Genomic DNA, 115,563 nt, shown 5'->3' on the forward strand with positions numbered 1-115,563 from the left:
TAGCTCCATCCTCTTTGGAACCCCACTTCAGGTAGTTGAAGGCTGCTATCAAATCCCCCCTCACTCTTCTCTTCTGCAGACTAAATAAGACCAGTTCCCTCAGACTCATTTCTGCCCCAGCCCCCTAATCATTTTCATTGCCCTTGGCTGAAGGGCATCATCACATATTATTATTATTTATCTAGATGTATATACACATCCATTACAACACAGCATCTTACCCTTAACTAGTCACTCTCTTACATAACCTCATTAATGCATTAATAAACATACACACAGCAACTAGCAATAACCCACCATCAAAAAGACATACTTAAGATGGCACCATTTTTCAGTATGAGGTAACATTAATCAATTTCATTTTCTCCCTTCATGGATGCTGAGGAGGAAGCATGCTAACTGACCTTACTTTGTTCCTTGAGTCTCTCCCCTATAGCTATTGGGATTGAGAATCCCTGCTTGGTGGCTGAACAGAGGGAGACTCAACAGTAGAAGTGTAGGGCAATTTTTAAGCAAAAAAAAAAAATGTATTGGAAAATGCCAATTTGTTGAAACCAAACCTGTTTGTGGGAAAGGGTCAGTTTTGATTAATTTCTCTTTTTGAACATTTTTTTTGAGGTAAAAGGGTTTAGAAAAATGTGGAAATGTGCCATTTAACATTTTCTAAGCCAAAATTTCCATGTTTTCAGTTACAAATGATGTTTTATTTCAAAATTTAAGTGAATTATAGGGAAAAAAGTCAAAATTGAAACAAAATGTTTTGATTGACCTGAACTGAATATTTTTTCAAATGGTCAGTTTGTGAAAAATTTCACAATTCCAACTCTGTGTTCCAACTTGGGAGGGGAAAATTTTCCCCAGGATAAGCAAAATGTTTCCTGTGCACCTTTGCTCAGCATTTCCCAAATTTGTATGTCCCCCACACTTCCAGGGCTCAGCATTCCACTTCCCACACTTGGAATCAGGATAGAGAAAGTGGAGTGCTATTGAGACACCTTCCTCATGATAGCCACTCACATGGACATGGAGAGACATAGCTTGGAGTAGCAGTAGAGGAGACATGTCTGAGGCTTTTTGGCTAGTATAAGAAGACTATGCTTTATAATATTGGGGTATGATAGAAAAATAGCAGTAGGTTGTCATTTACGCTCCGAGTTAAAATGATATAACCATGTTTCTTGCGTATACCTTGAAGATAGAAAGTATATACTGTAAAATAAGTATAACTTAAAAGAATACATCTGTATGTAAGGAAAGATAGAGATGTATAATACACATACCCAATAGATTCATATATTCGTATATGGCCAAGATATTAAAATGTGGCTAATGTTTCTGTCTGCTTCAGTTTCTAGGTCTCCTATCTGATACATCCTAAGCAAGCCTGATTTTCAGAAAGTGCTGAGCATTCATAGTCTGAAAAACCAGGCTCCTTTAAGGTGTTTTAAATTGGGTCCCACAAAATTGAGGTACCCAAAATGACTAGTCACTTTTGAAAATCTTGGCCATAGAATATAAATGATCCATATCAGGATGGTTATTTTGAAATAGCAGAACCAGCTTTATGTTTAACAATAATGTACCTTGAAAGAGCCCTATTATTTCAGACAAGTTCTGTAAAAATAACATTATTCACACATTTGTAAGATCACATACATCATTACAACTTGTAAAAATCTCTAAAAATCTAAGTCCCCAATGGCACAAACAGCTCTCTCCTCAGAGTGGCTTTACTCTTTTCATAGATTAGGTTGAAATCATGCCAAGAGAAACATTTAAAAACTGGTCTATGAGGAAGTCAAATAGAAACTTTGAAATGAAACTGCTTACTGAGGCATTTGCAGTGTTGCTGTAGTTGTGTTGGTCCCAGGATAGATAGGTGAGGTATCTCTTCTAGTAGACCAACTTCTGTTGGTGGAAGGTACAAGCTTTTGAATTTCACAGAGCTCTTCTTCAGGTCTGGGGAAGGAAATGAGAGAGTCTGTGCTGAATACAAGTTGAGAGGGACACATTGTTAAGCATAAGAGGCTAACATGTTGCAAAAGACCACTTAAAATGAAGTGGGTAATTAAGGGTTAGTGGACAGTGGGGCATGTTACAAATTGTTGTATTGAGCCATAAAGCCAGTGTCTTTGTTGAATCCATGGATTTTACTGCCTTGCAGAGTTATTTATTTAAGTTCCCAGGCTCACTTTTTGAAGTTGTTGTGCTGGTTTTCTTTGGGGATGAGGACTGAGAGGTCAGATATGGAGTGATCACTCTGTGAAAAGTGTTCGTCCATAGGTGATATGGTGTTTTTGTCTTTCATCATTTTTTCTGTTGAGCTCATTCAAGAGCATAGCGATTGTCTGGTTTCACCCACAAAGTTGTTGGGGCATTTGATGCACTGGATGGGTACATCACATGTTGTGATAGACATGTATGGGCTCCATGAATTTTGAAAGGTGTGTTGTGGGGGGTACTGATCATCAGAGCAATGAAAATATATCTGAAGGTTTTACATCTGTTGTTCTGGCAGGGCCTGGTGCCACTTTGAGTTGGTATGACCTGGTCCGTGGTGCACTTGCTTCTAATGATGAATTTGGCAAGGATGGGGGGTGATCTGATGGGCAGAAGAGGGGATTTCAGAAAGATTTCTTTAAGGATGTGGGTTCCCATCAAATATGGGTTGCAATTGTTTGATGATACCCCAGTGGATTCCAGTGTTGGGTGTCAGTTGACAACTAGGGTTGTGCAATCAGTTGGTGGGGTTTATTTTTTTGGTATTGAAGCAGCTTCGCCCATGGTATTTGGGTGGCCCTGTCCATGATGTGATTCTACTTCTTGATGAAGTGTCTTGTTTAGTGAAGGTGGTTTTAAGTATGTTAGGTGTATATCTTGGATGTTCTCTTCAGAGCAAATTCTGTAGTATCTGAATGCCTGGCTGCAGACAACAATTTTTTTGGTGGTTGGTGGCTCTCTGGAGGTAAGTGTTGCTGATCCATTGGTTTCTTACGTATAGTCATTTATAGCGTTACATTGTTGCAGCTGATTGTAGTATTCAGAAAGTTGATGCTGCTTATGATGGGTTTCCTCCGGGGTGCCAACTGGAACTGGGGTACCACTGAGCCTCTGACCCACCTGCCTGGGCTCCCTCTCACATTGTGCTGCTGTGACAAGCTGCAAAGCCCTTCAAGCTTGCACTTTCACCAGCATTCACACAAGTAGGGACACACCCAGCTGCAGTTACACGCAGGCTCTCTCACCACCAGCCTCCCAGCCTAGGACCACAGAGAGTACCTTCCTGCCCAGGTCAAATCTGGCCAGTATATGGGTTTAATACCGTGTCTGCCTCTCCCTCAGTGTGAAGAGGACCATGTACACTAGTGGTACCCACGCTGAGATTTTCCCCAGACACCTTAGTCAAATGCACACTGGTTTGGATTAAAACATAAAATAAGATTATTAACTACAAAAAGATAGATTTTAACTAAGTGATTATAAGTGATAACAAACAGATCAAAGCAAATTACCTAGTAAATAAACAAAAACACAAACTGAGTTTCAACATACTAGATAGGTAGGATATGAATTAGCAAATTCTCACCCTGAGTGATAAACAGGATGGCAGATTCATAAGGCACAAGCTGCCTTTGCTTTGCAGCTTGGGTTTCCCAGGTTTTCATACACAGGCTATAAATTCCTTTAGTCTGGGACCATCACTTTCCCCAGTTCAGTCTTTGTTCTTCAGGTGTTTCCAGGTGTGTAGCTGTAGGGAAAGTGAGGTCCCATCATGATGTCATTTCCCCCTTTTATATCTTCTTCCCACTTGCTGGAAAGCTCTTTTGCTATGACCTGGGTCAAACAGTTCCCACTGTGTAGTGCTGTCTCTGAGAGGTTTCTACTGTACACAGGTCCTGGGGTAATCTTTGTGCTTCTGTGCATTTCCTCAATAAGTCATTAACATTGTTTGGTGTTTTTACTGTTGTATATGAAAGCCTGCTTGTGGGTGTTTTCAATCTCACAACATGTTTCAGTAACACATACATAGCCAAACTTCATAACTTCACATAGGATGATAGCACATGCAGTCCAACAAGATATTAAAGTCTAGCATATCAAGACTTTTAGACTGATACTTCACAAGGCATATTTTGTGCAAAACATATCCTAATTATATGACAGTGATGAATGAGCGAGTGCCAGGGTCTCACACTAGTATCTGACCGTTCTGGAGAGTGTTTGATGGATGGACAGTGGTTATTGTGGTGAAAATAATGAGGGAGATTAGGTGGTCTGATGAGCGCATGAAAATATCATCAGAATAACTCAGTTATATCATTGGTTTCATGGTGAATTTTTCCAGAAATTCTTCTGCAAAGTGGCCCAGGAAACTGGAGAAAAGGTCTGAAATAAATAGAATGAAATTCAGTAAGGACAAATGCAAAGTACTGCATTTAGAGAGGAATAATCTGTTGCACAATACAAAATGGGAAATGACTGCTTAGGAAGGAGTCTGGAAGAAAAGGATCTGGGGATTATTGGGGATCACAAATTACATATAAAACAACAATGTAATACCATTGCAAAAAGAGAAAAGATCATTCTGGGATGTTATAACAGGATACACTTACTGCTGGGGGGTCTCTTTGCAGCAGGGTCTAGGGATTAGCTCTCACCTGGTCTGGCACCCCATTCTACCAGTTGCTCACACTTGGCCTTTCTTTCTTTGGGACTCGGGGTGTTCCCACTTCGTGATTTGGCTCTCCGGCCAGGTCACTATTAGTCTTCCCCTTGTGAGGTGTTAAAATCCCACTGGACAAGCTGTGCTATGCCATGCCAGGCAGGTCTTCTGGTCCAAATCCAGGTCAGGAGCCACTTTCCCATGGGTGGTAGAGGACCCCAGGCACATGCAATATTCCAAGTTCCAGCCAACGGACTCTATGCCCAGCAACCACAGTATACTCGATCTCAGACCCTGTTGCTGTTTCCCTGGGCTCCTTTCTACCTCACTTCTCTATCTCCTGGCCCATCTCTGGGTTTACCAGCCTTATCGTCTCCTCTGCTAATGGCTACTCCCCCTCTCAGCTTCTAGTGAGACTCTGTAGTCCAGAGCAGCATATCAGGGCTTAGTCTTCCCCTAGACTTCCTCCTTGACTCTAGCAAACTCCCTCTCTCTCTAGGAAGTGACTGCAGAGCTACTCCGTGCAGTTCCCTCTTGTCTCAACTTCCTGGCCCTACACAAGCTCAGCCTGCTCCTGGGCTTCATCTTCAGTAAGGCTTTACCCATCCCTGGCTCGCCTCCAGGTGCAGCCTATAGGGTTAATTGGCTCTTTTATTCTCCACTCCCTCCCAGCCAAGGCCATGTGTGGGGTGGATACCCTATCCCAGATGTATTAGTAGAAGCATTGTAAGCAAGGCATGAGAAGTAATTCTCCCACTCTCCTCAACACTGGTAAGGCCTCAGCTGCAGTACTGACTCCAGTTCTGGGCACCACACTTCAGGAAAGATGTGCACAAATTGGAGAAAGTCCAGAGGAGAGCAATAAAAATGATTAAAGGTCTAGAAAACATGACTGATGAGGAAAGATTGAAAAAATTGGGTTTGTTTAGTCTGAAGAAGAGAATACTGAGTGATGGTGGTGAGGGGCGGACACAATAATAGTCTTCAAGTACATAAAAGGTTGTTATAAAGAGGATGGTGATACATTGTTCTCTTTATTCACAGAGAACATGACAAGAAATAATGGGCTTAAATTACAACAAGGGAGATTTGGGTAAACTTCCTAACTGTAAGAGTAAATAAGCACTGGAACAACTTACATAGGGAGGTTGTGGAATCTCCATCACTAGAGATTTTTAAGAACAGGTTAGACAAACAATTGTCAGGGATGGTGTAGATAATACTTAGTCCTGCCTCAGTGCAGGCGAGTGGACGAGATGACCTACTGAGGTCCCTTCTAGTTCTACATTTCTCCGATTCTATTCAGAGGCTGGCTAATTAGGGAGGCATCCTAATGTTCATGGTTGTTCCCATGGTTTGGACAAAGTGTTGTTAAATGTGAATTTGTTGTGGGTGATGATGAAATGGATGATCTTAGCAATGGTTTTCAAAGTGTTATACTTTATCTCGTAGGTATTTGAGGCAGACAGTGATGTTGTCATGGTGAGGGATGTTGGTGTATAAGAAGGTGACTGCCATGGTGGCAAGGAAGGTGCATTTGAAACACTTAGGCTGCTGCAGGGCCATATAAATGCACATACCATACAAAAATGAAATTTATTACACAATAAATGCAATTCAGATCAACAATGAGAACTGGCAGTTTCAAAAAGAAAACAGGCAGAAAATACACAAATGTGTGTCAGAGGAAAAACAACAATTCAAAACATGTACTAAAAACCCTACATGGCTAAAATGACATTTCAGACTTTAAAACAATAAACAAAAGACTTTCAAATACATTTCAAAGAGATGAGAGCTCTACAGAGCTTACTGCCAGAACAACTTAAATTATGATGCCACTTTTTCATTCATGTTCAAAAGCCAAATGGAGATGGACATGAAGCACTAAAGTCTAAGATCTATTTTCAGTGTGTTGAGCTAATATAGGAAAGTGAAATGTTGCTTAGTTTCCCTAACTACCGATCCCATCTTCATTAACGCAAGACAAGAACTAAAAGCTAAACAAAAGCATTTAAAAGCCACAGGAAAGGAAGGTTAAAAACACACACCGAGGTTGTCTCTCAGATGAAATCATACATGAACTATGTAGGAAACTATGTGTTTTTATTACAAAACGTAATTTGGCTCTAAATTGCAATTCAGACACAAGAGAACACCTAAATATGCCATTTTAAAAAGTGAAATATTCAGTTCCTTCCTAGTTTTTTTGAAAATTTCTTGTTGTTGTTGAAAGTGGAAGAAGAGACATGTATGTCCAGTTCACTTGAAAACCCAAATGAGATCAGGAAAGACAGAAATGCCAACAAATGAGATGGATCTTTACCAAAAGATTACTGTACTGTCCCATCTTTAAAAAAGGAATGACACATTGAAAATCCATTAATTGCTTCAAATGAATTACATCCAGGAATAATGAGGCACCTTCCTTGGCAAATATAGTTCATGGAAAATGCTACAGAAATAAAAATAAATAAATAAAAAACAGAAGCTCAACATTCAGGGACACATTTTCAATGAGCAAGTAATTGCGTTCCGTGCAAAAATGCACAGAAGATGAAAACGAGTGTTTAGAACTCAATAGCCCTCTGTGTATGGAAAAAGCACTTCACTCTTTACTCCCTGTAAAGTTGGAGAATCCACGGGAAATGTGACCTCAATGTGCCATCTGGTTTTAGTGACAGATCTTCTGAATTCTTTCCACCCCGCCCCCTGGCAGCATAGATAGCTAGTTGTCATGCTGCCATTTACTCCCCTACTACAATTAAGCACGTCTTCCCCCACCAAGAGACAGCGATAACATTGAAATAATCATCAGTAACATGCATAGTAAGCTGGCATATAAATTAGTGCCCTTTCATTTGGAGCATATCACACAGGGCACTTGCCTGCCACAAGAATGAATATCTTAAAATGTACATTGTCACAGAGGGAGTATACCCCCGCTAGAGAGAAAGGCAGTATGGTCTAGTGGACAGGGAACTGGAGTGTGAGCCAGGAGATCTGTATTCTATTCCCCACTGACTTGCTATATGACCTTGGGTAAGTCACTTAATGTTTCTGTGCCTCTGTTTCCTCTCCCACCCTGTGTTCTTCTTGTCTCTTTAGACTGCAAATTCTTTGGGACAGGAATTGTCCTATGCCAAGTATTGAATACAGTGCCAAGTACAATGGGGCCCTAATCTTGGCTGGGCCCTCAAGGTGCTACTGTAACATAAATAATTCTTATCAATAAGAGCTGTGTTCCACATTTCACTTGATCCAAATGGTCCCTTTTACATGCACTTAGTGCACATTTGTTCTTCTGTTCACTGCAGAATAGAGGCCCAGAGCTTCTGAAACTGGACTCAAAAGAGATTCATAACACTACATTTCACCTAACAGCTACCCAGAAAAATGTTATTGGCACAAAACAAACAACACTCCACTGTCTGGCTAGACAGAGATAGTGAGACGTTATTTTTACTTACAGATTCTCCTGGCATGTTAGCCAGATGCATTGTGTTTGGCTAGGAGAGAATGTGTCTCACAAATTGGATTAGTTAGAATCACACACAGAGACCTTTCCTCCTATGCTTAAACTATGCAATAACTTCAGACATTGTAGCAACTATGGGTGAATGACCATTTGATGGTTACCAATACAGAATCATAGAAATGTAGCTCTGGAAGGGCCCTCAAGAGGTCAAGTCTAGCCGTCTGAGTATAGCATCAAACCTGATTCTCCTTTCACTGATAGAAGTGTAGATCAGAAGTAATTCCATTAAAGTTAATGGAGCCATGTCAGTGTAAACCTGGTGTAAGTGAGAGGTTCAGAGCTCCGCTCAATAAGTCATCATCACACTGTTTACTCTTTATTCTCCTCTTGTGATGAGGTATTCTTCTCCCTTGGAAATTTCCTTTTCTGCTTCTTCTTCTTTTTATTTTTTAAGGTCTGCCTTTTGAATGACTATTTCTTGAAGGAGAAACTTGTACAGAATTTGGGGGTTTGTGTGTAATAAAGTATTTGTAGACTATAATGAGAAGTGTGTTAAATTAGCTGTTAGTTTCAGTGATTGATGTGAAAAATTGATTGGGTCCTGAGAGGTGTAGAGTTTCCCCAGGTGAGCCTGAAAAAAAAACTGAGTTAGAAGCAGAAGCTAGGACAAAACACATGGAACCATCAAGGGGTCCTGGAAGACAGCTGAAAAGGGGGATAAAAGGCTCAGCTGGGGATTAAAAGAATACAGTGCTTGGCACTGTATAAAACACATCACTGAGTTCAAATGCTTCTGTTTTTAACTGTAGTCCAGGATATAATCGCAGCCATTACTTTTACTATGAAGGAGTGATGGATGAACCTCTAATGGTTAGAAGATCACTTTGGTTCTTGCTTTGGATAATGTCTCTTGCGCCTACAGATTTGGGCTTGAAATCTTGTGAAAACATGCCCACTTGTGCAGCTCCAGGTATTTCTATTTCCAGTTCCCAAAGCAGCACAGAAGTGTTTGAAAATGACAAATAATGACAGAGTGGGTGAGGTAATATCTTTTATTAGACCAACTTATGTTGGTGCGAGAGGCAAGGTTTCAAGCCACAGAGAGTTCTTCTTCTGGGGAAGATACTTTCCTGGACCTAAAGAAGAGCTCTGTGTAGCTTGAAAGCTCCTCTCTCTCTCTCTCTCTCACTAACAGAAGTTGGTCCAATAAAAGATAATACCTCACCCAATTTGTCTCTCTAAGATCCTAAGACTGACATGGCTACAACTACATGACATACAAATAATGACAAATACAAGTAACTAAACTTTTTCAAACCCTTAAAGGAGTTTGATTCATTTCCAGTGTTGGATAAACATTTGGAAGGTTTCTTATTTTATCAGAGCAAGAGACGAGCCACTCTTTCATTAACATATATACAAAGAGACCCTGTCATAAACAGATAAGTAAGAGTTAATAGAACAAAACTACTTCATATCTCTTTTGCCTGGAAAGGGTTAACAAGAACAGTGAGCCTGGTTGTCACCTGACCCGAGGACCAATCAGAGGACAGGATACTTTCAAATCTTGAGGGAGGGAAGTTTTTGTGCTGTGCTGTTAGTTTTGGTTGTTGTTCACTCAGGGGGCTCAGAGGGATCAGACGTGCAACCAGGTTTCTCTCCAATCTCTCCAGTACAGGCTCTTATAAGTTCAGACTAGTGAGTAGTAGGTAGATAAAGCGAGTTAGGCTTATGGTTGTTTTCTTTATTTGCAAATGTGTATTTGGTTGGAAGAAGTTCAAATGTGTATTTGGCTGAAAGGAGTTCAAATTGGTATTTTGCTGAAAAGATTTTAATTTGTACTTGTATACTTAGGCTGGGAGGGTATTCCCAGTGTCTATAGCTGAAAGACCCTGTACCTATTCCATTTTAAATTTACAAAGATAATTTTTACTGTTTTTTCTTTCTTTAATTAAAAGTTTTTCTTGTTTAAGAACCTGATTGTTTTTTTTATTCTGGTGAGACCCCAGGGGACTGGGTCTGGATTCACCAGGGAATTAGTGAGGAGAAAGGAGGGAAGAGGGAGAGAAAGGCTGATTTCTCTCTGTGCCAGGATTACTTTCTCTCAGGAAGAGTCTGGGAGGGGGAAAGAGAAGGAGGGAGGAAGGTGAATTGTCCTCTCTGTCTTGTGATTCAAGGAGTTTGAATCACACAGTGATCTTCCAGGGTAACCCAGGGAGGGGAAGCCTGGGAGAGACAATGGTGGGGGAAAGGGTTTACTTTCCTTGTGTTAAGATCCAGAGGGTCTGGGTCTTGGGGGTCTCTGGGCAAGGTTTTGTGGGGACCAGAGTGTACCAGGCACTGGAATTCCTGGTTGGTGGCAGCACTACAGGTTCTAAGCTGGTAATTGAGCTTAGAGGAATTCATGCTGGTACCCCATCTTTTGGACACTAAGGTTCAGAGTGGGGAATTGTACCATGACAGACCCAATGACAAATGTGATGTGATATAAGATTTTATAGGCACTCCTTTGGGCTGGCAGCATTATTGCATTTGTCATGCATGTTTGTGTGTTTAAGAAAATTGATTTGCAGCATTTCTCTCTGTTCAACTCATCAAGCATATTTAAATTTATCATCAGTACAGCACCACTTCACTGCTTCATAATCTCAATCATCCAAAGTCACTTAAGTTAAAAAATGATTATGAGAAGAATTGTATATTTGATCCATAAGGTGACTCACCACCTAAACTACAGGAAACAATTATATTTAATAGCACCAAAGGCTAACATTTAATTCTGCCTGCCTTAGACCACACCAGTACCCATACCTACAGACAACACTGCCATAGCAAAATATGTGCGCAATGGATCTCTGATTTGGTTCACTTACCTAAAGCAGGTATCATTCACATAAGATACAGATGGCACTGAGTGTCTGTGAAAGCGCCCAGCTTCCTTACTCCACTGTCTGTTAAAGACCAAGTGAGGGAGTTTAACCATGAATATAACAGACTAACATGATGATACCCGCATTTCTGGCTGAACTGTGTTTGTACATGAACAGGCACCTCCATTTTGGGTTAAGCCTTCCAAATACACACTACACCACCAACATGCAACTGTCGGAGGCTTTAGTAGAACTGGGAATGGTCTCTATTTATGGACACAGTGTTGCTTATGTACTCAGGTATGGTGTAGAAAGGGATAATTTTAAATTGTTGGACAACAAGTAATTGTATCCCCCAAATTACTAAAAATATTTAGTCTAGAGAAACAAGAAATGGTAGTTCAGCTCATACTACTTGTCTCACTTACTCCCACTATTTCATCACTGTGGTCCTTTTACATACCTTAGAAGACTTCACATCACAACTAACACTCATGGCTATTTTATTTATTACAGAAATGAAAAACAGAACAAATGACAGAACATAAATGATTAACTGGTTAATTCCATTGCAAGCTCTTCTGTCTGCCTCTCAGTGTAGAGCAGGGGCGGGCAAACTTTTTGGCCTGAGGCCGCATCAGGTTTCCAAAATTGTATGGAGGGCCGGTTAGGAGAGGCTGAACCTCCCCAAACAGCCAGGAGTGGCGTGGCCCACCCAGCCCCCACCCCTTATCTGACTCCCCCTGCTTCTCACCCTCTAACAGCTCCCCCAAGACTCCTGCCACATGCAACAACCCCTGTTACCTGACAGCCCACCTGGGATCCTTGCCTCATCCAAACACCCCTTCTCCCTGTCCCCTGATCGCCCTTGACTGCCCCCCCTGATCGCCCTTGACTGCCCCCCATGACCCCATCCTTCTTGACTGCCCCTTCAGGATCTCTGCCCCCATTCAACCTGGAGCACCAGTGGTTGGTGGCGCTACAGCCGCACCGCCTAGAGCAGCAGGATAGACAGCTGTGCTGCCCGGCAGGAGCCAGCCACACCATCGCCCACACAGCACCGGGTCAGGCCGGGCTGTGCAGCTGCACTGCCCCAGGAGCTCGGAGCCCTGCTGCCCAGAGCATTGCACCAGCGAGGCAGGGAGCTGAGGCTGCAGGGGAGGGGCAACAGCGAGGGGAGGGGGAACAGCTTCACGGGCCAGGAGCTCAGGGTCTGGGCAGGAGGAGCCCATGGGCCATAGTTTGCCCATCTCTGGTGTAGAGCCTTTAGAAGAGATTACCTGGGCTTTGGTGGGAGTACTTTTTTCATGGTAAATTGAGACCAAGGTCTTATTTCCCTCAATGATTGTGAGTGCAGTCTTGGTGCATCAAAAGAAAATGAAGACTGTTTATAAACAGGCAAAAAAAATTGTTTAAAGGCAAGTGAGCTCTGTCTAGTTATTATTAATAACCAGACAATTTATAGATGGGCAAGGTAAGCAATCAGAGCTAAAACCTATGAAATCAGAGAAAATATTTAAATCAGTTAATTAGAAGATGCTATTTAAGAAATTGTCTTAAAACTGACCAGTTAATTAATATTAAGAAACTGAAGTCTAATTAAATTATCTGCTTATTAGCAGGGGCGCCTCCAGGCACCAGGACGCCAAGTGCATGCTTGGGGTGGCAAGCCTCGGGGGGCACTCTGCCGGTCGCCACGAGGGCGGCAGGCAGGTTGCTTTCAGCAGCATGCCTGCGGAGGGTCCGCTGGTCCCATGGCTTCGGCAGACCTCCTGCAGGCTGCCGCCAAATTCACAGGACCGGCGACCTCCTGCAGGCAAGCCGCCGAAGGCAGCCTGCCTGCCATGCTTGGGGTGACAAAATGCCTAGAGCTGCACCTGCTTATTAGTGGAATAAATGGCTTAGCCATTTGGTGATTAACAAAAGAAACTGTTAATATCTTAAATTACATCAGCGTTTCAATATCCCAATAAAATCAATATGAGTTTTAAAATCTAATTCCTTGTCAGTGTTTTAGTTAACTTCCTCTCATCAATGCTGTGGCAAAGTACCTGTCTCTCCTCTCCTAGCTCAGTCATTCTCAGCCTTGGAGACACAGGCTTAGGCAAAGCAAAGCCCTTCACAGTCGTGCAGGGTCTGGCTGATCCCTTCTCAGTCAGGCCCTTGTTCTGTTGTCCTCTTCTTCTGGGGAGAGTGCAACCTGCCTTGCAAGAAAAGTTTTAGAGTTCAAGTACCTCTGCTCGCTGTCAGCTACTCTACTTCTCTCCTCCACACTGCTTCCCTGCCAGGGAGGGTTTAAAAAGGTCTCCAGCCATTGGGGCCAGCTGAAACTAATTATCTCCCTGGTAACCCCTGTTCCAGCTGAACCTTATTCCTCCATGGTTAAGCCTTCTGGGACTAATTACTACCCCTCTCTTGGTAGCTAAGTGTCCTGAGTTTGCCACAATGCATGCTGAGATCTTGAGGACATAGGTGCTGAGACTAGGGGTACGTCTACACTACAGGATTATTCAGATTTTACATAAACTGGTTTTGTAAAACAGATTGTATAAAGTCGAATGCATGCGGCCACACAAAGTACAATAATTCGGTGGTGTGCGTCCATGTACCGAGGCTAGTGTCGATTTTTGGAGCTTTGCACTGTGGTTAGCTATCCCGTAGCTATCCCATAGTTCCCGCAGTCGCCTCCGCCCATTGGAATTCTGGGTTGAGATCCCAATGCATGATGGTGCAAAAACAGTGTCACAGGTGATTCTGGGTAAATGTCATCACTCATTCCTTCCTCTGTGAAAGCAACGGCAGACAATCATTTTGCACCATTTTTCCCTGGATTGCCCTGGCAGATGCCATAGCATGGCAATCATGGAACCCATTTTGCCATTTGTCACTGTCACAGTATGTGTACTGGATGCCACTGACAGAGGCAGTACTGCAGCGCTACACAGCAGCATTCATTTTCCTTTGCAAGGTAGCAGAGACGGTTACCAGTCCTTCTGAACCGTCTGCTGTGCTATTGTAAATTGGCAATGAGATGACGGTTATCAGTCCTTCTGTACCGTCTGCTGCTGTCATGGGTGCTCCTGGCTGACCTTCACTGAGGTTGGCCGGGGGCGCAAAGACAAAAATGGGAATGACCCCTCGGGTCATTTCCTCCTTTATGTTGTATCTATAAATAGAGTCAGTCCTGCCTAGAATATGGGGCAAGTGTACTAGAGAACCAGTGTATCAGAGAACCAGAGAGCACAGCCGCTCCGTGTCAGATCCCAGAGAAATGATGAGCTGCATGCCATTTTAGGGGGTGCCCCTGCAACAACTCCACCCGTTGCTTCCCTCCTCCCCCAACCCTTCTGGGCTACCATTGCAGGGTCCCCCCATTTGTGTGATGAAGTAATAAAGAATGCAGGAATAAGAAACACTGAGTTTTTAGTGAGATAAAATGAGGGGGAGGCAGCCTCCAGCTGCTATCATAGTCCAGGCAGGACATTAAATGGTGGAGGGGAGAGGAGCGCAACATCCCACTGCTATAATAGTTCAGGCAGTACAGAATCTTTTCTTTAGACATGAAGGGGGGGGCTGATGGAGTGATGAGGATGGTTACCAGCCGTTCTGTACCATGTGCCGGGAATAACCGGGAGTCATTCCTATTTTTACCCAGGCGCCGCCAGCCGACCTCACCTGAGGCCAGCCAGGAGCACTCACGGGCTGGTGACGAGGATGGTTGCCAGTCCTACTGCACTGTTCCGTCTGCCACTGGGGAAGGGAGGGGAGAGGATGCTGCTGTTCATTGCCCCAGCACCGTGTCTACCAGCAGCATGCAGTAGACATACGGTGACATTGAAAAAAGTCAACAAATGATTTTTTTCCCCTTTCTTTCACGGGGGGTGGGGAGGGGGACTAAAATGACGAGATATACCCTGAACCACCCTGGACAATTTGTTTGCCCCTACAGGCATTGGGAGCTCAGCCAAGAATGCAAATACTTTTTGGAAACTGCAGGGACTGTGGGATAGCTGGAGTCCTCAGTCCCCCCTCCCTTCCTCCATGAGCGTCCATTTGATTCTTTGGCATTCCATTACGCTTGTCACACAGCACTGTGCTGTGGACTCTGCATCATAGCCTGGATATTTTTTTCAAATGCTTTGGCATTTCATCTTCTGTAACGGAGCTCTGATAGAACAGGTTTGTCTCCCCATACAGCGATCAGATCCAGTATCTCCCACACAGTCCATGCTGGAGCTCTTTTCGGATTTGGGACGCATCGCCACCCGTGCTGATCAGAGCTCCACGCTGGACAAACAGGAAACGCAATTCAAAAGTTCACGGGACTTTTCCTGTCTACTTGGCCACTGCATCCAATCTCAGATTGCTTTCCAGAGTGGTCAGAGTGGTGTACTGTGGGATACCGCCTGGTGGCCACACTAACCCTAATCCGATATGGTAATACCGATTTGAGCGCTTCTTCTCTTGTTGGGTAGGAGTACAGAAACCAATTTAAAGAGCCCTTTATCGATATAAAGGGCCTCGTTGTGTGGATGGGTGCAGCATTAAATCGGTTTAATGCTGCTAAAAATTAGTATAAACGCGCAGTGTAGACCACGCCTAGGAGTGCTGAAGGTGCTGCTGAATCCCTGGGCTTGAAGTGGTTTCCATCACATACAGTTTGGTTCAATGGCTCCCAGCATTGCCACTGTAGAAATTGCTCCAGCACCCCTGCTTGGGGAAGTTGTCCTTACTTTGGTTTCTTCTTGAATCATTTCTGTTCTTCTTAGCTGTCTGTGACAGTTTGCTTGCAGAGATGGACAGGATGAGTTGTGTTGATTGCTGTGTGATTGAGCAGGATAGCCAAGGGTGTGTGGCTTGATGCTCTCTTGAGAATTTTTATACTCTTCTTCCTATTTTCATGAAGTTATAGAAAAACTTATTTCAGACTTGTTTAGAATCAAAATTGGTTGCTGTCATCCTTTAATTGGTTCCTGCCTTCGGGGATTGGTGTTGATGCAGGAGCGGCGCCAGGGTTTTTGGCGCCCTAGGCCGTAGGGCTGGCTCTAGCCTTTTTGCCACCCCAAGCCGGTCCCGCGGCTCCAGTGGAGCATCCGCAGGCACACCTGTGGCAGGTCCACCGGAGCTGCGGGACCAGCGGACCCTCCAAAGGAATACCTGCTGGAGGTCCACCGGAGCATGCTGCTGCCCTCCCGAATCCTGGCGACCTAGGAGACTGCCTAGGTCGCCTAAATGGAAGCGCCGGCCCTGTATTAGTGACATCTGTAGCTGCTGAATATGCAATATGCTTAATCACTATGCAGCACTTTGCTGTTCTGTGGCAGGAAAATCCCAAATTACTTTTTGAAGTTAGAGTTTAACTGTTTTCTTTTTGTTTAGTCCATTTTCTGAGATATTCCTTCAGTTTCCTTAGGGTTTAACAGAAAACAAAACTGTGTTTTTATTTCTCAAAACAGTCTTTTACAATTAAAGAATTCTTAGGGAGTCTTCAGCTTAAATAGCTATTAAAGAAATTGTTGATTTATCATCATAATAATAATGGTTCTTCTTGTCTTCCTGAGTTGGGTAAGAGAGTTGCTTGATCACAGCAATTAAATAATTATTTCCTCATTAATATAAATATTGTATACCTAAGTGGCTTCTATCATAACCCTAGTCCCAGATTTGGACCTTAGCGTCCAAAATATAGGGGTTAGCATGAAAACCTCCAAGCTTAGTTACCAGCTTGGACCTGGTAAAGCTGCCACCACCCAAAAAATTAGAGTGTTTTGGGGCACTCTGGTCCCCCCAAAAAACCTTCCCTGGGGACCCCAAGACCCAAATCACTTGAGTCTCACAACAAAGGGAAATAAACCTTTTCCCTTCCCCCCTCCAGATGTTCCTGGAGAGATACATGGACACAAGCTCTGTGAATCTAAACAGAGGGAGTCCACCCTCTCTATTTCCAGTCCTGGAAACACAAGCACTTCCCTCTTCACCCAGAGGGAATGCAAAGTCAGGCTAGTAAATCTAACACACACAGATTTCCCCCTGACTTCTTCCTCCCACCAATTCCCTGGTGAGCACAGACTCAATTCCCTAGAGTTCCCCACTAAAGAAAACTCCAACAGGTCTTAAAAAGAAAGCTTTATATAAAAAGAAAGAAAAATACATAAAAATGGTCTCTCTGTATCAAGGTGACAAATACAGGGTCAATTGCTTAAAAGAATATTGAATAAACAGCCTTATTCAAAAAGAATACAATTCAAAGCACTCCAGCAACTATAGACATGTAAATACAAAAAGAAAAACAATAGAAACTTTACTGCATTACTATATTGTACTTACAACTTGGAAACAGAAGATTAGAAACCAGGAAACAGAAATCCCCTCATAGCTGAGAGAGCATACAGGCAGAAGAACCAAGAACAAAGGACTCACACACAGAAAACCCTCCACCCAGATTTGAAAAAGTCTTGTTTCCTGATTGGTCCTCTGGTCAGGTGTTCAGATTACTTCTTTCCAGGTGAAAGAGACGTTAACCCTTAGCTATCTGTTTATGACAGCTTCTTATATTAATAATCAGTTTAACAAGGTCTTTAGATACAGGTTATTACATAAAGCATTTTGCCATATGCATAGCACAGCTATTAGGAACTGACATAGGAAGTTTTGCATTTAGCAAATATATTTGCGTGTCTGAATTTCACAAAGGAATTTGTCATATCAACTTTTAAGACATAAAAAAGCTTTAAAATTTTCCAACTACACCTGTTTCTCTAAAGACTTAAGGACACAAGCTGAGGTTTTTCTTCCAAAGTGGGGGACTGGTAGAGGCCCATTTTTTTTACTTCGATTTATTGTCCTGATAACACAGCCCTACGTCCCTCTGGAGGCATCCTGCTTAAAGTACATAGTCACATTCATTTAGAGGACCAGGTCTTTCCAAACATTTTGAGTTACAAAGTTTTTTTTCCCAACATAAAGGACTATATCTATATCCAACTGGGATCTTATACAAGAGGGACGTACTTGAGTCAAGATAAGACACTCTTCAGCTCTATTTGTCTCTTGACCCAAGCTCCTTAGAATTACATTCTCTTTGTTATCACAATTAAACTTTTGTTAAATATTTTGCACAAAGTATAATTTTAATAATATATCTTTTAAACGTAGCCCAAAAGAATGTAGTACAAAAGCTAAAGCAAAGTAAAGTTAGCCCACTGGCAGTGGCATGTAGGGTATGTGTAGCTACACGCCCCAGTGAAAAGCATGTAGCTACACAGAGAAGTTAAAGGCTCTGGCAGTGAGGAGGCAGCAGGGAGCTTCTGGAGCCTTTCCCCACTGCCAGCCTTTCACTGCATCAGAGAAAAGCTCCAGCAGTTCCATGTGACAGGGAAAGCTCCAGCTGCTGGAGTCTTTCCCTGCAGTGGGGAAAAGCTCTGACAGAGTGACGTTGCCCTGCTAAAAATAGCAGCATAAATGTGGGAGGCAGTGCTGGGGTGTGTAGAAAGCTGTGTCGAGTATATATCCTAAGGTTCTGGCATGTCTTTACTCATCTAAGCAGTGCCTCACAATACACAAGCTGGGCGGGGGGGTGGGGGTTGTTTGTGCCATGTATGTAATCTACATGCCACCATAAATGTAAATATAGCCTTAGGAAAGCTGCCATTTAAAGTTTGTATAACCACTTTTGGGGGGGTGGGAAACAGTTTTTATGACCAGGCAGGTGTCCTCTTCTTGACACTTAGCTAGTTTCTGGATGCCAGAAACCAGAAGCCTTCTGCAATTTCTTTGATTAGCTTGAACATTTTATAACATAACTAACCAAAAACATACACAGGTGTTGTTACATTTTCAAGCATCCTGGCTATAACCTACTTGTAGGTATATTTTTATATTCAGAAAGAATGCAAACAGGTTTGTAATGAGCTAACATAATAAAAATACTTTATAATACTTTTATTAATATAATTTTTGCATCAATATTGTGGTCTCTGTACCACACTGGGAATAGCTTTAAGACCCTGAAGAGCAGTGGATATGCAGAGTCACCAAAAGTTTCTTAGTAGATAGAGAACTCATCACTTTTTATTTGTGGGATGGGAAGAATATAGCCCTCAGCCCAGCCTCAGCTGAAAAGGACCCCATAACATTTAAATTAATGCTGCACTTTGCCTAGCCACTAGGCTCGTCTCACGGGAGTGTAATAGCTGCTTCTGTTAATTAATATACTCCATGGCTTATTGGGGCGGATGCAGAATAGGCATGTGGGTTCTATTTGTAGCTCCGGCACAGTTCAGGAAGTCAAATCAGTTCAGATCATTCAATGGTATTTGCTTATCCTGTTCACATGACCTGCAAGTGTCAGTGTATTGCCACAGTGGCACCCACCATGAACTTCTCAACTCTACAGCAAATTAGTTCCCAAATGACCATTAACTGTGTGGGTTAGCCAGCCATGTCAGAACAGTCACAAGTTTCTTTTCCAGGGTGAGTTGTGATCTCATCGTAGCACTGCAATGATTGGGCCAGATCCCCACAGAGACAAAGAAAAGTCTACTCCTTCATTCAGAAGCCCTGCAGGCACATCCTAGATCTCAAATATGTGGTTGAAATCCTGTTTTGAAAGCAGTGCTCCTCCAGTGAACTTCATCTTGAAGTAACACCAAAAGCCAATTACTCTGTCAGAGCGGAAATGCATTGTGAATTTCATTAACTGCTGATCCTGGCTGTCTGCAGGTGCAGTCAGTGCACCTTCCACTAGCTCTCCTGGGATGCCTGAGACATCCGCAAATTAATTTACAGGATCTTAAGCAGAAAAGTATCTTTCTATAGAATGAGCGAGAGATCTATGACTGTTCATCCTGGCCTTTATTTTGAGAAATAGCTATGGAAATGACTGCCCTTCCCAGAGAGTTGTGGGAGTTTGACCCCATCTCCCACAAACCCCTTAGTCTCCCAGAAGGCCTTTTGAAATGTGTGTAGGTGCCCAGAGGACAGTGCAACTGCAACAGTGTACTGGAGTGATAAATATGGACCATAGGGCAGAACTGCACCAAAAACAGGACAGCTAGTATGGAAGCTCTAGGCCATTGCTATTTACATCAGTGCAAGATCACTGCTTCAGTCAGTTCCTCAGCGTAGGCTCAGACAACTGGGAAAACAGTAGAAGGTGATTTTCTTTGTTAACAATTGTCACCAGGGAAAGCAGCTCCTTTTACAAATCTTCTAGAATAAGGGATTGTATATTGCTGTAGAGAAACAGACATTAAATTTGCTACAGGCAGAGCAAGCCTAAAAGTAAATATGGTTTTGTTGATTATTTTGGTTGATGGACTTGGACAAATACAATCTATTCCAAATCACATTTCTGTCAGTTAAAACTTTATAAACATGCTAATTAAATATATGTCATTTTACTTTTCATCTGTTTGTGTCAATTTTATTTCCAGAATTACCAAGGACTAAAACTGAATGCAGTAACTCCTTAATCACTGTCATCCTGGTTAACGTTTCATTGTTACGTCGCTGATCTATTAGAGAACATATACATTTAAAGTTGCACAATGTTTGCTTATAATATTTTGTGGCCGTGGGGGCTTGGAACCAGGGTGGGTTGGCAGCCCCCCATCAGCTCCCCTCCACAACCACCCCATCGCCTCCCACCCACCGGCAGCCTTGTGGATCAGCAACTCCCCACTCCCTCCCCACACCTCCCAACTGCAGCAATCTGCTGTTTTGCAGTGTTCAGGAGGCCGGGAGGGGGAGAGAGGAGGAGTGAGGATGCAGCGTGCTCGGGGGGAGGGAGTGGAGCAGGGGAGGGAAGAGGCGGGGTGGGGGTGGAGTGGGGATGGGAAGAGATGGGGCGGGGTGGGGCCTTAGGGGGAGGGATGGAGGGCTAGTGGACCTGGGGCAGAACTGGGGGTCAAGCCCCCCTAGCACTTTGGAAAGTACAGGAAGAGGAGCAGCCTGACGATCCACCTTCTTTCATCCTGTGACTCTACCACCTCAACCAAGCTTCACAATCATCATTGCTGAGTACACTATTGTTTGTTTAGAATTGTTTAAAACTTGTACTGTATATGTATATAATGTTTTTTGTTTGGAGAAAAAAAATTCCCTGGAACCTAACCCCCACATTTGCATTAATTCTTATGGGGAAATTGGATTCACTTAACATCGTTTTGCTTAAAGTCACATTTTCCAAGAACATAACTACAACTTTAAGTGAGGAGTTACTGCAGATATTTACCTTCCTATGGATTCAAATACATCTTTGAGGTTCTTCATACCAAGATGTGGAATTATTTTTGGTTGAGGGACTTTCTAAATTGGTAGATCACTATATGTGTATTATATAGAGAATCTCAGCTAAATTAATTAAAATTTAGTGATACCAGTCAATTTTTAATCTCTGCAAGTTCAAAACAGTGACTGCACAGCCCAAACCAAGTTCAAACTCACATTCTTAAAGAAATTAGAGACATTTGGCTGTCTTTTTTTTTTTTTTTTGCCACCGTGAAGCTGATTAATTCATAATGAGGGCTTAGGTGGCAAATTTCTTTCCTTTCACTTAACATTTAAGTAACATTAATTATTTACATTAATATTAATTAATGTAATATTAATTACTTTCTTTTAACAAAGGGAACCGTGTTCTCCCAAATTCCCACTCAATTAAAGCCCTGCTTCTAACTTTGCACAAGTAAGCATTTAAAGAAATCAGCATTACTGGAAGATCCTTCTCACATGAGAATAATTTAAGGAGATCTATCTATATATCTATCCAGCTATGCAACTTAGGCACTTATTACAGTAGTATCTGAACACCTCACTCTCCTTAACGAATTTATCCTTACAACACCCCTGTGAGATAGGAAAGTGCTATTATCTTATTGTCCAGATGTGGAGTTGAGGCAAAGAGAAGCTAAATGACTTGCCCAAGGTCACACAGAAAGTGCAGAGCATTGAAATTGCACTCCCAAATCCAAGGCTACCACCCTAAACATTGGACTGTTTTGCCTCGTCACCAGCTCAGGAAGAAAGCAAGAATTATCATTGTCATCTAGTTAAGTATACCCTCTGTATCCCCTCTGAGAATACAGAGGCTATCCTCTGATTATAGAGCCCGGATACTGAGTTTTGATGTTTGTATATGAGAGGAGGAAATACACTCTGATAGCCTCATATGGAGAAGCACTACAGAATGTAATAAAAAATACTAACTTGCCACATTACATTTAATAGAAAATTATATTTCTGCTGTAGAATTATTAACGAAACACAGAAAGGATTTTGTTCCCTTTTAAATTCTATAGATTTTTACAATAATTTCTATAGAATCCTGTTGGTTTAATCTCTTTTAAATGTATTGACTTGATAGTAGAGTTCCATTTATAAATAGTTTATAAAGGGCTGATAAATGAGTAATAGATATTACAAGCATACTACAGACATGAGTAGTATGCATTATAGACTATTACAAACACATCAGTAGAAAGTGTTATCAAAGATTATAAGTAACTTGTTAGACTCTATAACAATGATTAAATATTTATTAAAACTTCTATTCATCCTTTGTTAACTCTTTATAAACTATTTTTCAGTGGAACCTTAATATAAAATGTGACCTTAAATTCTATGCAACTTTCCCATGAGGGATTAGAGAAGTATAAGGGGCTGACTATAAATTAAGTAATTCATTTCCGATGATATTCAAGACTCACCCATCCCCTTGTAACACTTTGTAACGCTGAAACAAGTGAAACATGCAAAATTCAGGAACCACTTTAATATGTTATATAATTTATGGACAGCCCCTAAGAATCAACATATCCCTCTAGGTATGTTTTTTGAGGATATATTTTATGATGCTCTGATCCCAAAAGGTTTTGAAAAATATCTTTTCACAGAATTACAGTGCTGCTTTTTTTAGAATTTGTTGCTATGGCTTTTGCTGTAGTAATTGGAAGAGCAGCTTTTTCTTATTAGACACCAATGAACCTCACTCACATGCTTCAGCATGAGCCCCAGCTGCTGTGGCCCAGATCTTGGGATTGCTACGGTTAGCCTTGGTTATAAATTAGAGCAGCCTTCGGGACCCCCTGATTGGGAGAAGAGAAAGGTGTCTCTAACCCTAAAGGTTGCTCAGATTTACACTGCCTGGAGTGGTTCCATAGGCACTGCTCCACTGGCTAGGGATTGGCTGGAGCACTGTAAGCTCTGGCGTCAATCACTATAACCAAAGGTTGTGCGGAGGATCACGTGACTTAAAGCTGGCTACCCTGGATTTATGCCAGCTAAGGATTCTCTGTGCCTGGAGAATCCTGAGTTGACTGAGGAAACTAAGTTACTTGCACACCACTGAAGTGACACAAAGAAGAATTAGGCAGGACTGAGGATCTCAGGGTCCTCAGCTTTCAGCCTTTCCACTGAATTTTCCAACAAGGTTTCCACTTATGAAGGTGATTTTTTTTACATGGACACCTGCCCACTAAAAAATGAATGGAGATTACAACCTGGCCCAGTCCCCCTCTGTACGGCCACCAGTTGGTTGGAAGTGGACCCAGTTGCTGGATCCACATGCTTCTAAACTGACTATCTTGTACCCAGCTTTTCTCCTGCCTTATTCTGGTCCTGTGCCATTTCACCCCAGCCTTGCTCCCTTGCGTGCCTTCTGACACCAGCTCTGGTTACTGGCTTCTGGCTCCAGCTCTGACCCTTGGCTCTGGTTCTTAACTCTTTACTCCAGCTCTGAGTCTGGGCTTAACTTCTGGTTTCTGACTCCAGCTTTGGCCTGTGGTGGCTCCTGTCTCTTGTCCCCAGCTTTAGCCAGTAGGCCAAGTTCTGGCTCTAGCTACTAGGTCAGCTCACCCATGTCCTGTTCCTGACACACTTTGCAATACAATAAATGAGCTGCCTTGGGCAAGCCTAGACATGTGTTCAGCTCATAATATAAAATGGAGACCCCAAAAGAAAATGGAATCCACAATTTGGTATATCCCACCCTGTCACAGAGAAGATCAACTTATTGCTCAGAGGCCACTGAACAGCCATTCAATGGTCAGGGGCGGCTCTAAGAATTTTGCTGCCCAAGCACGACAGGCAGGCTGCCTTCCGCGGCTTGCCTGCAGGCCGTCCGCTGGTCCGCCGAAGCCCCGGGACCAGCAGAACCTCCGCTTGCAAGCCACCGAGGGCTGCCTGCCTGCAGCCCTCGCGGCGCCGGCAGAGTGCCCCCCCCCCCGTGGCTTGCCGCCCCAAGCACACGCTTGGTGTGCTGGGGCCTGGGAGCCGCCTCTGCCGATAGTAATAAATATTGACCCCTACTGACATGTACTGGAAATGAAGACTGAGAGGTGAAGGGCCCTAGAATCCCTTTTTATGAACCCCATGACTCTTCCTGCTCCCTGAAGGCTAAATTTCTGAATGATAAAAAAGGGTCCTGTGGTTTTATCAAGAGGCAGCAACCATTGTAAAGAATATTGATCTCTCCTTATCCACGTTTTTTCAGTTATCTCCACTTTCATTTTAATTTTAATAACCATGGTACACACATATCACACAGTCACAACTATAAGACCTAAACCTTTCCCATTTAAAGCTTCACCTTCAAAAAGTGAAAATCTATGTGCTAAAATCTTATTGCACAGAGCCTGCAAATTTTTAAAAATTGTAATATGATAATGAAATTGTTCCTGGGTCAACATTCATAGCCCAAAAAAGGGCTCTAAACTCATCTTTCATGTTGGAAAGATGCTCAGATGATCTGAGACTAGGGCCTTGAATATTTTATACAACTTTTATATCCCAACTGAAGTTGAAAATTGACTTCTATAGTACAACTGCTTCTTTTTTAAAAAAATAAACATTTTTACTGACAACCATTCATTTATATCCTTATGACTCTCCAGGTATGTCATTACCTATCAGAGAAAATATGAATAGGACAAAAATAATGCTTTCTTCAGGTTTTCCTTGTTACAGAGTTAAGGAAAGAGAAGATGCAATGGGCCAGGTTCAATGGGCCTGATGTAATCATAATGAAGTAAAGGGATTTACACCAAGGATAAATTTGATCCAATAGTTCTCTTTTGATCAGTTAAATTGTTAATTATAAGTGAAATTCAATTCTGTATCTTTTTGGATATCCATTTTTTTGTGAATTTCAAGTTTGAAAAATTTATTGAACTGCATATTTTCAGGTATTATAAGAAGAAAAATGGTATAGTACTTTACCTGCTATTTAAATGTAAACAAACTTTTTTTTTAAAAATGCTGCATTTTAGTATTATTTTTAAACTTGATATATTTCCTGGAATAATATCCTGCAGCAAAAATTTTTGCAAGTTAATGACTTGCTACACAAAAATATTTTAAAAGTGTATTTAAAATGTATTACCTTTTAATTCCATATATCACATAATCTTTTAATATAATCTTAACTGAAAGAGGTCAGTGTCAGCTATAACTAAAATATGTCATATTGGTTGGATCTGATAAACATCTGAGACCAAACTATGGTCTGTGCTGCATATAGCAGTAGTCGCTACTTAAATCTACGAAAACTGCATATCCTCATCCCAGGTCAGAATTTGGCCTATACAATAGCTACTACTCTTCTGCTGAGCTAGGCAATATTATTCTCTTCATGGAACTTCTCTGTATAATTCATATTTCCAGAGCACGGAAACTGACAAGCTCCAATATATTTGTATACAAATAGTTTAAAAGGTTATTTTTTTTGTTTAAAAAAGACCAATAAAAAACACCAGTAAAGCAACAGAAAGATGAATGCACAATAAACACTGAATAAATTAGTGTATTTTCAGAAACAAAGTATTGCAAGTACTGTATAATAACCAACTTCTGCAAAATGGAAGTCAGTATACAATCCCTTATAACTAGGAAACACATGTTAAACCACTTAATTTATTCTCTGACCAGTGATAATTCTTATCTATGGAAGATTTTCTATTACTTTGTCTGTCCTTAAGTCATCCTGATTTAATATGCCCTTTTCATTTTACTATATATGATCTTTGATGTCTAATAATAGTATCACTGTACACTGTAAAGGCCAATTCAAATATATTCTGTTCTATTGTTTATAGGCTCTTTTAGTCATATGTGAATGCTTTCAGTTGTGTATTAAGCAATGCATTTAATAGCTATCAGATGTAGTTGGTTCTCTCCCTCACCCTTTCCCAAGGGGGAAAATTGTATGTGAAGTGGAGTGTTTATGTTAGAGAATGCGAGGTCAAAGAAGTAGATCTTGCACTTGCAGTGGCAGGTAGAGAGGTTTGTGATGTTTCTTAGTTCCTGTGGGAATTCATACCATAGTTTCCGACAGGCCTCTGAGAAAGCTGTATCTGCTGCCCAGGAAAGCTTTATAAAATATGTTGTACAATGAGTTTGTATGTAAAAATCATGCTGGCTCATGCTGTGGAAATGTATCCATTGTCAAGAAAGCTTTGCCATGTCAAGATATATTTAATATATAACGACTGAACATATATAACGTTATTGAAATTACAGCATACAGAGTATGGTGTATTAACACTGATGATGTGAAAAGACTTTTCGGTGACTGGATAGCACAAAGTCGTCTCTACTTCACCACAGGGTATTCTCTGCCAGCATAATGAGGAAATTACCTTTGGCAGACTGATGTTACTGGTTAATTAACATGCGAGCGCTCCTTCCTTTACATCTGGACATGTAGATTCAGATTTCCAACTGCAGTGATGTTGCTCTCATGCTTTAATCATAGTTCTCTTGTGAGGACATCTGAAATTGCAGAATTCATTTCAACAACATATCAGATGTAGAGGCTAGCCTTTCAAATATGTCCAATATACAGCCCTCAATCAGAAAGCTCAAGATTCTCTTTAAAGTAGGGCAAACTTTATCTCCTTATAAACACCACAGAGCTTAAATGTCTTTAATTCATACCTACAAGATACATACACAGTATTACTCATGCCTTCATATTAGTGATATGAAGAGGAAACTGATCTTAAAAACACAAATGTGAATTAAACTGACTTTTTTTAAAAATCAAGAACTATGCATTCTTTGCTGCTCACTTTGTGTTAAACTGCCTAGAAACTAGTTAGCAGAAGTTAATAATGTTTACAGTCTCCCTAAGCCACTTTGACATGAAGCTGTGTCTGTGAGGCATCTTTATTTGGATGGAAAAACGAAGTTTCACTAGAAGCAGTGTTATTTTGCTTGGAGTTCATAAGATGAAACCTGAAAACAGAAAAGGCTTGAAAAATCTGTACCAAATCTAATAGTGAACCTCAGGCAAGTTACTTTTTTTAAAAAAAATTATTTACCTGGAGAAAATTCAACTTAGATGAAGTATTTTGTTTTTCATTGAAGTTCTGCTTTTAGCCAATTTAACAGTTGGGTTGACTGAAGCATCAAGACAGCTGGTGACTTGCCCCAGGTCACACAATGAATCAGTAGCTTAGCTCTTGATAGAACCTAGAACTCTACAGGCTCCCAGTCCTTTAACTTTCACCATTAGACTGCTTCGTGCTAGCCTTTTTGCAACCTAGAGAGTGCTTCTGGCATATAAGTAGCTGCAGTGACAGAACATGCTTTCTGTTCCTGGCTGCTGGTCACAGCGTTGAAATGAGCCAATATAAGTCAAACATGAGTCAGATAAAGTGGTTAGGGAAACAGTTCCCAGGTAGGGGGAAATGATTTCAAAACCAGGGCATTTACTGTAACTACAGACTTTGGAGTAATATGAGAGTTTTAAAACATTCCCTAAAACCAAAAACATCTTACATTCTGGCTATTTTTTTTCAAATATATTCCTATTTTTAAAAAGTCAGATTAGTGAATTTTCTGTTGTGAATCTGTTTCTCAAACACATTTCATCAAAGTCACAAGGTTATGTACTGTAAATCAGATATTAGATACACAGGGCTATCTTTTAGGTTGCAGGCAAAAAGTCTTAGAGAACATTTTGCTAAGTGCACTCAGTAAAAACAATAAAGAAACTGAATGATTATTTTTGTAGGTTTGTTGATGGGGACGAAATTTCATAAGGAGCTGAAAAAATGTCATCCCTACAGGTGTTTGTCTCCAAGTCTTCTCTATAGTAATTCAAATTTATTTGTATTTTTCCTCCTATTCTGAGAACTGAAGCAGGGTCAAGCTGCAAATACTAGACAATGTGTTTTGATAAGGCAACAGAATAAATAGAATAGAATTAATTAACACAAAATATTTTACACCTAGAGCAGATAGACTCAAATAACCAAAGTAATAAATAAATGGGAAAAATAATAAATACCCATATTAGTGTGACTTTTAATCACTTTCCCCATGATGTAGTGCAAATAAAATAGACCAATAGCTTTTTTTAATACTAACATACAAAATTCAAAGTTTCCTTGAAACTACTTGTTGTAAAAATAATTGGTTTATTGAAATTGGAGTGTTAAATAGGAACAAAGGAGTGGAAGAAACTTCCTGGGTCTTCAAGCCCATTCCCCTGCTAACCAGGGGAATTTTAATAAATGTATCAAGCTCCATCTTGAAACTAGTTAGGATGTTTCCCTTCTCTCTCTCCCACTACTTCTTTTGGAAGTCTGTCTCAAAGCCTCAATCCTCTGATGGTTAGAAACCTCCCTCCCTGATGTTTACTGCCCTGATATATTTATAGAGAGCAATCATATCCCCACTGAGCTTTCATTTTGCTAGGCTAAACAATCAAAGTTCTTCCAGTCTCATCTCAGAAGATAGGCCCTCCATTCCTCTGATCTTACTAGTAGCCCATTCCAGTGGCATTTTCTGATTGACCAAAGGCACCTGGCAAAGGATGAGAAGGGTACAGACATGGAAAAATCAAACAGACTGATGCTTCTTTTCCTATGTAGACTGGTGCATCTGGAGCAGGGCCACAAGGACAGACTGGTGGGACGACAGTGTCACACAGACCTGGGATGACCAGCAGTGGGTCTGGAACTTTTCCATGAAGAAAAATAAATTTCTGGAGCTTTGTGAGCAGCTTGTCCCAATCCTCCAGCATCAGGAGACACAAATGAGGGCAGCCATCCTGGTCCAAAAGTGGGTTGCGGTAACCATTTGGAAGCTGTCTACCCTAGACTGCTACAGGTCCATTGCTAACCAGTTTGGCGCTGGAAAGTCAACTGTTGGTAAAGTGGTTGCAGAGGATTCAGAAGCAATCAGGCATATGTTTATCCCAAGGCAGTGGATATAAACAATACCCCTAAATAACAGCTGGTTTTGAGAGAACTGTGCAAGGGTCATTGATGGGACTTATGTGCCCACAGTTTGCCCTCTTCAAGAAGCACATGAGTACATAAACAACTAAGGATACTATTCAGTTATTGTGCAGGTTCTTGTGGATCACCAAGGCCAATTTATGGATGCCAACATGGGCTACAGTGGAAAAATTTATGATGCCAGGATTTTCTGCCAATTGGGAATCTACATTCATGGACAGGCTGGGACACTATTCCCACCAAATGACATTGTCATAAATGAAGTAACTATCCCCACAGTCATTCTAGGGACTCTGAATACCACCTGGTATCTTGGCTTATAAAACCATAAGCTGATTTCAGACAGCCTGACAAAAGAAGGTTTAATTACACTGTCAGCAGTGCAGAATGGTGGTTGACCGTGCGTTTGGCTGATAGAAAGCCCACTGGTATGGGCTGCAGACATGTTTGGATTCCTGTGTCATCAATGCATTGTTGTGGCTTACTGTGCTCCTCACAATCTTTGTGTAGCCAAAGGTGAGCTATTTGCCCCAAAGTGGAGGTATGACAGTAATGGATTGATGAACCAGTACACTCAGCCAGACAGTGCACCTAGTGCAACTGGGACGGGATGGACCTAGGCAACAAAAGTCAGGGATGCTCTGTGCTCCCACGTTATGGACTTGCATCGACCAATGGAGAGAGAGAATAGTACATCTATGGATGTGCTTATACACTGTTTATGGTAAATGAGGTACTGTCATATCGCACACTGGAATTGGAGTGGGGAGATTGATTACCATGCATTGTAATTATGAATAACATGACCACTTATTAAATGAGGGCGGGGTGGAGAGGAAGCAGCAAGAACTGTGGATTTACAGTATGGCTTGATGTAGAGAAATGTATTGAGAAACAGTGTTTGTATACAACTCCGCAGTTGTCCCTGATCATGTGTTTACCTTTACTTGAAATATACATTAGTGATGGCAATAAAATTCCTTAATAAAACAAAAACCCCTTATTTTTGCCCATGTATTAGAATAGTACCTTACTAGCCCATTGCCAGGCAGACCAGGTGCCATTAGCACACCAAAACACCAATAACAAACATACCCCAAAATCTTTAACAAAAACAAAATGCATGAACAGTGAAAACAGTGAAATCATTTCAAAAAAATTAATCCCCTGTCCTGTTTTTCTTTCCTTTCCTTCCACATTTAGCATGCTCTTGGCACTGCTGCAGGTGGGTGGAGGCATTCATAGATGTGGAGTCTGCATGGGAATGGGCACATGCAGCGAGGAAGGGGCCTGCACAAGAGTGGAGGACTACCCAGGGTTGAGTTGCCCTACCCAGTTGCTATGAGGTGTCAATTGCTTGGGTGTGAAGATGGAAAGCAGGGTTATACTCAAGCCTGAGTCTGAACTCAGGCTTGCACTGCGGTGTAGACATACTCTAAGTTACACGGGAGCCATTCGTGCTCCCTAAGCAGCCCAGAATTGGGAGGTTACAAATGTGGCTTAAAGAGTGTCACCTGCAAAATCTAGCACTCAGGGATATCTTACAGATTTCTGACATTTGGCGAGGACTCTTGAGTTTGAATTGATTGTTCTCTTCCATAATAGTAGTTCCCTCCTTGTCCCCCCACAATCAATGACAGATATGATATAGATAACATTCATTTTAAAAGTCATTCAAGTGTAACATTCCTTTAGCTCAAGTGATAGAGACCAATTCTTTGGCGCTAACAATCCCAGATTCTGTTCCTGTTGATGTGTGGTGGCCTCGAGAGGAAGATTAACTCCTGTAGCTCTCATGCACTTGATACATGCATTATCTGGTATGCAACACACAGGCTAAATGGGTAACATCCTCCTCTGGTGCTTGGTCAACTGAAGAAAAGCATCTATCATTATATGTATCCTCTATATATGGAACTGCTCTAATCATTTTTGTTTTCTGCTAGCGTATGTGTTTATTTTGTTTGATGAACTCTATTGGATAAAATGAAATAAACTAATTTATGAACAAATAAGCCAAACAAACTTTACAACCATTCAGCAGCACTTCTGAGCACTAAGTTAAAAAGGCAGCTTAATGATGCAGTTTGTGGAGACATAGCTTATTGTGATAAGTAACACTAAAGGAGCTAAACGTAAGGAATTCCCTTCACATTATTTCACTTTTATGACACTCTGGGGCAGCCCTGCAGCCTTTTTTCTCCTGACCAATCCTACTGATTTCAGCTGGACCACTCAGGTCACTAAAGATTGGGGCCTCTGTTTCAGTTGGTAGGTTTTTTGTCTGATTACTAACTTAGGTTCAAATTCTGTTATGATTTACACTGTGGGGAAACTAGAACAACATTCTGAAAGTATGATTACTGTCTGGCTTATCTTTCACTGACAAGAAATTGAAGCATCTCATCACTAACTAAAGCAAATCATTCTATATTTTTTAATCCACTATCCCCCAAATACCTTAGTTCTTCACAGAGTTGTCCATAGAGGACATCATGGTGATATCTGATCTTCACTTCTTAGCTTGTTTTTCCGTACGGAGGGGAAGTATATTGGGTGTGGTGTTTGTGATGCTGTGATGATGTGAGGTGTAGAAAAACATAGCAGAAGTGTAGAATTCCGGGCCTTTTAAACACTACTTTTAGCAGAAAGCAATGTTAACTTTATTTAAAAATGCATTGTTTTGACTGCCATTTAGAGCAGTGTTTTGCCAAACCATTCCTCATATTTCTTCCATCAATTCCATTTCAAAAAACGAAAAACTATAGCTTTTCCTCTCAAAAGAAAACTAGTCAGACAAATTTTCTCCATTCCTCCCCCCTTCAAAAATGTCAGCCTGGCCTTGGATGCATGTTCAGAGGCTCTGAGTACAGTCAATGAGACCTGCACATGTACATTCCAAGGCAGAATTCGGCCCTAGTGTAAACGAAGCAATACAAATTCCAACCGAAATAATTCACTTTTCCTGAAGAAATCCCTTCAAGAATTTTGGTAAAATTGAAATTATGTTTTTCATTCATTTTACAAGACTACACTTTTAATAGATTATTATAATCTGCCTGCTTTTTAAGATAATTTAAGCAAAAGTTGCTTGTTTTTGGAAAAGGAGGGATTCCTGAACATTAGTGGCACGGAAAAATAAAATATGGGAAACCCTTTCAATAGAAACAAATGACAGATAGCCTCATATCACTATCCAGTTGATTTATTAAAGTACGGTTACCATCTTCAGAATTGAACACACTAAATATACAGATAAGAGGCTGCCCAAACACTAATGAGTCTTTTAAAGCTAACTAATATATGTTATGCATAAGGTTTGTTAATACTTGTATGGCAAGTCCATGTATGTTAATAATGATAAAATAAAAAGTTAAAATGTAGTTATGGGCAGAAAAGTGTTTATTCAAAAATGTCATTTTACCACTCAATCTATCAGCTCTTTGTATGTCAACAGAAATGCATGCAGTACTTAAACTGTGAAAAGTAAGGTTTTTAAGTACTTTATTACATTATACATTTGAAAATGGGCTCATTGGCAAGAAAAAATTTATCGGGGCATATGAATTTTTCAGTTAAAAAATGGACCTATTTTTCTAACAAAGATGGATTCTCACTGGAAGAAGAGGGATTTTTTGTTTGGTTGGTTAGTTGTGGTTTTTATATTTTAATATGAAATTCCGATTAGTTAAAAATGTAACTTCAAAGTACAGAATTCAGTGCAACAGAAGCTTTGACATTTTCACAGATCTAGGTCCTGAGCCACCAAATCACTTAAGCATGTGACTAGTCCCATAGGCACTTTAATTCTTTTCTGGATTAGATATAGAGTATGAAGTCCTGGCCCCATTAAGGTCAATCATAAAACCCCTAAAGACTTTAATGGGGCCAGGATTTCACTTGCTTTACCACACACTTTCTAAACACATTTAACTATAATTAGCACCCCAGAAATAAAATGCAGTTTTGGAAGAGTGATTCAATTCTGCCTCATGCACCGTCACCAAACTTCTAAGCTAAGGTTTAACTGTAGAATCTTTATGCCTAGTGAAATTGTAAGAGGCAGAAAGAATTCAGCTTCACTTTAAGACCCTAGGTGGAGATTTCAGGCCTGGAAGTTAGAAATATTATCTTTTGACTTGTAAACTGAACATATTTGAAAAAGTACAAAGAAATAATAAATATGTATGCTATATTTAGAGAATCACGTTTCAGTGTAACCACTTACTCTACCTGATCTGAGCAGAGTCTATGTGTGGGTTACTATTTTAGCAGCAAAGCTGTGAGAATCAACAAAGTCCAGAAAGTAAAGTGATATTTCAGCAATTAAAGTATATTCTGGAACCATCATTGCAACTTTCTGAAAAAGAACCTAAATAGTTTTAGGGAAGGAAAATGAAAAATGGCCTAAAACCTGTCAGTTTATTCCCACTACTGAATAGCACAGTATTACTAGTAAAATCTTGTTGATTAAAAGCCAGAGGCATTTATGAAGGGACATTTGAAAAATGGAATGGAAAAGTCACTGTTACAAGGAGGGACTGATAATTGAGTGCTGTTTCTGAAGAATGCTATGTTAAAATCTGCACACGGAAAATAGTAAAAAATTGAAAGTATAATATTAAAGAAGGACCATGCACTGATGAAAAAATGTGAAGTAACAGCATCAATAATGGAACAAATAGCTATGCAAGATACCCAACAATACCAAGAAAAGAATCGACACAGAAGATAGTCATTGCTAATTCACAGTCATATAGATTCACAGATTCCAAGACCAGAAGGAACCATTGTGAACATCTTGTCTAATCTTCTGTATAACCTTCATTACTCAGTGAGGGTGGGAAAACAATAACAGAAAATGTGGAAATGGTGGAAGTGCTAAATGATCTTTATGTTTCAGTTTTAACCTAACTTAAAAAGTTAAGTAGTAATTGGACATCTAACAATGAATGCCAGTGAAAATGAGATAGGATCAGAGATTAAAATCTTGAAAGAAAAATATTTAGACAAGTTAGATGTTTTGAAGTCACCAGGGCCTGCTGACATACATCCAAGAATAGTCAAAAAGTTGACTGAGGTGATATCTGAGCCATTAGCAATTATCTTCTAAAAGTCATGGAAGACAGGTGAGATTTTCAGAGGACTGGAAAAGGGCAAATATAGTGTCAGTCTATAAAAAGGGAAGAAGGACAACCCAGGGAATTACATACCAGTCTGCTTAACTTCAGTACCCAGAAAGATAATGGAGCAAATAATTAAGCAATCAATTTGCAGACACCTAGAAGATAATGGATTTGTCAAGAACAAATTGTATCAAACCAACCTGCTAGCTTTCTTTGACAGAGTAACAGGCCTTGTGGCTAGGGGGAAGCAATACATGTGGTTTATCTTGATGTTAGTAAGGCTTTTGATATTGTCTCACATGACCTCATAAACAAACTAGGGAGATACAACCTGAATGGAGCTACTGTAAGGTGGAAGCATAACTGGTTGAAAAACCATTTCCAGAGAGTAGTTATCAGTGGTTCAAAGTCAAGCTGGAAGAGCATAATGAGTGGGGTCCTGCAGGGATCTGTTCTGGATCTGGTTCTTTTTAATATCTTCATCAAAGATTTAGATAATGAGACATACTAGCAGGGGTATTGTAAGCAAGACACAAGAACAAATTCTTCTGCTCTACTCTGCACTGATTAGGCCTCAGCTGGAATATTGCGTCCAGTTCTGGGTGCCACATTTTAGGAAAGATGTGAACAAATTGGAGAAAGTCCAGAGCAGAGCACCAAAAAGGATCGTGACCTATGAGAAAAGGTTGAAAAAACTGGGTTTGTATAGTCTAGAGAAGAGAAGACTGAGGAGGGACATGATAACAGTTTTCAAGTACATAAAAGGTAGTTACAAGAAGGAGGGAGAAAAATTGTTCTCCTTAACTTCTGAGTCTAGGACAAAAAGCAATGGGCTTAAATTGCAGCAAGGGAGGTTTAGGCTGGACATTAGGAAGAACTTCCTAACTGTCAGGGGGTTAAGCACTGGAATAAATTGCCTATGGAAGTTGTGAAATCTTCATCTTTGTCTAACCTGCTCTTAAAAATCTCCAAACACCTGTCAGAGGTGGCCTAGATAACACCTAGTCATGCCTAGAGTCTTGTTGACTGGCCTATAAGACCTTTTGATTTCCCTCTCAGTGCTATGATTCTATGATTCTATAACAGAAGCCATAGAATTTCTCCAAAATAATTCCTAAAGCATATTTTTTTAGAAAACATCCAATCTTAATTGGAAAATTGCCAGTTATGGAGAATCCACCACTACTCATGGCTAATTACTTTCTCTGTTCAAAATGTACACATTATTTCCAATCTAAATTTGTCTAGCTTCAGCTTCCAGTCATGGGACCATGTTACGCCTTTCTCTGCTAGATTGAAAAACCCATTATCAAATATTTTTTCTCCATGTACATACTTACAGCATATAATCAAGTTAACTCTTAATCTTTGCTTTTTTAAGATAAATAGTTTAACTTCCTTGAGTCTATCACTATAAAGTATGTTTTTCAACTCTTTAATCATTCTCAAAGCTCTTTTCTGAATGCTCTCCAATTTATCAAGATCTTTCTTGATTTGTGGGTACCAGAACTGGACACTATTCCAGAAGCAGTCATGCTAGTTCCACATACACAGGTAAAATAACCTTTCCACTCCTTCTTGAGATTCCCCTGTTTATGCAACAAAGGATCGCATTAGCTTTTTTGTAACACTGGGAGCTCATATTCAGTTAATTTATCCATCACAACTCCCAGATGTTTTTCAGAGGCACTGCTTCCCAGGATAGAGTCCCCCATCCTGTATATGTTTGTTCCTAAGTATATACATTTACATTTGGATGTATTCAAACACACATTGTTTGCTTGCCAAACTTACCAAGTGATCCAGATTACTCTGTATCAGGTACCTGTCTTCATTATTTATCACTTCCCCTAATCTTTGTGTTATCTGCAAACTTTATGAGTGACGATTTTATATTTTCTTCTAGGTCATTAATAAAAATGCTAAATAGTGCAGGGCCAAGAACTGATCCTGCAGAACCCACTAGCAACACACTTGATCTATGACGCTTCCCCGTTTGTAATTATATTTTGTGACCTATTAGTTAGCCAGCTTTTACTCCATTCAATGAGTGCCATGTTAATTTTATATCATTGTAGTTTTTTAATCAAAATGTTATGCAGTATCAAATCAAGAGCCTTACAAAAGTCTAAGTATATTACATCAACACCATTACCTTTATCAACCAAACCTCTAATCTCATTAAAAAAAAAGATATCAAGTTCGTTTAACAGGATCTATTTTTTCATAAACCCTTGCTGATTGTCATTAATTATATTACCCTCCTTTAATTCTTTATTAATCTCATTCCATATGAGCTGTTCCATTTTCTTGCCCAGCATTGGTGTCGGACTGACAGGCCTATAATTACATGGGTTATCCTGATCCCCTTTTTACCTGGTGGTACAACATTAGCTTTCTTCCAACCTTCTGGAACTTCTCCAGTGTTCCAAGACTTATTGAAAATCAGCATTAGCGATCCCATGAGTGCCTCAGCCAGCTCTTTTAAAAACTCTAGGATGTCAAAAATTATCTGAACCTGCTGATTTAAAAATGTCTAACTTTAGAGTTGCTGCTTAACAACCTCCTTAGATACTAGTAGAATGGAATGAGTGTTACTACCAACATCTGATATGACTAGATCATCTGTTTTTCCCCAAATACAGAACAAATATTTATTGAACACTTCTGCCCTTTCTGATTATTACGGAATAATTCTAACATTTCTACCTAGTAATGGACCAAAACCACTGTCAGGATTTGTTTTGTTGCTAATATACTTTGAAAACTTCTTATTGTCCTTAGCTCTGCTGGTCATAGATTTCCCTTGTGTCCCTTTAATTCCCTTATCAATTTTCTACAGGTCCTAACTTCTGATTTATATTCATCACTATCAACTTCCCCTTTCTTCTGTTTGTTATATATATAAAAATTTATAGCAGTCTTCACTTTCTAAACCAGATCAATTTTTAACCAATATGACCTTCTTTCTCAATTGTAGATTTTTGAGCATTTAATCAAGTGTTCTTAAACAATTCCCAATTACATTCATATTTTGCTAATTACATTCTTCCTTCCAGCTGATTTGATTCATAATTATTTTCAGCTTCAAGCCATCAAATATATATATATTATTGCTCTGGACTCTATTCTGTTTGCACAGTAAGAGTTTGATCAAGTTATGATCACCTATACCTAAACTACCACAAATTTTTAGTTTTGTGATCATTTCCTCCTTATCTGTTAAGACAAGACCAAATAAAGAATTTCCCAGTGTTGGCTGCAATACAATCATATGGAATGTTTATATGGTGGGATTGAAGGCGCTGTGAAAAGGATTTGAGGACACATTTGCAGGAACAGTTTATGATGATCTGGAGCTGTAAGCATATCATAACTTGGATAATTTGCTGTGTCACAATGTCTATGTCTCCTTACTGTGGCCCTCTCCCACACTTGGTTAATGCCATATAGAGAAGGTTACAACCCATTAAGGAAGGACAGAGTCAGTCAAGAGGAGGGTGGTGTCACTCTACTTCAAAGACACTGTTACTTGATTTGAAAGTATTGATAATTCAGAACCTGACTGCACATAGATCAATGTACTAACCCAACAAGGCCCAGGAACCTATTACAGACCACCAAATCAAACCAGAGAACAGGATGAGTTACTCCTTAAATACGTGTCTAACATGTGGTAAGAAAAATTGTGTTATTATGGGGGGCTTCAGTTTGGGAGTCATATGCTGGCAGTCTCATGCAGCCAGTGGTAAAACATTGTTAGAGTTTCTAAAAATTACAGATAATTTTCTGACACAAAAGGTATTGCATCCAACACAAGGAAATCTCACAGATGGAAAGATTGGGGAAAAATGCCTTATAGTGAGAGCTTCAAGGAGCTCTAACTGTTTAGCTTATCAAAATAGAAGATTGACAGGTGATTTTGTTGCTGCGTATAATATCTTAACTGGCAGAAAATACCATGTACTAAAGGGCTCTTTAATCTAGCAGAGAAAGGCATAACAAGAACCAATGGCTGGAAGCTGAACCTGAGAAATTCAATTTAGAAATCAGGTATGGATTTTTAACAGTGGAAATGATTAAGCTTCCGCACAGATACCGAGGGAAAAGGCAGATTTTCCATCTCTTGATGTCTTCAAATCAAGACTAGTTCCTTTTCCAGAAGATATGCAGTAGCCAAATACAAGTTATTGGGCTCAATACGAGGTGAAATTTAATGGCTTCTGTTTTACAGGATCTAGTGGTTCCTTCTGGCCTTAAAAAGCTATGAATCTATGAAGCAGAGGGGAGAGGAAAGTGATACCCCAATTGCTGGGTGTTTCTGCTTCGATAGGTACACTGGGCCAGCTGCACTCTTCCTCTTCTGCTACACATAGTCATCTATTGGGGTGGTGTTGACAAGCTCTTCCATAAGTAGTATGTCTTGGGGTTAACACCTTATTGAGATGCATGGGTCAGTTTACATCTCCTATAGCTCTTGTTCCATCTGCCTGAAGACTCAGGTAGACCTCACTGCATCAATTACACATGGGTAACATTTCCAAGCTTTTCTTTGCACTCACAAAGTTTAGAAACTTTCCTTTAAAAAAAAAGTAGATTTAGATTCTGATTGAATCACATGATCCCAGGAACTGGTACCCTAGGCACAGGCTATAATACCAATTTTCACTACTTTTCAGTATCTGCTTTCTCTCATTCCTATTTTTCTCTTCTTCGTTTCATTCTTTCTCTCTGAGTCTATCTCACTTTTCTCTTCCACCTAGCCCTTCTCATCAATCTCTCTCTTTGCTTGCCCAAGATTATGGGAAAGAAGAGAAAGGACCATAGTTGGGGTATCACTTTTGTGAGTTGGGATATGGACAGTGCTATTCAAGGGGACTCTCTTGGAGATTGGATAGGACAAAGAGGGGGATATATTGGGGAGGTTATGGATATTGTTAGGCAGAAGCTGGGCTGCTGCCAGTGTATGGAAGAAAGCTGTAATGAGATGCACCTTTAAAGCCATCGAATTTCAACCAAAGATTCCCAGCATTGCTAGAGGTAAGCCTAGGTCCATTGGAATGAAGACAGAACTGAGCATCAGTAACATATTGGTGATATTGTATCCCATAACAACTTCTCACAATCCCCCTTACTGTCTTCACATATATACAATATATTAAACAACATGGATGACAGGTTGAACCCTGTGGTATTCCTAAAGAGAGAGAGAGTCATCAAGAAAGAAGATCTATTCCCCACCACACTGTACTTGGTTGGATTGTGCCCAGCTCTGTAAGGCAATAATTATTGCCTAATGATGTTTCACAGTTTTCCCAAAATATTATGATAAATGCCTTAATACACTAATGCTAAAACATAACAGCCTTTTGATTGCAAAAATACTATAAAATTACATTATATTTATCTTACTACCTTACTGATTTTACATAGCACCCTTACAGCTACTGTCACCACAGAGTATTGCGCTGGTATTACCTATTCATGGACCTCTACAATACCTGGAAGGTGCTATGATTAGAGAAAGAGGAACAAATTTAATGAAGTTAGCAGTCAGGCACATCAAAAAGACTCCTTTAAGTATTCCAAGGTTCAGAAAGGAAACAGCTTGTTTTCTCTATTAGAATATTTATGATAGAAATCATATAGCTGTTTTTATTACTGGCTGTGCATGCACTTGTAGAAAATCTGAGTTTAGTTCTTTTGTTATCCACTAGCATGATGATCCTATATCATTTTCTTGTTTTGAGGGTCACTTTTCTTCTTATGATTGCAAGCTGTATCAGAGTGCACTTTCTTTGAGCATGCATAAAAAGCACGTCTTTCTATTATATGACAGCAATTTTGAAGGTACTTTGGTTGTATGGCTTCCTATAATACAACCACTGACCAGGTGCATTGGTTAGGTTTAGTGGATAGATTCCTCTCCAGCTCAAAAATCTTGTAAATCTTTATTCCTTGGTCTTTCTTCTGCTCCAGTAAAACCTCAGTGCATGACTTAAATGTGATTTTTGCCTGAATAAGGACTGCAGGAGTGGGCTTTCTAAAGGATTCTATTTTTCAAAAAAAAATCTTTTATTTACTATTTTCTACTATTAGAGTTACTAAAAACCCTCAAGCTGCCTGATGTCTGACTTTAAAAATGTACAAAATATGAAGAAAAATCACTACAATTAAAAAAAAGTATTGTATAAATAACAAATGATGCTTTAAATATAAAAGTGATGTTATGAATCCATTGTTATGGGTTTTAACTAATAATTTTAAAAATAAGTGAAATCTTGGTCCTAATTGAAATCAATGGCAAAATTCCCAACGGGACCAGGATTTCACCCAAGGATATTTGCAAGCTCTATTTTTCCATTAGACATGGCTGTTGCAGTGGAGTAAGTGTCTTTCTGAAGTTCAAGAGTGGATGAGAGCCAGTTGGCTGAGGCATAATCTAGAGAAATTTGAAGTGATGAGGGTGAGAAACTGGAAGAGTTTGCAAGGGTGATATCTGCACTTCTGGTAGAAGCATATCCATCATTTGTGATTCAGGTCTGCAGTCTTGGAGTTTAATTAGATCCTAGGCTGCTGTAACCAAATGTGTTCTTTTTTATTGGTGTCTGGCCAAAACATTGTGATCTTTTCCCTCTGATGCAGACCTACCTACCATCATCCATCCCTTTATCACCTCATGACTATGTTGATGCAATGAACACTACATGGGACTGAACATCAGGACTACTCAGAAACTTGAATGCCTATTGGCTTCGTCTACTTTTCTGAGGGACTTTGAGGTTGTGGTTTTAATCTACTGCATTAAGCCGTACATGGTTTGGGATACAGTTACCTCAGGGATCGTGTCTCTCCTCAGGCCAGCTTTTCATAGTTGAGCTTAGCAGAGGTATTCAAGCTGGAGCTCCCTTGATACAAACAAGAAGGAGATGCCGCAGAATGTCCTCCATGGGGGATTCTTGACTCTTGAATTAGCTTTCTCTTTTGTTCACCACAGCCCATTGTAGGTACAGTGCAAAACCCATCTTTTCTCCTGGGCATCAAAAATGATTGAAGTCACTGGAGGTTAAGAGATTATTTACTTGGGGTCTTATGGTTAGATGCAGTTCTTTTGTGTTTGTGGGAGAGACTTTTAATTGGTTATTAGTCCTTTGGAAGTTTGAGGAACTAAAATACAGAATAGAGACCTTTTAGATTTTCTAATGGTTTGTTCTTGAATTTTGGGAGGTGCCTACAGCTCTAGATGGCCACCATAAAATAAAATAAAATAAAATGATGGAATGGCAGTATAAATCTCAAGGTCTCTCAAGTCCTGAGTGTTGTATAACATACCAGTATTGATAAGTGCTAGAAAGCACAGTTAGTGCAGTATATATATTAACGTAAGAATCCTCCTTTCTAGGCATTCTTACATTAAAAGAATTGGGGAAAAATCATCCTTTTCAAAATGAGTCTCATTTGCAAATTGAAAGGTATGGAAAGACCTAAAATAATTTTAACAGCCAGCCATAAATCTCTTACTGAATAGGAACCTAATCTTTTTATCAAAACATGGGGGATCCCTTCCAGACATTGATTAGCTGCATGTACAAATTACAGAGACTTGTAAGTATTCTAGTCATCTATTCTAATTAAAATTTAAATTGAAAACTGGGTTCTAATGAAGAGAAGCTTAGTACTGGTCTTGTGGGAACTCCTTCATAGGGCAAGGGGGAAAAATGAACAAAGGCAAAAGAGATTTCACTCAGGCATTTCCTTAGCATATGCCGTATTGTAACATGAAAAACCATACAGCACATTCCCTTGTTGTTTAAAGGAGCCAAAGCAGGCCTTGTTGTTCTTTACACCATTGCAAATGAGTGGGAAAGCATTTCTATTTCCAAATGGATGAGAAAACTGTGATAAAGCAGAAATAATTTCATAATTTTGTCTACTTTAGGAAAGGTGCTATAATATTTGTTACCTTCAGATTGTCTGGCAGCTCATTCCTGCCCACATAGTCATGATTTATGGCAATAAACACACTGCGTGAATCCAGACAGATCTCAGAACCTTGAGGTACAAAGATCTTGCACCTGCTCAGATATTACACATTGAATACAGGAGTTTAAATTTGCTGAACTAATAGAAAGCACCTGAGAGAAGTGCAGAAGCCAATCTCTCTACACTGATTTGCTTTGGCTATGCTGATAAATTAGTTTTTAAACTTTGAAATGATGTTTTAATGCACTTTTAAATGCAATAAAACAAAGTTTTCACACGCTTAAGCTAATAAATCACTCAATGCATTGGAAAATTCCATATGAATCAAATGATAAACTGCTAAATAATTGAAAACATGAAAGCAATAACATTTCTCAGAAGATGGCTGTGTTACTCCATATAGTGGATATATAGAGAGATACTCTGTATAAGATAATGAAAAATACTGCAAATACTTTGTATTTTTAAAGCCTGTTTCTGTGCTACTTCAGGAGCTGAAGTTTAAATGAGCAGTTACCTAATTCACCATCAAAACTTTCTACCAAGGTCTGCCTGTGTTTTGTGATCAAAATAAACTGCAGACAATGCATGAGACTATAAAGGATCAACCAGACCACCTCTGTCTATATAACAAGATAGGCCATGATATATTTCCCTATATGGACATTTAATTATGCTCTATGTAATCAGAAAGTGTAATAAATTACCGTAGCGGAAAAAAAACCAGAGAGTTCTCATTTGCTGGAAAATCTGTCTACAATTTTTGGTAGGTAATAAACGTGGCATTAAGGCAGTCTCTCTCCCTGGCTGTGAGCTTTCTGTAGATGAAAGTTAACTCTTGTCTTTCAAACTCTGTGAGTGGCAGGTTGCATACCAGAGAGAGAGATCTCACAGTTAATCTATCATGAACAAATATAATGTCTTCTCACAAACCTCATTCTGTCAGCTGTGCTTAGAGGGTTGCAACAGCAATATTCTTCCTGCAACATTTACAGTAGAGAACGCTGAAACACTATAAAAAAAATCACAGGGACAGATTTGACATAGACTACCAGCTGAGTTTGATTAAAATGTACTAAAATTGTATTTTTTTCCTTTCTCTGTAAGCTTCAGTCAATGTTGTTTAATGTCAGTGCTGTTAATGAAGATGTCAGGCTTGTCACTTTCACTGAATACCAACTTTACTAAAAAACTGGTACTACAATTACCTCCAGCTCTATATGATTAAGTTCATCAAAGCACACCCAGGCTCCAGATTGTGCCAGACGTTTGAAGAATTTTCCCATAGTTTGTAGTCTAGTCCATCAGAACTGTTCAACACAATGCACTTGCCAAAGAAAAGAGCTTAAAGAGATCTTTTTTAGTCTTTGAAAATGTACAGAATTTGGCCACACTTGCTGCCACAATCCAGCTACAAAAAACACAGCAATTTTCTTATGTATTCAATCCTATGACATAGAAGCTGATCAACATTTAATCAATTAGAATTTTCATAGAATGTTAAATATATTTACATATTTTTAATTTTTTTTTCAAGAATAGCAAAATAAAAAATGAGCAGCAGCACTTACATGCCATACACATCCTATCTAGATGGTACCTATAGGTAAAGTATGAACATGCTATTCATTATCACTCACCATTAAAAAAAAATCACAGTAACTTATGATAAACATATGAAATAATAATAATAATAATAAAAAAACCAACATAGTGCTCCAAAGCAGTGGAGCAGGGTAAGGAGGAAGGAAGCATACTTGAGATTCTACTCAAGGCTCTACTACAAATTTCCTCAGTGTCACATGGCAAGACATTCAGCCTTTCTGTGCCTCCATTTGTTCATTTGCAAATCCCTTCCTCATGGAGTTATTGTTTTGAGGTTAAATTAATTAATATTTCGGAACATTTTGAGAACATAAGGTTTCTGAGGCAGACTATGAACAGAGGTAACCTACTTGGTATGCTGAAAGATATCAATCCCTAAAATCTTGAGGAGCCCAGTATCTCCTCAAGGTTCCTGACACAATTAGTCTCTCCACCCACGTAGGTGATGTAACTCTCTGTGAAAAGGAACATTGCCAAGGCTCCTGGCTGACTTTTGGCACCAAGGCTCAAAACTTACCATCTTAGAAATGAACTGTGGTTAATTCCAGGGACATATCCAGCAGTTAAATAAATATTGTGTACTAAATGACCTCAGAAGACATTCTTCCCATACTGGGAATTTTCCAGATTGGCTGGCGGTGATACGGAGTGATTATCATACCAGAAGAGGACCTGCTGGTCCTTCCATCTTTCTCATCTCCTAGCCAATGCCACAAAAATGGGGCAAACCCCAGTAAAGTAATATTCAGAGTTATCCCTGCACTTTCTCAAGTCAGTGGCTTGGTACCAATCCTCTCTACTGTGCTGAATCTGAAAATCCATCTCAAACTAATCTGCACCTGGATATCAACCGTAAGTGTCAGTTAGAACTACCACAAAGAAAACAGCACTACATTTCTCAGGAATGAGTCTCGCTTCACAAGGTCATCCATCTTTTACCTGTGACCTGAATGAAGTGCAGTGACTTTCAGCCCCCAGTGGTGATTGAAGACAGTCAATAACAAAAGGTCTAGTTAGAAGACAATGCATTTAGATGCATCAATGGTGCCTGTAGCTGAGGCAATAGTGTGTTTCCCCTTCCCCCCCCCCCCACACCATGTAAACTGTACCAAGGCCTTGAAGTTCTGCCATTGTCTCTGTAGGTAATCTGGACAGGCCACGTACGATGTCCAGGAAAGTGAATTCAGGTGAAGGGGCCTATGAAAAATGACCAAAGGACATCATTATCTGTTTATAAAGGGTGACTGATTCCATTCCTGCTTCCCTAGTAACTGTGTGCTGATAGAATCAATAGAAAGTTTTGAAGGCCAAGCAGGACAGAGCATCGTCCCCACAAATGTAGTTTTGTTAAAATATAAATGACGGTCAAAACAAAAATCCCAGTAAATGAAACTCTACCAGATTAGCAAGATGTGGATTTTATATTGCGTTTGGTCAGTCCTTGTTCCATGGCTTTCGCCAGATTAAAGGATGCACATCTAATGGGAGTGAGCAAGGAGTCTATATCATTATTCTCTCAATGTCTTCCGCAAGGTATGAATTGATCTCAGTCTAGAGTAAAACAAGACTTTCCTCATTACTCTTTTCAGCATATTATACACAGATTACACCCTCACGTTAGGTATTAGTAGTGACTCAAAGGGGCCAACTGCCTACTTCAATAAGTGATGACTGATTTTAGGTTGTATGCCATTGACTGAGCCCCGGACCCTAGTATGGGATGCAGAAGTCTGCTCTTAAGCCTTCTTACTAGTAAGCCACCTCTTTCCATTGGCATAATGGAAAACCAAAAGTTGGTGTATGTTTAATGTAAGTGGAGATAAGATCTTTACCCCCTAAGTCTTACATGCCAGTGGCTTCATCCCTGGCCCAATCCCTTTCTCTTTTATACACAGTACATGTTTGTTTTGTGATTGTTAACACATTTAAGCACATTGTGCTTGTTAACACATATTAATGTAGCTAAATATAGTATGAAAACACTGTTCATTGCAATAGATGGATTACTTATCTGTTGTGCTCCCCTCTTGAGGTTGCTGTGGAATCAGCAGTTTGCTATCTGTATGTTGGCAAAGAGCACAGAAATGGGCCTCCCTTACGATCGATAGGAAGCCTCTCCCAAACAGAACCTAAACTCTTTCTGTAAGTCCTTTCACTCACTTGTGTCTAAATATTCAGGAACATAGGAATTGCTGCACAGGATCAGACCAGTGGTGCACCTAGTCCAACAGTGATCAGTACTAAAGAAAGATACAAGAGAGACTATACTGGGAAAATATGTGCCCAAGAGAACTTTCTATCTAACCTTGCCAGTTAGTGATTGAAGTCTGCCCTGCAACATTAGGCTTTATATCATTACCTGTACTACTACAATAAAAGTTATCCTGTCTAATGTGACTGGATGTTCTCATTATCCATATACATGTCTAGTCATATTTTCAATCTTAGTAAGTCCTTGGCCTTACTGATAGCTTCTGGCAGTGAGTTCCACTGCTTAGTTGTGTATTAGGTAAACAACTATTTCCTTGTATCAGTTTTAAATTTGTTGCCTTTCAATTTCACTGACCATCCTTTTGCTCTGGCATTAAGAGAAAGAGTATAAAGAAGTACCCAGTTTACCTCTTCCATACTGTCTTTGCTATAAATTGAACAGATCCAGGATATTTTTCAATCACTCCTCATATAGTAACTTTTCTCTGTCACTGTTCATTTTTGTTGTCTGCCTCTGCACAATCTCTATTTCTATTAGATCACTTCTTAGATAGAGTGAAAAGGACTGAACACAGTATTCCCAATGAAGGTTTACCATCCATTAAAGAGTGGCACTGTATCATTTTCATTTGTATTTTCCACCCCATTCTTTATACAGCCTAACATTTTGTCTGCCACTGCACATTTGCATATTGAGCAGAGGCTTTCATTGAGCTACCTGCAGTGATACTGATGTCTTTTTTTCCTGAGTGGTTACTGTTACTATAGAACTCAGAAATGTGCTCAAGTAATTCAAATTATGCCTTTGAATGTCCATTACCATGCATTTGTCAACAATGATTTTATTTGCCATCATGCTACCCATTCACTTAGCTTTGGTCCTGCTGAAGTTTGTGCTTAGCTCCCAGCAGGTCACAACAAAGAAGCACTTTACTGACGGTGGCTTGAGGCAATATACCCTCTCCGACCTACTGCTGGGGAGGTGCAAAGATAACTCATTCTCAACGGAGTGCTGTGGCTTAATGTCACATTTTAGCCCTAGGGAGGGCAAAAGGGTCATCACAAATCTATCACAAATGTAACTGGTTTTGCCCCCATGTATATGTCTAATAGAAGTCTCTAGTCTGACAGGCCCACTTTTAAATATCTGTGAATTCAGGGGAGCTACACTAGGGAGGGATTTGAATCACTAGGCTTAACATGCCACAATAGCTCTGATTTTATATGCTGCTATCATCACTCTTTCAATCTTCACATGCCCACTTATTCCTGTCCCTTCTATGTTCTTGCAAGAATGAGGCAACGGGTATTTCATTTTTTCCATACTTTCTTCTTCTTTACAATTACCTTTTTCCCCCCTACCTCTCTTTCCTTCCCTGTCAGCTTTTACTTTTCCCCTTGCTTTCTGTCTCCAAAGCTGGGTCAAACAAACCCATGACCCTCTCTAAAGTCATCTGATAGAGACTCATGTCTGCAAGGACCAAGAGTCAGACATTCTCCTTCCACCTGTCCCAAACAAGCTGTGGGAGGCTGAGGCCCAGAGATAAGATAAGTGACATAGCCAGAAATGGTGCATGTATTGTGGAAACAGGGGAATAATGAATAGAGGTTTCCTGTTAAACAGCAGTTGTAGCCCGCCTTTACCGTGACAAATGGGGAGATTCCTGATCTCTGAAATAGTACAAAGTAGTTCAGATGTCACATTTTTTCCTGGAGCATGAACAGTAAACACCACATTAATCTATATGGGCCTCCCACGAGCCCAGGCTTGCTGCAGCTGTTGATATGGCAGCAAGTGAGTTCCACTGCTTAGTCTCCTTCAAACACCTTTCAGTTCCCTACCTCCTCTCTCTCTCTCATGCTTTGACTGTACTCCCCCATACTGTGATCATCTCTTAACCTCTCAGCTTTTCTCTCCCTAGTTAGATCCTTCCAGAACCTGCCAGCTCTGAGGGACAGAGGAAATGCTCCACTCCACACTGCTAGCCAATTCAGGCCTTTTGATGTATCAGCACAGTTACTGAGCAAGGAATGCTGAACAATTGAACGCTGTCAGGGGAGGGAGCTGCTGAGCATCGAGATTATTGCTTTTCATACTAGTGCTTCCAGCTATCACCCTCTGGCCACAGTGCTGTGGATTTCACAGAGGAACACTGCACTCTGCTGTGGAACACAGTTTGAGAAGCTCCGAGTTGGAGCATCATACAGCATGCCAGAAAGTGCCTTCTTTCCTCAAATAACCGGCATCACCCAGAAGTGTGGGCAAATGTCTATGACACAGGTATACGCTGTTTTGTTGTAACCATGTTGGTCCCAGGACATTAGAGACACCAGGTGGGTAGGGTAACATCTTTTATTGGACCAACCTCTGTTGGTGAGGCAAACTTTCAAGCTTAGAGAGAGCCCTTCTTCAGGTCTGGGAAATGTACTCAGTGTCAAAGACATAAATAATTAGCTTTGGCTTCTTCTATCCCTGCATTGGCCCTGATTCAGGAAACCAGTGAAGCATTCACTGAAAGTGCTTTGCTTAAAGTTTAGCGTGTGCGTCTGTGCTTTGCTGAACTGAAGCCCTTCTTAGCCAGAAATTAATAACCACTCACGCATTACTTCAACATTGGGGTTTGCTGTTATTGCATGATGATGACAAGAATCTCTCACAGGGAGAGTACACATTTTGGGGTCTATTCCCCTTTATTTGCATACACCAACCTGGTTAGGAGTTTCAAACATGTATCTAGAGGAGGAAAGTCCCCCTGCCACATTTCTTGATTTAAATTAATATGAAAAAACATTGAAATATTCTTCCCTTTAGGGCCACTAGATTCTTTCTCTTCCAAATATAATAATTTCTCCCCCATAAGGCTATTAAGAGAACTATATTCAAAAAAATCAAGAGAATATGCCTATGTGCAATTTTACTACATTATAGTTAATGGAAGCAAATCTGCACCTGTCGTACCAGTGCGCTTATCCTACCAAACTACTGGTCACACAAGTCTACCTGTCCTACAAGTTAGTCTTTTACATATAACATACAGACACACATACAGAAAAAAATTTCTTAGGATTGATCTTATTACAATTTAGATGAAATTCACATCTTTTCTTTTCAAATACAGGCTTATTTTATCCAATACACAAAGTGGGACTCTTTCCAATACCATACTGTGCTTCAGAGTTATGCATGTACATACAAACTGTGTTTCTCTAATCAGTGCAAATTCATCCTGCAATTTTCTCTCCTGACCATTACCCACTTTAGCTACTGCTTTTTAAAATAATCTGCTTAGCTACTCTCAGCTTTGAGTGCAGCCAGTTCTCCTAGGTCGGGCTTTGGGTAGATGAGCAACTGTGCTGACTCCAATGACTCACATACTTGTAATTATGTGCACACAGGGAATCCACATCCTTAATTTGTTTTTTGCCCCATGTGGTGTTTAAATCATGAGGTTTTATTTTGTTTTTTACCTGCTTTGCTGCAGCTTCAGCGAGATCTTTGCAAATTTCAGTTTTCCCTGTTCCTGTTGGCTCTTGAGGTGCTGTGCCAAGGTTTAACTGTAAGGCTCCCATTAGAGTCTTTAAAGAAGAAAGATTTCCAGGGTGAATATACTATATTAATAAATGAAACCCAACCTTTTAAAAATTACACTGTCAGAAAAACCCATTAGGCTGTAAAAGAGTTGAAGTAAACATTAGATTTTAATATCTACTGCTCCTTAGATTTTTCTGAACTGCAAATCCCTAGTGAGCACTTAAAACTTCATTACTACGCTGAAAGGTTGTGAAAGGCTATTTAAAGGTTTTCAATTTTGCTGAAGTCTAGAGGTTATTACAGCTAGAAAGAATACCAAACCTAATATTACATGGAATGAAAGGAATCAAATTTATGTTCTCATCTCCCCTGCAGTTTAATCTAGTTCTATTAGATTCATTGGAAAAATTAGGATATGTTGAAACTTTTTAGAGGTCTGATGAAAAATAATATTTGGTTACTGTAGAAAAGCATTTCCATCTATCACCCACAGTTAGAAAGATATTCCTGTCTCTCAATCCCACAGTCATATGTTACATGATTATCAGCCTCATGCCCAGAAGTCCCTGGGCTATGACCTGTGTCAGATATGTATCAAAAGCATCCAAAACTGTATAAGAAAAACAACTGTATCCAACTTCCATCTCAAACTCAAGATTATCTATAACTTGATATTTAGTTTTTCATTATAAATGTTCCTTTACTCTATTTGCTTCTTTTCACTTAATTCTGTGGTGGGTCAGTGGTTCTCTTGAATGTTATGAATCAAGCCACTGTTTATCAAATAGTAACTAACTGTAATGGAATATGATCTAATAGTGCAGTAGCAATTATGATACGGAAGAACCAGTAACTGCTCATATGCTGAAAAGTAAACCAGTCTATCAGTTGTTTTTTTTCAGTCCTGAGCCGATAATGAACAGATGCAGTGTATTCCACATGGTTGTAGTAAGGATGTGTGTTCATTTGAGTTAAATCTTCAGTTTTCTTGGAAACTCTAGAGAAACAAGTAATACCATTCTATTCTGTTCTATGCACCACACATTGCACATAATCTCACATAGCTGAAAGAAACCGCGACCCAGTTATAATGAGCATTTCCTTTTTAATTGGCATCACTATACCTTACAGTAGTCAATAGTAATCTCGATTCTTTTTACTCCCTTCATACACTGGTTATACCTACACCTGAGATTTTACCTTGAGTTAATTGATTGCCCATTAACACCTTTGTAAAGGCTAATCTGGATACTCACTCCCCAACCATTCAGTCTAGGCTATAACAGCTTGTTGTTTGCCCTAGGGATCAGCCTTGAGATTAAAAAACTGGAAGTAAAATATTCTAGTGAACACAAGCCCTGTAGGAGAAAAAAAATAATAAACCAGTCATTTGATGGCTGGCTTTGGTAGAGAGGGGATGACAGAGGCTTGCCACTTCAGGAAGCAAATAAGGGTCTAAGACACTTTTCTGTCTCCCTGTATCCTTTAGCTTCAGGTATAAGGTAGGTAGACCAGCCCATATGACTGCTCTGCCTTACACTGGCTGGAACAGTGTTCTCGGAACCAGTCTGCTGGCCTATGATCACTGGAGAACAAGAACAGCAGTCTCTGGTCCCACTTGTGTCCTGTTGGCGGCATCTGTGGTATAGCTAGATCCACAACGAGGATGTTTTTACAGTGACGATATATCTTTATTGTCCTCTTCCCAGTGATAATCTTCTCCTGCAGAGAGCTAATACCTGAAAACGTTTTACATGTTCCACAGTCCTACCTCATTCTACCTGTGGATGTGCTATTCAGGAATCTGGGCCTCCTGAATACACACACACAATTTATTGTTTAATTATAGGTTTATTAGGCAACAAATTGCAAATTTTTTAACTATATGACGAAATAATCCTAAACCAAAATTTTCCTCTTTGAACCCCCTTTTCAGACCATGTACCACCTCTTTAGGTCCTTCCATAATCAGAGATCAATTCTTAATAAAGCACCTACATTAGCTGCTGGAAAACTATTTAGAAGTGTTTCTATTGAAGCCCAAACTGGAAGATGCCAAGAGCAGAACTGTAGTTCCAGTTGGGTCTACCCTGAATATAAATGCAGTTATAAAGAGAACAAGTATCCATTATTATCAGCAATGGTAGGAATGGAGGAACTTTATCAAGGAATGATTATGAAAAATCATAGGTGCTGACTCCAGGGCTGGAACACCCATGGGGAAAAATGGTGGGTGCTGAGCAAACCCTGGTAGCCCCCCATCTGCTCCCCATTCAGCATCCCCTGTCCACCAGCAGCCCCATTGATCAGTGCCTCCCACTCCCTCCCCGGGCCTCACACCCACTGCTATTTCAAAGCATGCAGGAGGCTGGGGAGGGAGCGGGGAGTAGCGAGGATGTGATGCGCTCGGTGGGAAGGGGGGTCAGACTGGGCAGGAAGAGGATGGGCAGGGATGGAGCAGGGCCAGGAAGAGGAGGGGTGGGGGATGAAGAGGCCCAGGGGGGAAGGGGTGGAATGGGGGTAGGGCCTGGGGAAGAGCTCGGGTTGAGCCCCCCCGGCACTTTGGAAAGTTGGTGCCTATGATGAAAATCATATAATTCTTTAGCAACATCCTCTGGTTATCCAACACAATTTAGACTATTATTCAAAGTTAATCAGGAACACACTCTCATAAACATGTGAGCTTTTTGCTCTGTGGGACCAGCAGGGCCAGATTTAGGGATTGGTGACCCAGGCTCAGGGTGCTATTTTATTTGTTAGCAGCAAAAAGGAAAATAGAATGTTTGAAGTAAAATGTTTAAAGTAGTCTGTATGTGTATTTATTTTTCATTAACCTCCTAGAATGTTCTGGATCTCTGTAGAATCTCGTGGAGCCTTCCTGCCTTTCTGAGAACTAAATTTTCCTTAAACCTCCTAAAATGTTGTCAGTCATGTCCTTGCTGGTGTATAACAACTGGCGCATCGCAAGTCAGTGAGTGAGATATAAGAATGAACTGAAGTGAAGTGAAAGCCCAGCTGTGCTACTGTGAACCTTATTCTATTGTGTAATTGTGAAAGTGCACTTGTGTTTTAAGACTTGAAAAGTGTAAGTATCAACTAATAAAGGACATATTTAATGAAACACCAAAGATATGTATCGATCCCCTATCTATGCAACAATATAAAAGAAATACTGTACTTCTTTTGCCATGCTTAACACATAATGGTTGATGACTTTCTAAGAATGCAGAACATTGACTTTTGCTCTCCCTAATACTGTCTGTTTTCCTCCTAGAAAATAAAAGATGCCCCTGAAGAAACCTTTAGGAGCTCAGTATAGGAAGCGGAAAGCTTAATTGCAATCTAGTTTGCAGCAAGAGGCAAATTTGATGGAAAAATATCTGAAATAGAACAACATATACCGGGCTTTAGGCAGTAGAGATTGTGCCAGTGCAGAAGAAATTGAGGTACGAAGCATAAATTATGAAGTTCTCTGACTAAGGAATTAGCAGATTTACCTGAAGATAAGGAATGGAAATGTGAAGGAAGTGATGGAGAATCATCCAGTTTTCCTGGTTTAAAGGAGACTGATGATAAAGAAGAATGTGACTCACATGAAAAGGAGAGAAACAATAAAAAAGAATCAGCTTCTCATGATGACAGAAACAGCAATGAGAAAATTTGCACACCACAAATCAATATATAAGATCCTGCTTTATGGCGGTGATCCTAAACTGCCAATATTGATCATACAGTTTTAGACAGCTGGGAAAAGTTAAGGATATGACATTTTCAGTAAATGAGTAGAAGGAAAACTTTTCAAAGTCATGTTGCGAAAGAATGCTCAAGAATGGTGAGAAACAATTGGTTTTGGCTAGTTTACTCAAAATCTACTGACAAAGTATTCTATTTTTGCTGCAAAATATTGACAAGACTGCAGAATTGTTGCTTATGCTTTCTGGCTACAATTACTGGCATAACTTAGCCAATGCTCTGAAGCAATTTGAAAAGTCACATGGATATTTTATGGCTTACTCCAAATGGATGGAGGTTGAGTCCAGGCTCAAGCTCAATAAATGCATAGATGCAGAAGACTGCATTATTAATGCAGAAACCCAGCATTGGAGGAATGTATTTGAGTATCTGGTCTCAGTTACCCTCTTCCTTGCAAGGAATAATTTTCAGCTTTCCGGGCTCGTTGGATAAATTGTTCATTGAACATAATGATAATTTCCTCAGTCTGATAGAGCTCCTTGGGAAATACGATGATGTTATTCATGAGCACCTACGTCGAGTAGTTCATAAAGAAGCTATAGACCATTGCTGCAGCTACACAATTCAAAACAAGTTGATTGACCTTATGGCAAGGAAGATGCTTGACAATACAATGATGCAGCACAGCAAAATGAGGTACTATGCCATATTAATGGACTGCACTCCAGATATTAGACACAGAGAAAAGATATCATTGACAAAGATTTGTTGACAATGTATCCAAGTAAAGTACCACTTTACTTGTTTCTGGACTGTGGATGAATCTACTGGAAAAGGCCTAATGGAACAGTTTATAAGCATTTGGAATGAGAATAAAATGCAGCTTCAGGGCTGCCGCAGACAAGGCTCCAACAACAGTGTGAAGATGAAGGGAAGAAACAATGGCATCCAAGCAAGGATCCTTGTGCTGAATCCAAGAGCTTTACTGATGCCTTGTGGCTGTCATTCCCTCAACCTGGTTGTGTCAGATGCAGCGTCATTGTCTTAAGATTCAGTATTTCTCTTTAAAGTACAGCAAATGATATACATCCTGTTTTCAGCATCAGCTATCAAGTGGAAGATTCTCATGAATAAAGTTACAAATCTGACTGTGAAGCCACTAAGTGACACTGGCCGGGAGATCCTCACGGACAGTGTAAGGCCAGTAAGGCACCAAGTGACTGAGGTTTATGAAGCCTTGGTGGAACTGGTGCAGTTGAGTAAAGCTAAGGCCAGATTCTGACATGAGGAGCAAAGCCTGGCAAACTGAATCACTGACTTTAAATATCTTGTCTCAGTTGTGGTTTGGTATGATATCCTGTTCCAAGTAAACATTCTAAGCAAGGCAATACAAACTCAGTCGATGGACATTGTGACCACTCTTACTTTGATGAGAAGCTGCCTGGATTTCATTGTGGCCTACAGAGACAACAGATTTGAATATGCCATCACTGCTGCCAAAGAAAAGGCAGAAAACATAGGAGTTGAGCCTGTCTTTAAGGAAACTCATATTCATTGAAAGAAGTGACAGTTTGGTTATAAGGGCAGAGATGAGGTGATGGGAAGCTTGGAAGAAAAATTCAGGTGGAGTGTTTTTGCTTGCTTGTTGACACTGCTTAAATGTCCATTGAAGAAAGGTTTGGACAAATGAAGCACCACAAAAAGACATGAGGAGGGCATTTTCTGACCCTAGTAAGCTTCTGGTGGACAGGAAAACACTCTTGAACAATTGTATGGACCTTCACTGGATGCTGACACATGGGGAATGTTGGGATGACAGTGATAAAGACCTCTATGTTCAGTTGTACAACATATGTCACATTTTGCAACACGGGAAGCACTCTCCATTCCAAGTTCTCCAATTCATTCATGATGCAGAGCTGAATGACACTTTTCCTAACTTGTAGATAGCTTTGAGGATTCTGCTCATGCTGCTGCTCACAGTTGCATGTGGTGAGTGCAGCTTTTCGAAGCTCAGGCTCATTAAAACATGTCTTTGATAGACGATGGACAATAAGAGACTGACATTGCTTGCTATTTTATGGCTTGAAAATACCATTGGCTAGTCTTTGGATCTCTCAGACACTGTGCTTCAATTTGCTAGGACAAAGGCGAGAAAAGCGACCTTTTGAACTAAAGGCCTAGGGTTAACGTTCTAAGGCCTCTTACCTACTGTAACTATTTAATACTGGTCCACACAATGTAGGTGCACAATTCAATTTCTTGATGTTAGTACATTTCAGTTTTTCTTAAAATTAAAATGTTTCTATAACCTTAGAGGAAACGATTTTTTATTTTCTTGTGTACGACATGAATAAATACAGCTTTACAGATCCTAGCACGCAAATTTATCTTATATGACAGGGATAAATCATTCATGAAAATCGTGCATCAAAGTCTTAAAATGGGGTATAAATGCAATAAAAAATAAGGTATTCAAAAGTTTAACAAATGGAGGGGGAAGGCGCCAAAGACACTCCTTGCCTGGGGTGCTGTTTGATCTAGGGCTGGCTCTAGGGACCAGTATAAGCTGTGCACCACATTTTCAGTGTTTTGCATAGCAATTTATGCCTGTGCACAATCTGATGCAACTCAGAGGGCCTGCACACAGGCAGAATGCATGGAACTATCTATTGAATTCAGCTAGGTATCATGGTTTTAAGACTCAAATTGCTATTTACCAGAAACCTACATCAAACCTTCTGTTTCTTTTATTTGGGAGAGCATCAGGTTGCATTTAAAGTGTGGACAAGAAATGCCAGACCAATACTTTTATTTATTTATTTTTGTGGGATGGGGGTTGGAGGAATGACACTGAGCACATTTATAGCTGTGTTAAACAAAGCAACTGCAACATGTCATTTAAAAACATGTACCTTTAACACATTCATAAGTTGTTAATAAGAAACAGATAAGCTTTTATAGATATTTACCTTTTTCTGTGTTAGTATTAATCTGCAAATTTATTGCACAGGGAATGTCTGTTCAACCAGCGCCAATGCACAGATCCTGCTTTTCCTTTTATGTTTGTTTAGAGACAACCTGGATTTAATTTCTTAAATGTTGGCATGTGTGCAGTTTCCACCAAGCCCATAAAGGTCAGTGGGTGCATTATGAAAGAGAAAGAAGTAAATAAATACTCGTTTGCACAGGAAGACAGGTGATATTTGAATCACTCTTACTAGGCAATTTTCTAAATGTATTAGTTGTGTCAGCATCAGGAACAAATGGATTCTATTGTTTTATTGCAATGGGGGGAGGCTAAATTCTTGTAACAAAAGATGAAGAAGTAAAGTAACAGCACAAAATTGAACAGTTTTACCCAACTCACCTATCAGTGAGGGGCTGGTCCATGGATGGTCTATTATATAAATGAAAAACTGATGGATATGGTGAATTTTTCTTTGTGTATTAAAAAATTGCTTTGATTCAACTTTGGAGATTTTAATTTCTCAGGTGTAAATGTGAAACTGTGAAATACCTTCTGTCTCTTAGGAATCTCCAGAAAACAAGATGGTATGGACTCTCCAGCCTTTCTTGGTATATGGACTTGTATTACTATATTAGAAAATCCAGCTGAAATGTTTTAGAGGGGGTCTACTTTTTGAAGAGAAGCGTGTGAACCCAGCCTGTTCCCTGGATGTAACCCTGACATCTTTTGTATCTAAACTAAAAATAAACAAAACTGTAAAACTGGCCACAGTAATCCATGCTCTCATCACCTCCAGGATGGACTCTTTTGTACCTTGAAGACCATCCGGAAAGTTCAGCAGTTCAAAGAAACAGCATTTCTGTTAAGTGGAGCAATTTAGCTGGCTCAAATCCTACACCAATACTCAAAAGTCTGCTCTGGCCACCTAAGCAGTAGCAGGTACGGTTCCAAGTCTTTGTCCTTATCTTTAAAGCCCTAAATGAGCATTGGCCTAGCTCCCTGAAGGATTCTCTCTTACTATTAAGCCGTTGTATTTTATGGGGCTGTAGAAGCTGGCAGAATCCAGGTATGAATGCACTAGAGCTGGAGGTTTTCTGGGGCAGGCAGATGACTGTGGAACTCACTAGACTCAGAGATCAGGATAAGTCAAAATCTTGCAACCTTTAAAGTGAAATGTGAAACTCCACTCTTTCAGCCGCCCTTCTCCTAAGAAGGCACAATGGCTCCAGCTCTATGTTCAATGAAATATACCACTTAGCTCTGCTTACACCAAGTTTAATGCCTAAATATATGTAGTATGTGCAATGTGGGTGTATTGCTATGAAAAAAATTTTTTTTGTGCTTAAAAGTGATTAGAGCACAAATGTCAGCCACATTATTTAGCTATTGAGTGGAGCTAGGTGACCAGTAGGTATCATCGATTGTTTGGGAATACTACAAATAATACTTTCTAGGCAGAACATAGTAAAATGTCTTGCTTCTACAGTCACTATACACTAATTTTATATAGCGGGCCATAAAAATATCTGAAGCTACTAAAAAAACATTATAAATGGTAACATGGTTTTAAAAAGTTGTAATCATTTTCAGTTGATTGAATAAGGCCTAATATGGAAATATCTAAAAAGATGTACTCATCTAGGCCCTAATTCAGCAAAGCACTTACATCTATGCTTAAGTCCATACCTACTCAGCAAATCAATTAACTCTGTACTTAAATCCATCCTTGTTTACCAAACACTTCAGAGTACATTCAAATGCTTTGTGGAATAGGGATGGATTTAAATGCATGCTCAGATGCTCTGATGAATCAGGGCCTTATTTAATTCCCAGACAAAAACTGTATTAAGATGAAGTGAAGGCTGAGAGTAATTTAGGGTAAAATATACTGAAGGGAAATTATAATTGTCCTAAAGTCAAGCATTATAAATCCAGACAATTCAGGGTTAAATTTGAATTTTAAAAAAATCCAAACAGATTAACAAGTGGAAGTGCATAATTAGAGCATCCAAACAATCTTAGTTCTGCCCTGGAATGACACCATTCAACAATCATGTCAGTACAATTAAGACATTTTAATATTTACTGTTTGTGCTCCCAGATAAGATAAAACTGATTTTAAAGACACAGATTGGTTTTCTATTTTTTTCCCTTTTGTGTCACTATAGGGTGGTTACAGTGCTGTTTTCATGCATAACAGAGGTTGAATCTCTGTTATAATGGCAAAATTAATCTTAGCCTGAACACTGAAGCTTCAACTGGCCCTACCATAATATATTTAGAGGAAATTGTATAAATGATGCATAAATGGGATGATATACAAAAAAAGACGTAGGTAAAAGCAGTAGGCATTACCAGGACTATCTTTCTAACATGTGATCTAAGCCACATAGGTATTAAAGTTTACTTTATTATGGATTCAATTAACAGCACATTAACTCCTTTGAGTGCTTTAAAACCTGGGACCATTTCGATCTTTATGTGCACCAAGCTTTATCTAGACCAGAGGGAGCAGAGAGCACTCTTCCAAGGGAAGAATTCTTTAATTTATATACTGAATACACACTTGCATAAGTCTCCATGTGTATTTTGTACACCATGTTGCTTCACACCTTATAAGTAGCCACTTTCAAAGGAGCAGCACTTAAGGAATTAAACATATAATGATTATATGCTAAGGTTTCTAATGCTAATGTTTAAATGGAATCTGGTTGATAAATGAGGTCTTTCATTTGCACAGTCACTATAAAAATGAAAAAAAAAGTCTTTTTTATCTTACACAGTCTTCAGTACTTTCAAAGGCACTGACTGCTCATTATGAATAATCATTGTACTCATGAAAGACATGTACACTGAAAATAACAAAACCTCTAAGTCATTAAGGCATAAATATTCCAGTGGAAAGCAAAAGTTTTGTATAAAAAGCACCACAGTGCTGAGGTGCCACTTGTATAAATTCACCATGTGAAAAAAATGATGCAATTTGACTTTTTTAATCTTCTGGTTAATATTCAAAACACCCAGAATGGATTTCCATCTAAAATCAATCTCTCTCATTTTACGACATAGCATATACATTTTCTAGGTTCAGATTTTAAGCCAAAGATTCTCCTTTAAAATATTTCTAAAGAGGAGAAATAGAAGCATCAAGCAATTTGCCTGTTAATTCAGAAATATGGAGTTTTATGGAATTTTTATGTATACAGCCTAATTTTCCATATAAAAATGTTAATTTTGCATAAAAAGATACTAATTTCCTAGTAACATTGAAAAACATACCACCCCCATTGGAATGTATCTATATAGAATTGCTGCAACAGTCTCCTTTGTGAGCGGCAGAGCCTAAAATATTAAAATAATGAAAGATAAAGAGAAGGCATATTTTGAACTTTTAGTCACCTTTCCTTCTAATACTAAAAACAAGGGCAACACTCAATGAAATCAAAAGGCAGCAAATTCAAAAGTGATAAAAGGAAATTCTTTTTCACATAATTATCTTGTGAAACACGCTGCTGCTTAGCAGGATCCAAGACAATGTTTATATGGATAACAAGGTTATCCAGAGAGATAACAGTATCTATTTTTTAAAAATGTTTTGGAATTTATATAAACTCACATGCTTCAGGGCATAAACCAGACTCTAATTATTGGAAATTAGGAGGAAATTTTCCCTGGGGAAAGATTATCCATAATTGCAGAGTTCTTGTATTTTTCACTGAAGTAGCTGATAATAAACCACCATTGGAAACATAATACTGGATTAGCCAGACCAGTGGGGTGAGGCAGTAGGGCAGGTGATGCTTATTTTCCTACATAAAAAGAAGGCAAAACTAACAAAAGAAAGGAGCTATCTTATCTCAACATTATGGTTAAAATAATGCCAGAATCAGCTATGAATAAGATCCTGAATCCTGCAAAAACTTATAAACCTGTTACTCACACCAACATTCCATAGGGCTACGCCTATGCAGAAAGTTACTCAGATGCATAAGTGTTTGCAAGATTAGGGACCAAATCTGATATTTGATACTGGCCTTCAACAGTATTTGTACAGGGTTCAAATGCACTTCTTCTATTCCACATACACAGTATGTATGAGCACTGTATTCTGGCGGAGATCTCCTCACTCCCTGCTCTCAGGGTATGTCTACACTACCAGCTGGATTGGTGGGCAGCTACCGATCCAGCTGGGATCGATTTATCGCATCTAGTCTAGACACGATAAATCAACCTCTGAGCGCTCTCCCATCGACTCCTGTACTCCAGCTCGGCGAGAGGCACAGGAAGAGTTGACGCGGGATTGGCAGCAGTCAACTCACTGCAGTGAAGACCCCACAGTAAGTCGATCTAAGTACGTCAACATCAGCTAAGTTATTCACGTAGCTGAAGTTGCATAACTTAGATCGATTCCCCCCCACTCCCAAGTGTAGACCAATAGAGAAGAGGGCTGAGATTTGAATATCATTCACGACTCTACAGAATACTGATGGCCTCTGAAAGGTATTCTGAATTTCATGTAACATCATTTCTTCAAAACTTAAATTAGTGTTGCTTATTGAGAGTATTTTTGAGACTGATTTCTCTGTAAATTAATTTCTAGTGCTATATTCACTGCTTTTGGTTTGCAATAATTTAATCAGGATCTGTAATCTTCTGCTAGTCATCATGCCATCCTATTGATCCTTTTATACTTGAATAGGATGCATGATTGTCATTCTAGCCCATTGAAAAGAAATGCTTTGGATATCACAATACCACTGATATATTTCAATGTGTGAAAGCTGAGAAATAATTGAAATGGGTCAATATCATCTTTAAATATTTGATTTCTTTCTCATTTTATGGGCATTTAGCATAAAATAAATCTGTGCTGTGAGAAGGAAGAATTGTATACTGTTTATATCTGTTCCATTTCTCAGTGGAGTTTATTTTGAAAAAAATGGGAATTCCCCTGGTTACAAGTATGTGAAGTACCCTAAAAAGGGAAATAAACAACCTTGATTGTACTAGGATGCTCACATACAAATTTTTGTTTTACTCCTTCTTTACAGCAATTTAGAACTGATTTATTCCCCAAATCCAAGTTAAAATCCATTATTCCTTTCTGCTGTACAATAAAACAATGCTTTTCTCCCTTAACATGACCCTGATGCTGTAATATTTTTCTAATTAAGATCACCTTAAAATTAATCCTTTCCTCCACTGCCTCCTCCACCTCCCACTCCCAATTTCATCTCCGAATAAATAGACTATCGTTTCTGTCTACTCCCAGCATAAATCAATTCATCACAAATAGCCTTGTGTGGTAGCTATTAACTTGTCACCATGGGTAAAATTTATTTAAAACTTAAAGATGTCTTGCAATATAAAATGCTACCTAACGCTGCAGTAAATAGTACATGCTTGACTAATAAAACATTCTTCAGGAATCATTTTGCAAAATACAATTTCCCTACACCTTAAGACTGAATGAAATTCACGTATCGTGAACATCTGTAGTGATGAGTGACGCAAGAGTAATTCATGCCATTTTGGTCAGCTCACCTAGCACTAGGTAGACAAGATCTTCCATTTGTTTACTGCTATTTCCTCCTCCCCCCCCTTTTTTTTTTTTTTTTGCAAATAAGCATACAGACCAGCTTTTTTGAATAATGGCCTAAGAGACTGATGAGACAGATGGTTATTCCAAATAATTTAGTGGTATATGTCAAGGCATGGAGCCCAACTAATTTCCTTCTTCTATTTGCTTTATGGTAATTTGATTTTACAGATTTCACAAATGGCATTTGTTAATCAATTCTGACACACCTATAACAGAGAATAAGAAATCCCTTAGTATTTTCAAGATAGATTAGACAAATACTTTTTAGGGAATCACCTAGTTTGCTAGGCCTGTAAAATAAAGTAGAATAAAATATTCAAAGCAGCATTTGCATGCTCAGTCACCGCGTTTCTACCTTTATTTCTATAATCTTTTGTTTATAGACATCTAATCAGAAAGTTAAAGAAAAGGAAAATAACAGAAAGGGAGAAAGGCAAAGAAATTACAGGAACAGGAAACAATTGACAATAAAACTGAGTGTATACAGAAAAGGAAAGTGACAACTTATGACTTAAAACATACAGGAACCTTTCTAAAGGAGCAGCAATGACACCTTGGAAAACAATCATAAGGGGAAAGGTGGTGCTATATTTTAAAGCACTATTTAAAGCTCCATTCAATTGTAAAGAAGAAATGTTGCTGTATTTTTCCAGTTCTGTCTACCACCCAATGTTAATTTCTCCTTAGAGATGTCTTGGATAGGTCTATTTAGCAATTTTGCATAAGTCAGGAGGTTTCAGATTTCCCTTATCTGAGTATAATTCATTTAGCCAATAAAATCGATATTGAAACCCATTTTTGCATCATTAACCGGTATTATTAAATCATTCAGTACACTCAGAAAACACAACTAAGGGAAAACAGTGTATGTTAGTGTGAAGCCCTTTTGATCAGCTCTTATACATAGAGCTCCAGTGCCTAAATCCATAGCTTCTGCCAATAAATGAAATATGCAACGTTTGCATGATGTTGATGACATCATAGATATCCATGTTGTACTTTTCTTTTTAGATTACAGCGGTGATGTATTTTGCAATGTAATTGTTATACCTTTTTTTTTCTGTGTACTGCACCTTTAAATTCCTGTAGCGCATCCTAGCTAAAATGTTAAGCAGTAGTGCTTAAATTTTAAGGTAAACTGTTACAGAGGGGAAGGATGAATTTGTGATTAAGACACTAGCACAGGGACTCAGAAGACCAGGGTTCAACTCCCCACTCTGCCACAGATTGCTTGTGTAACTATTGATAAGAGATTTAATCTCTCTGTGCCTCACTTTCCTGTCAATAAAATGTGGATAATTATACTTCCTTTGCCTGTCTTGTTTATTTAAATTGATAATAGATAATCTCTGTCCTAAACAATTTACATTTATATGTATAGTGTTAAGCACAAAGGGGCCTTAATCAAGCTTGGGGTTATAGACATTAATGTAATACAATTAACCAACCAAATTATAATGACAAAGAGACACCACACACTGTTCCCTGTCATGGAGACTTTACTTTTGCTCTTTCTTGTTTACTAGATCTTAAATAAAATTCATTGAAATTAAATGTGTAGTTATTTTCTTCTGGATAGAAAACGTAAGTGTGAAATAAACCATTATGCCAATGTACCATGAAACATTTTGTGAAGGAAGAAGTTGGATCCAGACAACACATGGAAAATATAAATTAGGGCTGGATTCACTATTAATGAGTTGTTTTTGTCAGAAAATATGTTAGCTGGTCCATGTGATATAGTACTCAGGATATTTGTTGTTCCTACCAGCATGCTTCTTTCCCTTCCTAATCAATTCCTTTTTTTGGGGAAATCTGCAGAGCAAGAGGCAGCTGCAGGCAGGCCCCAGCAAGGCAAGAGGATGGAAAACAAAATGTTAGTTGCCTGGCTGTAGCAGAATGATGAATTCTGTGGCAGAAAGGCTGAATTCCAGGACATGTTTGATAAATGCTAAATTGGGTGACCAAAGAATTATGGAGTCCAAGAGGACATGACTAAGATGAATGATTCAAGTCACACCTCTTAGCACAATTGTTTCAGGCTCTCTGCTGACACTAGCTGATGCAACCACATCGGTTTATACTCAGTTCATATTTATGAGATTTCTTTTTCATTGAGTACTAGTAACATTTAAAAAAAATTAAAATCTGAGATTCTGTAGCAAGATGTCAATAAAGCCACAATTTCTGTGTCCAGGGAATTACAGTATACAAGGGACCCTGGCCATAACCTCTGAGAAAGCATAGCAATTAATGGGAAAGAAAAGTGTTTGCATTTATTACCAATATGTCCCTTGCACTCTATAATTAGTGAACAAGGAGAGTTTAGGGACCGAGCCAAGAAGTATTATCTGAAAACACTTTTAAGGGTATTCATTCATTCTACAGATGGTTATTTTTCCCTTTTATAATTTGAGGCAATCGAATTGATTGATGCTGGAAAATTCCAACTGAGATACAAAGGTGGATGCATATGATTATTTTACTGCATACTCCAAGTGCTGTAAAACATAATTATGATTTACTGCCAAAACCAATATTTGATTAGTGAACTGAGATCATGCCTACCCCACAGGTTTAACCAAGCCACATATAAAGACAAAGCTCAAATCCATGATAACTATTCAACTAAGGCATCCCTTATTTGATTTTCATTGATCTCTTTAATTGAAGTTTTGCCTCTTTTCTTCTCCCATCTTTATTAGGCAACAAGTTAGTTATGGTGTTCAAAACTGAGCTTCATTTACCTCTGAGGTCACCACTGTCCTGTGCACTACACTAAATGTCAAACACCCCTTCAGCGACCCAGTGCAGAAACCCTTCTTCCCTTGGGTTATCTGCATAAGCTGTGGTAGACTGGATCATCACTACCTGCAAAGATTTCTTCCTTTACTTCTTTATCTACAAGCAAAAAAAATACAAAAAATATTAGGAGAATAGTTTTCACTTTTTCCTAACAGATATATTGTAAGGAAATTTGGAAGTGACTCTCAGATGACCATTTTGTATCTTTCAGACATAGTGAAGAGATTAGTCACATATACCTGTAATGGTAATGGGTATATGACAAGTGTTCTCACTGAAAAAATGATCCACCAGTTTGCTTGGAGAGCCTATTCTTCCATAGGGGGTTGGATTAATTCTAACAGAAGTTAGGGGTGGAAATTGCCTCCCCATGTAATACATTCAGTGGGAGAGATGCATGTGTGGGAGCACCTTCTCTTCACATTGCAAGAGTCTGTGGGCTGCCCCTCTGCTGGAGGAAAGGTAGTCACTTATGTGGAGCATTGACTTTGTGTGCTGAGGAGCTATGGATAAGGGGAACTGACAGAAAGCACTCCATTAGGGGATCACTAGGCAAGTTTTGTGCATCAACACTATCCTATGAGAGAATAAGGAAACAACTTGAAAATATTAAGCAAAACTTCTTCCTAATTTCAAATGCTGTGCACTGACAATGGACACTCAGAAAGCAGGAGTGTTTGCAGCTGTCTGCTTGGCCTGCTGTTGGAGGCAGGATATACAGGCTGCAAGGACAGGACACATGGCTATGCAGGTGTGACATCCAGGAGACAAGTCTGCAGCTCCCCATGGGTCCTGCCCAGTGCACAGATTTCTCAGAAAGCAGGTCTCCCTCGCTTCCCAGAAAGCATGTCTAGAGGAGATGATTTAGAAACCATCACACACCACTGCTTATATAACACCCTACAATATTTTACCTGATGGTTGCAGAGCCAGGCCACAGATGAAACAAAGTTAATTATCAGTGGTAATGATCAATCTCTATTTCCTGATTTAAAATGATAAAGTATCAGATGGGTAGCCGTGTTAGTCTGGATCTGTAAAAAGTGACAAAGAATCCTGTGGCACCTTATAGACTAACAGGAGTATTGGAGCATGAGCTTTTGTGGGTGAATACCCACTTCATCAGGCACATGTGGTGGAAATTTCCAGAGGCAGGTATAAACATACAGGCAAGAATCAGTCTAGAGATAATGAGGTTAGTTCAATCAGGGAGGATGAGGCCCTTTTCTAGCAGTTGAGGTGTAACACCTAGGGAGGAGAAACTGCTTTTGTAGTTGGCAAGCCATTCACAGTATTTGTTTAATCTTGAGCTGATGGTGTCAAATTTGCAAAAGAACTGAAGTTCAGCAGTTTCTCTTTGGAGTCTGATCCTGAAGTTTTTTTGCTGCAGGATGGCTACCTTTAAATCTGCTGTTGTGTGTCCAGGGAGGTTGAAGTGTTCTCCTACAGGTTTTTATATATTGCCATTCCACAGGCTGTCTTTTCAGTCAGACTCTCCCCTTTGATCAGTGTTTCAGTAGCTTGGTGGTGATGGTATCTGTAGATGGAGATGGAAGAAAGAGGCAAAGATGATGGCACTCAAACAGGAAGATAAATGGAGCACAGACAATGTTAGCTTGGGCTCGATTCAAAATCACACTACAAAAATCAATAGAAATAAAAATTCCAATGGAATAAAAGCAGCAAAGCATCTTGTGGCACCTTATAGACTAACAGACGTATTGGAGCATGAGCTTTCATGGGTGAATACCTACTTCGTCGGATGTTATTCCCACTGTTAACATTGTTTGTTTTGCCAACCCACCCAGAAATGCCTCAAAGTAAAGCAGATGCTTCCCCCTCCCCCACCCAGCTCTAACAGCGCAGCACATTTATTTAGCATGACTGTTTAGATGCTGTTTTTGTATTCTACCACTTCAAATCATTGTGTCTCACTGCAGAAAGGATGCTGGGTTTCGATATCCAAGGGAAACATTGCATACTGTGGCTTATGAGTCATTATAAAGCTTCATGAATGTACCATAGAGGAGTGTGTACTGCCTGAAAGGGTACGTTGTACCATTAATTGAAACCTACTTACTTAGGGATTGTACCTCAATGCAAAAAAGATAAGTATTTTTACTATCATCAAATGAGATTTAAAGCTGCTCCCTTTCAAGCACAAAATGAAAGTATCCTGGCTGAAAATTTCAAACATAATACTGGAAATCTTGCTCCCAAGGGCAGCTGCTACTATGGACTCCATGATGTGATTCCCTCATGCCTGTCCTTGTTTATTCCCCAGTGCTGAATCCATCAGTTAGAGAGTACACACTAGAGTGGATGTAGCCAGTTAGTTCAGTCTACAGCCAGAGGAAGTATTGGGAAAATTACCTCAGCCAAAACCCAGCCTGGGACTATGGACTTCCTGTGAAGGAAAGCTGCCCACAATTTGAGCTGAATAAATCATTGATCATTTTTTTTTGGTTCGGTGGCAAACTGAAAAATCTGGAAAAAAATTGTTTCATTTCAAAACAAAACATTTTTTTTCATTTATTCCTCACTGAAACATCTTCAGCCACCTAAGAAAAATTGTTCAGGTTGAACAAAATGTTTCTCACATATTTCAAAATGCAATGTTAAAGCAGTTCATTTCAAAAACATCAAAATTTCTCCCCCAAAATTTCAATTTTATTTTTTGGCTGAAATTATGAGCCAGATTTGACCCAAATTCACAAATAGTTTCAGTCCTCCTCTCCCCAGAAATGCATTTTTTGACAAATTTAATATTTGCTAAAAAAAATTTCCCCAGGCCTACTCTCAGTATTATGGGAATATTAATTTGAATTTTTAACTAAATTAACTTTAATCAAATTAGCATTTACATTCACTCTCCATGATTTTTTTAGCAGATGAGTTTACTGGCAGGGATTTGTTTATGAACAAATATTGGTGAATTTTTGCAGAAAGCAAACTTTGAACTCAGAAATGTGGATACTCACAGAGTAAAGTTTGTTCACAGAGTTACACTAGTCCAGCAATGGAACTGAAGCATACTTTGTGATCTATTTTCCAATTAGCATAGCTCTAATTTCAAAATAGCAAATACTCAGAATATTGTTCATGAATATGTTACAGACTTTGTAGAAGTTATGACTTGAATAACCTGAGTAATTAACTCTTAGAAGACAAGTCACAATCTGCTCCTAGGTTTCAGAGTAGTAGCCATGTTAGTCTGCATCCACAAAAAGAATAGGAGTACCTGTGGTACCTTGGAGACTAACAAATTTGTTAGTCTCTAAGGTGCCACAAGTACTCCTATTCAATCTGCTCACAGAAAATTCAAAACAGAATTCATTTTTTGTCATAAATTGTTTGTCCACTTTCAAAGACTATACTCAGGGGAGCTAAAAGGGAGCTTCCCAGGGCCAAACCAATAGGTCCTGGACCAGTTTTAGTCTTGCATATTTTCCAGCCAGAAGCCAGCAAAGGGACTTCATAACGGTGACCTTGATTTTGGTTTTGGTTTTCCGCCCTTTCAGTGGTGAAGAGAGAAGGGTAAGTGGTATACTTTTTAATTATACCGAAACAGAGCTGGTTGAGAATTTTCCATTGAAATATTTTTGATGGAAAATGCAGCTCCTGCAAACTTGAGATTTTCCATGCAAAAATTTCAACTATGGTGATATTTTTTTCTTTTCCATTGGGAAAATTCAAAATACCGCATTTTGTTTCAGGTTGGGTGAACCTGAAATCATTGTTGTTTCAGGTGTGTTTCCTTGAGCTGCCAGGGTGCCTCTTGGGATTTGAAGTTTGGGTGTCCCATTTTTTTCTCCACAGATTGGGTGCCCTCAGAACTACAGCTCCCATGGTACAGACTGTTTTGATATGAAATCAGGCAAAACTAAACCTTTCAACAGAGTATCTCTTTGAAAATTTTGCCTATACAAACTGAAAATTCAGCTGAAGCTTCAATGGGAGTCTCTGATTCCATCTGGTTATAAAGCTAAGAAAATATTTGACCGAGTGGCTGCAAAGTGATTCAGCAGAATTTTACACAGCTTTAGATATAGGCCCTGAAGCTATAGATTGTCTATGGAATGGACTCATGCACCTGCATGGAGCCTCAGTTAATCGTATGGGGCTCTGCGTGGGAACAAGGGACTTCCCATCGGAAGTAGCTTGCAGGTTCTGAACCATAATGCATAAACAATGTCACTGGTTTCTGAAGCTTGACAGAAAAATAAGTTCAAGGTCTTCATTTGGTTGCCTAGAATTTTACATTATAATGATTCAATGTGTGAATCATGTTCAATGGTTGCAAAATGTATGATTTCATTGCACTAAAAGCCCTCCGAATGGTGCCCATTTAAGAATAAAGGTGGTAACTCTCCTTCCAAGCATCTATGCACTGCTGGATACCTAGTCATTGACTACTTTCCTCTTTTTATTTCTAACACATTTTCAAAATTGATTCCCTTTTGCAAGCTTTTCTTCCAAGATGCTCAGTATTGTAAAGGGTTCTGCAGCAGATGTAGCATCTGGTTTCACAACTGAAAATGCAAGGGTGAAATGGTACATACTTGAAAAGGAGAGTTTCAACATTTTATTTTAACATAAGGGTTCTTTCTTGCTAGGCCACTAATGAGAAGTCTGTACAGAAAAAAAAAATGACACACACAGGTGGCAAAGAAATTGCAGAAAAACTGTAAGATACCCTTTAGTGAAGGCATATTAATACTAACCTGCTGTTACACCAGGTTGCTGGCTCAGCTGTGCCAGGTCATTCCAAACATTCCCTCAGGACTTTTCTTTCCCAGGGAGAGTGGGAAGGCAATTTATCCGAGAAAGTCTGCTTTGGCTTGTGGGAACTGAAAACTCATTTCAAGCACTTCTAATTAGATTCCAATTGATCTTTTATAATGGGACTTGAAAAATATTTAGCATTTTTAGGGTTAAAAACTTATAACAATCTTTTTTTCTTCACTGACTAATACAGTCTCATTTAATCCAGACTACTTTAACTCTGTACACAGATACAGTACATCCCTCACAAAATAAACCTAGAGCTTAGTTACTGTCTTCTGTTTAGTATTCATAATTCTGTTTAGTCTCCATAAGCAAAAACAGATACATATGGAGACAGATCCTCAGCTGGTGAAGTCAATGGGGCTATGCTGATTTACACCAGCTTGGGATCTGGTGTATATTGTTTTATTTCCCATATTACTGGGGAGAAGAAGTTCTTATTTGTTTCATAGGAGTAGTACAATATGCTACCCAAATAATTAGAAATGAACTAATTATGCAGAGTGTGTTTAAAATGTTACATTTAGTTGGTGATGCACTTTTAATTCAATCAATATGATATGACAGGGCATACATTACACTAGATGGAATATTAGGCACTTAGCAAAGCAAAATCCCTCCAATAAATCAAGAAGTGGCATTTTCCTTGCATAAAACTTCCACCCGCAAATATTCTATTAGAGTTGCATTTTATAACAATCATGAAGTAGTATCCTTTCTAATTTTTCTTGACAGATTCTTTATTAGATATTGGGTAAAATTTTCAAAAGCACTTTAGGAACCTAAGCCCATTTTCCAAGGACACTAAGGTACATAGGAGCCTAAATCTTATTGAGAGTCAATGGAATTTAGGCCTGCCCCTTTTGAAAATGGGACTTAGATGTTTTGAATATCCCATCCATCGTCTATTACAAAAGGAATTTTCTCACTGAATAATTGACTATGCTATTATTATTGTCACTTTTTTATTTTTGAGGCATCAGTTCCATAATAAACATCTGGTCACAGTTTAATATACTGTATAAATTCATGTTCATTTACATTTATTGATTGAAAATGTTAATGAACAGATTAAAAACACCTTGCTAATAAATATATTTCCCATCCTTTTTATTTAACAATTGCGCTCTGCAAATTGGAATTTATTGTAGCAACAACATTCAAAAATATAACTAAGAATAAATGCAAATGTGACTAAGTGCTTTCATATAGAGAGCTTCAAATCACAACTCTACCATACTAGCAGCAGAAGCATTTTAGGACCTGAAGTATTAAAGAGTCTGAGATCTTGTAACTTTCTCTTCAACAGTACTGTTAGTGGGAAAGCTGTTGGGTCATAAATATCAATACACCATAATAACAAATCTTCAGACAGCCCAGAGGGCATGAATCTGGTCTCAATGACACTTGTGTAAGTCCACTGACTTTACTGGGATTGCTAATGACTCCTTTTTGTGACTCTATCTGAATCTGGTTTAATAAATCTGTGATTTTTCGTGCCTCCCTCTAAATGCAGAGAAGCCATCTTCCTGACAAGCCTGCTTTATTTGGTTTCCAATCAATACTGTGAAATATATAGCAAAATGGAGAGGGGAGGAGGGAGCAGTGCCTGAACTTCTTGCTCACCCTCTTCCTTGCAGAAGCCCTTCCACCCCATGCTGGGGGAAGAACAGAGGAGCTGTCTCATTCTGTGGCTCCCATCTGACCCCAGCAAGTATCCAAGAAATTATCTTCACAGGAGTTAATGCTGGTACAAAAAAGTCATCCTTTGCTCTGTGTGTCTACAGCCTGCTGAGAAGGTGTTTGTGCAGGCACAGAGCAATGACACGGGAGGCTTTGCTGTGGTGCTGGTAGAAGTGGAAAGCACCAACCCTGTGGAAGATGGGTGCTGTTCAATTCTGCATAGTTTAAAGCAATGGTGTCCAACCTGTGGACACTTGTGACCCTTCAGGCTCTAAGCTGTGGCCCTTGAGGGCAAGTGTGTTAAGAACATTTCACTCTGAATTGAAAATTGAGTTTCCTGAGCTGTCCCTTGCTGCTTTTAGGTGGGATTCTTTGAATCAGCTCCAGTGTGATGGGGAAGAAGTCGGAGGCATTGCCACCAACTGCCTCCCTGGCACCCCCACTGGCTACGTTCTGTATTGCAGTGGAGAGAGGCAACAAGAGCTCTGGTGGTTGTACTGCCTACTAAGCCTGGCCAGAAAACAAGAATTTTATTTCAAAAGTTGTTTTGTTTCCACATTGGGACAAAACCAAGAACTTTAAAAAATCTTGAAAAAACAGAAAGAGACTTCCCTACCTTGCAACAGCAAATAGGCTGGTGGTGAGAGAACTCAGCTGGGGTGGGAAAGACCCAGGTTCAAACCCTTATGCTGGTTTTAGTCATGGCTCCAAATCAGGCAGAGCAAGGGCTTGAACCTGGAGTGGTGACTGGAACCAACTAATCTGACTAACCTGAGGCTCTCTTCTGCTCCCCTAGCCCCCACAAAAAATTCATGCTGGATCTGAGAAACCTTTCCCAATCAGCTCTATTGACTACTTGCCTGCTGGACAGTGGAAGGGAGATCTGAATAGCGGCTTGATCAGCTCTGCCTAAACCTAGAGGAGTGCCTAGCCAAAAAAAAGGCTCCCCTTTCCCACCCAGGAGAGGAGAAACTGAGAACCAAAAACCAGGTCTGGCTCCCTGATTTTTTGCTCCAGCCCCAGTGCAGTTAGAGCTGGACTCCTCCAGGCTGGTAGTGTCCTCAGCAGGAGTCTTCTGCTCACTTTGCACCAACTGAGTGGCACACAGGAAGTGGATCAGAGTAAAGACGCCCCCCCTGTATATTGACTGTAGTCCCTAGCTGTTTTTGAGATACTATGTTTGACTCTTGGGCTGGAAAGAATTGCCATTACCCATGAAAGAATGCTCCATAAAGGGAATCTTGCATAATTCTCTGTGCTTCCCCTCCCATAGATTTTATTGAAGGATTCAGTATGGTGCTATGATTTCACTACCATCCCTACAACCACAAGGAAATAATGTGCAGGTATTTTCTGTTTGATCTTTCATTTGTCATAGGAATTGCCGTGCTGAATCAGATCTTTTTCCCTTACCAGTCCAATAGCCTGTTTCTGGCCAACATCAGAGGCTTCCAAAGAAGAAGCAAGAAACACCATACTGAGCATTTAAAATATTTCCAGTTGATAAGGTATTTCCAGCACATTGCATTTCTGATATGTGTGATTACTATTTCCTTTCTAACGTATGTTTTACACACTGCTAAACTAAAACAGCCATAAATAGAATCTATTAAGTATGGTTGCAAGATAAACACTGGCATTTTGTTTCTAAAACTATAGAAGTAATGGAAAGTAATTGGGCTGCAGTGTAAAACATTTTTTTCTTTTGCACTTACCAAATCGAAAGGTCAGGTGTTGTGAGAGTTTATAGCGGATTTAGGAAGAGAGACCAACCCTTCACTATGGGCCTTATCATGAATAGATCATTTCTTTCTGTAATAAGGCAAGGAAGCAGGATTCATACTGCTGACACAACCAAAGAAAGCTGACTGGTGTGTACAACTAACACATATTATCATTAAACAACATCTTTAAAATGCCAAACTTATTTACTGATCTTACAATTCTATGTTATCTCATACAAGCAACGGGAAAAGTAATACACTTTGTGTAGATTAATCCTTGTAATTCTACACAACATACTGACAGAGATAACACACACTCACTTTGTCTTCTCATTATCTAAATAGACATGCCTTTCCCTAAGTCATCAACAGAGGTCATCACACCAATGCCCTTGTGAAATATTCATTAATCAAATAACTAATTTGAAATGGATCTTCAAAGCATTATTCACTCCCCATCATTCTTCATACATCAATTTAAACGCTTTATGTGTATAATGAGTAGGTTGATGTTTAATTAATTGTGAAAACGTGAATTAAAGCTAAATTACAAGATAAATTATTCCCTTCCACTGACACAAAAGAAGCTGAATTCTGTTCTGTTTGGAAATCTTGGGAAGTTTCTATAAACATCTTTATCTATTAGCTTTTTACTGTAAGATGACTGTATGTCAGGTGGCCACATTGCTTAGTAAGTTACATTTTCTGTACTGCTTCCTTTTGTCCATTTGGAGTATGATCAAAAGTCAATGCAAATACAGATTTATATATGTCTTAGGAAAATCTATTTGTAATTAAGAATGAATATGATGTATATTATTTCAAAGAAAACTCACAGACCCAAGACAGGGAGATGTATTAGAGAAGCTCCTTCTCAGACTGGGTGATTCAGTATGCAACATATAATTTTGTGAAGCAACACTGAAGTAACGCCCCAGTGTGTTGTTTGCAAGGGGAACTGGAGGTGCTGTCTTCTGGATGAGACATAAAATCAAGCTCCTAGGCTTTCATATTTATTAAAAGAGATGTTTTGCATGAATATGGGTTTTATCACCAGTGACTTAGAGAAGTGGCCTAATTGCAAAATTGGTAATTATATTTTGTCTACCTAAAACCATGTGTCTTTATTTTCAACTGAATACATGATTATTCATTTTTCTTCTTAAAAACAGTTGTGCATTCTGCTGGTGCAAAATGGATGCTACTTCCTACCTTTAGAGGACATTTCAGAGATGGATAACTGAGCCCAGTACGGTACAGTCCAAGTGCTTTGGGATACTTTAAAACAACCATACCTCCTCAACATTTAGAGGTGGAAAATATTTTATTTATTTACAATTCAACAATCATCAGAACAAATACAAAAAAAATTAGTTCAATATGCCTACTAGATATATATGCTCCAAAAATGATGATGGTGGGATTGTAACACATTTTAATAGGTAAGTATTGCATAGTTCTTCTTTAATTTTAATTAAAAAATACATACTTCCTCAAAGGAGATTATTTTTGGGAAGCTTTTTTAATGGAAATGGGACAAAGAAAAAGCACTCCTATTAGAAATAATATTTGTACCCAGAAATAAACAAGACAAAAGCTGTGCAGAAGGTGAAATATTGAATTCTAGAAAAATTAGGATAGAAAGCAGACTTTCTAGCTTTGTTTTCCTACTAATAGGTCACATTCTGGTGGGGCACAAATTATATGGACATCTGTCAGTAAACTTATGATCCTTTCTCACACTCCCAGAACTCATTTGTGCACCTACAGCAAGGTGCTTAAACACATGTTTAAGCCTATCCCTATTCAGTAAAGCACTTACACATGTACTTAGGTTTTACTGAGCATGTGTCTGAAGTTAAGTATGTCCTTCAATGTCTTGCTGAATAGGGATGGACTGCTGAATTGGAGGTCCTAAAGGATAAACTGTGATGGAGGATGTTGAATGGGGCTACTACTGGCCAAAATGAGGGCAGATACTATTTTAATCTTTCCGAAGTAAGTGTTAGCCAGTCTGGGGACCCTTTTTACAGGTGGGGCCTGATTCTGAGACGTGTTGAATAGCCATAACTTTCACGGACTCAGAATCAGGCACATGGCCAATAATGGGGCTCATTCTCTTATATCTGCTTTGTCTAAATAATAGAGAAAAATACCAACTAGAAACAATCCGTGCCATTTCAGCATCATAGCCCAGACCTCACTAAGAACTTGAGAACTGGCACATCAAGCAATAAGAATTTTAAGGATGATGGCTATTAGTCGAGATGAATTTTCAGATGACATTATCATCAAAATACAGTACTGAAAAGCCAAATAATCAAGCAGCATTTCATTAATTTTCTTGTTTGGGGAAAGTTCAGTAGTGAGTTTCAGATAAATCAAGAGTTTTTAATTTGTGTCTTGAATAACAAGTGCTTCTCCTCTCTCTTCCTCCCTCCCAGCCCCTGCTGTCAGTATAATAGCCTTAAGGTCTACACACCACAGATGCTAAGAAGACGCCATGTCCGAATTCCACTTCAGCACAGTGCAGCCCTTAGCAACCAATAAAAAGCAACATTAATAAAGCTGGTTTCATCCAAGTCAAAGCAAATATCATTCAGAAGATGTAAAATACAGCAAGAGGGCTTCAAATGCATGTCTTGTTAGCAGTGATTTATTTGTGAAATTCCTAGGGAGTGCAGATGAACACAGGTCTCAAAGCTGTAGATTGTGGTACAAAGTGTGCCACAATATTTTCAGCGAATGATGATTTAAACCATAGAAAACTAAATTGGGAAAGGGAGAAAGGGACAAAAATGTTTTCTGGCTGGGAAGTTACTGAACACCTTGTTTTAACAGATCATATTACTCAGATTAAACTGTTCAATGTAACTACAATTCCAGGTCACTGACAAGATGCCAGACATTCCCACTAAAGAGTCCTTGTGGATCTTCTGCTGATAAGGAATGTGGTTTCTCTCATTTATGGGAAAAGCGGTTAGAGGTAATTCAAATCCAGTAAATATAATTATAAATTATGTCTAGGACTAAAATAAATAGTTTTAGCATCAGAACAAATCTCAATCCACCCACCATTAGGGTTTTCCAAATTAGTAACAGAATCAGAGATGGGAGAGAAAAAATATTAATTATATAATCTTGTGAATTTCTCTACAATACATTCTCAAGTGCTTTGTCTTGTCTAGCTGTAAATGGCTCATCAAATAGAGGTCATGAGAGACATTTCCATAATTGAACAGACATCGCTGTTAGAATTTTTTCCTGATACTCAACCTAAATTTTCCTTTGCTCCATTTAATGCCATTATAGACCCTCTACCTCCTTAAACAATTCCTTTTCTTCTTGGATGCATACCATTTGTCAAATACTTTACGCTTTCTTATCAAAAACAACCCACCCATCCCACTTATATATCCAGGCTATGCATATTTATTTTGCCTGTCATCCATTGCAAATTAGCCACTTATTTTTGTTTGCACTCTTTTCATTTCCCTTCAATTTTGTTCACTTTTCTCATGCCAAGTTGCCTCTAGATGTTCAGTACACTCACGAGCCTGGTTTCACTTAAACTCAGCTATGCTTGTCTGTCTCATGTAATGTTACACTGTATCAGACATGTGTTACTGCTACTAAACATATGTTGACAGTGCTGTCAGTTTTTGCTACAGTATCTTTACCAAGGCTCTATAAGGTTTCCATAATGTATTTCTGTCAAACACCATGTGTCTGTAAATATTAGGAAAATTCAGTTTGGGGAATTCAGAAGTTTTTTAAGTGTATTGTTTTTAATTTTGTTTTTTATTATTTGTATATAAAATATAGCCACATAACAAAACATATATAAATACACGCACAAGATGGAAATAGCATATAAATAACAAAATTCAATGTTCATTATTTGCAAAACCTGGAAAAAATCCAGAACCCTCAGAAGTCATGCAGGGCATCAATTATTAAAGTGACTAAATAGATAAATAGGTGAGAACATAACCTATGATTATTGGGGAGTAATATTCACTAAACTGAAAAGGTAAGAAATAATTTCATATGAGACCAGAGATCCTCATATTTTTTTCCAAATGTTTCTATTCATAGAGTCATTATTTCCATTAGTGCAGCAGTAGAGACCTCACTAAGCCAGTCTGTGTATGAGGGAAGAACTGCAGCTTTCCATTTTTCTCAAAATAATTCTTCTGGCCACTAAACAGTTACTGCAATCCATTTCTTAATGTTAACTAGTAATACCAACTCACCCAGAACCTCTAACACCAAGAAGAAAAGATAGTGACAATTTTAGCTTTTGAGAGAGCACTAAATATGGTGTTCCAGAACTCATGTATTTTTTGGCAGGTATAGAGGACTTGCAAAGGCTGACATGTGGCTGTTCGTATATCCAACATTTGCTGTGCATTGCCAACGTACCCTGAAACAAACATTCTGCAATTCAGTAGTTCCTATTTAATATCTTGTTCTGGAAGAATCACAAGGATAAAGAACAAGAAGCATTTTTTCACATTAAGCCAGAGAGGCTGTTGAGAAAGTCAGGCAAAATTCTTTTTCCAATCTTTCTCTGGGACTGAGATTGAAAGGGTACTGCAAAGCATTAAGCCATCTATAAATAATTCCTACAAAGTTACTTTTGTTTCCATATTTCTTTACATGTTCTCAAGGTGAGAGAGCTGAAAGAGACCAATTGTCCCCTGTCCCTGCAGGAATCTGTGAGTATAGATTGTAAGGTGCTGAGTCACTCCCATATTAGGCTCTAGCCCAGGGGTTCTCAAACTGTGGGTTGGGACCCCAAAGTGGGTCACAACCCCCTTTTAATAGAGTCAACAGGGCTGGAGTTCGATTTTCTGGGGCCTGGAGCAGAAGCCCAAGCCCCAAACTGAGCTCTGGGTGGCAGGACTCAAGCTTTGGCTTCAGCCCTGGGTGGTGGGGCTTAAGTTACAACTCTCCCCCAGACCCAGGATGGAAGCCCTTGGACTTTGATTTTGGGCCCCCTGCGGGCCAGGGTGGTGGGGCTTGGGTGGACTCAGGCTTCGGTCCCCCCTACTAAGGTTGTGTAGTAATTTTTGTTGTCAGAAGGGAGTCACAGTGCAATGAAGTTTGAGAACCGCTGCTCTAGCCAATCCACAGGCCAGGAACTGGCCTTATGACTCCCAGACCAAATATACACGTCTCACAAAAGGAACAGCAGCTCAATCTGGTCAATGTCACTCCAGGGCTTGGAACTCACTCCTGCCTGACAGTGGCAACAGATAGAGAGATAACAATATTGTTGGGTGGGTTAAGTGTAGCCCCCTGTGGCATATAGAAGCGCTCAAAAAAGCAAAAGCAACATTCCCTCTCCTGGCATTGACACCTCCTCATCAATTATTGGGAGTGGACTACATCCACCCTGATCGAATTGGCCCTGTCGACATGGGTTCTCCACTTGTGAGGTAACTCTCTTCTCTTCATGTGTCAGTATAATAATGCCTGCATCTGTAACTTTCACTCTATGCATCTGAAGAAGTGGGTTTTTTACCCACAAAAGCTTATGGCCAAATAAATCTGTTAGTCTTTAAGGTGCCACCAGACTCCTCATTGTTTACATGAATAATGCTTCCAAATTAACATGAAAACACCTTTGTTATCCCCCAATATTACAACCCTTGGTAACTGCCCTTCCAAAATAACCCTTAGTTTCTGTTAATCTGAAAACAATGTGAGACATGAATCTTGTCCAGTAATATTAAAAATAAGGACTTTTTGTTCCCCCTTTCTCTGTTGGTATAATGTGTTGCTAAGGGTGATTGGGCTTAAAGTAATCTCAGCATAAAGTAAAGGCTTTAACTTTCACATCTGTGAATGGTTGGTGTCATCAGTATACACTGACAAGCATCTCCAGGATGGCCTGTAGTGGTCCCCCATTTATCTCAGCTGCTTTTCTTGTACTTAGAACTCTTCCATCTTCACCAGCCTAGATTATTCCTCTCAGAGCTCTGCAACCTCTTTATACTAGCAGTTGCTTCACCATTCACAGCTGATCTAGTGCCCCAGTCTCTGTGTTGCATTTATCCCTGAAACTCCACTCCCCAAATGTGATACCAACCTGGTACCTCTGCAAGAGGCTAGAAGCTGTCTTAGTCATGGCTCCTCCACTTGAAGTGAACTGTTAATAGAGTTTCTTAATGGTTTTGCCAATATGAAAGTTACTTGGAATACTCCCCTGAAATGTCTGTGACCTTCAGCATTCTAAGGGCTTCTCTATATGAGAAAGTTCTACTGCTTAATTATACTAATGTAGTACAAGTGGCAATACCGCACCCCCACCCCCAAGCCTGCACACAGTTATTCTAGTATAAAAGTTCTTATACCAGTATAGCTTACTCCATTTCAGGAACTGAAGTAAACAATATTAGTGTGAAGAATCTTTATATCTGTAAAACTGTGTTTATGCTATGGCTTTTACTGGTATTACCAGATTAGCCAAAAAATATCACCCTCACCCTCCTCCATCCAACATAGTTATACCGGTAAAACTTTTAAGCAGGGACCATCCAAAGTTCTCCTCTGCCTTTTTACCAGTTACTTCAGCATGTTCCATTTGAGGCTTTCCTGCTCTAGCATGGGAGAGCCAAATTTAGGTTGACCTAAGTATGTTTGTCAGGGGTGTGAAAAATTCACATCCCTGAGAGATGTTAAGCCAACGTAAGCCCCAGTATAGACAACAACTAGGTCAACAGAAGAATTCTTCCATTGACTTAGTGACTGTTTCTCGAGGGGGTGGATTTACCCCTTTCATTGCTGTAGCACATGTCATAATCATAGCCTTCCCTTAGACAAAAGGGTTGGAAGTAACTGCTACTAAAACCTTTCCCCTTTCTGAAGTTGTAGCTCTGCCTTTGAGCATGCAACTGGATCTTTCCATTTCTTTTTGACAACATTGGGTAAAACCATATGATGTTGACTTCAAATGGACTTGCATGTCCTTTGCACTGCTCATCTTTGGTCTAGTGCTAGGACATTCAATTTCTGCTCTCTCAAATATACCAAAAAAAATCATCCCAAAGAAATCAAACCTTTCAAATGATTGCAATGTTTCTTGCACTCAGAATGTGGTCCTTTTTCGTTACATGCCACAGCATAAACTACCAGGTAGTACAAAAGGTGGCATTGCTTACAATATTTAACTTCTAGATACTCCCACAAAGGATCATTGTGGTAACCAGGAAACAAAAGAATCTCTTGTCCCAGAAAGCTTGTGGGTGTCAGACAGGCAGATGGAAGACAAATGGAATGGAGGTGATTTGGTAGTTTGTAGTAACAGTAAAATGAAGTTCAGCAGAAGTCTCAGCTTGCCACTTGCATGAGTAGGCTACAATAGTTCCAGTATCTTCAGATGGCTTCCACCAAATGTGAAATAAACAGGACCAAACTTTTATTTGCAATGTTTCAATAATGATTTAATGGATGTTAAGCAAGAGTTAAAGGAATTTCTGTAAATTAAATTTTGATTTCACTAAGTAACAAATGACTTATTTCTCTTTGAGAAATAAATATTTAAGATTTTTTATTTAAGTAAATGGTTTCCATTTGTTATTAAAGTAACAGTGTGCATCTTCCATCTTTGGAACAAATTGTTGTATGTTTTCTTTTAAGGTCACCAATAATAGCTTGATATCCTTTTTAAAAACACATTAAATTACCAGATTGGTTGATAAAGGTAAACAGTGTTGATATAGTAGACTTCTGTAAGGCATTTGACTTGGTACTGTATGAAATTGTGATTAAAACACTAGAATACAAAATGAACATGTCCCACATTAAATGATTAAAAACTGGCTAACTGAAGGTCTTAAAATGTAATTGCAAATGGGGAATCAGCATAGAGGTAGGGTTGTTTCTAATGGGGTCCCACAATGATCAGTTCTTGGCTCTAAACAAAATCTAATCAAGTTTGCAGATGACACAAAGACTTGGAGAAAGGTAAACAATGGAGAGGGCAGATCACAGATACCAAATGATCTGGACAGTTTGGTAAGCTGAGAACAAGGAAACAATGTGTTTCAATATATCTAAATGTAAATGTATACATCTAGGAACAAAGAATATAGGTCATACTTACAGGATACAGGACTCTATCCTGGAAAGCAGAGACTGAAAAAGATTTGGGGCCATGGTGGATAATCAGCAGAACATGAGGTTCCAATGCAACACTGAAGATAAAAGGTCTAATGAAATCCTTGAATACATAAACTGGGGAATCTTGAATAGGTGTAGAGAGGTTATTTTACCTCTGTATTTGGTATTGGTGCAACCAGTGCTGGAATACTATGATCAGTTCTAGTTCTTGCCATTCAAGAAGGATGCTGATAAATTGGAGAGGGTTCAGAGTAGAGCCACAAGAATGATTAAAGGGTTGGGAAACATGCCTTAGAGTGATAGAAGCAAGGAGCTCAATCTATTTAGCTTAACAAAGAGAAGATTAAGGGTTGATTTGATTACAGTCTGTAAATATCTATGTGAGGAAAAATATTTGATAAGCTCTTCAGTCTAGCAGACAAAAATATAAACGGGTTCCAATGGCTGGAAATTGAAGCTAGACAAATTCAGACTGGAAATAAGGCATACTTTTTTTAACAGTGAGGGTAATTAACCATTGGAATAGTTTACCAAGGCTTGTGGTCACTTTTTTATCACTGGCAAATTTTAAATCACAGTTGGAATTTTTTTAGACTCTATGATCTAGTTCAAAATAAATTATTATTTTGGAGGCATTCTAAGGCCTGTGTTATAGAGGAGGACAGACTAGATGGCCACAATGGTCCCTTTTGGCCTTGGAATCTATGAATTTCCTCAACATTAGACCCAGCTAAAATTGTAGATCTGAACACCTCTATCTTCCTGAAGTTTGGAGAAATTTGGCTCTGGAGCTATCTTTAGGCATTGTCCTCATCTATGGGCTTTTTTACTTTGATCTATTTACACTGGTCCAACTTCCTGAAGTAGATGCACTGTACCTGTGCAAAATGGAATGTACAGCATTGTAGCTTAATTTGGTAAAACCCAAGAAGAGACTCACTGACTTCAATGGGGCTACATGCAGGCATGGAGTATGCAGAATTCTGTTTGTGGGATCACATGAATTACCCATGACATACATGGGAATTACAACTTTATCCAGCACTGAAATGCAACTACATTTGGTGTAAGATGCAGCAATTCAAACAAAAAGCTCCACTATAAAACTGCTTAAGACAAGAAGTGAAGAAGAATCTCTCACCTGAATGAAGTGACAATGGCATTTAGACAGACAGGCTGTAACTGCCATGCACTGGAAACTGGCAAGTTCAATGGAGACAACACTCTTACTCTTCTAAAATTATCCTGAGATCTTTAAGGATCATAAATGGTCAGAAACCCAGTTCTATGCCTCATATAAAAGATGGCACTTCCAACAGGTCAAATCCCCTAGTACCATTCTGAACTATTGGGTAAATGAGCCTCATGGTGAAACAGCCACACCACTTTCTGCAGCATCTGGGTTTTTCTTGGTGCTCCCCCATTCAAGTGCTGACCTCATGTGACCCTATCTAGCTAGTGAAGTCTGAGGAGAGCACAAGTTAAGACAGTTTGAAATATTATCATTACCTAAAATATCTGCCATCAGTGCAAATAGAAATAGTTCAAAATAACTACATATATTTAAGTAAGATTATCATTCTGATTACATTTATTCAGACAATGAGTAATAGGAGAAATGGCTCCAAATATTTAATTAATGTGAGACATTTGCTTAAGTGGCGCTTATGAATAAGCTTATAAAACCTGCAGAGATACGAAGCAATATTTGATGCTTTAAAGACAGTGGTGGTAGGGGATGGATTCCACCTGAGCAGCAATTCAGGTAATCCTAAAGGGAGGAAATTTCAGGCTCTTTCCAGTTTATTTTGAGACAGGAAAAGGTTATGAATATCCCCCAGTACTGTGAGAACTGACTGCATTCAACTGGACAAACAGAAGAAAATGTTGTCTGTGTGAAGGCAAATGGTCTTAGTAATCATGCCAGTTATCATGTAAGGGCCAGGCACATTTCACTCCATAAACTAAGTCAAAGGTTAAACGGCTAAAGCAAATGAAGGGTAAATGTCAGCCAGGTGTCGCACCTAGTGGTAATGGAAAAGTAACTGAGGTATTAGTATTCATTGGGTATCATGGGCTTCATCTGCAGAAATACTGAATACCTACAACTGAAGCAAAGGGAGCTGTAAGTACTCAGCACCTCTGAGAATCAGGGCTTACATATATTAGGTTTAATGATCAGATTTAAGCAGCTTTAAATCAGCACTGACAATTTCATCTCATTTATAAAAGTTGCAGGCAAAATGCTACATATTGGTAGGTGATGGAGTCAAATGCTATTCACTAAGGGCCTGTCTACACAGCAAGTTACTGCCTGGCAAGGAGGGTGTGAATCTATAGCACACCAGCTTGCCATGCAATAACAGCCCATGTGGACACTATCACAGAGCACTGAAAGTCCCAAATGGTTTGCAGGGTAGACAAGCCCCAAGTATAGGTAGCAATAGTATCCCTGTAATGTGGTATTCAGGTCTTTTGGTGCCCCCTGGAGGGGACCCTAAATCCCAGCCACCACCAATTCCACTGGTGTCCATAGAAAAGATCCTATCAAGGCACACAACAGCCAGGGATGTGGCAGAGTAAATTGTAGGCAGATTCAGAGGCCGTTCAGGGAAGCATATCCAGCCAGAAGCTAGTTAAGTGCAGATGAACCTATTTAAGTTCAGGATTTTTACAGCAAGGGGTGTTATCCTCTGAGAAGAGAAACGAGGAGGTTCTGCTGACCAGGAGCTAGGGCAGGGAGCTCTGGAGAAATGTAGGAGCTGAACTGTCTGGTTTGAACTCTGTTCTTGTAGTTTTGAGTTTAGTGCTTGTAAAACTCTTTGCAGAGTGTGTGACTTTGCATTCAAACTGGAGCCTCACATGAACTTGTGCTCTCACCTTTCTGCTCCTGACCTTGTCACAAGTTTTGGCCTGGTCCTGTTGTTATATAGACAAAATGCCCATTGCTTTCAATGTGAGTTTTGCTTATCTAGGAGATGTATGATCAGGCCTTTTGTCTTGAGCTCTGGCTAGCACAGAAATCCAACCAGATATCTTTGATTTTATGCATATTTATTACATTTTCATTCACTGGACCAGTAATTTAAAGAAGAATCTTGTTGTCAGTATCAGAAAAGGATACTGGACTGTATGGCATACTGTATTATTGGATACATACTCAGATGTGAAATTCATATATGGGATCAAGTTTTGTTTATGATTTTTATGTAAGGTGCTCACAATTTACAGTTGTACTTCAGAGTAAAAGCTACCGGCTGTGCACACAGTCCATTGTAGGGAGAGTTAAATAGAAAGGGAAAAGATTAACCATTCTACACAGGAAAAAGAACTTTCTTCTACATTAATTTTGATTGGACTCTTGAATTCACACTAAAATGGACAGTGGAGGGTCAGTTAAACTGTTTGAATATAACTGGAGAAAATCAGCAGTAAATATACGAGCTATTTATTGTATCCTTGCATTTTTTTTCTCTCTTACTTTGGTGAATAGATGCCTCGCTTTATACATTCAAGATTTATGTTAATCGTTTAAATCATTATAATATGGTCAAGTAGATACACACAAGCGGTGAATTAGCAGCATCCCTGTTTGGTTATTCTGTTGGGTAGAACCAGAACATTCAGATTGTCATTAACAAAGTGTAGAAAAAAGTGTTGCATTATTTTAAACTACACTGCACTATACAATACCCACCACTTATCTTTTTTTCATTACCTGTTTCAATATATTCTGAACAGGAAAGAAAGGTAAACATTCTACTAAACTTAATATCTCTCTCTCCCTGGCCAGAGAGCCCTTATTGATCAGAAAGCCTTTATGAATGTTGTGGTTTGGCAGAAGACTGAAATGAAGCAGAATCGTTGACCGACTCCTTTTGATTGGTCCAAACTGCAGTGTAAGACTGACAGGATGGGCATTAGTGAAAAGTATACAAGTAGTAAAGACAGTGCAATTTACATAATGAGAAAAAAGGTTCAAATTTCTTTCTGCAGCTAGTCTAGCTTTACATTTCCTCTAGGATTATGTGACAGGGCAGAGCGGCCCTGCATTGGTCCCACAGGGGTTAACCCTTCCTTCCTAGCAGAGGAAGCCACACTCCGGAAGCTCTGCTGGGCATGCTCTAACTGGAGAACAGGTATAAAAGCCTGCAGAGCTGCTCTGTCTGGGCTGACTGCCGGAGGAGGAGGCGGCACACTACCAGCTCCTGAGGAGGAACAGCTAGCGCACCAGGATCTGGAGGCCAGCCACCCTAATGCCCATACAGAGTATGTCACAGGAGGGGAACAGACTGGAGGACCCCCTGAAGAAGAGAACCTGGCATTTATAGTAGGAAGTGACCCAGGGGAACTTTAGGGCAAACGGTAGTAGAGCCGCACAAATGCTCGGTGTGTTATGGGCAGATCGCCGCCAAGCTGGTGGCAAGGGGAACTTGCCACTACCAGGGCCCCAGGTCAGGACCTGGTGTAAAGGGTGGGCCCAGGTTCCCCTAACAGCCCCCTCATCACACCATGGGGATTGTATGGACTCTGGCCAGTAGGCTGCATTGCTCCAATGAGGGGAGCAATTTATATGGACCCTGGCCATTGACCACATTGCCCTGACACTTGGGGCAAGTTACCTGGACTCCAGCCGCGAGGCCCACTACCCCAACCAAAGGGTGATTGTGTGGCAGGAGGCCATTAGGCCACAACTGGCTGCCCACAAAGAGACGGGAACATGAACTTGAGAGTGGTGAGGTTCTGACACCCCATCCCACCCTTGCCACAAAGGGGTGGGGCAGTGCGAGGCCCCCCACAGATTACAACACTTACTTCTCATTGTCTGGCTATACTGAAAGAAGAATAAGAGGCACTTGATATGGATTTAATCAATCCACAAGTTTATTATTAGATGTCTGGGACTATCCAGAAGATAAAAATGTACAGTTCAGGCAACTCCATGCTCATTCAAATAACTACCCAAGACTTCCACCAGCCTGCTTCATTTTCTATCCAGGTCCCCAGCCAGCCCATGGCTTGGACCTTACAAGCCACCCTCTCTCATGGGAGGGTTAAGGTGGGCCATAAGAAAGCTGAGTTGGCTCCTTGTCGTACCAAGCATAGAAGTTGCAACCCCCCATCCACCCTGTTCCATTAATCAGCACCTCCTTTTCTAGTCCCTTACTAGGCCATTTATCTGGTGACTTGATGCCTTCTCTATGGAGTACCTGCACTGGACCAGCAATTAGCTTGGCTGCCTCCCCTGCAGACCCAGTCAGGTTGTCAGACACCTCCCAATGGCCTCTTGTATAGCAGCCCCCAAACATATCAGCCCTCAAGTCTGAAAGTTGATCTTCGAGGATGCCCACAGCTGGGTTGCCAGTGAGCGTGTACCACAACATCCGCCCCTCTGTGATGGGCCTTATTGGTGACCAGCTTTCCATATCCTGATATTGGAAGAACTCATTAAAACTTCCTTCACAGTTCAGCCATGTGCCCAGAGCTCGGATCTCTATGCCCTGCCAACATCATACAGCGAGACTCCATAGCACCTGTAGCATCTGCTCAGCTTTGTTTCTAGCTCCTGGTGCCAGCTCCCAAAACCTGGCAAACTGAAAATGAGACAAGGCATCTGCTATGCCATTATTCATCCTGGGCACGTGCTTGGAAAAAAAACAGATGTTCAAGCTTAAACATTATAGCACAAATTCCCTCACTAACTTCATAACCCTGTCTGATCTGGAAGTCTGGCGATTGATAACATGTACCACTACCATGTTATTGCACCAGAAACACACTCTTTTTTTTAGCCAGCGCTGGTCCCCAGATAACCACTGCAATGAAAATGGGATGGGGGTGGGGATATTCAGTCAATGGCAGCTGCTCTAAAAACATCTTGCTAATAAAATTCTTGAAGACTGTGGCACCTGTCAAATGCCCTCAGAGGACTATTCCAGTAGCTGGGGAATGCTGAAATCCCACTGTGCTAGCAGTGGCATGAGGGCAAGATTGGAGCAGCTCTGGTAGCTGCGAGGCACCCAAGGATTCCTTTATGCAGGGGGAATCCTCAAGTGGCCAGCTAAACTACTGTTACTCAGTTACTAAGAAAACATTTGCTGTTTTGCAGCAACTATGCTACCATAATATCCTCTTCAATGAATAGGAGACATTGTAAGTTACCATAGGTAACAGAGGTACTGAATTTTTAATTTTTAATTATGCCCACTGTGTGCCGTGACTTGAATACCTGAAGGGCCAAATCTAATGACTTTAAGGGGCAAATTTCCCCTGTCTCTTCTGATCTGAGGCCTCCCTTATTTTTGGTATAGTTTTGTGACAACAATTAAGGTCTTTATTTCTTTCTAAAGAAAATTTCAGCTGTCTCTCTCTTTTATACTGCCATCCATCACCGCAGTATCTGAGCACTTTCCACATAAAACTGATAGTGCTAGTGAAGCCCCTCAAGGACAACACGGATTTCAAAAGATTTTTCTCCAAAGTCAACACAGTTAGGGCAGAAAGAGCAAGCATAATGCTAACGCAAGCATTATGCTCCTGCATGATCCTCAAGCCCAGGATATATATTTATATAAAATTGTATTAAAAATAAAGACTGGGGACTAAATGGGAAAGATTTTTCTCCTGCTCATTTTTGTCACTTCATCCATATTAATATAAAAGAGAGCAATGTTGCTAATGAGTTATTTGACCAGCATGTTATTTTAAACTAATGCATGCTATGACATAATTAGATTGCTCCCTGAACCTGAGCTATTTTATCATACATGGGAACCGTGTTTTAGCTGGTATGATATAGATTCTGGAACGGCAATTTAATGCAATCTCTCATCTGTTTCACTGATTGCAACCATTTAGTGCAATCTTAAAGAAAGATGATTGCAACTCACTGGTTCTTAATGTTTAATTTATTTACATTCATGCCTGCTAGAAAGCCATTTCATTCATCTCCTAAATGATGGCATAAAATCATTGAAAAATGATGTGCAATAAACATTATTATTATACCACTGTCCTGTCTGGAACATAACTACTTCTATAATTCCTAAGACTGATTGACCTACATGGCACAGCTCTTAAAATTCTAGCCATTATTGGGGGGAGGGGGAGAAAAGCACAGGCAGAAGATTTCTTTACTGATACTTGGCACAAAAACACACTTTTAGTTAAAATAAAATCCAAGCAGGATTGGCATTTCTGTGCTGGTAGCTACAGCAAAGCCACACACACAAAAAAGGAGGAAAGAATAAATGTCATATTAGCTGAAAGAAAGGGTGAATTTTTGGCTCCATGACTGCATGTTAATTGGCACTTCTTGTGTTGTTGCCTGGTGCACGGGTATTCACATTAAGCTGAACAAATGCCACATTTGCATTTCCGATAAATGCTAGCATTTTTCATGTCTCATGCATCCCTGGTTTAAATACACATACCTGAAAAGTTACCTAAATTAGTCAGCCATGTTAACCTATCATCTCATCCTAATTGGCAGAATTACAGAATTTTTATAACAAGAATCTTGACTCAGCATAAAGAACCCTGCCAACAGCATTTTGGGATTAAAATGCAACAACAAAAAGTGAAAGTGCTGGGATGGATATCTTCTAATAAAAAAGGCACATCATAGCCTCTGCCAACAAGCAGGGGGTATTTTAGTTCCAGACAGCATTCATGAGTGTAAAACTTTTTTTAAACATAATACAGACATCATGTGACTTCTTTGTTAAAAAGTGCTGTCTTTTTTACTGAGCAAAAACTTTTGCAAATGTACTGTCTCTTTCAAAATTAGGTCATTCTGTTTGTTATTATAATAAACATAACACATACATTTTTCTTGAAGGAATTAAGCTAAATGACTAATAAAGTACTGCATCTATTGCAGCGGCTAAAAATGCTTATATTTCAGGTTAAATGTTTTAGAAGAAATCTGAAAAATAACTAAGTATGCATAACATCTTTCTATAATATTAATATATAGACCCCATTTGAAGGCAGAAAACTTTTATTAGAAGTATTAAAGTGTGAGTTTCAGCTAACAAGGGACATTGATTCCAAGTGCATCTGCGATCCAAAAAATGATAGGGAAAATGGCACTTTCTGCTTCTTTTCACTGACAAAAATAAGTTTTACTCTTGTTACCCCTGCAACACCAAGCTGGCTGATACAGAGACAGAGATGGATTCTGTTCCTTCAAGGATTCTGTGCGTTCTCATCAGAATTGTTAATCAAGTTCCAATGAGTTACGTATGCGCAAAGCCCATGCTGTCAATGTGGTTGCACAGGGGTCACTGAAGGCACAATTTGGCCTGTAGAACCATTATTAATGGTAATGATGCATGAGACAGTAAGAACCCAGCCTGGCTCAGAGTCCAGGCTGAGTTTGTAGGGCTGGCAATGAGCAAATCCATCTCATAACTTGCAACTGAACATTTTTTATATGAAAAACAAACAGATGAACGTGGAATCTCACAGTGTCATTTTTGCAATCACTTTTTCAGAGCAGAACCACAATTTAAAGAAAATGAAACTATCTAATCCCTTTTTAATAATCCATGGTGGGTTAAATCAGGCTGGTTGCAATTTCTATTATTGGATTTCACTGATGGCATATTTAGTTGTATCTATATTTAAATCTATTTATGGCATGTCTTTGCACATGTTTTGTAAATGGAATACGGAGTGGGGGTGGGGAAGAGAGTGAGATTATATCTGCTTCCAGATAATTCAGATTGCACAAGAACTTCAGTAGCAGTAACATCTCAATGTCAGATCCAGCACAACAGCTCAATGGTCTCTTGGAGTGTGCAACTACTGGAATTGTCCAGATGCGTGGACCAAAGTAGACCTGTCTTTTTGGGAAAGAAAAGTCAACATATCATGGATCCCCTTAAACAAGAAAGGTCCCTGGAAGGAAGTTTTGGAGTCCACTGAATGAATGCTCCGCCTCCCATATGCCGCATGTTTCACGTATACCTCTTTTCCTCCCCTTTGCTGGTTCATGGACAAGTGATGCCATGAACTAGCAGTCTAAAGCTCGAACATATCTGCTTTTGAATAAACAAACACCCCACACAAAGCCATGGGTTTTCTAGCCCAATATGGATGGCCTTGGAGTGGTACTGGGGGGATTGTCCCACCACCTTTATGTTACTGTTCTTATATCCTGTACCTGATTACCTTATAATGCAGGAAGTCACCCCACCCTAGGCTGTCATCTTCCTCTGAATGCCATATGGAGGGGTCTGGGGCATGAGGAGTGGAATGAAGGCTGTACTCTTTAAGGTGCATGGCATTTTTCCCCTTGGCTATTCACTGAAACAGAACTTAAATACCAATGTCTTTGGGATGCTGCCCTCTAAAATTTTTCTCTACCCTAATATTCCATCAACTGAGGAAGAAGATGCCTTTGCTTAAAGCATTAAAGGTTGGGTTTCTTGATGTCATTCCAGTGAGTCTGACTGCTATACATTGGATGGAGGGACTGGACTAGCAGATCTGGAGCTGTTGAGGTTCTTTTGGCTTTGCTAGGATTCTTGTGAGTGTATTTAAAACACAGTGAAACTTGCTTATAGGAGCCTCACATGCAATTCAACATTTTGTACAATGCAATGGACTAAAATTCCAAAACTATTTCAACACAAATCTTGCAGTATTTCCATTGCATTTGGAATGACACTTCATTCTGTTTATATTGAATTTTGACCACACTACGTAAGCTGATATAACTCTGCTTACCCCTTAGAATGCAGCATTTCAGGGGACTAGCACACCTGTCACCTTCTTCTGCTCTACTCAGCCAGAGGAAGGAGGGATGGGAGAACAGCAGCTAACCCAATCGTGTTGCTCCCTGAGCCAGAGGAATTGAAAGGGATGGCTGGATAAGAGGCCCCTGCACTGGTAAATAGGCTGCTCCAGATAGAGTGAAATATAGGTTGCTTGTGATGGTAGGGGATGAGGCTCAACAGCCCTTGTGCTCACTTCTGGTTTGTCTTATGTTCCTAAAAGTTCATGCTTCAGGGAATCAACTGACCACCTGTGGAAGGGATTTGTTTCCCCCCAATGTATACTGGCTTGATTGGTTTGTTAATCTCTTTCCTCTGAAACATCAGGGATGGCCATGGCTGGAGATGGACACAGAACAGGGAGGGCCAGGGCTCTGAGGTGGCACAGAGCATTCTCTCTCTCAGCTACTTGCCTAGCTTGTTCTTGCTCACATGCTCAGGGTCTAACTGATTGCCATATGTGGGGTTGGGAACAAATTTTCCTCCAGGACAGATTGACAGTGATGGCGGGGGGAGCGTTGCCTTCCTCTGCAACTTGTGGGTACAGGCCACTTGACAGCAGGGCCGGCTCCAGGCACCAGCCCAGCAAGCACGTGCTTGGGGTGGCCAACAGTGAGAGGCGGCATGTCTGGGTCTTTGGCAGCAATTCGGCGGCGGGTGCCTCATTCCCTCTTGGAGTGAAGGACTAGCAGCTGAATTCCTGCCGAAGACTGAATCTGTGGCGGAAGAGCTGCAGATCGCTACCACGGCCTTTTGTTGTTGTTGTTGTTGTTTTTGCTGCTTGGGGCGGCAAAAACCCTGGATCCAGCCCTGCTTGCCAGGAGTATCTGGGAATATCTCATTTAATCATTTCCCTGCCATCACAGGGGCCTAATGCACTCGTGCATCTCGGTCCCTCCTATTCTCTGCCTGTGGCACATCACAGTCTAGTCTCCTGTGAGCAGTAATATCTTGGTCTAATATTGGGTTAGTGTGTGAGTGCTGGGTGGTGGTGGTGGCCTGGGAGAACCAGGAGGTCAGACTAGATGATCTGATGCTCTTAAGCCCTGTGACTCTTCTTTGTGTTTAAAAAACATTTTTTCACTATGTAGTTTCCATTGTACCATCATCGTTTTTGTATACTCATTATATTCAGCTTAATGGCTCAGACAGTATAGTTTTGTGGTCCCATCATTCTAATACCAACTGGGGGAGTCTCCTCCACTGTGTTTGTATGGAAATGCTGCTCATCGCCCATCCTGTTCTGCCCTCTTTGAGTATTGGCCATTCTCTGCTAGCTCCAGAACAGAGTTAGAACCAACAAACCCCTCCTCCCAGAACCAATTCTCTGTTCTGGCCAAACTGTGATTGCTATGTTTCACCACATACAGACACATTAGAGAAAAACAAATACTCTTGTTGGAAGGTTGCAATGTAACACTGCACTGTTTCTGAGAATTCAGAACGACACCACACAAGAACATCAAAATTGAGAGAAAGAGAATACACCATCTACTCCCTAGGGCAGTGAGGTACAACTCACCCCCACCTTGCTTTAAGATGGCTCCCCCCCCCAGAGGGACACTGCTCCCACATTTTGCTACAGAGATCTGTAGCCTGCAAGCTGGATCCACTCCCTCCCCCCCACACACACTTAAAATGAGAGTTTACAATCCCAACACACAGTACTCCATACACCACAGTGATTGGCAAGGAATGGAGTAGAGAGGAAGCAAAGGTAACTTGAATCTACTTTGGGACTCTCCGGTATCTGTGGCTCTTTGAGAGCCAGTTTTGACCTCAGAATAAGTTTTGAGCAGCCCCTCAGAGCAGCTGCAAAGGAAAGGGTAGTGTATGGCTGTTTCCCTGCTCTACACCAGGAGTCAGCAACCTCTGGCACATGGCTTTCCAGGGTAAGCACCCTGGCGGGCCGGGCCAGTTTCTTTACCTGCCGCATGGGTAGGTTCAGCTGACCGCAGATCCCACTGGCCACGGTTCTCAGTCCCAGGCCAATGGGGGCTGCGGGAAGCGATGTAGGCAGAGGGATGTGCTGGTCACGGCTTCCCACCATCCCAATGGGCCTGGGACAGAGAACCGTGGCCAGTGGGAGCGGCGATTGGCCGAACCTGTGGACGTGGCAGGTAAACAAACTGGATGCTTACCCTGGCAAGCCGCATGCAAGAGGTGGCTGACCCCTGCTACACCGTCCAGGGATTGGCCCTTACATGGGAGTGAGGGTGAGGGGCTTCTCTGCAGCCATTTTTAACTCTTTCATGGCCAAAGTAGCGTAAAGGGTCAGGTGCCATGGGGAATTGGCACTGATGTGTTTTAGTTCTCAGAAAACAAAGGAAATTAAAGAACAAAATGGAAGAAGGAAGAGTCAGAACATGTCTTACCAGCAGTAATAAAATTGCAGAACACGTTCTATTCTATTCTAGTTTTCATACAATCAACTAGCTAACCAACCCACCCCTTTTGGGCTAATTTTCTCCCATTTGATCTTTACATTCTTTTGGAAAGTTTCAGGAAACTTGGGTAAATATGCCACTTTTTCCTCATGGAACTGGGGAAAGCTTACATGTTTCTTTTTTTGTCCAAAGCAATGTGACCTTTTTATGCTCTCCCAATAACTTCAGTGGCTTGCTTTTAAAAGTTCAAACTTGTCATGTCGTTAATCTTGGATGAGGACAAGTGCGTATGACACATTTGAAAGGAACTGGTTTAAAAATAAGAATGATATTAGCATTCAAATTACTTAACCTTTTCAGTGGCATCATATTATACTGGTGGTAATTGTACTATGCACCAGGAACCCATGAATATGAATATGATAATATGCACCACATATATCTCTTAAATGGTTCAATTCACCACCATTCAAATGACTGGGCCAAGTGCAAAAGTCCAGAGCCGAACAAAACCCTAACTGTTTATTTTTAAATACAATCTAGCTATTCAATTGCAGATCAGACTTTGGTTCTGCAGATTCTGGTTGCAGAAAGGGGCTGTGATGACATCAGGGGTGATACACAGGCCAGGTCCACACTACAGAGTTAAATCGATTTAAACAGCGTTAAATCGATTTAACGCTGTACCCGTCCACACTACAAGGCACTTAAAATCAATTTTAAGGGGTCTTAAAATCGATTTCTGTACTCCAGCTAAACGAAAGGAGTAACCCTAAAATCGATATTACTAAATCGATTTAGGGTTAGTGTGGACGGAAATCAAAGTTATTGGTCCCATTCTTTTACTGAGCTACCTAGAGTGCACAGCTCCGGAAATCGATGATAGCCTGGGACCATGGACGCACACCACCGAAGTAATGTGCCCTTATGTGGACGTGTAAAATTGATTTTATAACATCTGTTTTATAAAATCGATTTTATTAATTTCGATCTTACTCTGTAGTGTGGACGTGGCCACAGCAAGAGAGCACACAAGACAGGCAGCGGCTGTTATGCTTCAAGCCTGAACAAAAGCTAATTTATCATCCCCCTGCTTGAAGGCTCCACCTTGTGAAGAGAGTGGGGATTGCTTCAGGTGGCTGGGGACTCCTATACCAACAATCTGTCCTGGGAGCTGCCAGAATGAGTTCAGGGATGAGGTGACAGGGAGCACAGAGAGCAGAGCCAGGGCAGAAGAAGAATATGGAACCCTGACCTTCTGTTAGATAATTACTAGACTAACTGGTTGAAAAAGACCAAGTATATTTGGCAGGAGATTTTGAAAAGTTTTTTTTGGTTTTTCTTTGAAATTTCTCATGACATTTTTCTTTTTGATGGAAAATCAAAACTGAAAAAAAAGGTTTTCAAAAACATTCCTGGTAAAAATTGCAAAAACTGAAACCCCTAAACATTACCAGAACCAGAATATTTTTAGTGAGCATTTTTGGTTTTCAGTTTCCAGTTTGTAATTGGAAAAAAATGAAAAATAATTGACCAAAATAAAAAAAAATCATAAAAATTCTATTGTACTCAAAAAAATGTCTTGATGAAATATTTTTGACAATCTCTAGTTAACCCACTGATCTGTTCAGTGAATGGCAGTGGCACCTCTCTCTCTTCCCTTCTGCTCACCCTCCTCCTATGATTTTTGAAGTGCACCAGTCACAACTGATTACACTTTGTGCAGCACAACCAATTCCATCCATAGGACCTTCTGGGGGTAGTGGGAGAAGAAAGAGAAATGGTATGGTTGCTGGGCCCCTTCATTGGAAACCAGCATTCACATGAATAGGTGGCAAATTAGCCACACTGGTGGCTTTCTTTAATTCCATTTCTGATTCTAGTTACATGGCATCAATGCTATATAAATCACAACAGCAAATGGCAAGAATGGATACATATCTTAGCAATTGAAATATGCATTAGTGCATGTGAGCTATTTTGGGAGAAATTATAAGCTGCACCATTTTATGTTGCTGAATATCCTGAAAAATGGACAATCCAGAGTAAATACATTAAAAATATAAAACCGCATTAATTCTCTTTGAAAAATATCATAGTTGATATCAATTAACAAAAACAGATACAGGCTCTACAATTAAAAGTATAGTCCAAGTACCCTTCACCCCCAGTTCAATCTTGCATACATTTCTATGAAAAACTAACAAATGGTGTACATATTTTTGTCTTGATAGAGAGCAGCGGGTATGGAAGCAAAGCAGTGTCACATAAAAGCATTTCATCAAAAACCAAAACCATGGCAAAATCTTAAAAGGAATTCATGTTAATGTTCAGTCCAGACAATATGACCCATGTAGTCTGTACATTGTGAGCCAGAAAACAAGTCAAAAATGCTTTTAGTTACCATTTAATATTTCTAGAGCTAGTAATCTCTGAAATATGCAGTTTAACCAGGCTGCAACCTTGTTAAATAACAGATCTGGCAATAATTTGCTCAGTGCAGGTCATCCCTCCTTGGTAATCCATTCCACCTGGTGGAGAGCAGCCATCAGCCCCCCTCCTGTTAACCCGGTTCCCATTACCCTCACCTCACACAAGCATTAAGAGTGTGAAGAAGGAGCATAGCCCATCTATGTACCAGACATTAAGAGCCCCAACCCCACTGGAAAGATGCCTTCTCCTAATCTGCTTCCAGTTCTGTTTTATCAAAGTATCGGACACCCCTCCCCATACACATTTGAACAATTACTTGCACTAGGCACTTGCCACCAGGAGGTACCAGCAATTTGCTTGGTTGCCTCTCCCAAGCTGGATTACCAGCATGTTAACAATTCTTTCTCTAACAGCACTCAAAGCTGTATTCACTCCCCAGTCACAGACAGACAATCATAGACCTTTCCCATCCATATTATTTAGCCACCAGCCGATTTACCCCGCTCCTGGCTTTGTTCATCTCTGAAAGCCAGGCAGCTCCCCTGCCAGACACTCCGCTGTGTCATCACCAGCCAAATTACACTCAGCCCCTGGAAAATGATCTGTATCCATGCACTCTTGTCATGGTATAATTCCCCACTCTGAACCTTAGCATCCAAGAGATGGGGTACCAGCAAGAATTCCTCTAAGCTCAATTACCAGCTTAGAACCTGTAGCGCTGCCACCAACCAGGAATTCCAGTGCCTGGTACACTCTGGTCCCCCCAAAACCTTGCCGGGGGATGCCCAAAACCCAGACACTCTGGATCTTAACACAAGGAAAGTAAACCCTTTCCCCCACCATTGCCTCTCCCAGGCTTCCCCTCACTGGGTTACCCTGGATGATCACTGTGATTCAAACTCCTTGAATTTTTAAACAGAGAGGAAAATTCACCTTCCCCCCTCCTTCTCTCTCCCCCTCCTAGATTCTCCCTGAGAGAGAAAGTAATCCTGACACAGAGAGAAATTAACCTCTCTCTCCCCCTTCCCTCCTTTCTCCCCGCCAATTCCCTGGTGAATCCAGACCCCGTCCCCTGGTGTCTCACACCAGAAATAAAAAAAACAAGCAGGTTCTTAAACAAGAAAAACTTTTAATTAAAGAAAGAAAAAACAGTAAAAATTATCTTTGTAAATTTAAGATGGAATATGTTACAGGGTCTTTCAGCTATAGACACTGGGAATACCCTCCCAGTCTAAGTATACAAATACACATTTGAACTCCTTCCAGCCAAATACACATTTGCAAATAAAGAAAACAAACATAAGCCTAACTCTCTTTATTTACCTTGTACTCACTATTCTGAACTTATAAGAGCCTGTATTGGAGAGATTGGAGAGAAACCTGGTTGCAGGTCTGGTCCCTCTGAGCCCCCAGAGTGAACAACAACCAAAAACTAACAGCATGCACACAAACTTCCCTCCTTCAAGATTTGAAAGTATCCTGTCCCCTAATTGGTCCTCTGGTCAGGTGACAACCAGGCTCACTGAACTTAACCCTTTACAGGCAAAAGAGACATGAAGTACTTCTATTCTATTAACTCTTACTTATCTGTTTATGACAACTCTCTTTTTGTCCTAATCCTCAGCTCCACCCAGAAATATTTATCTTCTATAATTGGGAAAAAAACAGATGATGTCATGTCATATATAGTAATACTCTTTCTATTCCATTAGTATCTCAGTAGGATGTTAAACATCAGTTACTAATGTTAGATGTTTTAAAATTACCAGGTCTGGTTAACTTGCATCCAAGCAGAGGTGATGTGTAGGGGGGACACAGATTGGCCTGTTGGGGGTGGGGAAGGAGAGATGCTCTGTTCTTCTCTCCCTGTGCCTCTCCCCCAGCATGTTGGGCCACTCTCCCTGGCAGCTGGACGGGGAGTGGGATGGAGCCGCTTCTGCCTGACAGAGCCTGCTAACCCTCCCAGCCAGGCTCTCTCAGACAGAAGCGGCTGCATCCCACTCTCCACCCAGATGCCATGGAGAGTGGCCAAACATGCCAGGGCAGAGGCACAGAGAGAGAATTACAGAGAGGCCCCCCTCCTCAGGTAACATGGGGCAAGGAAAGTGCTGTGGTCCAAGGACGGGCACAGGGCCGGGGTGACTGGGTAGAGGAGACACGTGGCTGTCATATGTCCTCCCCTTTAGCTTGTGGCCCCCAGCATGAGGACGCACCAGTCTCTGAATCCAAGAGTTTTAAAAGAGCTGGTTAGACCATTAAAGCAGATTTTCAGTAAGTCTTGGAACACCAGGGAAGTTCTAGAATACTGGAAGAAAGTTAATGTTGTGCCAATATATAAAAAGGATAAATGGGATGACCCAGGTAATTATAAGCCTTGTCAGTCAGACACAGAGTGGAGTGGCTCATATGGGACTTCATTAATAAAGACTCAAAGGAGAGTAACATAATTAATGTCAATCAACATTGGTTGCTGAAAAACAGATATTGTCAAACTAATTTGATTTTTTTATGAGATTACAAATTTGGTTGATTAAGGTAATCAAAGGTTTTGATGTAATATGCTTAGACTTCTGAAAGGCATTTTACTTGGTACAGCATAACATTGTGATTAAGAAAACTAGAAAGGTATAAAACTGGCATATCACATGTTAAATGGATTTTAAAATGTATAACTGATAGGTCTCAAAATATAACTGTAAATGGGGGATCTTTGTTGAACAGTGTGGCCCTGCAGGGATCTAGTGGGGCCCTGCAGGGATCTGTTCTAAACCCTGTGCTACTTAACATTTTTATTAATGACCTGGAAGAAAACTTAAAATCACCACTGATAAAGTTTGAAGATGACAACCAAATTGGGGGAATGGTCAACATGAAGAGGGAAGGTCACTGATACAAAGCATTCTGGATCACTTGGTAAACTGGGTAACGGAAAACAATACTTGCTTTAATATAATTAAATATAAATGTACATGTCTAGGAACAAAGAACATATGCCATACCTAGAGTTTGTGGGACTCTATTCTGCAAAGCAGTGAGTAAAAAAGATTTGGGGATCATGGTGGCTAACCAGCTGAACATGTGTCACACTTTAGCCTAAGAAGCTAATACAATTCTTGAATGCATAAACCGGGGAATCTTGAGTAGGAATAAAGAGGTTATTTTACCTCAGTATTTGATACTTGTCAGACTACTGCTGAAATACTGCATCCAGTTCTGGTGTCCCCAATCAAGAAGAATGTTGAAAAATTGTAAAAGTTTCTCAGTAGAGCCACTAGAATGTGTAAGGGATTAGAAAATGTGCCTTCTAGTGATAGACTCAAAGAGCTCAATCTATTTATCTTAACAAAGAGAAGGTTAAGGGGTGACTTGATTACAGTCTATAAACACCTACATGAGGAACAAATATTTGATAATAGGCTTTTCAGTCTAGCAGAGAAAGGTATAACATGATCGAGTGGCTGGAAGTTGAAGCAAGATAAATTCAGACTGGAAATAAGGTGAATATTTTTAACAGTGAGGGTAATTAATAACATTGGAACAACTTTCTAAGGTTGTGGTGGATTCTTCATCACTAACTATTTTAAAAATCAAGTGTTGTGAGTTAGGGGTCGTCCTCCCCCCTCAGGCTCAGCGGGAGGTGACTCCTCCTCACTACATCATAGCAGCCAAAGTCTATCAGCAGGGGAATTAGCACATCACTAGTCTATCGCCCTAGGCCCTTGGCAATCAGTCCTTAGTCTAGCCTCCAAGCTAGGGCAGCCAGAAGATACAGTTGGGTGGTCTGTCCCTGGGTCAGGGCAGAGCAAGGAGCAGTTTTCAGCCCAAAGCCTGCTGGCTAGGATGGAATAGAAAATATGGCCTGGTGCTCTGGCCCTCTGGGCAGGGCAGAGTATGGAGCAGTCTTTAGTCCTGCCTTCTGGCTAGGTGTGTTGCATGGCCAGAAAGGGTTAAACATCCTGCAGGATGAATGACTCAGATTCAACCCTTAAAAACATATGGGGAGATAATTTTTGTTTTTGTGTATTTTCATATATATGGGAAATGGTCAATAATGTAATCAACAGTCTGTCTATGCTGTATTCTGTTAATTCAGAGATCAAAAGAACTTCCTAGCATTTAAATGAACTATGAACATAGGAAATCACTGTATTCATCTCTCTTTGAAGTGTATAGCAAATCACCTGTGAATGGTGGAAAAACAGGCAATTGCCTTATGTTAATTCATATAGCTAAGTACTGGTGATGAACCTGCTTCAAAATCACTCTAATTACCTATTGTTCCCTGAGGGACTCCCACTTGTCAAAGAAGACCTGAATTGTATAAAAGATGTTTGGGTCCCAATCCTTCTGATCTCAGATCTGCTTAAGCTTCATCAAGGGAAGTTTGAGTCACCAGATTTAAATCCCAGTTATGCTGGTACTCCCTGAAGGTGATATTGGACATTGGCTATAACCTATGGACTAAATTCTAAAGGAACTCTTTGCAACTACAAAGTTCACCATCTCTGCTATGAATCTGAACTTCAAGAACTGAACTCATGTCTGTATGTATATTGATCTTTTAACCATACTCTCTCTCTTTTTTCTTTTTAATAAATTTTAGTTTAGTTAATAAAAATTGGCTGTGAGTGTGTAGTTGGATAAGCTCTGGAATATTCATTAACCTGGAAGGTAATGTGTCTGATCTTTTGGGATTGGTAGAACCTTTTCTTTTATATGATGAAATAAGATTTTCAGAAATCTTCATCATATTTGACTTGAGTACCTGGATGGAGCCCTGAGACTGGGTTTTACTTCAAGGGAACTGTGTTGTTGGCTTCTGGGCAACCAGTGAGATGATAAATAAGCTCTTTTATGCTGGCTTGGTAAATCTAAGTATTGAAAATATACACAAGCTTTGGGGATTATCTGCCCCATTATTTGCATTTCACTCTATTTGAGTGACGTTAGATGTCCCTCACTGGGACACTGGTCACACTAGGGCAGGCAGCAATTGACAGAGTCAGGGCCCTGACCCTCTGGGTAGGACAGGGCAATAGGCAGTCATTAGCCTAGCCCTCTGGCCAGCAATCAATATCATCAGAGCTCTGACTCTCTGGATGGTACACAGCAATAGGCAGTCTATGGCCTAGCTTTTGGGCTGGGGAAGATAGCAAACAAACACAGTCTCGCTCAGTCCTTTGGGCGGGGCAGAGCAACATCAGTCTAAGCCCAGCTCTCCAGCTGGGCAGACAGCAGACAAACACAGGCCATTCAGCCTAAGGTGAGGAAGCTGCCACCCCAAACAGCAAAACTGGACTACAGTTGTTTTCCCTTGCCTTCTTCCTACCTCACTCCAGGGATAGGGCTTTGTAGTTCAAGGGTCCTCCGTCTCCTGGCGTACTTGGCAGCCAGAAGTCTTAGAAGCTTTTCAGGGTACTCGTTGGACTGCAGTCCCAGCAGCTCCTTGGGTTCCTCCTCCAAGAACAGGGGTTGGTTCAGCATGGTCCCTCTTCCAGAAGCCAGCAGCAAGGTGGAGGTGTCCAACTTCTTCCCTGGCTCTCTCCCAACTGAGCTGGAGGCTCTGCTTCTTATCCTTCCTGTCCTGCCTCTCAGCTTCTAGCGCAAGGGACAGGCCTGGTCTGGCTCCACCCACCAGGAGGTGGAAAGTGGTCCTTCTCACTCAGACAAGGAGAGAGACCACTCCGCCTCTCTACATCAAACTGGATGTTTTCCTATGCTATGGGATATGTTTGAGGGGATTTCTATGGCCTGTGTTATACAGGATGTCAGACTAGATGATCACAATGACCCCTTCTGGTTTTGGAATCTGTGAATTGCTCATTACTGAATCTCCAAATGCACACTGATCCATTCACATAGCCCCTCCCTGGCCAACAAATGTAAGAGATGCATCCATTGACCCTAGAGTATGTCCCTTCATCCATGCCAATTCACTGCTGAGGCCCAGCTGTGCCCTTCCAGTGGGAACTGGTCATCCCCCTTTGGGCCAAATGAACAATCAATCACCAACTAGTGTGACCTGGTCTCTTGGTCCTGAAAAAAGGGGTAAAGAGGAAGACTTTATCACATTTATACCACTGAATTATCATCTCCAACAGGGACCTCCATACCCTTTTATGCATTTGGATACCACCACTGACAGCTCTCACTATTTAGTCTCCAATTCAAACCTATGGTGTGGATGTAACCAACCCAATCCTAAATGAATAGGATACCAATTCACCGGGATAACCTCAACAACATGCACTCTTTGACATCACCATGAACTGAAATTTTCTTTTCCCACAGTAACTCTCTTCCCCTGAAGAAAGAAAGGCCTGATGTCATCCCCACACTCTTGTAGTACTATGATTCACGTCACCATCCCTTAACTGTTTTTTTTTGATTCTTAGAGCCAGGATGTCTGATCCCCTCACCTATTGCCAATGAAACACCACAGCCCGATCTGAAACTATTCAACCTGCAACAATTCTTCCCAGGGAAGAGGAAGGGCTTATAAACCTTCCCCCCTTAGGCGTGCAGGAACCAATAGGTCAGTCAGCAACAGTGATCCCCCTCCTCCAACCCATGAGGAGGGGAAAGGAGACACAATCCTTAAAGGAACAAAAGTCTTTCTTTCCCCAGCTGACCCTGACAGAGGCTCCTCACCTGAGGTTGCAGGGGTGAGCACTGTTCAAATAGAAACGGAGAAATGGAATAATCTCAGCCATCTCTTAGGCCTGTGTTTATAATACATATCAAAATGACACTTCTGGGGCAGGATAGGCTCTTGCTGAGTTATACAAACATATCAGCAGGGCTACAAAGGTTAATTTGGTCTTTTCTATCAAGCTTCTTCCAGAAATGAAAGCTAGGTGGAGGTTTCATTATAATCTGTGGAGACTGCCTGCATAGTGTAATAAAATGAGACTATGGTATAATGTAACCCTTCTGCCAGGTGGTCTTGGGTACAGTATCTAGGGGTTTCTCTTAATGATATAAAACTGAGCCAGCTCAAACCCCACCCACTAATGTGGGAAAACTAAACTGCACCTAAGGGTGCCTCTATGAGGCAATACCTCCCCACTGGCAAGCACTGAGTCTGTGTATAACAAAAGAAAAATTTTATTAAAAGGGAAAGGGAACTCAGCATTGTGGTGTGGGTAAACACCACAACCACGATTCAAAAGCATGTAACCATAAGCAACATTGACCCACAGTAAATGTCCTTTGCCTCAGTTTCCTACCTTGTGATTTGAAAGTCTGATGAATGAATGTCCCTTTAACATGCCACTTCCCTTTCCCTCCGCTGCACCCCACTTGCAGTTTGTCATCCTTAGTCAGCGATGACCCAGAGTTCAGAGGTTCATTCGTGTGAGTTCACCCTCCAACCTTGAAAAGGGGCTTGGGGTGCCAAGCAACTCCTTTGCTGCTACCACTAGTGCGTCTGCTGCTGGCTTATTACTGCTGTTCCCTCTGTCACCACTTGCCACTGCCATTGCTATCTCTGCTGCCAGCGCTCACTGACAATTCTGTGATGCTGACTTCTGAGGTTCCGCCACTTAGCCTGACTTTTAGAATTTCAGCTCTTAGTAATGGCACTGCATAGCAGAGAACATCGGTGCTGCTATCTCTTCATTGTCTTTCATTGTCAAAGATGCCCCTGGCTCCAACTCACAGCTTCTTATTGTTAATATTTGGGCTAAAATTTTCTATCAAGCAATCCATTTGTCCTTCTAGATCAGGGGTTCTCAAACTGGGGGTCGTGACCCCTCAGGGGGTCATGAGGTTATTACATGGGGGGGTCACGAGCTGTCTGCCTCCCTCCTAAGCCTAGCTTTGCCACCAGCATTCATAATAGTAATGAATATAAAAAAGGTGTTTTTAATTTATAAAGTGGGGGTTGTCCTCACTGGCTTGCTGTGTGAAAGAGGTCACCATTACAAAAGTTTGAAAACCCTGGGGTGCTAGGAAAACCATCTTCATCTTCTCAGCTTCTTGTTCTCTGTTGCTCCTTGTACATTTTTGCAGACTCTTGCATAAAGAATCTATTTAAAGACACCAAGAAATAGAAACACCTATAGTAGTGTGTGATTGTGCTGGTGGTTGTGGGGTTACCTCCATTTTATTTTTCTTTGCCTTAATATCAGCCAGCTCTCTCTTAAATAAGATCTCTGTTAGCTGCTCCAGAACTGCTCTCAATTTATCTATATAGGGTGTTTTAGGAATAAGGGGAACTGTGAGCTACTGTTGGCAAACCTCTTTTAATCTCCCTCTTGCTCTTCTGCAAATTTCCCTCTCACTTCTGGCTGTAGGTTAGCATCTCTGTCTTGTCAGTGCTCAGATTCAGCTACTGTCCTGGAATAAATATACTGGGACCTTTTTATCTAGTGTCTTTTTTTCCCCTTTGCGAAAGAAATAAGGATGCATGACAACGAGGCACAGCCCGTCTGACTTTTGAAGCCTGCACTAGTTAAAGATGCAGTGATGTCATCAACAGTGCTGGTTGTCCCAAAGTGGTCTGTAACATCCTGCAAAGGAATTTGCTGGTTTTCCATAAATTAATAGTGAAAATCCCTGCCGCTGGAACAGGTTCACCACACTTTTTAGCTGACTGCTCTATATGATCTTTTGCCCATCTACAAGCCTACCCGTCTGTTAAGATGGAATGATGCCTGCTCACAAATTGGACAGACCCTGGCACAGAGGTGCCAGATGTCGAATGGATACCTGAATAGCAGAGAAAAGTAGCTCACAGGCACTCCTGACTGCCAGCAAGATAAGGCTGCGTTACAGAAAGCACAGAAAAAATCAGCTGGGGCTAACGATATAGCTGATTTACAGGTGCAAAACAGACCATTACCCAACCAATCAGATGTGTGAGTGCATCTGCAACATTTTCAACAGAAAGTGAATATAAATTAAGACATTGCATACAGAAATTAAAAAAAACAATAGTAACTGGATCAGCCTTGGGGCATTATTAACTCTATTATTTTCAACATGCATATGAATGGTGAAAGGGGCACTGACCAGTGTCCAGTTATCAGAACAAAAATTCCTTACTGAATTTGCTGAAAATCTAATGATAGGTTGCATACACCACTGGGTCCACTTAGAAGTTTTACAGCTGAACAGTGAAAACACTCTTATTTCCAGCTGCACTAGGCACCTCAGAAAATGCTATTTGCATGCACAGCTTTGCACATCACTGCCCCTAATTGTGTGCTTAAAATTACTTTTGAAAATCCTAGTCCTTATATGTGTCAAATATTATGTAGCAGAAACCTCTCCATAGGCAATCGCGCCGCACGGAACCTAACCTCCAAGGGGTGAATTCAACAGTGCTACAAAGAAAGGCAATCCACTCCAGTGTTAAGTCTGTAGCTATATCAGGCTATGATTATCTTTATATTTCCCTTGGCACTAGATCAGGACTCTGGATATCTAGGATCAGTTCCAGGATGTGCCACAAGCTTCCTGAATAGCCTTAGGCAAGTCATTTAATTGTTCTCTGCCTTAGTATTTCATCAGTACTATGGGGATGATAATACTTCCTTTGACTTATTTTTTCGCTGTCTGGTCTCTTTTTTGTTTTCTGGTTTCTTTTTTGTAAGCTCCTCAGGTCAGAGACTGTCTCTTACAATGCATTTCCTTAGCACAATGTGAGGTCTCTAATTGCAGCTCTAAAACAAATTGCAAATAATAATAATGAAGAGCAACTGTTAATACTAAGTGACCTACGTTGGGTGGAAATTTGAGACTACTTAAGAATAGTAATTGGGTACCCTGTTAAATGTATGTTTTCTATTTTTATATCTATCTAGATACTTTCATGTTCCTTATCATAATAATAATGAGCCACATCTAAGGTGCAATAAACATTTGATAATTCACAGCAAAAATACATAGCAGTTCAGGGCAGGAAGTAAAGCAGAATAGTCCATCTACTTGAAATTGCAGGAGAAAAAAATTGGTTTGGCAGAATTGACCTAAACGACTGATTTGCTGAACAGTCTGAACTACCACTGAGTTGGACACTTAGCATTTCTTAGGATAGTGCCGAACGTAATAATCTGATCTAGAAGCGAAATTGCACCCCTCTTCTTGCAAGACATGCCATAATGGCCACAGACAATCAAGTGGTACCTCCAGCAACACCTCATATCTTCTGAGTACAGAGGGAAGATCAACACCAGCAGAATTATAAGCTGCTTCATGGCTACTTTAAAAACAGCTCAATAGATAATCAGATCAGATAATCAGAAATGGGACATCAGTACTTCAATGAGAAATCTCCCAAAAGAGAGCTGGAAATTCTGTTGATGATTCAGTGGGTGTTGATCATCCCTTATGCACCCAGAAGAAGTCAGGAATAATGTTCCTAAACTAAAGCTTAAATTTGTGGCCTAACTTTTCTTGGTCAGGGCTTTGTTTTGATCAGTCTGCCAGCAAAAGCATCAGACAACTTAGCAAGAAGCCACATAAGTAGCCATGTTAGTGAGTTTGGAATACCTTTGAATCTTTCTGAGGGTTGCAAAATCTGGTTGTTGATGGTACATATAAAAAAATCATCCAGTATTCAAACACAATAATAAATATGAATAAAACTTTAAAATGTGTGCTCTGGAAACACAAATTTAAACTAGGTATCTTCTTCACTCTTGCAAGCTATTGCAAGCTATAACTTTATTGTTTCTTCCTATGTCGACTGGATCTTTTGATTCCAAAGATACATCCATCACTTTAAATGCTGAATTGTAAATCTGAATAAAGCTAAAGAACTTAAATGTCTCCTTTAGTTTTTTGATCAAGAAAAGACAAAGGCATTTAGCTGAAACATTTGTCTTCAGAATGTAGTGTCTTTATATACTAAGTGGCATACTCATTACGTGTGTGGAAAGAATGCTGAATATGCTCCCAAGAACAGGAGGAGCAGCCATTTACCCTGTTAATTTAATACAAGTCATCTTAGATTGGCTATCCCTGAAAATCAGCCCTTCCTTTTTTTGGGAGCCATTCAAGTAGTTCTATTGGAAATTTATACTAACCTTAGTACAACTTATAACAAAATATACTCCCCTTCCCAAAGTGCTGTTTCTGATCCTTTCTCTTTTATTTTGATGGGACCTTTAATTGTTGGTAATGGCTTGTGAGAAACAAGTATTTTTCTGTGCCTACAAAGAAACATTAATTCTGCAGGCATCAACATCCTAGTATTAGAATTACTGATGTATTGGTTTTCCCTATCATTCATGAGTAAAAGGCCAAATTGCTTTATCATACCACAAAGTTATGTGGTTTTGGAATGCATGCACATGAGTACGCATTAATTTTATTCAACCTTGAATTGCTCCTTAGCTATATAAATGGGGTCTTTATCTGTAGAAATGTTTGAGCTGCCAAAACATAGACTTACTCAGAATAGATATAGTAAGAAAGTAGCTTCTGTCATCAACATCTTTGTTCGTTTAATGTCTTCAGCTACACACACTGAAGATAGCTAGAATTTATAGCCTATAATAATGACAACATTTATTTTACATTTTACTTACCATGGAGAACCACAAGAGAAACCCAGGTATGTTCTGTGCCAGACCTAATAGAATACTAAAAGCACAGTACACACTAACACTAACATGAACATTCAACCTAATTGTGCTAAATAATATACTGTTTCTTCTTAACTGCACCATATATTTAAGTACTCAGCTAAAGCATTTGTAAATAAAGGAATGAATAACCACAGAAGATTTTGATTCTGTCTACATCAGGAATGCCACCTCTGAAGCCACCAGTATAACTGAAAGAAGAATCAGGCCCTACAACTCAACAAGACACCTAACATGAGGTGAGTTAGCATTCCTAATGAGAGATTTACCGAACTTCTGAACATTCACAGCAAGCTAATTCACTTCTTAAGAGACCCATCATTTTACTGTTTCATTCTAATTAGAGCAATTTGTGGTTAAGAAAATATTGATTTTCGATTATAGCTTCCTATTATATTACTTTCAACACTCCTAACATCTATTGGTACAAAATGTTTGGAGCCCATTCATAAGGGTTCTGATGGATCAGAGCATCCTTTTGGTTACAGTGTGAAGCCCTTCAAGATGCAAAGACTGGGAAGTTAGAGGTTGATGTGCTTATGAATGAAAGTACAAGAACAGCACACTGGGAGTTCAAAAAAGCAGCTATGCTGCAGTGCATCAGGGTGATGGAAGTGCAGCTGTTTACCTCCCCAGACAGGCATCATAGCTGGGAAATCAACTTGGGTGTGGACAGATGAAGTAGCAGAAGGCGAGCACCATGCCAAGATTAGCTCTCATTTTACACACCAGGTGCGCACTGTAAGATTGCGAGGGACTGGCACAGGCTACTTTCCCTTGCTGAGGAACAATTCCCAAATGGAAGCAGTAGGAAAGCAGACCTATTACAGCCAGAAACCCACCCCACGCATACACAGTAAGGAGGACAGCATCATTGCCCATTTGGGTGTCAGACTGCCCCAGGAGATTGGTGGGAGAGAAGTCAAGGGGAAAAAGAGTGGGAAAGGAGAAGATGGGGAAATGAAGGAAAAAGTTAGCATCAAGGGGGGGAGACTCTTTGGGGAGATTGTGACCTGGTTATTTGAGCACTCATGCAGAAACTAAGAATCCACATGAGTATGGAATTGTTTGCAGAAGTTCTCCTACTTGCTTTAGTTTGCATGATCACACAAACTTGCCGTATTGACTGGAATACATTACATTTTGTTGCAGCCAGAAACGAAGCAGCTAGCAAAGGCAGGTTCCTTAATCTTTAGACTATTAGTGCAGCCCAGGCCATGCCTTTCTCAAACAACACATTTAGTATGGACTTGTGATTGCTGCAGTATTCATAGAACCATAGAATATCAGGGTTTGAAGGGACCTTGAGAGGTCATCTAGTCCAACCCCCTGCTCAAAGCAGGACCAATCCCCAACTAAATCATCCCAGACAGGGCTTTGTCAAGCCTGACCTTAAAAACCTCTAAGGAAGGAGATTCCACCACCTCCCTAGGTAACCCATTCCAGTGCTTCACCACCCTTCTGGTGAAAAAGGTTTTCCTAATATCCAACCTAAACCTCCCCCATTGCAACTTGAGACCATTACTCTTTGTTCTGTCCTCTGGTACCACTGAGAACAGTCTAGATCCATCCTCTTTGGAACCCTCTTTCAGATAGTTGAAGGCTGCTATCAAATTCACCCTCATTCTTCTCTTCTGCAGACTAAACAATCCCAGTTTCCTCAGCCTCTCCTCATAAGTCATGTGCTCCAGCCCCCTAATCATTTTTGTTGCCCTCCACTGAACTCTTTCCAATTATTCCACATCCTTCTTGTAATGTGGGGCCCAAAACTGGACACAGTACTCTAGATGAGGCCTTACCAATGTTGAATAGAGGGGAATGATCACATCCCTCGGTCTGCTGGCAATGCCTCTACTTATACAGCCCAAAATGTCATTAGCCTTCTTGGCAACAAGATCACACTGTTGACTCATATCCAGTTTCTTGTCCACTTGCCTAGGTCCTTTTCTGTAGAATTGCTTCCTTGCCATCCGGTCTCTAGTCTGTAACAGTGAATGGGATTCTTTCGTCCTAGGTGCAAGACTCTGTACTTGTCCTTGTTGAACCTCAACAGATTTCTTTTGGCCCAATCCTCTAATTTGTCTAGGTCCCTCTGTATCCTATCTCTACCCTCCAGCGTATCTACCACTCCTCCCAGTTTAGTGTCATCTAGAAACTTGCTGAGGGTGCAGTCCACGCCATCCTCCAGATCATTAATGAAGATATTGAACAAAACCAGCCTCAGGACTGACCCTTGGAGCACTCTGCTTGATACCGGCTGACAACTAGACAAGGAGCCATTGATCACTACCCATTGAACCCGACGATCTAGCTAGCTTTCGATCCACCTTATAGGCCATTCATCTAGCCCATACTTCTTTAACTTGCTGGCAAGAATACTGTGGGATACCATATCAAAAGCTTTACTAAAGTCAAGGAATAACATGTCCACCACTTTCCCCTCATCCACAGAGCCAGTTACCTCATCATAGAAGACAATTAGGTAGTCAGACATGACTTGCCCTTGGTGAATCCATGCTGACTGTTCCTGATCACTTTCATCTCCTTGAAGTGCTTCATAACTGATTCCCTGAGGACCTGCTCCATGATTTTTCCAGGGACTGAGTTGAGGCTGCCTGGCTTGTAATTCCCCGGATCCTCCTCTTTCCCTTTTTTGAAGATGGGCACTACAGTAGCCTTTTTCCAGTCATCCAGAACCTCCCCTGATCGCCATGAGTTTTCAAAGATAATGGCCAATGGCTCTGCAATCACATCCGCCAACTCCTTTAGCACCCTCGGATGCAATGCATCTGGCCCCATGGCCTTGTGCTCGTCCAGCTTTTCTAAATAGTCCTTAACTACTTCTTTCTCCACAGAGGGCTGATCACCAGAATAAAGAGGAAATTCTAGTCATTTGGATAATCTTTTATTTTTAATTTTTTTAAAGGGGCATGCTTAATAATTATGACTGTCACCCATGTTTTCTTGTATTACATTCCATATGGAGCAGTGCACAGTTCCTGCAGTCTCCGTACCCATTGGAATAATGGGTTAAGCTCTCAATGCCTGATGGGGCAAAAACATTGTCATGAGTGGTTTTGGGTACATGTCATCACTCTCCCCTCCCTTTCTCCCTCCGTGAAAGCAACTGCAGACAATCATTTCGCACCTTTTTGACTGGGTTACCCATGCAGACACCATAGCACAGCAAGCATGGAGCCTGTTCAGCTTACCGTCACCACTGCTATTGTGAGCATTGTAAACATCTCGTGCATTATACTGCAGTTTGTGCAGAACCTGGCTAAGAGATGGCAGCACAAAGATGATTGTGATGAGGACATGAACATATAGACATTCCTGAAAGCCTGGGCTATGGCAAGTGAGACATCATGGCAGCAGTGGGGCTGGTTGATACAGTGATATGCTGATTCTGGGCCCGGCAAACAAGCACAGACTGTTTGGTACAGTGGTACCACATAGTGTTGTGGGTATGGGATGATTCCCAGGGGGTGCAAAACTTTAGCATGTGTAAGGCCATTTTCCTGGAACTCTGTGAGTTGCTGTCCCCTGCCCTGAAGTGCAGAAATACCAAGATGAGAGCTGCCCTGACTGTTGAGAAGCAAGCTGCAATAGCCCTGTGGAAGCTTGCAACACCTGACTGCTACCAGTCAGCCAGGAATCAGTTTGGAGTGGGCAAATCTACTGTGGGGACTGCTGTGATTCAAGTAGCCAATGCAATCACTGACATTCTACTATCAAGGGTAGTGACTCTGGGAAATGTGCAGGTCAGAGTAGATGGCTTTTCTGCAATGGGGTTCCCTAACTGTGGTGGGGCAATAGATGGAACACATATCCCTAGCTTGGCACCGGACCACCTTGCCAACCAGTACATAAACTGCAAGGGGTACTTCTCAATGGTGCTGCAAGCACTGGTGGATCACAAGGGATGTTTCACCAACATCAGCGTGGGATGGCCAGGAAAGATGCATGACACTCGCATCTTTAGGAACTCTGGGCTGTTTGAGCAGCTGCAGGAAGGGACTTCTTCCCAGACCAGAAAATTACTGTTGGGGATGTTGAAATGCCAATAGTTATCTTTGGAGGCCCAGCCTATCCCTTGCTCCCATGGCTCATGAAGCCATATACAAGCAGCTCCACCAGATGACTGAGCATGTCCGTGTGCTCCCCCATTAGCCTCAGCATTGCATCTTACCTCTGCTCATTGCGCTCACTTAATGCTTTCCTGGACTTTGCCAGTGAATGCCTCCATGCATTCAGCTGTGCCCTATCACTGCGGGAGGACTGCATGAGCTCAGAAAACACGTTATCGTGAGTGCATTTTTTTCGCCTTCTAATCTGTGATAACCTCAGGGATGGAGATAATTAGGAGAGCATAGAAATATTTGCAACTATGGGGGGATAAAAAGGGAGGGTAAAATTTAAGATGATACATTTCTGAGAACAAAAGGGAGATTCTTTCACAGTGAATCAAGCAACTCACAGCAGACAGCACATGTGCTTTAGGTACAAGGTCGCATTTTGCCTTTTATATTGAGCACCTGCCGGTATGGTGACACATCTCACACAACTGGACAACAGAATTTGGTTTCCAGGCAGCCATGGTAAGCCAAAGGGTATGCGGGTTTGGCTTCTAATGCCTTCATAACATGTGGGAATGTTTTCAAACTGCAGCACTCTCCTTTCCCAAAGCAAGCAATAAAAGGAAGGGCTGTGGTTTTCAGGTGGATGTGCAGCACATACTTCCCCCCATCCCTCCACATGGCTATTTGGGATGATCCCTTCACCCCTCCCCCTGCCATGTGGCTAGTCTCAGAGATGATCCCTTTTAGCCAAGTACAAACAGCCCAGCATGAACAGGGTCCTTTTACTGTTCCCTTACAAAAAATCCCATTTCAGTCAGGTTACCATGAATGATATCACTCTCCTGAGGCTAACACAGAAAGTTATAGACTGAATGTTGCTTGAATGCAACCAAAACCCAGGACCATTCGCTACCATGCTTTGTGCTGCAATGATTCCAGACTACTTGCTACTGGCTTGGTGTGGTAAAGTGTCCTACCGTGGAGGATGAAATCAGGCAGCCCTCCGCACAAACTTTCTGCAAAGGCTTTCAAAGGACTTTCAGGAGAGCTTCATGGAGATATCCCTGGAGGATTCCCGATCCATCCCCAGACACGTTAACAGACTTTTCCAGTGGCTGTACTGGCCACAAATGCATCCCAAGTCTTCAGGGCAAATCAAACATTAAATACTATTGCTTTTAAAACCGGTACTGTAGTTACAAATGTGCACTCACCAGAGGAGCCTTCCCCTGCCTTCCGGGTTGGGGATCCCTGCCTTGGGAGGGTATTGGCTCCAGGGTGATGAAAAGATCCTGGCTGCCGGGGAGAACAGATTCATCACTTGCCTGCTGCGCATTCTCATCTGTCCATCATGCCCTGTGCAATTTTGGCATATATGTTAGCATTTCTTCTTTTGGTAGGAGTTCTACCTGCACAGATTCTTCTTTCATACAGCAATCAGATCCAGTGTCTCCCATTCACTCCATGCTAGAGCTTATTTGTGATTCTGGGGAGACTGCATGGTCACCTGTGCTGCTGAGCTCACCACAGTGACCAAACAAGAAATTAAATTCATAAGTTCCCGGGCTTTTCCTGTGTAACTGGTTAGTGCATCAGAGTGGGAAGTGCTGTCCAAAGCGGTCACATTGCAGCACTCTGGGATAGCTCCCAGAAGCCAATAATGTCAATTTGTGTCTGCACTACCCCAAACTCAACCCAGCAAGGTCGATTTTAGCACTAATCCCCTCACTAGGGAGGATTACAGAAGTTGATTTTAAGAGCCCTTTAGGTTGACGGAACAGGGTTGCCTGTGTAGATGCATTCATTATAAGATTGACCTAACACAGCTAAATTCGACCTAACCCTGTAGTGTAGACCAGGCTAAGGGGAAGAAATTTTGGAGGCCCTGGTGTACAGCATACTGTTTCTGCATTTAGTTTTGTACTTCCTATCAGAGAGAGTGTTCTGTTTAAGAGGCTTCTGGAAGAAGATAAAAATTATTACACCAACTCTAATTATAATAACTTATAGCTATATCTTTTTTGTTTATTTATGAGTAAGCCCACAAACACTAACACACATTACCAAACATAAAAGTTGCTGTAAGACAGAATCTTTACTGGGTCTCCAAGTGTATTTTCATGTTGTCCATTTATAATATTTAGGCCCAGATTTCTAAAGGTATCTAGGTGTTGCTCCACTCAGCTTTGCAAGGCCTAAGATATGGCTAATCCCATTTCCACAATTTACTTAGGTAGTTAGGGACCTAAGACCCATTGAATTTCAATGATCCTCCTAAGTGCCTAGGACCCAGATCTTCCAAGGTATTTAGGTGTCTAACTCCCACTGGACCCAAGTCGCTTTTGAAAATGAAACTTAGCCATCCATCTAAATCACATAGGCCTGGCAACACTGAGCAGCACAATGCCTACCACTGGGCCTTAGATTTTAAGTTAATTGTAGCAGAAGCCAAATTTTCTCTAGCTGTAAATTGTACAGTCCCAACCACTTTTTTTTTAAATGCTTGACAAAGAAAATTGATATTCAGATGAAATTTTTGTATGTAGAAGTGAGGGGAATTGGTTGCTGATCTTGGATTTAAATGACCCTGGAAAAATGAGGTGGGAAAAAGGTGATAGATGTTAAAATTATTATGACTAAAATACTTAAAAATAACTGGGGTTAAACTTAAAAATAATTTGGGTTCACAGGGTTGAAAAAGGTTCCTAATGAGTTGCAATATAGCAATGGTGGAACAAGATAGCTGTGTGGTTTAAGCATTAGCCTGCTAAACCCAGGGTTATGAGTTCAATCCCTGAGGGGACTATTTGGGGGAACTGGGGTAAAAATCTGGGGATTGTTCCTGCATTAAGCAGGGGGTTGAACTGGATGACCTTCTGAGGTCCTTTCGAACCCTATGATTCTATGGACTAAGATGGCTAGTGTGCTTAGAACAGAGAGGAGCTTAGAGGAAAACACTAATGTATGTAACTTTTGGCATTTTGCTGATCTGTTTTTTGTTTTGTTTTTTGAATGCCAGTGTTTGCTTGTTTTGTCTATTTAGAGCTGTAAGTTAGGGACTGTCTTTGCTTCACTCACTTATAGGGTGCCTATCTAATAAGAGTCTGAATATCTGTCTGGGACTTGTAGTCTCTACTGCAATATAATATAAATAATAATGACAAAATCCTTAAATGATACAAGAATGTAAATGTTAAATGATATATTTTTCCAATTCATATTAAAGTATAAAAAAGCCATTGTAAAAATGCTGCCATATAACATGGATGGTACTACGCAGCAGGAACAGTCACTGAGAACTCTCACACCATTAAGTGCTATTTTATTATAACATTTAACATTAGGAAATTGTCTTTCCCAGCACTAAGAAACCAATCTTGCAAGCTTGACTTCAGTGAGAAATGTACCTAGAGATGGATTGCAGGACTAAGAATAATGGGGTTAATGTGGTATTATATAATTACTTTAAACATTCCTAATATCAACAGTAAAAGGCAGGAGAGAACTGTAAATGGGCTAGACCTAATAAAAGTACTTTAAAGCCATCCCAAGATAAAAGTCTGTGTTTTGAAGAGGCAAACCTGGAATAAAGAGTCGCTTTCACTAATCTGACCATACAGGTTAACAAGCCTGAAGATGATCTTTGACACCAACTATCTTCATTTCAGTAGCAATTTCCCTTCTTTCAATCCAGCTGAAATGTCCTCAGCAGGTAAACAAATTGTCAAAATCCTAAACTGATTGCTGGACAGTAGATGGTGTACAGTATGAATGAGTGGACTTCCAGATTAGTACAGACTGGATAAAATCTTCAAAAGTGCCTAAATGATTTAGAAGACTAAATCCCACTGACTTTCAGTTTTGCCCAGTATGTCACCCCAGCTTCAAAGAGAGGCATGTTCCTTTTTTATGGGATTAATTTTATCACCTGAAAATGTTCTGTCTGACAGAGGTTGAGAGAGTAAAAGTACAGTGCACATCTGTTTTTCTTGGATCACACTGGTGGGGAGCAGAGGGTTTGGAAAGAGGTCTGGAGTGTTTCTGGTCCTGGGGTTCTACTGCATGTCCAAGAAAGCTGGTGCATCTTTCTCACTGATGGATTCAGGGAGAACCTCTACAAATTATTTCCCTTGAGAGAGAGACTCCAATGGATAGCTAACATTGCTTCCAGATGGA

The 115,563-nt window shown here is 40.3% G+C and overlaps 1 pseudogene; it reads right to left on the bottom strand.

Moving 5' to 3' along the window:
* Positions 1–26,752: 26,752 nt before the first annotated feature.
* Positions 26,753–101,195, bottom strand: LOC115644948 (annotated as a pseudogene).
* Between the last annotated feature and the right edge of the window lie 14,368 nt (positions 101,196–115,563).

The sequence above is a fragment of the Gopherus evgoodei genome, chromosome 1 (assembly GCF_007399415.2).
Source record: "Gopherus evgoodei ecotype Sinaloan lineage chromosome 1, rGopEvg1_v1.p, whole genome shotgun sequence".
Classification (NCBI taxonomy): Eukaryota; Metazoa; Chordata; order Testudines; family Testudinidae; genus Gopherus; species Gopherus evgoodei.